The 144,179-nt window shown below is 41.2% G+C and overlaps 4 protein-coding genes and 1 pseudogene across 24 annotated transcripts in view; 2 read left to right on the forward strand and 3 right to left on the reverse strand.

Moving 5' to 3' along the window:
* Positions 1-3,135: 3,135 nt before the first annotated feature.
* On the forward strand, positions 3,136-10,152 carry Fam237a (family with sequence similarity 237 member A). Of its 3 annotated transcripts, none has more exons than XM_008767161.4 (4): positions 3,136-3,682; positions 3,974-4,112; positions 5,493-5,914; positions 9,515-10,152. In XM_008767161.4, the coding sequence occupies exons 3-4, from the start codon at positions 5,503-5,505 to the stop codon at positions 9,652-9,654; spliced, it is 552 nt and encodes a 183-aa protein (XP_008765383.1). In that variant the 5' UTR covers positions 3,136-3,682; positions 3,974-4,112; positions 5,493-5,502; the 3' UTR covers positions 9,655-10,152. The 3 variants fall into 3 exon arrangements, with proteins under 3 accessions (XP_008765383.1, NP_001388875.1, XP_008765382.1); NM_001401946.1 differs by having other exon boundaries at positions 3,635-3,682; positions 3,954-4,112; XM_008767160.4 differs by lacking the exon at positions 3,136-3,682 and having other exon boundaries at positions 3,873-4,112.
* A 2,355-nt stretch (positions 10,153-12,507) lies between these two features.
* Dytn (dystrotelin) lies at positions 12,508-73,843 on the reverse strand. The gene is made up of 15 exons (XM_003750707.4): positions 73,711-73,843; positions 65,311-65,385; positions 63,626-63,827; positions 62,234-62,319; positions 61,247-61,347; positions 52,943-53,014; positions 52,570-52,733; positions 50,748-50,859; positions 48,589-48,737; positions 36,338-36,481; positions 34,156-34,162; positions 32,859-32,929; positions 29,748-29,907; positions 22,334-22,814; positions 12,508-12,811 (listed from the first exon to the last, which is right to left on the reverse strand). The coding sequence occupies exons 1-15, from the start codon at positions 73,727-73,729 to the stop codon at positions 12,708-12,710; spliced, it is 1,947 nt and encodes a 648-aa protein (XP_003750755.3). The 5' UTR covers positions 73,730-73,843; the 3' UTR covers positions 12,508-12,707.
* A 21,698-nt stretch (positions 73,844-95,541) lies between these two features.
* Positions 95,542-143,177, reverse strand: Mdh1b (malate dehydrogenase 1B). Of its 18 annotated transcripts, none has more exons than XM_063267216.1 (13): positions 143,033-143,140; positions 139,172-139,313; positions 138,739-138,851; positions 136,199-136,346; positions 135,880-136,022; positions 134,108-134,604; positions 132,121-132,262; positions 129,053-129,216; positions 125,296-125,435; positions 124,960-125,011; positions 97,367-97,432; positions 95,828-95,893; positions 95,542-95,750 (listed from the first exon to the last, which is right to left on the reverse strand). In XM_063267216.1, the coding sequence occupies exons 3-13, from the start codon at positions 138,828-138,830 to the stop codon at positions 95,698-95,700; spliced, it is 1,563 nt and encodes a 520-aa protein (XP_063123286.1). In that variant the 5' UTR covers positions 138,831-138,851; positions 139,172-139,313; positions 143,033-143,140; the 3' UTR covers positions 95,542-95,697. The 18 variants fall into 18 exon arrangements, 17 of the variants coding, with proteins under 17 accessions (XP_063123286.1, XP_038939578.1, XP_017451960.1 ...); XM_039083650.2 differs by lacking the exon at positions 139,172-139,313 and adding an exon at positions 140,015-140,176 and having other exon boundaries at positions 136,199-136,333; positions 143,033-143,099; XM_017596471.3 differs by lacking the exon at positions 139,172-139,313 and having other exon boundaries at positions 136,199-136,333; positions 143,033-143,162.
* Positions 140,135-141,204, reverse strand: LOC108351941 (dnaJ homolog subfamily A member 1 pseudogene; annotated as a pseudogene).
* Fastkd2 (FAST kinase domains 2) overlaps positions 141,318-144,179 on the forward strand; it is a 22,026-nt gene continuing 19,164 nt past the window's right edge. The window contains exon 1 of one of the 2 annotated variants that reach the window (NM_001009673.1): positions 141,318-141,325. The gene's annotated coding sequence lies outside the window, so the exon portion shown is untranslated. Of the gene's footprint in view, positions 141,326-143,387; positions 143,455-144,179 lie in introns of those variants that run through there. The other variant, NM_001398523.1, reaches the window with a different exon arrangement.

The raw sequence follows: 144,179 nt of genomic DNA on the forward strand, positions 1-144,179 counted from the left end.
AGAAAATCTACCCATGGGGCACATTCAGCTAATTGCAATTTACTTCCCAACTAGTCATTCTTCAGTGGCATGCTGCAACTTCATAAAACTCAAACAACTCTGGGTGACCAAATGCCAGACAAATCAGTCATTCACCTAAGCGCAAAGGGGTTTAAACGATCCTTCATTTCTTCAACATTTTGCTTGCACGTACACTATGTGAATGTGTGATAACCATGAAAGCCAGAAGGGGGCATCAGAGCCCTTGAAACTGAAATCACGGACTGTGAGTCTCCTCGTGGGTGCTGAGAATTGAACCTAAGTCCCCTGGAAAAGCAGCCATGCTTTAGGTGAAGAGCCATCTCTCTAGGCTCTCTTCAATATTTTCTAACCCTACAGAATGTTGGTGTCAATTGAGTTCAGATGTGTGCTTCTCTGTGTACTGAACAACTTTATGTTCCCTGTGGGACAGGGAAGTGAGGATAAAGACAGCAAGAAGAGGACAGAGTGATGGGCTATGTGTCTGTATGTGCACACCACTTAGGACAGACAAAACACAATGGATAAAATTTAGCTGTAGAAGCAAAGCCATCCCCTAACATTTAGCAGTCAAATAACCCTAAAGAAACTGTCACATAATAAAATAGGAAGGAAGGAAGATCAAACGATGTTTTCCTGAGGGCTACATGGGGCCCCAGGTAGAAATTGAGATTTCTAGACATGTGAGCTTGCTGGAGATTGTAGTTTGTAAAAAGGAAGCGATTGGGACAAGACATCATGAAGAACACATGCTGCTATGTGTTCAGCAGAAGATAAAGGTTTTAATCACATGGCTTGGTGGCTGTTTCTCTTAATCTACAACATGAATTAGGATGTCATTTTCATCTTGTAATTATGATAGCGACAGTCAAGTTTGGGACTAGAGAGTCATATATGTCCTCTTCTCAAGAATTTCTCCAAATTTTCCTGATAAATTGGAAGATGTGAAATATTTATCATACTAGAGTAGGTGGCGGATAGGATCTTTGTCTAAATAAAATGTTCAATGATTGCTTGTTTTGTTTTAAAGTACAAATTGCTAATATTTATGAGAAATGTTTAACTAAGATATTCCCCTTTAAGGCAGACATATAACAGTGTTACTGAAACTCCATAATTTCAGTGGCAAGTAGTAACACTGAAAAGAAGAAAAGTACCTGAGTATTAGTAGTTACCATTATGTCTTTAAATTTGTACTTTTAAGAGTCTTTACTTCCACTGGCAAAAGCTGCTTGGGGCTCTGGTTGGGAGTCAGTCTCATATGCTCATCGCTCATCGTCAGATTCAAGTGAAACTCAAGAGAAGCAACCTTTGCATTTACTCCTCCTCAAACTTTCAATTCAATTGGAGTCTTAATCTCTCTATCCCTGACCGAAGACTCTCTGGTTGCAAATAACCTCTCTGCTCCTTTGACACCTCCTTGCCACATGTCAATGAGAGCTCCAGATTGCTTCATGTCCTTGACATCTTTTTTCTCTTTACCCTGCCTCTTTTTGCCTACCCTGCTAATCCCCCAGTCACCGATAGCTTCATTGCTCATTGACATCTTACCCCAAGGTTTAAGACCGAATCTGTCTTAATGACCATTCTTCTTTCCCATAACAGTCAGCTGAATGCTGCAAGAGACCAAGAAAAACCCTAATATTTGTCACATTTTGCCATGCGAACCATCTTCCCAAATGTTTTCTGAGTATGAATTCATTCTATCCTCAGGAACCAGGAAGGATATTTCTGTCCATTTTGTAAGCAAGAGGATGGTCTCATAGGAGTTAATCACATTTCTTAAAGCATTGTATCAGGTCAAAGACATCATCCATGATCGACATCTTGATATTTTAAGAGGAAAAAGACAATGCTGCAAATCTAATTGCCAGAGTGCTGTCAGTTGACAGATACATCCTGATCTCAGGCATGGTAAGGGCACAAAAAGTTTTTCTGGGAATCCATGAGCTATGACAAGGGAAAGACACACAGATCAAACCTAGACAATTGGGATTCAGAGAATAATTGCAATAATTATGTTATTCTGCCTCATAAAAAGTATTCAGGCACACAGCGTAGTACACTATCAATTCATACATTTTCTGAGTTCTTACTGATGCTTTGAAATCTGTCTGCTCTCTCATTTCTTCTCTACAGTCTTGCCTGCAACAGATACTCAAAAGCTTTTCTCCCTTCTGTAGACTCCCTACTTAGCGCATGACTCCTTTCCTTTTGACCTTCAGTAAGAGTTGAGGTTGTACATTATCATCTTTCTCAGCTGCTTCGTCCCTGTCCTCCATGCCCACAGCACCCTTTCTTCTTTCCTGTTTGAGGAGGCAAGCGGTCTGCCCTTCTCTTAGGTCTTGGCTCCCTTTTCTTTTTTTTTACCCATCTGCTTCTCACTTCTGAAAAACTTAGTCACCCTTTCCAGATGCTCAACCTTCTCTATTGGGCTCCCTACCTCAGCTGGATGATGAACACTCAATCTCTAGTCTCTACTCCACTTGTTCTCCCTCTTGGTATCCAGGTTTTATAGGAAAAGGTTCAGGTATTGCTGTCATTTCCTGATTGTCCGTTCCTATCTTTACTCACTACAGTTCCACAGATGCTGATATGAGATTGCCCCTAATATTCTCACCAGTAACCTATCTTCTTAGTCCACTAAAAACTTCTTTCCATTCATTTTATTGGCACCCTTTACTGAATCTGTCTTATTCTGCTGTCTTATTTCTACTAGGTGAATATCTTTCTCATCTTGCACCTAGTCCAACCAAAATAGCAGGAGTCTGGTCCTTTTGCTAGGTTCCAACAGATCTATGCCTGTGTTCACTGGCTTCATTAAAATGCCCACTTTTCTGGAAGGATATCTAAAAGATTAGGTTCCTTGAATTCCAGGAAGCAAGACCACTATCTCATTCCCACACCCACTGGGACAAAGGGAAGCAAATATTTCTTGCCCGATTTAAAGACAGAAACCGAAGTTCACTCAGTTCAGTAGAGAGAAGAAGGAAAAACTCAAAGCCTCTCTGGACTCCTTCAGAGCACATCCTAATGTTATCTCTGGAGGAGGCTGGCTTTCTGAGCCTTCAGTAAACCTCTCTTTAAGCCCCCCAGGTAACCATGGATACTGTCAAGCTGGCACAAAACCACCTCTTCAGTTAATGGAGAGTACAGGGTTTTTTAGGATGCTGGAGGCCTTTTAGGAAAGATGTGGGAATGGAGGTCCTTCACCTGAGATCCCTTAGCAGAGAATGTTTCTATGTGGGCACCAACTTTCAGGAAAGCCATTGAGAAGTGACTGGGTGAAAGGGAAAGCAGAAGAACATCCAACCAAGGCTGCTCCCCCTTTTTGGAGAGCAGGGATTGGGGGGGGGATCAGTTGGGAAAAAATAAGGACACCCCAACAGCCCAGGTTAAAAACAAAAGTACTACCTACCTCAGATCAACAGTAACAAGTTCCTAGTCTACCATACTTTCTCTGCCATTCATCTACCTGGGGCCTCAGTGCAGTAGGAGGAATTCACACTCTGGCTGCAGTTGGAAATTTGCACCTTTTTTTTTTCTTCTCCAGACCCTAAGGTCTCACGTGCTCCTCCCCTCTCACGCTTTGAAACTCAGATGAAGTACTGGTGAGAAGCCAGGTCGGCTCCCTCCCACCATCCCCCAGACAGGCGTCAGAGAGGTGAGCCCCAACTTTACATCACTTTGACTCTCTAGGTCGTTGGGTCCTGGAAACTCGGCTACAAAAAAGACTGCCCGCAAAAAGGGGAGTGGGCGTGGGCCGGGGTCAGGGAGAGGGGGGTCTGCAGCCAACGCCCTATTTTTCTAACTCCAAACCTCTGCGGGGGAGGGCAAAGAGAGAGAGCTCTGGAGACTGGGACGGGGACTTGGGGGCGAGAGGCAGCAGCAGTTTGCAGGTCCGTTGACGTAGCCGAACACTCCCACTGCTTAAGAAGAGACACGCTGCTTCCAGGACGCGGAAGCTGGGGACAGTCACCTGCCTTGGGAACAGCCGGAGTGCGTCCTCTCCGCGCACTCGAGGGATCGCGGTTAGGGCAGTTAACTGCGGAGCGGCGCCCTTCAGACCCACAGAAGAGGCGTGGAACAAAGAGGTGAGTGGCACCCTGACCCTGAGGCTCTTCCCTGGGAGGACGAAGCAGCAGCATGAGCAGGTGCCCGGCCCAAACTCGGCCAGCACCAGACACTCAACGGGGCGCACAGGGGAACTCCTGAGTTAGGAAGCCCACCTTTCTGAAACAGCTCTGAAACGGGGAGCCTTTATGAAGAGTCTCCAGCTATTATCACAAACCGGAGAATCCCAGGACACAAAACCCCAGAATCCCAGAACACGCCAACTTCAGAACCTCGGACAGCACCCCTCACTTGGTCTTCTAAAAACTTGTCTATCAAAGTTGTAATTCTTGAACAAAGATAACCTTTGGGGTGACTTTGATATTTCATCTTAATACATTCTTTCTAGTAGGGTAAATGAGAAAATGATGCAAAACTAAACATATTTTGAGTGACCTGCTATTCCAAACATGACCCTTAATGACTAGGTTCTGAAACACTTCCTTGGCAGTGTCTCCAATTGTCCCCCTACTGATAAGGAGAGAAAGAGCCTGTCTTCTGGTGTTGTAATTACAAATTCTGATGAGGAAGTGAGCAGTGTGCATGTCCCTCCAGTTTTTATTTCTTTGTGCTGAATTGCTTTGGATACTTGGAGAGCAATCAGATGACCTTTTAATGGGGGTGGGGGACGAACATATTTTTATAATAGCAAAGGTGTAATTTTTGATTGGACTTTTTGAAGAGGCAGCATAAAGACTAGTGACATGTGGTTGTTCAGATAATTTTATTATAATAGACATTGTGAGCTAGAAAACTCAAAGGAGAGACAAACCTTGAGATCCATTGCAAGCAGAGAGAATTTAAAAACATCTTTATTAAGGCCATATCACGATCACATGACATTTAGGATTGCAAACTATCTATTAGTTTTACTTTGTCCTGCAGTCTCGAAATACATGTATCCACAAACCAAGCATCAACTGTGTGTTTATTTCTGTTATAATGTTTTATAAGCCTAACATCTTTTAAAAATTAAAAGGTACTACAAAACAAGAAGGCATACAAACAAGGACAAAAAGCATTAAGTTCCTAACTGTAGTGTACTTTTGTGTTAACATGGCAGGACTTTAATTTTCACACAGTACTCTTTTAAGCTACAGCCCAGTAAACAGTCGGTCCACTTATCATCTCACCAGGAATACATCTTGGGACGTCTTCTTAGCCTTGCTATCTTGGTTGTGCACAACCTGGATCAGGAATGGGTTGAGAGAACGAGGCTTGTGATGCAGGAAGAAGGATATTCTGTTCCTAGTTAGTAATGTTGTGTGTTTCTTCTCCTGGGACTGAGATTCTCAGGGGAACATTAATTTCTCTTACTGAGTGAAAGACAAGCCTGGACTGATGTGTTTCCATGTGTACAGTTGCAGGACCATGACTGATCCTGGGACCAGAAGCAGGAACCACTGCCCCCTGAGTCTCACCTGCCTCCTGCTCATTGTGGGAATGTACTATGTGTCTCCTGTTTTCTGTCACAGTCAGACAGACCTGCTGACTCTTAACCAAGCTGATCCTCAGTGCTGGGAGTCCTCATCAATGCTCCTCCTGGAGATGCGGAAGCCTCGTGTTTCTAACACTGTCTCTGGCTTTTGGGATTTTATGATCTATCTGAAGTCATCTGAGAACTTGAAGCATGGTGCCCTGTTTTGGGATCTGGCCCAACTCTTCTGGGACATCTATGTAGACTGTGTCCTCTCTAGGAACCATGGCTTAGGAAGGAGGGAATTGGCTGGAGAAGAACAGAGAGTCTCAAAAGTGCTGCCCAGGCATTTGGGGATTAAACAAGGTGCATAGTCCTGATCTGTTGAATCTATCAAGCGTGAATATGCTGATGTGTGAGGAAGAGGGAAGGTGCTCTCAGGGAGGCCAATATCTCACACAGTCCTTTAAATGTGTGGATGTCAAGAGGGCTCAATAACAGAATAGTTGTTAACATAGTGTATTCACTCTAGAACTTCACGTGAAAATGGAAGGTCATTAGGAAGAGAAAGGAAGAGAGAGAAGGAAAAAATAAGGAAGGAAAGAGAAAGAAAGAAAGAAAGAAGGAAGGAAGGAAAGAAAGAAGGAAGGAAAGAAAGAAGGAAGGAAGGAAAGAGGCCCAATGTAAAAATTGCAATGTAAAGGTGTAAAGCTTGCCCTAAAATTAAGATAATTTTTATTGTTAACTTGAGTGTAACTTTGTGTTTCCTTGGTGTGGGACTAATAAGTCATGAATAGGAGCTGGGGTGGGAGCAATGTTTGCAGCACTGGAATTCTTGTCCCCTTTAAAGTGAAAACAAGACATTGCTTTCAGGCAAATGAAGGAGTATCTTGAGAAATATTTAATGGATGATGTCAAGAGCAAAAATATCAACTAACCTATATTTATATTTTGTTGTTGTTTGAATGAATCATAAATAAGCAATTAACTTCTAGTAAGTTATTAATTTTTAATAAGTTGAATAATGACTTTTTTCTCTGCAGTGAATGCTATATAGTAATTAAAATCTAGTCTTCTCTAAAGGTTCAGCAGAAATGTTCCATATATAAAATTAGAGTGTGAGGAAAGTAAGCTCCTGCAAGTTATGAGAGACACCCAAGCCTTGGTCATACAGTTTTCCTTCTGTCCTGGGTGTTCTTTCCATCAGTAAGTTTCCAAATCTAGTAGCAAGGACCATTTAGGTGCAGTTAAAATTATTTATGCACTGGTGGAAAAATCAAGGCATAACTAATCTGTACTAGTGATTATTTAATCGTGAGCATTGTTATATGTCTTTATAATGGTTCAGTTGAAAAAAATATCAATAACAGTTCCACAGAGATTTTTCAGAGCACGCCTAAAATACATAGTTTACCTTAACCTCAGCACCTAAAAACCCTTCATAATTTGCTGAGCCAAGAAACAAGATATTTCTCTACTATTATTTATATAAGTGGGCATAACAATAACATCAGCATTGACCAATCAGGACCATATATTTTCTTCTTCTGAAGTCTCTTGATGGTGGTGTAAGGCTTCATTCAGTCCCATCAGAGGTAGCTGTTTTGTGTTTTTAAATCCGGCGTTCACTTTCCACAATTATGAGAAATGTCTCCAGAATAAATGAAGGACTCATTGTGTTCAGCTGAACATGAAAAGAAATACGCCTCCAAAACTTCTGAAAGTCACTCTCTGCTCTTCACCAGAGAGTTGAGATGGTCTCAGCTGCTCTGTAAACTTTAGGAGAAGTTGGTTTGCCAAGAGCTCAGTAGCAGAAGCTAACATGTCCCTTTATTAAAGTTATTTTAATGTTTTGCATAAGCAACTGTTTGAAGATCAGGAAATGAGATTTTCATTTGGTTGGTTTAATCACAGTGAGATAGGGTCTTGGGTCAAGAAGATACATGTTGGGAAGTTAAATAGTTACAGGAACACTGTGGTTTCCTTTCAAGAAGCCTCATTTAGTCTCAAGTGCTTCAGGCTGGCTCTGGATGTACCAGGGTGGATCCTCAAGTTAGTTTTGCTTTTGTTCCTGGGGATGGAGTACTATGAAGTTGGAAGGAAGGTGAGGCTGAAGAGGTGTTCGTCCTCATAGTTCTCAGGAACATCATAGCATAGGGCAAACAGATAGAGCTAAAATTACTGCATACGTAATATGCAAAAGGGCTCTTGTTCCTATTACTTTAAAATAAATTATTTTAAAGCCACTTATGAAATGTTCCTATGAATCATACTTTGCTAAAATATGTGACCCATGAGATGCTGTATGTAGTTTATCACATTTTTAAATATCGTGTCAACAAATATGAAAACAGGAGACATCAAATCAATATGGAACCCCAGGAGAGTTAATTTGTGTAAGTTCTTACTCTTTTCATCAGGAAAGGGAGGCTATGGGAAGAATTTGATAGATCACAAAGTCTCTTCTCGTTCTTCGTTTGTATGAATGTTCTGAGACTCTTTGAAAGGCCCTAACTCTGGAGACACTGGGAAAGCTTTTCCCCAAGGACAGGTGGCTGAGCTGAATGATGAGCAGGACACCATGACTGTTTATAATAAGGAGGGACAGTAATAAGGAGGGACAGAAGTCAAACATGGGAGCTATAAAAATTCTAAGTGTTGCAGATGACGTCATGAGAAAAGAGTCTAAAGGTTACTTTTGATCTAGAAAGACACTGACTAGTAACCAAATCCTGATGCCTTTTTAGGAAGCTTTAAATATGCTCTAAATATCCACATTTAGTCTTAAATACTGATAGGGTTCTGGAAAGAGGAGGTCAGGAGTTTGAGAAGATATAAATGGGAAGATGAAGAGAGGAGGAAGAGAGATGGGAGATGGGAAGAGAAGAGAGAGATTAATTGGTTGGTTGGATGGTTGGTTGGTTGGTTGGTTGGATGGATGGTTGGTTGGTTGGTTGGATGGTTGGTTGGTTGGTTGGTTGGATGGTTGGTTGGTTGGTTGGTTGGTTAGTTGGTTGGTTGGTTGATTTAGGGCAGTGCACTGTTAACCCCTAAAGAGGAAATAGCAGAAAAGCACTAAAGACCTCTTTGAAAATAAAAAGATTTTGTGGCCCAACATCATCTGTGTAAAAGTGATGCCCTCTTCCTACAGCAAGTTTAGCTTTGTCATTAAGGACAGGGGGCAAAAATCTGCATTCCTGAAGCTGACAGTTTATATGTTCTAGAAACATTATGAGTTTGGAGTTTTATTGTAATGAGCAAAGTTAAAATTTAGGTTTATAATCTGATGGCATTTGTGATAAGTGTCTAACAATGTTTATAGTTCTTATTTTTTAGACAGAAAACACTGCTTGCCCCATACAAACAGATCCTTCAGTGCTTGATTTTCCTCTTTGCTGAAGAAGTTTTCTAAGCCACATACTCTGCGAGCATCTGTTTGAAACTCAATTGTCAGGAAGTGTCATGAAGTGCAGCCGATGCTGTGGTACAAGACTCTTCATTCCAATATTCTTTACCAAAAATATAGTGATTATTCATATCTCTACAACAGAGTAATAATTAAACAATATTATTCATTAAAAATGTGGAAATAATCCATATGACCAAGTCACAGCATGTGTGGAATGAGGCCAGCACTACCTCTGGAAGGTTATGTTCTTGGTGGCTTAAAATGTTTGCTTTAGGTTTCTATATTAAACATGATAAAATGACTCTCTCTAAAACTTAAAGATCACATCCTATTTTGATTTACAAATATTATAAATAATAATAATTTGTTCTACATAGTTTACATAAGTAAAATTCACAAGACAGAAAATACCCTAAACACAAGTTTGCATGTATGTTCTAACTATGTATAGAATTGTGATGGTGGCATAGCAAAAACGTCAATTCTTCCTTTTAAGCAGAACAGCAAACCTAAATGTAATGCAGAGACCTTATGAAGCTTCCTCTCTCTATTTTCAGGTGCATATTCTCAGCTCCTTAGAAGCATTTACTTAAAGAAGAAGGAATTGATTGGAGATTTGACAAGCATGCAATTGCAAAAGTGGGGCCCTGGGTTCACTGGAAAAGAGAAGCTGCAAATAAAGAGAAATCGAAGCTAATTTCAGAGTTAACTGAAGCCTTGGAATAAAAAAAAAGAATATTTTCCTATCAATGATTTATGTATTTTAAGCGGTGTAAATGTCCAAGGATGTCAAATTTTCTAAGAATCCTATTTTCAGCATCTTGGTTGCTAGCTGGTCTGTTCACATGGTAATTACTGATTGACCACCCCTCTGTCTACAGGAGCTAAAGAATTTGCTGGGATGAGGGATTTGTCTCTTTACAGTATGATAATTTGCCGGGGAAGGGGTGGCAATGCTAATGAGCTAGAAGGCCACACATTTAGCATAAGCTACACAAATCACAAGCCATTAACTGCTGCATTGTTTATGAAACTGGAGTGGAAGGACTATATGCATGAGCGGGACTGCTGATGGTCTGCGATTCTCAACCTTGTCTGGGAGAATAGTTCTGAATATGGAATGAAGGAAAAAAACCACAGGGGAATAAAACATTCATCTAATGAAAACAAAATTAATAAAAGCTTTGGCTCCCAACTGATGTTATTGGATTCTCTTTATTTAAATCTTTAATATTAGCATGAACCATATCCAAACTCCAATAAGGTAGCATAATTATCTTTCAATTATGTATTTGCTGTTTGATTAAATATTAAAGCTCTATAAGTGGTTATACTTTGCACTGAGAAGCAAAATAAAATGGAAGTGAACAAGATACAAGAAAAACCTGTCCATATTTCTTTCCCTGAAAAAACTGGTCAGCCTGCATGAGCCTTGTTCAAGCAGAACCCAGGCAATCGATGCATGTGAGACGTAGTCATGGCACTATTTTTACCTCAAATTAGTCCCACATTTGAAATCCTTCTCTTAAAGCTCATGCTTGACAAAGACTTTGAATTTAGATATATTAGCAATTAGCCTCAAGAAAAGTTTCTCTGTAGTTTGGGGCCATCTTCAAACTGGAAAAGTTGTCTAAAGGGAATCAGAAGATGCAGTCTCATTGGGGATTTGCTGGAACTTAGCAACGAGGGGTGGAACCCTGAAAAGGGTTGGTGGAGGAGGCAAAGGAGACAACAGCCTTGAGCTTTGATTGACTGGGGAATGAGAATGTTAACAAGCTAGCACTCAGACTACTTTTCTATACAGAGTCATTTTGAACAGATTATTATGTCTTATAAACCAGCAAAGGGACACAACTCTTCTTCTGTTCCTCCCCTATCACTGTACTCCATATAGGAGCTAAAAGTTTTCATTTTTCCATAAAGGGTCAGGACATGAATTTACTGGTGCTGTGGGCTGCCCTGTGCCTGTTGCCATAATGACATCTGTCTAGGTAGACCAGGAGAAAGCCAAGCAAGATTTGGGCGCAGGGTTCGAATGCAGCATGAAGTGCTAGCTTAAGGACTGTGAAGGCCATTTGCCCTCTTTGTGCCTTTAGAAGCTAAAGACTCCTTAGGTTTGTTATGAGAATTAAATATATAAATGCACATAAGATGCTTAGAAATCAAGTGTGTTAATGACAAAAAGATGTTAGATAGTATCCTGGATATCAGTATCAATGTCAATGATAACTATTCAACCCAAGGGAAAAGGATCCATGTAAGTGCTTTGGTAAAACTCATCCAGCATGGGGTTTTTAGAAAGAGGCATGTTTTAAAAACATGGTTGAGCTACTTGTTGATTTAGATATGATTGTAAGGAATGGTACAGAGACATTGATGAACAATACAGGTTGTCCAATTTCCCTCAAAATGACTATCTTTCATACTACTACAACATCCCAACTAGAAAATCAACACTGGCATGATCCAGATTTTAAACAAGTTTCACATGCACTCAAATGTGTGTGTGCGCGTGCGCGTGCGCGCGCACGCGCGCGCGCGTGTGTGTGTGTGTGTGTGTGTGTGTGTGTGTGTGTGTGTGTGTGTGTTGTGGTTTAAAAAAAAACCCATTGTTTAACAGAAGCATCAGATAGAAAACTGATAGAGTGGATTATCTCACTGATAAGTGAATATTAGCTCAAAAGCTTGGAATACCTAAGACAAAAATGTGAATGCTTCATTCCTTCTTAGAAGGGAGGGCAAAATACTCACGGGAGGAAATACAGGGACAAAGAGTAGAGCAGGGACTGAAGAAAAGGCCATCCAGAGACTGCCCTACCTGGGGATCCATCCCATATGCAGCCACCAAACCCAGTTACTATTGCTGATGCCAAAAAGTGCTTGCTGACAGGAGCCAGATATGGGTGTCTTCTCAGATGGGTGTCTCCTGAGAGACTCTGCCAGAGCTCTACTTATACCGATGAGGATGGTTGTAGCTAACCATTTGACTGAATAAGGGGTACCCATGGAGGAGTTAGAGAAAAGACTGAAGTGACTGAAGGGGTTTGCAACACCGTAGGAAGAACAACAATATCAACCAATCAAACCCCACTAGAGCTCCCAGGGACTGATCCACCAACCAATGAGTACACATGGAGACCCATGACTCCCACCACATATGTGGCAGAGGATAGCATTGTCCAGGATCAATGGGAGGAAAAGCCCTTGGTCCTGTGCAGGCTTGTTTCCCCAATGAAGGGTAATGCCAGGGCGTTGAGGTGGGAGTCATGGGAGCTTCTTCACAGAAGCAGGGTGAGGGGGAGGAGGTCTGGGAGAGGGGGTAAAGGGAATAACATTTGAAATGTAAATACATAAAATATCCAAGAAAAATAAAATTATTTAAAAAACTGGATTATCAATTCAGTATTACAAATGACACTTGTAGGCTGTTGTTTATGTTCATATAGATCACACAATTGAGTAATAGCAACAATACACAGAGAGTAGCTCACTGACCGAAACTCAACCACCAGGATCCTGCTTGCTACCATGTGCTCTCTTTTACCCCCTCTGCCTTTCTTTGCCCTCAAAGTTTTACCTTATACAGAAGAACCAAGATAGCGGAGTATTTAAAGAAAATACCCAAAACCTAAGTTCATACCCTTCACAGCAACCATTTAGAGATGCGATGAAGGCTTTCTTCTTTCTAATTCAGATTCTGAATAACGGTTTTGCCATCACACCAAGGGGCCCTTGAGTCTGGATTTCTTTTTACTCCAAGCTGGGCAAGGTGACTTGATCCACAAGGGCAGAGAAGGCCCTGCACACTTGCTCGGCTCTACCATATAGCTCCACGTCCACCAAAGGCTGCGGACCTGAAACCAGCAGGGGAGAGAAGGCTTTTAGGAAAATACTATCTTGGGTTCTGAAGACCTATGTGGCTACAGCTCTAGCTCACAGAGAAGAGTCAGATCCCATCTTCAATTCATTCCTGAGGATGCTGCCCCTTTCCTCAACAGAGAAGATGGCTAGTACTTAACTTACTTGCTGTGTCCTACAGTTCTATCCCAGCTGCTGGAATGAATCTGTGGAACTGAAAAGCATACTCCAGAGGGCTGTCATAGAAATGCCATTATATCATAATGCCCTGGGGACTGTTGAAACCCAGCACAAGAGTGGGTCTAGCCCATGAATCTGCATCCGAATATCCAGTTGACTCTGAGCTGCCCACTGGGGAGAATACGGCTATTCTGAGACCACCTCCTTGCAGCTAACAGTAGAAACCCCATCAGAAAGCCACGGCTAGTCAAAACTGCAGAGGATACAGTTGTGAGGAGCCCAGCCTAATGTGTCCATGGTATAGTGCAACTCTTATACCTAAGGCTCAAGGAACATCAAGGAAAAGAAAGGTTGTAAGAGACGGAGGACCAGGACATTCGCTGTGCGATAGTGCCTTCTCTCTATGGTAGGGAAGTTGCATCCTTATCTCAACAGTGTGGATGCCTTGTTTAATACCTGAACAGTAACAGCACCAGCTAAAATGCCAGTGTGATGGGGGAAATCTCATGGGGCTCCACCCCTTGGTGAAGAGCATCAAGCCATTAATGGCCACTGACTGTGCGAGGGAGAATCAGTCTTCCACAGGAATGAGCCACCTAACAGGTTATCAATACTAAGTGGTCAATCCTAAAATCATGCACTACATGGACTTAGTGGGTTGTGTTTATACATTTGTTGATGTCATATATAGTAATATCAATAATTAAGGAAAAAGAGGCCATGACTCTGAGAGAGAACAGGGGGTTGAGGTGGATATGGTCAGAGAGATGAGACGAGCTAATTTAATTTTTAAAAAGGCTTTCGTGTTCCCTGATGATCTGTTGTAATAGAAATTGTGCTGTAAAACTAACAGAACTTAGCAGCTGTTGTTTAAATTTTTGATGTTTATAATCCTTAAAAGAAGAGCTTCTGTTTTTAAGAAATCTGTTCTTATTTACCTTTAAACATCCCCTAACATGTTGAAGAAGTAAAGACACATTATGTGTCGATAACTTTTAAAAATAAAATATCCTAAACTGTTAAGAAGGATTATCTGTAAGTAACAGTGTGAGTGATGGCCATGCTAATGAGCTCACTTTCAGAAAAGGTCCTGTACTTGGCATTTTAATTTACACTCAACATGTAACATCACAAGGGGATAGAGGGAAGACTCAGAAAATCCTTCTGATAGTGTTGTGGCTCTAATGCAGCCATATCTGCACTATTTCCTGTGGGACACAAGATGTTCTCTCCAGAATGGCTAAAACATCTAACTTGAAATGATATTTATCAAATAGTTGACATATTTAGTTGTCTGTGTATATATGTGCAGCATGTGTGGATATGTAATGCATGTGTAAGTATGCACTCAGCACACGTGGAGGTCAGAAGACAAGTCATAGGACTCAGTTCTCTCCTTCTACCATTTAGGTTCCAGGGATGGAGTTCAGTCATAAGTCTAAGTGGCAAGTTTGTTCACTTGATGAACTAACTTTTCTCCCCACAACCCCGAATAAGAACTTTAAGTACAGTGATTCAAAAACAGGACAGCAATATCTATTTCATACATAAGAGTTTTTCTTCTTCTTGTTCTTGTAAGCTTCTTCAAAGATGTTTTAAAAATAGCTAAAAATGGGGTTGGGGATTTAGCTCAGTGGTAGAGTGCTTGCCTAGCAAGCGCAAGGACCTGAGTTCGGTCCCCAGCTCCGAAAAAAAGAAAAAAGAAAAGAAAAAAAATAGCTAAAAATATGACCCAAGAATCTAGTCCTCTCCTTGATCTATATTTATAATACATATACACACATACTACACATTACACACAGTCACACAATGTACACATGCATGCCCACACAAGCACACATGTATGTACATAAACATACATACAATTATGTACACACATTTATGCATGCACACACACACACACATAGACCAAATAACTGTTCTTAGGTAACTTGTGTGTGTGTGTGTGTGTGTGTGTGTGTGTGTGTGTGTGTGTGTTGAAGTAATATAGCATATAAATTAGAAACTGATAGTCCAGAGGAAATCACAATACCAAAACTATTTATTTAAATATAATTTAAACCAGGAATGTGCTAGAAGGCTGTCAGAATGGTAACTGTAGAGACTAGAAACTATTGAACCATCTGGTCTATGATTAGTCTTCTGGAATAAATACTGAGATACTGAGCCTCTGTCCTTCTGACAGCATTCAAGCCAACCAAGTGGCCAAACACTCCATTTCAGTATGGTCGTATTCTATACCCTTCTTTAACATATTTTCTTTCACCAAGTGGCTTTGAGGCTATAACAGTTTTGGCTGGTAGTGCTCCTTTTCTTTGAGCATTTTGAATGCACCAGATGGTTTCTCTCTAGCTTGAGAAATGTGTTTATGGTGTTATGAGGGTCACTTCTGCCAGGTTCATAGTTTTCCTTTGGATTTGACTCCTGGTGATTTGATTATAATGTGCCTTGTCCAGTGGTGGGCTCCTTTGAGCTCTTCTAATTTGGGGTCTTCAGGGCCTGGTTGTGGCACTCTGTTGTCTTTATGATCTTTTCAGTACTTGATGTTTGGAGCCATTGTTTCTTTGGATATACTTTCTGGTCCTCTATTCTTCATCTAGAATGAAGGCAACAGATAGAGCGGTCTGCTCTGTGGCATCAGTGGTCTGCTTGACTGCATCCCACATCTCTCTTGGGCTTTCTCAGCTCTTCACTTTCTTCATCCGACTAACTTTAGGGGCTCTGTCTTTGACCTTACTGATTCTCTGTTCAGCTTGATTCTGTTTTCATTGGATGCTTTCACTGAAAATTTTCTTTTCTTTTCTAATTTCGAAATTTCTGTTTAATTCAACACACTTTGCTCTTTGTTAACATTCTCATTTTTCATTCACCGATCGCCTGACCTCATCGACCATCTTACTGGCGATTTACAAACATCTTAAGTTGTTTCAGGTTATCTTACAAAGCGATGGGTTTCATTAGGAATCTTTACATATGTGGCACTAAACTTTGTTGTTCTTCATTCCCCTTCTCTGCTTCCCTTCCTCGGCCACCCTCCATCACCTCCCCCTCCCACTGGCTGGTCCCCTTTCCTGCCTCAGATAGCGCCCCCTACTCCTTCTCATAAGTGTCCTATTATCTGGTGATCATTTTGAATTCTCTGTCAGGTGACTTATATATTTCTCCTTTTTAGGGTCCATTTCTGGAGTTCTGTCTTGTTGCTTTGACTGGACCACGTTTCTCTCCTTCTTCCCCATGCTAATAACTACACAGCTAAAAAAACAACAACAACGACAACAACAACAACAACAACAAAAACCAAAACAAAACAATCACAACTTCTCCTACTCTTCAGTCTCACACAAGCTCTTTCTGCATTCTCATGGGAAAGCCCCAGTAACAGGTTCATATTATGTGTCAGGAACTTCTCAAAGTTTCTTATTAGTCTGAGCTTCGGTTTTTGTTGTTAGAAACCCTTGGCTATGTAAAATGTAAAGATAATTCCTTTCGATCTTGCACGGCAGAATTTTTTTTTAAGGTCCCTACCACTACCACCAACAACAAAAGTAGTGCTCACACTTCCATTGAAAGGGTCTTAGCGGGGTTGGGGATTTAGCTCAGTGGTAGAGCGCTTGCCTAGCAAGCGCAAGGCCCTGGGTTCGGTCCCCAGCTCCGGAAAAAAAAAGGGTCTTAGCAGTTGTACTACTGAGACTATAATTGGAAACATGATATTTTGGTACTTCAAATTGTTCTAAAAATTAGATAATTCTAATTGCACATTATGTATTATTATGCCATTTGAATTTAGAAATACTCTCGAATTTTATGATTTCCCTTCCAATGATACAACGATGCTTGAATAAACACATAGGAATAAATTTATATGAGAGATCTTGATAATATCTCTAAAATATGCACCAACTCTTTATCATTACCTATTCAACGGGATCTTAGAAGAGTTAGTATGGAACTGTACATGGTTACAGTTACTAATTCAACCAGATCTTAGAAGAGTTTCAGTGTTGAACTTCACATAGTTACACAGTCAAACAGATTTCTTTCAGAGCAAGAATGTGGGATTGGTGTTTTATTCAGCCTCCCTGTTTTGTGCTGGGTGTGAGGAGGGAGCAGCCTTGGCACGTGCTATCAAGCTGCCTTGCTGCAGCTTCGCTTTCCAGCCACACCCTCCTGCTCCAGCCGCACAGCTTCTGTCCCCCCTGTGCACAACTGAGGCAGACAGTGGTAAGTGGAGGGCAAAGCAGATGAGCGAGAGGAAGGATTTACCACACGAGTGTGGGGAATTCCACTCTCAAATGGAAAGAAATAACAAACGAGATAATAAAACCAGAGGTTATGTGGTTTTTTTTTCCTTTGATCATAAGAAAAGAATATTAAACACTTCTTCAAATCTAATTTGTCTTTTGAAAGTTTTAATCTAATTCATTTGCTACTAACTTTCAACATTCAGAATTTAAAGAGGTTTGGGTATCTCTCTCTCTCTCTCTCTCTCTCTCTCTCTTCCCCTCTCCCTCTATCTGTCTCTGTCTCTCCCTCCCTCTCTTCCTCCCTCCTCCCCTCTCTTTCAATTAAACTCCCATGGTCTCTGGAAATCTCATTATCTTAGATATTGATACTGAAGGATTCTATTCAGTTAATATAAATAGTGTCCACAAAATGATCACTACATTTTCTGTTTCAATGACCTTAAGCTTCAAAGTAATATAAAGGTCATCTTCATTTACAAAATGTGGTAGTTTCTTAACAAAACTGTCATCTGCAGAGGCTATCAACTTCTCGGCTAATTGCCATACTAGATGAATTTAGTGACCCTCTGTCTTGGCAAATTTTAGACTATTGCATTCCAGTAGTAGGTATTTCTAACTTTTAATAACAATTCTGTTTTTAAAAGAACAGTAAAGTGATGAGAATCTTTTTTGCTGTTATCTGGTGCTTCTATTAAAAGCATGGAAATAAAAACAAGTGGCCAATAACTTATTTTAGCTCAGTTTAATTTAGCTGCATTTCCCACATGTTTGTGGGTGTGGTTATCATACATCTGGCTCTGTTTGACTTTAGTTTTTGCAAGTCTCTAGAGATAATTTATAGGTTATGGAGGATATTTTTATATAATCTAGACTACCAAAGGTGAGGTGGAGTTTGAAAAAAGATTATATCCACACCAGATTGAAATAAGGATAGAAACTTAAATAGAGGGTTAGAAGGATGGGCACAGTGCTCGCATAGCATGTCTAGGGCCTGAATTGATCCCCCATATTATATCAGTTGGCACACACCTGTAATCCTAGCACTGGCCAAATAGAGGATAGAGAAGCAGAAGTTCAAGATTATCTTTCCATATATAGCAAGTTTTAGGTCTTGGCTACATAAGGCCCTGTCTCAAACAAGCAAGCAAACAACCCTTTAGAAATACTTGACTGGGGAGATACACCATGAGAAATACCAGCCATGCAGTTACCACACGCCCTCATGCCTCATGTGCACACATCCTCATGTGCACACATCCTCACGTCTTATGTGCACACATCCTCATCCCCCATTTGCACACATCCTCATGCCTTATGTGCATATATCCTCATACCTCATGTGCACACATCCTCATGTGCACACATCCTCATGCCTCATATGAACACATCCTCATGCTCCATGTGCATACACATTTATGCTTCATGTGCATATATCCTCATGCCTCATGTACACATATCCTCATGTGCACACATCCTCATGTGCACACATCTTCATGTGCATACATCCTCATGCTTAATGTGTACACATCCTCATATGCACACATCCTCATGCCTCATGTGTACACATCCTCATGCTCTATGTGCACACACACTTATGCTTCTTGTGCATATATCCTCATGCCTCATGTGCACACATCCTCGTGTGCACACATCCTCATGTGCACACATCCTCATGCCTCATGTGCACAAATCTTCATGCATCATGCTCCAGTGACACAAAATGACTAATATAGAAAAAAGAGATAATAAATTTAAATCTTAAAAAAATTAGCATTTTGGGGAGAGGTTTGAGGTGGTTGTCAGTGAGTACTTACTGCACAATCAGGAAGACCTTAGTTCAGATCCCTAGCACCCACATAAAAATTCTGGGCATGGTTGCACACAGGCCTAAGCCTAGCAGAATAGAGGCATAGGCATCATTAGCACTGTTGGACACCAGCCTCCCTCCAGGTTCAGTGAGAAACCTTGCTATGGGGGAATAAGGTAAATGTGATGGAGTAGGACACCGATGGTCTTCTCTGGCCTCCATGAGTGTCTGCAGGGACATCTACCACCAACACGCCACGTGTGTATATTTCACACACATAAGAAAATTAGTTTTTTTGAATCATAAAAATATTTATATAATAATGCATATTTCCTGTAATAACATCTCAGTGGTTCTACTGTGAGTACAAACAGGTGACATTTTAAGAATTAAAAGTATTTTCTAAAGATTAGACAATTCTAATTATACATTATCATAAAAGTAAACTTAGTATCATAAAAGTAAACAGTATCATAAAAGTATCATAAAAGTAAACTTAGTAATGCACTTACTCTTTTATAATTTTCTTTTAAATTTTACAATTTTCTTTAATGGTATAATAATGATAAATACATAGAAATATACCTATGCACATAGACCCTGATAAAGTCACTTAAATATGCATTAAACTTTACCCTTAGATATAAAACTGGACAAATGTTAAGATATTAAAATAGAGACATACACTATGAGGAATCTAGACACAGTAGCAACTGCATTTGTGAGAAAAAGGTTTAGAATTCTGCAGTTTTCATCATCTTACTTGGAAAACAGAAGTAAAACAAAAAACAAGGTAAAGATGTCATAAACAAATCTTTTCAATAAAGCCCAATTAGCCAGGGACATTTTCCTGAGAAGGTGAAGTGGAAATTGACTTTGTCTTGAATACTCACCAGGATCCCAAGGATGCTTAGGCAGAACCATAGCATGGGATTTTGTGCTGGTTTAAGAATGAGGCATAAAAAATTCTCATCCTGTCTTTGTCCTAGGTCCTTGACATCTCTGAGAATTCGTTTCCTTTTATACTATGACCATGACTTCAAATCTTCTTACTTTAATACTTTCTATTCCATTGACTAGACTCTACCAAGTTCTGTATATAGTCGACATTGTCATGTGCCTAGGTTATAGCTCTCTAACTGTCATGGGCTGAATTGTGATCCCCCAAAGACTCAAATTTATAAAGTTTCAATCCCAGAACCTCAGAATATGACTATATTTAGAGATAGGGTCTTTAAAGAGATAATTACAATACTAAATAATGGACTCAGTGGTGTGTGTGTGCGTGCGTGCGTGTGTGTGTGTGTGTATGTGTGTGTGGTGTGTGTATGTGTGTATATGTGTGTGTGGTGTGTGTGTGTATCTGTGCATGTGTATGTTTGTGTGTATGTGTGTGTGTATCTGTGTCTGTATGTGTGTGTAGTGTGTGTGTGTGGTGTGTATGTATGTATGTGTGTGTGTATGGTGTGTGTGTATCTGTGTGTGTATGTGTGTGTGGTGTGTATGTATGTATGTGTGTGTGTATGGTGTGTGTGTGTATCTGTGTGTGTATCTGTGTGTGTGTGTGGTGTGTATGTATGTATGTGTGTGTGTATGGTGTGTGTGTGTATCTGTGTGTGTATCTGTGTGTGTGTGTGGTGTGTATGTATGTATGTGTGTGTGTATGGTGTGTGTGTGTATCTGTGTGTGTATCTGTGTGTGTGTGTGGTGTGTATGTGTGTGTATGTGTGTGTGGTGTGTGTATCTGTGTGTGTATGTGTGTGTATGTGTGTGTGGTGTGTGTATCTGTGTGTGTATGTGTGTATGAGTATCTGTGTGTGTGTGTGTGTGTGTGTGTGTGTGTAAGACAATTAAGTTAAAATAATGCTGTTGGGGTAGACTTATTCAAGTATGACTAATGGATGTAAACACAGACTGAAACCATGTAGCTGGGTGGAAGATGACAATCAATGAATGAAGGGAAGAGGCCTCAGGAGAAGCCAGTGACACCTTGAGCTTGAGCTTGTGGCCTCCAGAACAGAGGAAAATTCATCCCTGTACTGACCCCCTTACATTCTTCTCTTCCCTCTTTCCTTTCCTCTCCTCTCCTCTCCTCTCCTCTCCTCTCCTCTCCTCTCCTCTCCTTTCCTTTCCTTTCCTTTATTTTTCTTTTTCCTTTTCTTTTTAAAAATCCTTACTCATTTTTCTTTCCTTTTTGTTTATATTCCCTACTCTGTTGCTGGTGTTATCTATAGAAAACATAACTGTGTTGAGAAGACCTCTTCTGGTGCAGAAACACACAGGAGTACCATTTCACTCTCCTACAAGTCTCCAGATCTTAGAGATTTTCTATTTCTTGTTTTTATTGGATTTTTTAATTACATTTCAAATGTTATTCCCTTTCCCAGTTTCCTGTCCATAAGCCCCCTATCCCATCCACCCCTCTTCTTCTATAAGGGTGTTCCTTTCCCCATCCACTCCCCCTTCCTGCTTCCCTACCCTGACATTCCCCTACACTGGGAAGTCCAGCCTTGGCAGGACCAAGGACTTCTCCTTAGAGGTTTTTCTGTTGAAAAACTGTTAACCACAATAAATACCTCTATATCTATATCTATATCTATATCTATATCTATATCTATATTCTTTTTTTTTTGGTTCTTTTTTTTTTTCGGAGCTGGGGACCGAACCCAGGGCCTTGCGCTTCCTAGGTAAGCGCTCTACCACTGAGCTAAATCCCCAGCCCCAATATCTATATTCTAAATAGAAAGAAGACAATGTGGCCACAAAACAGAGCCTTAGTAAAGTACCAAAAGCCTTTATAACTTAGCAATGAGTTATAGCTGATGATGTACAACTTAGAACAGAAAAACCATACTCTATCACACTAAGACAGGAGCATTATTGTCCTTGTTTTTAAATGGTGGCATTGGGCTGTTCAGGTATGTGTGACGAAAGCTTACTAACAACACTTGCACTTTCAAAATAGTAAAAATTAACCACATGCCAGATGCTATTGTAATGTCTCAAATGACCTTTAGTGTTCATGGTGATTATGAATTAGTCAATGCCAGGGACTGAATCCAAAGACTAAATAATGTTATGAACGTTGGCATTTTAACAAGCAGCCTGAGTTCCTGGTCATTACACTCTTTTGGCTCTGGAAAGCTTGCTTGGCCAGGACTTCTTAAGGATAGGTAGACTTTTGTGAATTCAAGGCTAGCTTGATCTACTCTGTCTCAAACAAACAAACAAACAAACAAACAAACATAAAAAACAACTTAAACAATAAAACCCAAAGTTTCCCTTACCTGTTGATGAGTCTAGGCTAAAGGCATCCAGGAGTCTGGGCAACAATTCTTGTAGTTCCTCATCTTCCAGGTCATTTCTCTTTTCACTGAAGCAATCCATCTCTTTGCCTGGTGTTTGAGTAGGGCTGCTTACTTCAGTAGGAGGAATCTGGAGACTGTCCTGCAGTTCCTCTTGGCGAGCAGATGGGGAACTATGGACTTCCCTTGGCATCTTTTGTGGGTGACTTTGTTTACTAGTGCTCTGAAAAATGATCTCTGGGGATTCAGAGTCTGGTGGAACTTTTCCTGAACTTGCTTGACATTTGTGCTTTCTGTTCACCTTGGCAGAATTAGGAAGAGGTTCCCATTCCGGACTATCCCTAGTGACACTCTTGATGTGGGAAGAGTTACCTCCTCTCCATAAGCCATCGTCTGGTAAAGAATGGACAATCTTCAATACTGTGGTTTGAGGAGAAGAAGGACGAGGTGGTTGCAACATTGCCTGGGTAAAGAAAACCTTCTTTAGGAAGAAATAACTTACTTTCTCCACAAATTCATTACAGTTCAGCATCCCAACTACACTGGCTACATGTTTTGGTTTTGTTTGTTTGTTTGGTTTTATTGTTGTTTGCTTTTCACTCTTGATATTTCAATAATTTTATTTTATGCTGTTACTTCAATATAAATTTAAATGTGTGCAAGACTGGGCCATGCTCAGGTTGTAAAATGTTTCAGGAACAACCCCAAGGAATTTGGAAAGATGCCTAATTCTGAGTATGTCTGGCTCTAAAGGTGTCATAAGGAATTTCTAATAATATACACTCATGGTGATTGACAGGCACAAATTATTACAGTAAAACATGCTTTTAGTGATAGGCCTCAGAGGTGTGTTGTGAGGGACTTCATGAGAAGCTGGAGGCACAAGACTCTAGGGATGTGTTCCACCGTTTTCAAGTTTGGCCCAGGCTCCTCAGGAACCTAAGATTCTTTAGGAGTCTGTAGAATAAAATTATTTCCATACTCATTCTTTAAATTGTATGTCCATTATACTGACATGTACATGGATGGTTCACAACCAGCAATAGGAAGTGGAGAACGCAGGCAACATCAAAACACAAAACTCATAGAAGACTATCATATGCTACCAGTTAAAAAGTAGACACCTTCAGCTGGTCTGCCTAGAACAGCTGACAGAGATGAGGGGCACGTATGATCCCTGGAGCCTGACTGTCTAGCTCTGACCTTGCTCCCGGATTTGGGGGAATTTGAGGGACCCCAAGAGCATCCTTGTTAAAACCTTCAGGGGCACTAAAACTAACCAGCTTGGAGCCATGCCTGACCAGCCAGCCTAGCTGGATCTGCCAGCCACCCCAGCTGGTCTGAATGGAAATACAACCTGCAGAGTAGGGTACAACCGGGACACAGCTTCAGAGTGGGGTCTGCCTGAGGAATAACCAGCAGAGTCTGGTACCCTTACCTCCATTGTCTGGCCCACGGCTCCTTCCACCTTGCTGAGAAGTCCTGCTGCCATCAGGATCATCTAGCCCAAACCAGGAAAAACCAAATGCCTAAAGGACAGTGTGAAAACGGGAGCAACAAGACCAAGGAAATAAGGCACCACCAGAGCCCAGCTATTCTGCCACAACAAGCCCTGGATATCCTAATGAAACTGAAGAACAAGAAGAGGATCTTAAATCCAATCTTATGAAGATGATAGAGTCCTTTAAAGAGGACATGAATAAATCCCTTATGAAAATAATGGAAAATACATTCAAAGGGGAAGAAGCATTAAAACAGGAAACAAATAAGTATAAAAAACATACAATCAAACAGGTGAACAATATGAATAAAACTGTCCAGAACCTGCAAAGGGAAATGGGAGAAATAAACAAAATACAAACTAAGGCAATCCTGGAGTTGGAAAAACCTAGGAAAGACATCAGGAATTATAGATGTAAGTATCACCAACAGAATACAGGAGACGGAAGAGGGAATCTCAGGTGTAGAAGATGTGGTAGAAAAAAAAATCAATGCATCAGTCAAAGAAAATGCAAAAATCTAAAGTCATGCCACTTGGGAACACAATGAAAAGACCAAACCTAAAAGTAATAGTATTAGAAGAGGAGGAGGAGGAGGAGGAGGAGGAGGAGGAGGAGGAGGAGGAGGAGGAGGAGGAGGAGCAGCAGCAGCAGCAGCAGCAACAACAGCAACAACAGCAGTAGCAGCAGCAGCAGCAACAACAAGGAGGAGGAGGAAGAGGAGGGGGAAAGGAAATGAGAGAGGGAGGGGGAGGGGAGGAGGAAGAAGAGAGGGAGAGAAGGGGAGGAGGAAGAGAAGAGGGAAGAAAGAAGGAGAAGGAGAAGGAGTCCTAGTTTAAAGGCCCAAAAAACATCTTCAACAAAATTATAGACAAACTTTCCCTAACCTAAGGAAAGAGATGCCCATAAACATACAAGAAGCCTGTAGAACACCAAACAGATTGGATCAGAGAAGAAAATCCTCCTGTGATATAATAATCAAAATACTAAATACACAGAACAAAGCAAGAACTTTAAAAGCAGCAAGGGAAGAAGGCCAAGTAATATATAAAGGCCAACCTATCAGAATTACACCCAATTTCTCATCAGAGATTAAAACTAGAAAGCTAGAAGGCCTGAGCAGAGGTCTTGCAGTTTGAGACCCAGACTACTATACCCACAAAACTTCAGTCATCATAAACGGAGAAAACAAGATATTCCATGACAAAACCAAATTCAAATAATAGTTATTCATTAACTAAGCCCAACAGTGGATAACTCTAACCTGATGAGGCTAACTATATCAGAAAAACACAGGAAATAAATAATTTCACACTATTAAAACCAACAGAAGAGAAATTCTCTCTCTCTCTCTCCCTCTCAACCACCACCAACATCAAAATAACAGGAAGTAACAATCCTTAGTCATTAATATCTCTTAACATCAATGAACTCAATTTCCCAGTAAAAAGACACAAGCTAACAAAGTAGGTGGGTAAACAGAGTCCATCGTTCTGCTGTGTATAAGAAGCACATCTCAGCAACACGATAGTCATTACCTAAGTATAAAGGGTTGGGAAAAGGTTTCTAAGCAAATGGACCCAAGAAACAAGCTGGAGTAGCCATTTTTAATATCTAATAAAATAGACTTCCAACTGAAAGTAATCAAAAGAGGCAGGGAAGGACACTTTACATTCATCAAAGGAAAACCTACAAAGAGGATGTATCAATTCTGAACATCTATGCCCCAAATGGAAGGGTGTCACATTTGTAAAAGATACATTACTAAAGCTTAAATCACACATTGAACCCCACACATTAATAATGGGAGATCTCTACACCCCACTCTCACCAATGGAGAGATCATTAAGACAGAAACTAAACACAGAAATAATGAAACTAACAGAGGTTATGATTCAAATAGACCCAACAGATATCACTCCAAATCAAAAGAACATACCTTATCAGCATTTCACTAAACCTTCTCCAAAATTGACCATACAAGTGATCACAAAGAAAATCTTAACAGATACAAGAAGATTGAAATAACCCCGTGCATCTTATCAGATCATGGTTTAAAGCTGGACTTCAACAATAATAGAAAGCCTACATATTCATGGAAACTGAACAGATCTCTACTTAATTATCACTGGGTCAGGGAAGACACAAAGAAATGAAAGACTTCGTAGAATTCAACGCAAATGAGGGTACCAGATACCCAAACTTATGGAACACTATGAAAGCAGTGCTAAGAGGAAAAGTCATAGCACTAACTGCCCTCATAAAGAAATTGGAAATTTCTCATACTAACGAATTAAAAGTACATCTGACGGCTCTAGGGGAAAAAGAAGCAAACATATCCAGGAGTGGTAGATGGCAGGAAATAATCAAACCCAGGGCTGAAATCAATCAACTAAAAACAAAGAGAACAATTCAAAGAATCAACAAAACTAAGAGCTGGTTCTTTGAGAAAATCAACATGATAGACAAGTTCTTTGCCACACTAACTAAAAGACAGAGAGACAGCAACCAAATTAACAAAATCAAGAATGAGAAGGGAGAGATAAGAACAGACGCTGTGGAAATTCCAAGAATTATTAGGTGTTACTTCAAAAGGCTGTACTCCACAAAATTGGAAAATTTAAATGAAAGGATGATTTTCTAGACAAATACCAATTACCAAAGCTTAATCAAGATTGGGTAAACCATCTGAATAGTCCTATAACCCGTAAGAAAACAGAGGCAGCCATTAAAACACTGCAAGCAACAAACAAACAAACAAACAAACAAACAAACAGCCCTGGATCAGATGGTTTTAGTGCAGAATTCTACCAGACTTTCAAAGAAGAGCTAATACCAACACTCCTCAAACTATTCCACAAAATAGAAACAGAGGAAACACTGCCAAACTCATCCTATGAGGCCACAGTCACCCTGACACCTAGACCACACAAAGATTCAACAAAGACAGAATTTCAAATCAATTTCCCTTATGAACACTGATGCAAAAATACTCAAGAAAATACTTGCAAACTGAATCTAAGAGCACATGAAAGCTGCCATCCACATGATCAAGTAGGCTTCATTTCACTGATGCAGGGATGGTTCATTATACAAAAATCCATCAATATAATCCACTATATAAACTGAAAGAAAAAAAAACAATCATAGCAGCTTTATTTGTAATAGCCAGAAACAGGAAGCACCCCAGATGTCCTTCAACCGGAGAACGGATACAGAAAATATTGTACATTTACACGATGGAATACTATTCAGTTATTAAAAACAAGGACATCATGAATTTTGTAGGCAAATGGACGGAACTAGAAAATATCATTCTGAGTTAGGTAACGCAGACTAAAACAATATACATGGTTTATACTAACGCATAAGTGGGTATTAGTCAAACAGTTCAGAATACTGATAATACGCCCCACAGACCCAAAGAAGTTAAACAAGAAGGAAGGCCCAAGTGAGGATGTTTGAATCCCACTTAGAAGAGGGAACAAAATAGTCATGGGAGGCAGAGGGAAGGAGGGATCTGGGTGGGAGAGCGAGGGGAGGGTGAGGGAAATAGTCAGGAGGGAGTCACAGAGGGCCAGGAGAATGAATGGAAATGTGCAGCTGCGGAAGGTGGGTGGTAAGGGATGGATCTCCATGAAGTCCCAGAGACCCAGGATGATAAAGGCTCCCAGGAGTCAATAGGGGTAACCTTTACCAAAATGCTCAACAATGGGGATCTGGAACCTGAAGAGACCGCCTTCAGTAGCCATACAGGACCTCCAGTGGAGGGATGGGGCCACTAACCCACCTACAAAACTTTGACCTCAAATTGGCCCCCGCCAAAAGAAATGCGGGGACGCAGATGGAGCAGAGACGGAAGGAATAGCCAATCGGTGACTGCCTATTTTGAGACCCATTCCACGTGCAAGCACCAATGCCTCAGACTATCAACGATGCTATGTTGTGAGCTTGCAGACAGGAGCCTAGCGTGTCAGCCTTCTGAGAGGCTCTCCCCAGCAGTTGACTGAGACAGACGCAGATACTCACAGACAAACAATGGACAGAGGTCAGAGACCCTTATGGAAGAGTTAGGGGAAGGGCTGAAGGCCCTTAAGGAGATGGCAACACCACAGGAAGACCAACAGTGTGAACTAACCTGGATGCCTGGGAGCTCCCAGAGACCGAGGAAGCAACCAAAGAGCCTACACGGGCTGGTCTGAGGCCCCATGTCGCATATGTAACAGAGGGCTGCCTTGTGTGGCCTCAGTGAGGCAGGATGTACCTCTCCTGCAGAGACTTGATGCACCATAGTGATGGGCGGGGGGAAGTGGGGAGGGCTACCCTCTCAGAGGCAAAGGAACTCTATGAGGGGGTAACAGGAGCAGGGGAGCATTTGTGATGTAATAAAATAAATAATAAAAAGAAGACAACTTAACTTAATGTCTCCTGGTATAGCAAAAGATCCAAACTTTCTTTTTTTTTTTTTTTTTTGGTTCTTTTTTTTTTTTTTTTTTTTTTCCGGAGCTGGGGACCGAACCCAGGGCCTTGCGCTTCCTAGGTAAGCGCTCTACCACTGAGCTAAATCCCCAGCCCCCCAAACTTTCTTAATAATCTGTCTTTTCAGTGTTGTGTGTATCAAAATGGAAAGCACCCACAGAGTATTTCAGATGCGCCCTGAAACACAGGCATCGGCTCTCCCGCCAAGGGAAGACTGGCAGATTGTGTTAGACTGGGACATTAGGCAATAATTTTCTGGGGGGAGAGGGAGGAGAAGAAAAGGAATGTGACACTGCAGAGAAAATGATTAACTCTGTGGTCATTTATAACAGTCGAGGATTCAAGCGATAATTAAAATTTTAGAAAGCTTGTATCTGCCACGGGTGAGCTGGCAAGCCTTTCAATTCTTAAATGTTTCTCTGACAACAACTGGTGGGACTGGATGTGAGTTTTTTTTCTTCTTATCTTCCTTTCCTCAAAAAATAATATTGTATAATGAAATTGGCAGGCTCCAGGAGGCTCAGTCTAGCTCAGTGAGTCAATATTCACCATGTGGCCAATATATATTACAACACGAAACATGGATAGTTCCACTCAGAGAGCAGCGAGAACACTGGGATTTTAATAAAGTCGAGTATGAAACAAACACGGCTTTAGATTTCATAATGCACCTACCCTTTCAAAAACAATTGCTTTTTATGTTTGATGTTGTATCAGTGGATAATACTTTAGTTATGTGAATGGCTACAGCAAGATTTCTTTCTTCTTTTTTTTTAACTGCACCTTTATGCAAATCAACTTAAGTAAACCTCTCCTAAAAGATTGCTTACAGCAAGGAAAGTTCTGCTTTCATAAAGTCCCACATTCTAGAGGTTTAACCAAGTACACAAATCATTGACCCTCTCCCAGGCTCTAAAAATATCCAGTTATTGCTTGAAAATATTCTATATATGTATATATATATATATTGACCAATTTTATATCTCAGTTAATGAATATCCTTTTGAAACACTTCTCAGTCTTTGTTGTTGTTGTTATTGTTGTTATTGACAGGATAAAATAGCAACAGATATAGCTCACAGAGATAAAGCATCCTAGGGAAGTCCTTAACATCTTTTAACAATGTACAAAGAGATCTGAGGCCAAATGCTATGCCGGAGCACTTTGACGGGAGCACTTTGACGGGAGCGCTTTGCTCTACCATTTCCCCTGTGTAGCAAGGCTGCAGTCTGAAAGAGTGTAGAGCTTAGTGGGTGGAAGTGGGAGCAGATTTGGGGAGATGGAGGGGAGTGGTGGGGAAGAGGCTGGTCCAAGCGACGTGTGAGGCTTTGGAAAGCAGCCCTTCTTTGGCCAGGGCAGGGATACTTGAGGTTAGACTTCTAGGTAGTCCAGACAGACAGTAGATCTCCCATTTGTACCTGTAGGTCTCGTCTCATCTGTTGTAGCTTGGTCCACAGGTTATCTTGGTTGATTGTGAGCTCCCGAATCTTTGTTTCAAATCTGCAGTTCTGGTTTTCCTGTAAGGTGTATGTGCCTTGCAATTTGTGCTTGTATCTTTGCAACTGTTTTCTAAGGAACCTGGTATGGAAACAGGTTTGTGTAAGAGCGGAGAATCACACCTACAGTCCAGTGAGAGCTTCCCAGGTCCTCCTGGTGGGCAGCCTGTGCCTTGACTACCATGTCACTCCATCACCACCACTTGCTGCTGTGTCTGTGGGCAGATACCTTTTGTGTTCATTACATATGTCTTACGACTATTTCCCCAGCTTTCACATCTTTAGAGATATTGAACTCACTAGGCCTGTTGGATTACTTTTGACAACATGGTTTAGCACTGACTTACATTTACATATTGCCCTTATTCAGTACTATGTCTAGAAATACCCCATTTGTGAAGGCAATTCACTTAGCATGGAGACCACAGAGAAGGTATACAGCCCACGAGTCACAGATCTGTTCGTTTATACTCTTCCCTTGAGTCTTTTGCCCCTCTAGGTTATAGCTTCAGTCACCTCCTTGCAATCTATGCTAACACATTAATTACACTTTCAACAAGGCTTTCCTTGACTTCCCTTTTACCTCCCTACAAGGCAGAACTCCAACCTCTTTCTGGCCCTGTTTAGATGTTTTTCTTCTTTATTTTTCTGTATACTTTTTCTCTATGTCTAGTTGCTTTTAAATTCAGTAGTGTGAGATTTCAGGTTTTTATCTAGTCTCCAGCCTTAATTTCTGAGCTTACACACTCATATACTTCCTGTTTTATTTATATATTACTAAATTATTTTATTGCACATTGTTTTCCAATTCTGGAAACTCTATCACCACATTCTCTGGTCCTGTCACATAGTAGGTATGGAATTAACATGATCTTGTTCTTAACCAGTCCTATTGGCATTTTAACATTTATGGTGAACAGTGACATTCTTCCATATGAGAGCATATTTGAAATTCCTAAGTGTCATAATGCCTGGAAAAGGTCTTGAAATAAAGTTTAAGCTCTCACACAAAGCAGGTGTCTTTAAATAGTCACCTTTAAACCTCTAGTCACAAGGAAGCCTGACCCAAAAATCCTAATTATAGTTAGAGTGCCAGGCATTTTATATGGTGGATTTTTCAGAATGGAGTTAGTCCGGGGGTTACATAACTCAGAGGTGTGTAGAAAGGCTGTCAATCCCACAGTGTTTCACTAAGCATGACTGACAATCTCTCTTTTTTGTCCCATGTGCTCCAAACCTTACATCCTTTCCTCCTTTCTGGCCTATCCACCATGTTTAGACAGCTGAAGTATCCTCATTCTTCAATAGCCCAGGGGAAACCAAGCCAAGCCTTATCAGAAACAGTTTTCTTTCTTTCTTTCTTTCTTTCTTCCTTCCTTTCTCTCTCTCTTTCTTTCTTTCTTCCTTTCTCTCTCTCTCTCTCTCTCTCTCTCTTTTTCTTTCTTTTTGTTGTTTGTTTTGTTTCATTTTGTTTAACAAGATCTCACCATGTAGCTGCCTAGAACTCCCTAAGTAGACCAGGTTGGCTTTGAACTCAAGAGATCTCCTTGTCTGTCTCTCAGGAGTGCTGGAATTAAAGGTATGTGTCAGTACACCTGGCTCTCCAGTTTTTATTTTATGGGGAGAATCCTCATAAAGTGCCCCCACTAGCTATAATTTACCTGGTACAAGTATTTCCAGGAGTTTGAACCCTGCTGCTTTCCAAGCAAATCTATGATACCAAGTTCATATTACCTGAGAAATAATTCCTTCCACATGACCTAGGATCTGCCCTTTTAAAGTTTCTTATTTGCTTTCTATTACCAAGAACCCTGAATTCTGTGTGTGAGGCCTTGGAAGGGGCCCGAATGCTCCCGGAAAGGGCACATGCTATGTAGTGAAACACAATGTCATTGAGTCCCCAGATACTGAAGACTAAGGAGTTGTCACTAAGCAACTGGATGACACTCTTCCAATGTCTGATCAGAGATGTAGTCAGGGCCCTGTTACCAGGGACTTCATGCTGCCTGTTACTAAGCTTACTGTCCATCGCAGCCGCTTCTGCTGTTTCCTGAGAGCCTGGGCCTCCAGCTGTTCGGATTCTTTTCAATCCCTTGAAGTTATGTCTTTAGTGATTATTCTACTGTTTCAGGAATTAAATGTTAGTAATCCTAAGTTCAACCTATTACCGGTGCCTTTTATACCACATCACACATACATCTGAGCTGTGTGCTTGTACAGTTTCATACAAACCATCAATAAAAACGCTGATGCACACAGCCAAAATGGAGCCTCTGGTTTTCATTTCCTTAATTAAATCTGTCTGATACTTTGGTGCGTTTTGTAGTGATAAATATTTTATTAGGTTACAAATGGTATATGCAGCAGATATGGACTACATACATGGAATAACATAGCTTTAAAATTATTTTTGAAAAACTTCAAGATTTATTTATTTATTTATTTTGAGACCGAGTCTCGCTATGTAGCCCTGATGTAGACCAGACTGGCCTCAACCTTACGGAGATGCACCTGCCTCTGTTCCTGAGTGCTGGAATTAAAGGCATGCAACACTATGCCTGGCAAGAATTTGTGTGTGTGTGTGTGTGTGTGTGTGTGTGTGGTGAGCATGTGGAAGTCATAGGCAACTTGCAGGAATCAATTCTCTCCTTCCAACAAGCAGGTCCTAAGGATCAAAATCAGGTCAGCATGCTTATGTGGCAAGTATGTTGTCAATTGAGACATCTACCCAGCCCCTCTTACCCTCCTTTCAAGTAATGGGATCAAGGATAAAACTGTTCTATACCCAGTTAGATGATATTTGTTATGCCTCACTACTCACTCAGCATTAAGTTGCCTTTGAAAAAACTTCATATTGAAATATAGGATTTCCTTACTTAAATAATTTCTTCCAATAAAAAAAGGGGGAGCTTCATTTTTTTCTACAGAAATGTCTCTATAAAAGCTCAGGGCAGAGCTCCTGGCTTGTTTCAGCCGCTGTCACATATCAACACGGGGATCCTGTCTTCTCAGATATCTACATGTGGCTCTTACCTTCTTTCCCTGTGCAGAGCGTTGACAGAGTCACGAGTCCTCCACAGCTCATTCTTAATGTTGACTACGGTCTAGAGAAGCAAGAAATTGGGAAGATGAGTTTTTTAGTCTGAACTTAAGCACATTTAAAGAATTGTCATATGGGCCTGATAATGATGTATTGTTTTTCAAAATAAAATACAACATTTTACAAACTTGCTGATGCTTAGATTTATGTCTAAGAACAATGATGCAAATATTAATGTATGAAAAGTATAGTTGTGCAGCCTAATTTACAAAGTTAATTATATATTAATATTACTACACTATAATATGTTCACATATTAATATAAAATACTAAAGGGTAAGTCACAACAGTCTTCTGCCCCCATAAGCTGCCTCTCTGAACAGCTACTTCTAGAGTCATCCACAGAACACGCTTGGGTCCTTTTCTGTCTTTGATCTAAGCTTCTTCCTTTTCCTTCGATGCTTTGCTTCATCTTTGCTCATTGCCTCCTACCTGGATGTCTCCTGACAGTCATTACTTCCCGTTGAATTCCCCAAGTCTTTTGAATGAATGAGGGTGGCTCTACTCTTCTTTAGGATTTCCTCACTGAACTTTCTCATGTCACACTCTGCTTCCTGAGCTGCCACATGAGGATTTCTGGCGACCCAGCTCAGCTTGGTTCAACTTCCACCCATGGTCAAGACACGGATTTCCCCATTTTACACTTCTAGACAACCGTGGCTTTACTCTAAAGCTTCCTCTCCTCTTGCAAGTGACCCAGAGAGGGCCTGGGCCCAGAGAAACACTGTTTAGATGATCAAAGGTGGGCACAGGGGTAGAAAAGCAAAGGGGCCACAGAAAGAGGAGAGTGAGCTGCATACACATGTACAGTCACCTTTCTTGTTGGTGTAGACACTCTGTTGCTTCTGAGTGACAGGCCGTTATTTTCATTTAAATATTCAAGCATAGCTTTACAGTAATGACCTTTATGTTTTTAATGTAAAAAACTGTGAAGATTTTTTCCATCTATAGTATCATATAAAACATTTTTTTCTGTAATTGATAAACATTTTACGTTTCTGTATGTAAATATACAATGATGCTCACAGGCTAGATACCAAAGTTTATTGAGTCATTCTCCATTAAAGAATTAATGCTTTTTAATTTTAAAAACTTTTATTATTGATTAATTTTTTTTATTACTTACAGAGAATGGGGCATGTGTGCACAGTGCCTGTGTGGAGGTCAGAAGACCAGCTCCTGGTATTGAACTCAGGCTGTTTAGCTTATATGGCAAGTACCTTGTCCCACTGAACCACTTTCTGAGCACCTTAGGTTGTTTCCAATTGTTTAGAATTAGATGCAGTAAATAAAAGTGTATGGCTTTCTTGTACATGTGTGAAAGGCTTTTGGGTTGTCAATTCAATAGAGTTAGGCCTACACATACATGTATACACACCTTCTCACATACAAATGTAGAGGAAAAGGACTGTCCCATGCAGGTCACCCCTGGGGAAGTAGGGACAGAGGTCCTATGGCTGAAAGGAGCTAAACACCTGGTTCCAAGCCTTTCGGCACTGGTGGGTACACCCCTCACTCTCCAGCATGGTTCTACTTAGCACAGCTGTCTCCTAGAAACTAATCTTTTCCCTTGATTACTAAACTTATTAAAAATGTTATAAATAATCACCCCCTGATGGCCCCCTGAAGATCAGACTACCTCAGCGATGAACATTTTGATATTCTTCTAGAAGAATAATTATTTCACAGCAGCATAAAAAATAACAAAAAATTGGAAGAAATGGGTGGGTGGTAGTATATGGGCCAAAGTTGTTCTTATGTAAAATAAATAAGTCCTAGACATCCGCCCCATCATCAGAGAGTAGCGTTTAATGTTACACATTCTTATCTCCCATACTAGTAATAGCAACACATCCAAGAACAATAACAGTAATGGGGCTGAGAGGAAGCTTTAGGAGATGATGGACAGATGTTGGGCATTTTATGGCCAGGATGTGGTCATGGTTTCATGGGCATATATCTGTGCATACACTCCACGGTGGTACCAATTAAATATGTGTCACTTTTAATATGTCACTCATACTTCAATTGTAGGTGCCGTATTTTAAACTTCAGACTCACACTTTGCTTGTATTACAAAAATCATTCTAAATAAACCACAAATGCACTACAAGTGTAAGACTGAATAGAGAAAGTACAAACTAGAACCAAGTAAGGAGGGTGGGAGACATAGCAGGCTTCTTTTAATCCCCATCAGGGAAAAACATAAGTCACTGTTATAAGCGTGAATGCTAAAAATAAAACACACTTAAGGAATCATTTGATTTTCTCCTGGAGAGCTGAAACTATAAGAAACTAGAAAGAAAAAAAATCCATAAAGCAAGTCATTCTATTCCAAAGGAAGCAAGGTTTTCTTCTGCCGAGCTGGAAGGGGCAGAGTTCAAATATCGTGACATCAAAGTGAGACTCCAGAGGGGGGATGGGAGGGACAAAATATAATGCCTTCTAAAGTATTTGAGGGAGGGTTGTTTCACTCAAGTTGAGAAAAATAAAAGCAAGTGAAATGATATTTTACTTTCTTGTAAATTGGCAGAATTAAAATGTGGCAAGAGTTCATTTTAGCTTTAGCCAAGTTTCAGTGAGCTAGGAGTTGGATTTGCTGGGTGTATGAGCTGGCGTAACTTTCTGAAAGGCAATTTTACAATAAGCAATGATGAACTTTAAGCATATTTTCAATAACCTTTTTTGGTAATCCTACTTTAGAAATGTACTGTAGGGAGACAATAGGGTAAACTGTACATAAAGAATAATGAAAGGAAGTTTTAAAAGTAAATTTTAAATTACAGTAAAAATTGGAAGCAACCTAAATGTCAAAAAAGCGAGTTAAATGAATAGCATTCTGTCTATTTAAATAACTATGCAGATGTTTTTGAGGAATTCTGACAATGGAAAAATGTTCACAATATAATTTACATTGACACTTTGACAGTTTAATCAGTACATCTCAAAGTACGGTCTAAATGAAAATATTCAAAGGGAGTGAAGCTTATTGAAATGTTAATGATGCGTACACATAGATTATTTTCATTTTTTACTTATTTTTCCAAATTTTATGTAACAACTGTATGGCCCAGGGAGAGAGTGGGCATGGTAGTTTACACCTGTATTCCTGGTACTCTGGAGGCAGAAGCCCAAGGGTTGATCTGGTTTTAGTCCAGTTTGGGCTAAAAAGAGAGACCATGTCTCAAAAGACAAACAGAAACATGTACTAGTTTATGATTGGAAACATGGCTCCATAGTTTTCATCGATTACATCGGTCTGGGATTACATCGGTCTGGGATTACATCGGTCTGGGATTACATCGGTCTGGGATTACATCGGTCTGGGACTAGTTAGTTTTACAAGGCTTGATGCTTGCTTACAGAGTGGATGCTCTGCTTCTCTCTGGCTCCCCTCTCTTCTGGGCTCAGCTGGCGATGCGGGCTGTCAATTGCTTGCAGAGCAGGTGATGACCTTTGGCACAGGAATCTGGTGCGTTCTGTGGCTGCTGTTTCTACTGCTCCGGCTGAGCTTGCATACACTGGGGTTTTAGGGCCTTTATATTGAATGCAAAGCCTGTTAGAAAGCAGACTTTCGTAAGATGTTGGGGCAATTCTTAATGATTAAGTATGACATCAATTTTTTTCTGAAAATATATTTTTAAAAGATTTATTTGTGTGTGCATGCACTCACATGTGTGGGCATGTATGCCATTTGTGTGTGCCCAAGGAGCCCAGAAGATGCCCTGAGGCTCAAATTACAGGTACTTGTGAGCTATCCAATGAGAGTACTGGGAATTGAACTTGGGTCTTCTGGAAAAGCAACAAGCACTCTTAACGACTGAACTATCTCTCCAGCCCCATCCCCCTTTCTGATTGAAAATGTTAATGAAGTTAGATGTCAAGGTCATTGTCTTTTCAAATAGCAATGATGTGGTCCCACTTCCCACTTCTCCTCTGTGTTCTTTTCCAGCAGACTGTCCAGTTAGTAGAGAGTTAGTCAGCTGAAAATGGAAATGGAAATTCCATGTTCCCTTCTCCATGCCAATCTAGATATAAAAATACTAAGAAAGTCAATGATAATGATTCATGGGTCATCTTGTCCAGGTCAGAGACCAGGGTTTCAAAGCATGGGTGGGTGCTTGTTATGTCATATCTGAAGGAGCACAGATGACTGTACGGTTAGGAATACTTGATTGTACAGAGTTCCATTTAGTTTTATTCAAAATTATTTTGGAAGCATTTTACCATCTTTGGTTACTACAGTTGAGCAAAAGAAGAAAACATTAAAAGAGCAGGGAATTGTCTGCTCACAAAGACTTCACATTTAAGAAAGAGATTAATTCTGTTGCTTTTTGTAGACTGTGATAATGACTTTAAGACACAATGAGAAAATATGAAAAGTAATTGTTCTGTAGCTAGCCACTTCTGCAAGGAGGTGGGTGTATAATGCTGGAGAGAGCAACATGTTTTCGGAGTGGCACAGTCAATCCTTGTCTCATCAGATAATTTTAACACTTTGGGATTTTTCTATTGTCTCAGTTCTGAAATTTATAACAAAATACCATATACAGCACACATTAAATAGCAAAATTCATTTTCTTTTATATGTCTAGAGGTTAGAAGTTTGAGATGAGGCCCAGCTCCCTCCACACTCCACCCACACCCAGAGACAGCTTGACCCCAGGAATTCTGGTATCAGTAGCTCAAAGTTGAATCTCAACTCCCATCCCCCTGCCCCAATACCTACTCTAACTTGGATCTGCCCACCCCCAGCCCAGAAGACACAGGACCTCCTGCCCTGCCAGAGGTACACCTTCCTTCTGGTTTCCAACTATGCCCGGGGGTGGGGGGCAAGATCCTGTGCTCTAGCACCCCACCCCACCCACACCCAGAGTAAGCTTGACTTCCAGGAGGTCTGACACAAGCAGGCTCACAGATCAAGTGCTCCAGATCCCCTCCCATGCCCAGAGACAGCCTGACACAAGGAGGCACAACATAACCAGGCTCATAGGAGGTACAAGCTCCAGTCAGAAACAGCAAGACTAGTTAACACCAGAGATGACCAGATGGTGAGAGGCAAACCCAAGAACATGAGCAACAGAAACCAAGGCCACTTGGCATCATCAGAACCCAATTCTCCCACCAAAGCAACCCCGGGATACCTTAACACACCAGAAAAGCACGATTCTGATCTAAGATCCCATTTCATGAAGATGATAGAGGACCTTAAGGAGGACATAAATAATTTCCTTAAACAAATACAGGAGAACACAGGTAAAGAGGTGGAAGCTCTTAAAGAGGAAACACATAAATCCTATAAAGAAATAAAGGAAAACAGAAACAGGTGAAGGAATTGAACAAAACCATGGTCTAAAAAAAGAAATAGAAACAATAAAGAAATCACAAAAGGAGACAACTATGGAGGTAGAAAACCTAGGAAAGAGATCAGGAGTCACAGATGCAAGCATCACCAACAGAATAAAAGAGAATCTCAGGCATAGAAGATAGCATATACAACAATCAAAGAAAGTGAAAAACATCCAGGAACTTCAGGACACAATAAAAAGACCAAACCTAAGAATAATAGGTATAGAAGAGAGTGAAGATTTGGTAATCTTTGGTAAAGGGCCAGTAAACATCTTCAACAAAATCATAGAAGAAAATTTGCTTAACCTAAAGAAAGACGCCTGTAAATGTACAAGAAGCCGACAGAATGCCAAATAGATTGGATCAGAAAAGAAATTCCTCCCATCACATAATAATCAAAACACCAAATGCACAGAACAAAGAAAGAATATTAAAAACAGTAAGGGAAAAAGTTCAAGCAACATATAAACACAGACCTATCAGAATTACACAAGACTTCTCAATAGAGACTCTAAAAGCCAGAAGAGATCTTTGGGAGATGTCATACTGACTGTAGGAGAACAGAAATGCCAGTTTAGGTTACTATGCCCAACAAAATTCTCAATTTCCATAGATGGAGAAAGCAAGATACCCATGATGAAACCAAATTTACACAATATCTTTCCACTAAACCAGCACTATAGAGGATAGTAGATGGAAAACTCCAACACAAAGAGGGAAACTACACCCAAGGATAAAAAAGAAGAAATTAATCTTCTCACAATAAACCCAAAAGAAGAGAACCATACAAACATAATACTAACTCTACCAACAAAAATAACAGGAAGCAACAATCATTGGTCTTTAATATTTCTCAATATCAATGGACTCAATCCCCAATAAAAAGGCATAGACTAAAATACTGGATACAAACAGAGAAAGAGGACAGAGACAGACACTACTACAGAGTAAAAGGCTGGAAAAAAATTTCCAAGCAAATTGTCCTAAGAAACAAGCTGGAGTAGCCTTTCTAATATCCAATAAAATAAACTTTCAACCAAAAGTTATCATATGAGATGGAGAAGGACACTTCATACTCATCAAAGGAAAAATCCAGCAAGATGAACCCTCAATTCTGAACATTTATGCCCCAAATGCAAGGGCACCTACATTTGTAAAAGAAATGTTACCATTAAAGCTTAAAGCACACACTAAACCTCACACAACAATAGAGAGAGATTTCAACACCCCACTCTCACCAATGGACGGATTATGGAAACAGAAATTAAACAGAGACACAATGAAACTAACAGAAGTTATGAACTAAATGGATTTAACAGATGTATACAGAACATCTCACCCTAAAACAAAAGAATATATCTTCTTTTCAGCACCTCATTGTACCATCTCCAAAATTAACCATATGATCAGACACAAAACAAGACTCAACACATAGAAGAAGAATGAATTAATCCCATGCATCCAATCATATCACCACAGACTAAGGCTGGTCTTCAATAACAACAAAAACAACAGAAAGCCCACATACACATGGAAGATGAATAACTCTCTACTCAGTGATAACTTGGACAGAGAAGAAATAAAAAAATTAAAGACTTTCTAAAATGTAACATAAATGAAGGTATAGCACACTCAGACTTATGGGACACAATGACAGCAGTGCTAAGAGGGAAACTCATGGCTCTCAGTGCCTTCATAAAGAAAGTGGAGAGATCCTACACAAGCAGCTTAACAGCACATCTAAAAGCTCTAGCACAAAAGGAACCAAATACACCCAAAAGGAGTAGAAGGCAGGAAATAATCAAACTCAGGGCTGAAATCAACCAAACAGAAACAGAGAACTGTACAAAGAATCAACAAAACAAAGAGCTGGTTCTTTGAGAAAATCAATTAGCCAAACTAACTAAAGGGCAAAGAGATAGTATCCAAATTAACAAAATCAGAAATGAAAAGTGAGACAACAACAGAAACTGAGGAAATTAAAAAATCAAATCCTACTACAAAAATCTATACTCAACAAAATTGGAAAATCTAGATGAAATGGATGATTTTCTAGACAGATACCAGGTACCGAAGTTAAACCAGGATCAGATAAACCATCTAAACAGTCCCATAAACCCTAAGGAAATAGAAGCAGTTATTAAAAGTCTTCCAACCAAAAAAATGTAGAACTATAATCAGACCTTCAAAGAAGATCTAATACAAATACGTCTCAAACTATTCCACAAAACAGAAACAGAAGGAACACCACCTAATTCATTCTATAAAACTACAGTTCCACTGGTAACTAAACCACACAAAGACCCAACAAATAAAGAGAACTACAGACCAATTTCCCTTATGAACATTGATGCAAAAATATTCAGTAAAATTCTCAAAACTGAATCCATGAACACATCAAAATGATCCACAATCAAGTAGGCATCATCCCAGGGATGCAGGGATGGTTCAATGTACAGAAATCTATCAATGTAATCTACTATATAAACAAATCAAATAAAAAAAACACATGATCATCTCATTAGACACTGGAAAAGTCTTTGACAAAATACAATACTCCTTTATGTTAAAAAGTCTTGGAAAGATCAGGAATTCAATGCCCATACCTAAACATAGTAAAAGCAACATACAGCAAACCAATAGCTAACATCAAACTAAATGGAGAAAAACGTGAAACAATATCACTAAAATCAGGGACTAGACAAGGCTGCCCACTCTCTCCCTACCTATTCAGTATAGTACTCAAAGTCCTAGACTGAGCAATTAGACAACAAAAGGAGGTCAAAGGGATACAAATTGGAAAGGAAGAAGTCAATATATCACTATTTGTGGACGATATGATCATATATATAAGCGATCCCAAAAATTTTACCAGAGAACTCCTACAGTTGATAGACAGCAAGCAAACTGGCTGGACATAAAATTCACTCAAAGCAGTAGCCTTTCTCTGCACAAAGGATAAATGGGCTGACAAAGAAATTAAGGAAACAACACTGTTCACAATAGTCACAAATAATATTAAATATCTTGGTGTGACTCTAACCAAGCAAGTAAAAGATCTGTATGACAAGAACTTCAAGTTTCTGAAGAAAGAAGTTGAAGAAGACTTCAGAAGATGAAAAGATTTCCCATGCTAATGGATGGCAGGATTAATTATAGTAAAAATGGCCATCTTACCAAAAGTAATCTATGGATTCAATGCAATACCCATTATCAAAATCCTGACTCATTTCTTCATGGAGATAGAAAGAGCAATTTTCAAATTCATCTAGAATAACAAAAAACCCAGGATATTGAAAATAATTCTCAACAATAAAAGAACTTCTCAGGGAATCTCCATCCCTGACCTCAAGACGTATTACAGAGCAATAGTGATAAAAACTGTATGGTATTGGTACAGTCAGTCAGGTAAATCAATGGAATAGAATTGAAGACGCAGAAATAAACCCACACACCTATGGTCACTTGATCTTTGACAAAAAAGCCAAAACCATCCAGTGGAAAAAAGACAGCATTTTCAACAAAGGGTGCTGGTTCAACTGTTGGTCCGCATGTAGAAGAATGCAAATGGATCCATTTTTATCTCCTTGTAAGAAACAAGTGGATCAAGGACCATGACATAAAGCCAGATACACTGAATCTAATAGAAGAGAAATTGGGGAAGAGCCTTGAGCTCATTGGCACAGGGGGAATTTTCCTGGACAGAATACCAATGACTCATACTCTAAGATCAATAATTGACAAGTGGGATCACATAAAATTGAAAACTTCTGTAAGACAAAGGACACTGTCAATAAGACAAAACATCAACCTATATATTGAGAAAAGATCTTCACTAACACTACATTTGATTGAGGGTTAATATCCAAAATATACAAAGAACTCAAAAAATTAGACTTGAGAAAACCAAATAACCCTATAAAATGGGGTACAGAGCTAAACAAAGAATTCTCAAGTGTGGAATCTTGAATGGCCAAGAAGCACCTGAAGAAATGTTCACCATCTTTAGTCATCAGGAAGTACAAATCAAAATGACTCTGAGATTCCACCTCACATCCATCAGAATGGCTAAGATCAAAAACTCAGGCAACAGCAGATGCTGGCAAGGATGTGGAGAAAGAGGAACACTCCTCCATTGCTGGTGGGATTGCAAGCTGCTACAACCACTTTGGAAAACAATCTGGCAGTTCCTCAGAAAATTGGAAATAGTTCTACCTGAAGACTCAGCTATACCATTCCAGGGCATATATCTAAAATATGCTCCAACATATAACAAGGGCACCTACTCCACTATGATCATAACAGCCTTATTTATAATAGCCAGAAGCTGGAAACAACCCAGATGTCCCTCAACATAAGAATGAATACAGAAAATGTGGTACATTTACACAATGGAGTATTGCTCTGCTGTTAAAAATGATGATTTCATGAATTTTGCAGGCAAATGGATGGAACTAGAATATATCGTCCTGAGTGAGGTAACCCAGACCTCAAACCAAATGAACACACATGGTACGCACTCACTGATAAGTGGATATTAGCCCCAAAGCTCAGAATATCCATGATACAACTCACAGACGACATAAAGTTTAACAAGAAGTTTAACAAAATGTGGATGCTTCAATCCTACTTAGAAGAGGGAACAGAATAACCATGAGTGGTAGAGGGAGGGAGGGAGGGACCTGGGAGGCAGAGAGGAGGGGGAGGGCAGGATCAGGTGTGGGAAGAGACAGGAGAGAGGTCCAGAGGGTCAGAAGGATGAATAGAAAGATGTAGCAGTGGGGGATGGGGAACTGGAGAGGGAAGCACTAGAAAGTCCCAGATGTCAGGGAAGCAAGAGGTTCCCAGGACCCAGTGGGGATGACATTAGCTGAAATACGCAGCATAAGGGAGATAGAGCCTGAAGAGACCACCTCCAGTAGATAGGCATGGCCCTCAGTTGAGGGATGGGGTCACCCACCTGTCTCAAAATTTTAACCCAGAATTGCTCCTGTCCAAAGGGAATGCAGGGACAGAAAATGGAGCAGAGACTGAAGGAAAGGCCATTCAGAGACTACCCCACCTGGAGATCCATCCCATCTGCAGACACCAAACCTTGATACTATTGTTGGTACCAAGAAGTGCTCCCAGACTGGAGCCTAGTATGGCTGTCCTCTGAAAGGCTTCACCAGCATCTAAGACAGATGCAGACACTCACAGCCAACCATTGGACTGAGCCCAGGGACCCCAATAAAAGAGTTAGGGGAAGGACTGAAGGAACTGAAGGGGATTGCAACCCCATAGGAAGAGCAATATCAACTAACCGGACCTCTCAGAGTTCCCAGGGACTAAACTACCAACAAAAAAGTATACATGGGCTGGTTCATGGCTCCTGCTGTATGTGTAGCAGAGGATGGCCTTATCCGGCATCAATGGAAGGGGAGGCCCTTGGTTTTGTGGAGGTTTGTTGCCCCAGTGTAGGGGGATGCTAGAGTGGTTAGGCAGGAGTGGGTGGGTGTCCCTCTTAGAGACAAAGGGGAGGGGAGATGGGATGGGGGTTTGAGGGAGGGGAGACCGGGAAGGGGGCAACATTTGAAATGTAAATAAGTAAAATAGCCAATTAATAAAAAAAAATAGGTGTCTGGCTCTTCTAGTCCCAGGCGCTGAGAGAGCCGTGGCTTACGGTACAGACATGGCCAAGTCCAAGAAACACACCACACACAACCAGTCCCGCAAATGGCACAGAAATGGCATCAAGAAACCCCAGTCACAGAGATATGAATTTCTTAAGGGGGTTGATCCCAAGTTCCTGAGGAACATGCCCTTTGTCAAGAAGTACAACAAGAAAGGCCTGAAGACAATGCAGATAAACAATGCAAAGGCTATGAGTGCATGGGCAGAGGCCATCAAGCCCAAGATGACAAAGGGCCCCAGCTGCAAACTCAGTCATCTGGTTTTCATGGCTCACCCCAAGCTTGGGAAGAAGATTCGAAGCTACATGGCCCGCAGTTCTGCCAATCAAAGCCCAAAGTTCAAACCAAGGCAGAGGCCACAGCTCCAGCTAAGGCCCAACCTTCAGCTCCAGCTCAGGCTCTCAAGGGTGCCCAGGCCCCTGTGAAGGCCCCATAGAAAAGGCTCGTGCCAATGTGAAGACAGACGGACCGCTGTGACACACCTACCTACACACTATCTGCAGATGACCAGTGTCCTATGCTGTTTTTACAAATAAACTTCAGACGAGAAAGAACAAAAAGTCTGAGATCAGGCGCAGGTAGGAGTTACTTCCTTACTACACGGAATGCTTTATTCATAAAGCTCACCTCACACATGTTATCTCATCAGGGGACATCACAGCTTTTTGGGAGCCCTGAAAATACTTCAATACTCCACTAGAGGGCTGTTTGCAGCTGCGGAACCACTTTGAAAGGCACAAAAGTGTGAAACACTCAGTCCAGAATAGACCGTGTGAAAGAGAATTGTTTTACAGTGTGAAGCTGGAACAAGAAAGCGAAAACCACCGCCAGCCCAGCGGCAGCGTGGAGAGGCACGCGTGGACGGCCTTTATCTTCTGCCCACCCGTTAGCGCTACAGTGGCACCTCGAGTATTGATTTTGGATTACATATAAGAGTTTGCCCGTAGGTGGATGTGTAAGCACTGAACCTGTGTATGATTGGGAATGGTGGATCAGCGTCACTATGCAAATTCCTGCATTATGAAATGAATCGCTCGGGGCAGGAGACAGCCTAGAAGCTACTATTCTGTATAAAGCGTAAGCAGCGCAGACCACCAGACAGGTGGTACACAGAAGAGACTACCATGTTAAATGAGCCTGTTAAAAAACAAACACAAGGGGCTGGGGATTTAGCTCAGTGGTAGAGCACTTACCTAGGAAGCGCAAGGCCCTGGGTTCGGTCCCCAGCTCCGAAAAAAAGAACCAAAAAACAAAACAAAACAAAACAAAACAAAAAAAACAAAAAAAACCAAACACAAACAAACAAAAAAACCACCCAACCTCACTGGTAATCACCCGGGAGAACTCAGTCCGGCCTCTACAAAAACAAAGCTAATCTCAGGGAGTCCTAGGTAGAAGGACAATGATCGTATGATGACACGCCCATCAGGGTTTGCAGGGATGCAGGACAGCTGTGGGAGCCTCAGCACAACCCAAACTTCCCACTGGAGGCAGCTCCTGCCCAGGACGGCCGTGAACAAGGCCAGAACATGTCTGAGCCAGTCTACAGCCTTTGGTGCCCTTCTCAACTAAGCCCGTGACCCACTTCTACTCACTTTATCCTAGTCTATGCGAATGCCATCCCGTTCAGCTATCTGGCATGCTTTTGTGTGTGTGTTTAGGTCTTGTTTTCCGTACTTACTGACATGGCATAATTTTTTTTTTGTAGCTGTAAAATTATATTTTAATTAAAACAAAGTGACTTAAGGGGAGAATAATGCAAATGTTGAAAATGGAGAGCAATATAGCAACATGACCTGCTGAAATGTAATGCATCATGAATAATTACCATAATTTTTATTCTATGCATCTCATTTTTTGTTAAGCTTGCCCATAGTTTCTCCGTAAAATTAGGCACATTATAAATGAGGGTTTCATGAATTCCTAGCTGGTTATCGCTAGGAGAGTGAGAAGCTGTCGATTTTATGCAAATTTCTTCCATGTTCCACGGTCAATCAAAGCCTTAATTCTAGTGTTTTCTGCTATGTCCCTCTGGTTTCCTAAGGGGTTATATCAGCTGCAGAGGCAAGAGATTTCATCTTCTCTTCCTCGGCACTTTAATTTTGTTTTTTATTACATTTTTGAGAACTTCCCCCCAAATATTTAATAAGGGTAATGTCTGACATCTCACTTTCAATTATGTTCTTATAAATAAAAGTTATTCTTGTTGATGGGCACAGTCATGTGTAAAGCGAATCTATAGCAGGAGGAAGGAGGCGTCTTCTCGAGCAGATTGCTTGCTGAATTATTAAACCAATCCAGTGCTGTCACTTGGCAATAACCCTTACCGTAGAAAATGAGCATCCCTGATCTGCCATCTTAATAGGGAGTAGGGATCTTTGCCTACGATCACATTTGTGAAATTATAACATGCACATTCATTGCCAGACTGGTCACCAGTCAGAGTTTCTGAGTTCATGAATACCCAGACCATGCTGAAAACTACATCATAATATCTAGGGGACTAACCACATTCATTGTACTCGGAGTAGATCAGATATAATACAAAGATTTAAATGACTTTAGTGCTGCACAGCCCTTGCAATCCCCTTCTGTTTATCTTGTCCTCACAAGTATTATGTTGAGAGAATGAAGGACAGGCTCTTTCTGTGATGGGGTGAAGAAAGTAAGTCACAGAAAAGTAAAGGTCACACGTGCTGCTGGATGAGGCCGGGTCTCTCTGTTTCAGCTCCTAGCAAACTCCAGCACGGTGCATTTTCTTTCACCCTGATTCTAAGTGTACATGCACTCGCTGACAAGCAATGATGCTCCTGAGAAGGATGAGAGCAGGCTATCCCGAGAAGGATGAGAGCAGGCTATCCCGAGAAGGATGAGAGCAGGCTATCCCCAGAAGGATGAGAGCAGGCTATCCCGAGAAGGATGAGAGCAGGCTATCCCGAGAAGGATGAGAGCAGGCTATCAAAATGATGACTTGTAGGGTTGGGGAAAAGTTCAGTAGGTAGACTGCTCCCTTGCAAACACTAGGATCTCAGTGTCAATCCCAAACCCTTCATTTAAATAGCTCAGTGAGGTGGCACGTACCTTCATCCTGGCACTGAGAGAGACAGAGCTGCGGCTTGCTGAATAGCCAATACTTTACTTGGCAAGTTTCAGGCCAGTTGAGAGATAACTATCTCAAACTAGGGGAGGGGGCACTGGAGAAATGGCTAAATGGTTAAGAGCACTGGGTTCTTCCAGAGCACCTGGGTTCAAGTCTCAGAACCCTGGCAGCTCAAAAGCATCTGCAACTCCAGTTCCACAGGATCCAATGTCCTCTTCTAGACTTCATGAGCACCAGACATGAATGTGACACACAGAAATATATGCAGACAAAACACCCAAACACATACAAATAAATAGGTACAACCTTTTTTTTTTTTAAGGAAAAAAATGTGGACAATGTATAGAGAATAACACTTTGAAGTTTTTCACTTCCTCCATATTGACATGTGGATGTGCCCCAAAGCACATGGGCATCTGCACACATATGATATATATATATATATATATATATATATATATATATATATATATATATACATACATATACACACACACAAAATTTATAGTTTGCATCAGGAGTGGTAGGAATACATCTGTAATTTCAGCACGGAATACGTGAAAGAAAATGGGTGGCTAGTTAAGAAGCCAGCATGGGCCACGCAGTGAATTCAAGGCCAGCTTTGGATACATTCCAGAGTAGAGACTCAAAAGGCAAAGCAAGACGACAGAACCAAATGTAATGATTACTTGGAGGAAAATGACTGGGGACGCCTTTACCACTTAGTGTAGGAGAATGGAAGAATGGGAAATCTCATCTACAGCGTAAGTCTGGTTTTACCCACACTGAAGTGTGAAGCGCTCTCTCACAAGGCAGTTACTCAAACAGAATCTTCTAAGGCCCTGATGCCTTTGCTTGCAGGAGCAACTACTTCAGTGGCCACTACGTGGCGCTGTTGCCTCTTAGTTCTCCGCGTAAAGGCTATAGAAAGTAATTTAATCTCTACTCTATTCCAATCCGTGCCCTCCACAGGGGCTTTAGCATGAAATCTGCTGCCGGGCCTCATGAATACTCCAAGCACTGAGAATTAGCAGCTGTTGAGTTCTCAGACTGTGTCTCTCCTCCTCCAAGACCCAGAGAAAATCCCAGAAGGAGAAAGGATGTCAGAGCAAGAGAAGGGGATGGAGGGGTAGACCACCATCTTCCAGGTCGACAGTCTGCACTCGAACTCTGGTACCCATGACTACCCGCACAGGAGACCTATTTAAAATTGGCCCCACCAACATTTCATCGCCAGAGGAAGAGAGATTCTCGAGACCCCATGCCTCCCTGAAGATCTATATTCGGTTAAAGGTTGCTAGAGGGTGAGAAAGAAAAAGACACGAGCCAGGAAAGTAGAAACAGGACTGTGGAAAAGGAAAGGGGTAGCAGGAGCAATACGGGACCAGAGAAGGTAATACGGTGAATAGTGATGGAAATATATGAACGTATGAAAATGCTTTAATAAACCCATTATTATTTATAATTAATACATGGTAATAAAAATAAAAACCTGTGGCTATAATCAATGCTGGCTGTGGCAGCAGCACCCACACCACGCACCTGGCCTGCCCGTGGCTACTACCTGAGTCCCCTGAAGCCAGCTGGTCCAGCAGCCACTGCCTCCCCACAGCTCCTGCCCTGTGGTGTCTCAGGGGCAGGTTGTTCCTGAGGCTCCTGAAGAGGAGTTTTGTATTCTCTGTTGCTGACATCTGTGGAAATGAACAATATTGAAAGGGGCCCTGAGGGGTAGACAAGATGGCTCAGTGGGTAACCTAACCACCCAAGTTTGACCCTCTATCCATATGATGCAAAGAAAAAACTGATGCCCACAAATTGTCCTCTGACTTCCACGTGTTGGCTGCTGGCACACACGCACATCTGCATGCAAATGAATAAAAGACATAAAAATCAAGCCAGTAAAAAATTGAAAGGGCCTCAGATCCTTTCCTTATGCATTGGTGGCGACATGGTGCATGATGAAAGCGTTGGTAACTATTGCTTCTGTTGTTGGTGATTGGGAGAAATAATCTTCCTTGCTCCTTGAATTTCTTCATATCCTTCATGCATAAACCTGCGTCTAGCACAGGTCTCCATGCTGAACCCCCACCTGCTTCAATAAGTAACTGCTGCTTAAAGAGACTGGGGATTCTGTAAGAAGGGACCACATCAGACTGAGTTTATGGTCGCTAACATTTGGAGATGTGGGTTCCTTTAAGAACAAGGGCGGAACGCCCTTCCCGGTTTGCTACTGTATACAATTTCAGTAGATAGTGGATATCCCGAAACCCACCCATCTCGCCCACCTAAGCAACTTCAGGGAAAAGATACAAAAATATTCTATTTGCAGTCTCCAGCTCTTGAGAGTTAATGTCTATTAACACGATGACCACACGATGTCACTATAACACCATCAAATCGCAGGCTTCCAGGGAGCAGTTGAGCAAGGCTGCGCTCCGGGGGGGGGGGGGGGGGGGGAGTATTTGGAAAACTTCAGGCGCGTGCGCTTCCTGAGTGGCCCTTGATCTTGAAGAGAGAATCAGAAAGAACCGGAAAGCTGCCTTTGGTGAAGGCACTCCGACCTCAGCCGTCACTGCAATGACCTTTGAGAGAAACTTCGTTGTACAGATTCGCCGGAAATCAGTGGTTAAAAAGACAATGTTTTCTCCCTCCTTAGGCACCCCAACTGCCACCCACCCCCATAAGAACAGCAAATTGTGTTCGCATTATATTTTTCTTTCTTCTTAGAATTAAGTGCATTTGTTGGTCACTAATGATTTTCTTTGAAAGTATCAAGAGTTATAAAGTTTTACTTAGGTTTTTTTTTCTTCTTTTTATCCCAAAGGGAAAGGAAAATGTACTTTAAATTTCGGACCCAGGGAAAGTCATATTAAAACCTTTCTGAAGGAGAACCACAGCTAGACACTTTACTGTGTTGTTTCCACCAAATCAACACCCTTATTCTTCCTTATCCATCCCAGTTGCTAACGCCTGATTCTACTAACTTTGACAGATGTTTCCTATCGCTTGAGATCAATGGTACACTGTAGCCCATTAAGCCTTTTCTTGTTCCCCAAAGCATTTATAAAAGCTGAGATGTAAAAAAGCACATTTATGTTTAATCTCACGGCACGTGTCAATCATAGAAAACAACGGACGTCATTATGACTTTCTACTACAGTACCTACTACTCCTCGGTCACACAAGAGCCTTGTTACACTGAGAAAAGTTGGCAGTTGAGCTGGCCCTTTACAGTCTTAAGGGTTAACTGACAGAAGGAAAGTTTGTTTTTAATTGGTTATTTTATTTATTTACATTTCAAATGTTGTTTCCCTTCCCAGTCACCCATTTGCAAACCCCATCCCTCCCTCCATTGTCTTTGCCTCTAAGAGGGTGCTCCCCTACCCACCCACTCCTGCCTCACCGCTCCAGCATCTCCCTAAACTGGGGCATCAAGTCTCCACAGGACCAAGGGCCTCCCCTCCCACTGATGTCTGACAACGCTATCCTCTGCTGTATATGCAGCTGGAGCCAAGGCCCATCCATGTGTACTCTGGTTGGTGGTTTAGTCCCTGGGAGCTCTGAGGGGTCCGGTTAGTTGATATTGTTGTTCTTCCTATGGGGTTGCAATCCCCTTCAGCTCAGAGGGAAAGGTTTTAAAATGAAATGTCTTGTAAGGATGGGGGCAGTGAAATTTTTTTCCACACTGCCTTAGATGTTACCTGGACACAGTCCTCCATCACAGTGTGTGACTTCTGGTGAGATTTTTTGTGGAGACCAGATAAGAAACACAGCTCGCAGATGTCAAAGTCGAGGCACTTTAGACAACGGTATCTGCCAATGGAAATGGAAGCACAGCTTACATCACTAGGAGAGCAAACAGCTGATATTCAAGTAGAGAACGAGTACCCCCAAACATATGGGGAGTGCCTTCTTAGCCTTACAAAATTTTTATGTAACTTTGAAAATTTGTTAACACACTAAATGGGAAGGCAACAGAGGGTACCAGGTAGAAAAGATAAGGGTCTTTAATCAAGATTATTGGATGAGCCATCCGGCATGGTAGACAGCTACAGTGAATTGTCTGGACAGTATGCTAACTACCCTTGTGTGTGTTCCTTCATGTTCTGAAATCATCTTCAGAGACACAGAAAGACAGCTGAGTGGATAATACAACGGTTTGTTGATAATTTTAGCAAAGTGTATTCTACCATCTCATCTCAGTCGTACACAACTTATTTTTTACAGAGCATAAATGATAACCCATCTCTCTAGAACTTAATTCCTATAGTAGGGACAACATTTGATCTTTCTGCTTTGTCTTCCCCCTCCCTCCCTTCCTCCTTCCCTCTCTCCCTCTCCTTCTCCCTCTCCTCCCTCTCCCTCTCTCCCTCTTCCTCCCCCCTCCCTCCCCCTCTCTCTCCTTCTTTCTTTTTCCTGTTTTTCCACACACTGCTTCTCTGTGTGTCCTGGCTGTCTTAGAACTCAGGCTGTAGATCAGGCTGGTCTGTACCTGTCCCCCTAGTGCTTAGATTAGAGGCATGAGCCACCACCACACAGCCATGATATCTCGTTTTCTTACTTGTTTGTTTGTTTGTTTGTTTGAGACAGAGTCTCTCTGTATAGCCCTGTTTTTCTTGAAGCTTACTGTGTGAGGTGCTGGCATCCAGAGTTTCCCTCTCCCTCCCAAGTGCTGGCATTGAAGGTGTGCACCAACACACCTCTAGGAAGGGGCTTTAACTGTGACTGTTAAAGCCAAGGAGGGGTTCAGAAGTCTCATCCATCTGCTCATGACTCAACAGATCTGAATTGATGGCTGAATCTAAATTGATGCCTTCTTTGAATCCCTCATTGTGGCAAAGCGGGGAAGCTGGCCACTAGTCTCCTCTACCTGCTAACTGGGTAATTTAGTGTTTCTGGAAGCCGGAGATGATAGTGCAGTCTTTTGTAAAGCTTGTACCACATTTTAAGATACATGATCCCTGTGAACCACTTAGCCTAGTGTTTCCTTCACACTTAATAAACCATTCTTGGGGGGTAGTTCCAAAGTGTTTAAAAGGTTTATTTGGAACAAAAGACATCTGTTTTATACCTTGGTTCTCAACTTTCCTAATGCTGCAACCCTTCAATACAGCTCCTCATGTTTTGGTGACCCCAACCATAAAATTTTTTGTTGCTACTTTGCAACTGTAATTTTACTGTTATGAACCATAATGTAAATATCTTATATGCAGGATATCTGATATTTGACCTCTGTGAAAGGGTTGTGTGATCCAAAAGGATCTTGACCCAAAGCTGAAAAGCCATTGCTTTGGAAGAACAAAAAAGTTGGCTTCTTCTGAGTGTGAGTCAGAGAAAAAAAACTTAATATTTCACCAATTATAGGAAATACATATATTTTCAACCAGGCTGCCTCAGACAGAGAATTAATGATCTAAAAGCAAGAAAATTCTAAATGTATAGAAAAGATCCCAGAGAGGGTTTGGTGCTATGCAGCTCCACCATTGGGCCCATTTGTCAAATGAAGCATGACCATGACGGTACCTCAGTCCTATGATCGGGAAGCTTCTGCAAACACTGCACCGCACAGGGTGAGTGACTGTTTCCGAGGCTGATAATCGGTAGCAGGTTGGGAGCCACAGGAAGACAAGAGGCTCAGATTGTGCCCAAGACAGGAATTTTTCCTCCTTGATTCCAAAGCTCAACACCTGGGAAGCAAGAGCAAGCTGAAACGTGGGTTCAGGGGTATCTTTTCTCTTTCTCCCTTCTGTTTCTGTGACTGTTTTGCTAAAGACATCTGAAAGCTAGAGGCAAGGCTGCCTCCAAACTCAGGTCATCCTGGGATCCATGTGACGTCTAGTTTAAGCAAAGTCTTCCAACATCCGCACCAGCTCCAAGGGACGGTCATGCTACTCACCCCTCGGAAGCAGCTGTGGATAGCACTTTCCACGGGACACAAAGAACAGCTCTCTCCTACCACAGTTGGGATCTACAAAGGCAACTTCGTGTTAGTTCCGGAAAATGGACTTAGTATTCCCTGGGTAATGACGTTCACAGAAACAGAGGTCATGCAAGCAACAACCACTGGACATCCGAGAACAGAGGAACCATCTCCATCAAAAGAAAAAGGTAAGTTTAGGTTTTGTGTAATGTAACATTTGAGTTGGACTGATGAAAAAGGAAAGGCCAGGGGGAAGGTCACAGGAGGAAGGCATCGAGGTAGCAAAGGGAAGAGGTCTATTATCTGACTTCTTAGAGTCTCAGGCAGGTTATTTTATGCATCTCCCCCCCCACCCCCCCACCCCGCCAAATGAAGGTCATAGTGACACTGCATTCAAGTTAACAATGGCTTTAAGAAAAACCCTGTCAAGTGTTTTCATAGCATCTCATTTGAATACATGACAATTCCATTACTTGTGTTGTTCCTCTGTCAAAATATCTGACATAAAGAACTTCACAAGAGGAGAGTTTGAGGTTGGTTTGTGGTTTCAGTATGTAGCTTCTGGGCTTCAGCAAGACAGACCTCATAGTGACCAAGGGACATAGGGACAAGAAGCCCAGGGAAATATATCACTGTTGACCTGGTTCTTTAACGAGGCCCCAAAGGAAGTTTCTACCAATAGTCCATTTAAAATCTATCTCCTTTGATGGCTCCAGACATTGGTTAGATCAGTCTTCATGATCCAGTCACTTCTCAATGATAGGATCTACTGGTTGGGAGCTTTTGATTTGAGGGTCTCTTGGGGGTACACTTCATAGGCAAAGTCCAGTCTTTGAAGTGGGGTGATCATCATCATGGTTGAAAGGAAGGACAGATAGGAAATGAACTCACTATGTCAATAAGAGATATCTACACATTCACCACATTATTCATGGCAGCCAAGATGTAAGGGCAACCTAGGTGTTTGTTGATGCTATTCAGCCTTTAAAAATAGGACATCTTGTCATTTGCTATAGTATACATGATCCTGGAACATACATGCTGAATAAACTTAAAATTAATCATACACAGAAATACTGCATAATCTCTCTTACATGGAAAAATCTAAAACAGCTGAATTTATCTAAACAGAGAGTAGAATGTAGCTTCTTTGAGATGGGGCTAGAGTGAAAAAATTAGGAAGATGTTGCTCAAATAGTATAAACTTAAAATTTATGATGACTGGGTTCTGAGGACATAACACAGAGCACAGTAACATGTTAATGACATCATCTTGCTCACTTGATATTTGATATGAGATCAGGTTTTGGGTATCTTCATCTTTGAATCATATACTCACACAGAGAGGTGCCCTAAAAACTTTGAGAATGGAGAAGTTTTGGTTTCCCAGGGATTGGGCTCTTCAGCAGGAACAACTGAAGATGGGCTGTTAATTATCCATGTCTCTGTAAGCTCAAAGCTGAGTTGGACCCTGGAATTTCCCCAAGGCCTCACCAAATATACTAAAACTAACATAGCAGCCAATCAGAAACAGACCTATATAACTTCTCTGGCATCTACCAATGAAGATTAAGATTACCTAACCTTAGTTAAAATTCTCTTACTTTTCCCCAAAGGCTTGCTCACCTTTGTCTGAGGTCACCATTTTGATACATGGTTAACCCCAGCATGCTGGTAATTTATGCAGAATGAATTCTCTGTGCCTTTGCATGTTATTTGAGTCTGGGGTCTTCCTTCAGAGATTATTAGATCCTAACAACAAACGAATGGTAACTGTGGGTATGGTGAGTGTGCAAGGGACTGGACTGTGGTGGCCATTACACAGTCCTGCCTGTGCTTGTGTTGCTTGTGATACACAATGCTGTAACAGACCTTCCTCCCTCTGTTCCTCCCTCCCTTTTTCCATCCTTCTGTCCCTCCTTCCCTTCCTCCCTCCCCTTTTCCTTTCCTTTGTTTTTCTTTCCTTTCTGTAATTATTCTTTTGAAAGAGGATCTCGCAGTTTGGCCTCAAATTCCTGAACTCAAATAATCATCCTACCTCCCTATCTCCAGAGTCCCAGGAACCACAGAGGTGTGCACATCACACTGCACTTAACAGCTTTCATACATATAAATTTTGTTAATTAAATGTTTTTAAAACTGAATAGATCAAGGGATCACTAAGGGACTAAGGACCTCTTGTGATTTCTAAGATAGCGACACATTTGGCTCTGGTTTCTGTGCACACAGATGTGTGCACCCGTCACCTACATTTATTCCCATTTGGACAAGAGTCCCAGTTTCACATCTGACGTCTTGCCCAGCACAGGCTGTCAGCCACACTGCCTGCAATCTCAGAAGTAATTGCAAAGACCCCCTGTGGAGTCCGTCAACTCAGATAAACATCTTCCTAATCAGGAAAGTGGCACTTAGAACCACTTTGCTGACAATTAGCCAGCCAAAAGTCAACAAACATTTGCCTACTAGTAACAAGATGGCTTGTATTTTAAATTGTTAATAACCCTGCCACCAGTAGAGCATAAGTAACTACTCCCTATGTTATGTAGTCAAAAACCACAACAGCAGCAGCAGCAGACCAATGATTCACTTCCCATCTTTTGCCTTCTGAGTACTGATGGACTAACTGAGCCACTCATTAAGAGCATTGCTGATCCAACACTCTTCTTACTGTGGTGTCCTTATCCCTAATGAAAAAGAGGGTCTCAGTTCATATGTAAAACATGAGTTCCGGAAGACTGAAATTCCAGCTCTGTGATTCTGACACTGTAGTTGGGATTCTTACTGTAGTGGAATTTAACCTGATGCTTCCCCTTTAAATATCTACATAAAGATTTTCTTTTTTAAATTGTGGATGAATTGCCTATTTGGCTAATTTCTTGCAGGTGTTCTATGGAGAAGAATTCAACGTGACTAGGTGGCACACTGGCATGGGCAGGGTGGCACTCTGAACAATAATTAGCATTCCAAGGGGATGATTTGAGTCACATTTCAAGGACTGGAATTTTCTATCATAATGTGTCTTGGATCCCATAATGGAAGCCAATGGGATGACAATTTGCTATGCAAATTGCAAAGCCTCTTCCCACTGGCCCTCTCAGAAGCCTGGCGCTGCTGTGGTCAGAGGAGGGAGAGGCTGTGTGAGCCAGCAGCCCAGCAGCCCAGCAGCCCAGCAGCCCAGCAGCCCAGCAGCCCATTGACCTTGATTGAATTCAAAGCCAATGGATTTTTAAAACCTTTGAGACTAGAGCTAACTTGAAGCCATGAGTAGTGGTCAGGAAGTCACAAAGACTTCTAAAGGAGAGAGAGGAAATGCTCCTCTGCCCAGTTCCTTTTATCAAATCCACTTTGAAACTGGCTACTGTTATCAAGTGGATGAGCAGGTTGAGCCTCCCCTGGCTTTCTAGCTGCTTGAGTTAAGGGTGAGCATCATCTGCAGTGATGGTTGCCTGAGACATGCCTCAGACAGCAGAAAATCAGCAGTAGGATCTACGTGCTGCTGCAGCCACCGGAAGAGCATTAAAGTATTAATGCCTGCACCTGGCATTTTTTGAGGCCGGCTGTATGGTACAGAGAGAAGCAAACTGCTTAGCAGCTAGAAGCTGATGACTAGGCGGAACTGCCTTAAACCAGGACATCACGAAAACTGCCCCTCCCTCTGTACTGCATTAGTTTGCTTTTCTTCTGCCGTGATAAGCACCGTGTTCAAAGGCATCTTGTGAAGAACAGGTTTATTTGGCTTACAGGTCCCTGCTCACAGCCCTTTGTTGAGAGAAGTCAAGGCAGGAACTCAAACAGAAACAGAGGTGGAAACCATGAAGGACTGCTGCTTACTGGATTGCTTCCCATGGCTTGATCAGCCTGCTCTCTTATATAATCTAGGACCACCTACCCATGTGTGGCGCCATCTACGGTGGGCAGGGTCCTTTCATATTAATCATTAATTAAGAAGACGTCCTACAGACGCACCACAAGATGGAGACATTTCCTCAATTAATGTTCTCTTCCCTCTAGTGATTCCAGTTGTGCCAAGTTGACAAAGAACTAACCAGCACACTGTCCCTTCTATTTTTTTTTTTCCTGGCTGAAAAGAAGACTTTAGAGGTTCTCATTCATTAGCTGCAAGCTAGCCAAGTCCGTTGTGTGGTTCCCAGCAGAGACGAGGGAAGACGGCTCACATCTGGATGATGAAGACCCTGCCCAGAGCATGGATCCCTGCCGTTGCCCCTCGGAACAGTCCCTCTTTCCTTCCACAAAACCACACTAAACCCCATGCGGCAGATTTGAGTCAGAGAATTTCTTCAGTTTTCCTCAAAGCTGGCATTGAATCTGTCTCTTTCTAACAATCTCTCTGTCTCTCCTTGTCTCTCTACCTCTATCTCTGTCTCTCCCTTTTAAAAGTCTGGTAACAAAAGAAAAGAGAAAAACAAAAACACAGGCAAAAGCCAGGACATTTGTGAAGCCAGTTGGGACCCATGTCAAGATATATCCTAAGTGTCCTTTGCTTATTTCCATGTCATTAGGTTTTCATAATTGACATTCCTTACTATGCATCTGATATTCTGACACATTTGAAAACTCCACAGAGGAACACAAAAGGAGTAGACTCCATGCTGGGAAAACACAGACTAATCCTGGAAATTCTTCCCTTTATCCATTTTAGTTTATGAATTATTTTCTGTTTTATCGAACTGTTCCATAAGATGTGACTCTGTCCATATCTTGCCCCCTGTGTCTGTGCTATTGTTTCCCAATTAAAACTATTTTCTATTTCCTTTGTCCCAGAGCTGAATCCTGTCTGGGGACGAGAACATTTATGCCTCTCTATTGCTCCTGAGAGCCCCCCCAACACTCACTGCCAGCAACATTTTAACCTTACTAAAAAATTTAAAACCTGCTGTCAACTCTGGGCAGACAAGCTTCTGTGTGCAATGGTTGGCAGTCACTGCAGAGACCCATAGCTGGTCAAAGTGCAGAAAATAAATGGCTGTTGAGTGCCTGGCCATAAATGGGACTTCTTTATTACCTCCTCCTCAAGGTTCAGGGAACATCAGAAAGAATGTAAGAGCTGGAGGTAATGGGGAGAGAGGCATGGAATACTGATGTCTGGACATTGTGTAGCTATTGCCTTCAAACTCAGAGCAGCTATGCTCTCCTGCACAAAGCCTATGCAAAATGGAGTCTGTCAGCATCCCTGCTCCTCTTGGAGAATGTATATCCAGGTAATGATTGATGGAAGAGAAGAGACATTTTCTTTAGTGCTGTAGCTATTGGTAAGGTACCCAAACTCTTATAATCAAAGTCTCACTTGATGTCCTCCCCAGTTTTTTTCTATGTATATACCCATTGGCACACACACATGTGCACTCCCCTCCCCCCACTGAAGAAGGCAGGGTGGCAGTTCTATACAGCCAGTGTCAATCTTCCATTAACCTGAGGTAGAGCAGTATCTAAAGCACATTTGGTTGGGGTAAGAGGAGGAGGTAGGTTTAGACGTTTCCATTGGTCACAATAAGACTCATCAAGAGGCAGTGTCACAGCCCCCTAGGACACACTAGGACTGTGCCTATGGACAAAACCTTTAGGTCCATACTGCTATAATTGAGAGCCCTTAGGCCCTGTGAGACGGACTCAGATTCCAGTCTGTGTTATTTCTGGCTGGAGATCGTAACCTTGGACTCTGAATAACTAACTCTCAGTGATAGGCAGACCTTAGAAGATAAGGCTGGAATTTCAATTTATACTTGTGCTGGCTGCAATGGTCCAGGCTTAGGACACCTCCCAATAATGCAATGGCTACGGAATTCATGGGCTTAAGGACCATAACAGCAAGTCTGCCTAGATAGTCTACACAGATTTACTGTTAACGGATATTCCCAGACAAAGGTACACTTCAAAACTGGAATAGCCACTGTGGTGATTTGAATGAGAATGACCTCCATAAATTCATGTTTGAGTACCTGGTTTCCGGTTGGTGGAACTGTTTAGGAAGAACTAGGTGTAGCCTTGTTGAAAGAGGCGTGTCAATAGAAGGTGGGTGGGCTTTGAGGTTTTAAAAGTCCACACCATTCCTAGTTAGCTCTCTCTGTCTCTAAGTCATGTTTATGGATCAGATGTAATCTGGCCTAGATTCTGTTGCAGATAAAATTCCTTTTTGGCCTTACTACAGAATCTAAGGTATCATAGGCCCCTCATTCTTATTCTTTTATCCCCACAATTTCAGACTTATTTCCCTGGATTGCTCAGGAGACCCTGACAATTACACTCCAGTCAGCCTACCTAATCCCTCCCCATATTAAACCTTAATAACATTTCCTTTTTGACTACACTAGTCCTCCATTTCTCCCCAACAAACTAGGAGGTGTGGTAGCTTAGTCCTCTCAGTTCTCACCCTGCCTTTCCTCCCATCCTTCCACATCTCAAAACAACACAATCTTACATTCCGTCTACTCACCCAATCCCTAGATTGAATCCTGGTAGTTTTTCTACTCATTCTCACATGAATTGGTGGGCAACTTGCAGAACGCCCACTAATTATTATGGGTCAATTAAACTCCATTATTTCTTTCTCTATTATCTTAATTTTAATACTATTCCTGGCCTGTTGAAAACAAAATGTTTAAAGGGACTCAACATCCCAATTGCAGACTAATTACTTTAGTCTTGTAAACTAAAAATGAAGAACTAATTTTTGGGACATCAAGGAAGAAGGTAAACCCTCCACTGTCAACACCCAAAGTTGATATTCTCCTTAAACTACTCCCTATTTAGTAGTTCTCAAGGTACTGCCCAGCAGCATAACCCCCTGTCTGTTGCCACAATCCCTGCCATTACAGCCATGAACTTTAACCTTCTGGAACCATGAACCCTTAACTTAAATGCTTCCTTTATAAATTGCCTTAGTCATTGTGTTTTGTCAAAGCAACGGAAAAATAACTAAGACAGTTAGCTACTTATTCAATGCGCAGACATCAAAACACGGTCATAAGGATTAACAAGGAAGCTCATCAAACAGCAAGAAAATGGATATAAACAATTCAGAAACTTCTCAGAGAAGCTAGAGAAAGAAAAGAATAAATGTAAATACCAGAGCAGAGAAGTTCAAGGAGCAAAATGCAAGCCACAGTGCAGAGCAGCAACAATAGAACTGTGGAGCAGGGAGATGGCCATGTGGACTCAAGACAGAGATTAGAAAGCACGTGCCCCATGGAGAAGAAAGAGAAAAAGGATGGTATAGAATGAAAAAGGATTGTGGGACAGCATCAAATGAGCATAGAGTGCTCTCTCTCTCTCTCTCTCTCTCTCTCACACACACACACACACACACACACACACCCACACACACACACACACACACACTCACACGCGCGCGCGCGGGCGCAAACCCCTTAGGTTTGTATAGCATTTTTCTGTGATACTCACATTTTTAGAAGCTAGGTGTAGTGTCTACCTATAATACCAGCCTAAAACCCAAGACAGCACACCTCCCGCAACACTCAGTTTTGTGCCTATCTATAAATCCATCTTAGTCTTCTGAATCTGATATTTTTTCCCTTTGGTTAGTTATGACATCTTAAAGTTGACTTTTTTCTAATTAATGAATAGCAGAATTTTTGTATGAGAGCCAGAAATGTGTTGTTTTTAGAGAGAAAGATTAAGTCAAACTACAAAGGTTTTGCTCTGAAGCTGTGGAATATGGGGCTCTGCTGAAGATGGGAACGGACAATGAAGAACTTTGGGAATGAGAGTGTGTTATGTTGGATTTTAAGTATCCCCCTATCCCCACGCACAAAGGCATGTATTAAAGGCCTGGCTGCAGCCTGGTGGCATCAAGAAACAGATGAATTGTTGAGTGGGGGCCTCATTTGGGATAAGCCCTTGAAGGACACGATTAGATTCTAGTCTTTTGTTTTCTCTTGGCCACCATAGGATGAGCAGCTCCCTTTACTGTATGCTCCCACTATGATATTTTCTGCCTGCCACAGTCCAAAAACAACAGGGACAAGTGGCCACAGGCTGAAATTTTCACAGCAGTGAGCCACGATAAAAATCTCTGCTTCTCAAGTTGACTGGTTCAGGTCTCCTGTACCAGAAAGGTGGCTCACACAAAGTGACACATTTTGGAGAGGTCACTGGCTCAGTGCAGAGAAAGAAGCAGACAGGGTTAGGACTGGGCTCCATAAAGATGAACCGACATTTTAAGAACAGCAGCAGCAGTGACAACAATAATAATAGGTTAATATGACTGACATCAACTGAGAGTTCCTAAGTATAGGGATTTACCTGCTGGAGATCTGTTAGTAAGGCTCTCAAAACTCTTCGGGTCATGCGGGCTTGGGATTCATCACCTCTCCTGTTGTTTTCTGCATAGAGCTGAAAAAGAGCTAGGCATATAAAGGGAGAAGAATTCTTTCATTGAATCCTTGTGTCCATGAAGAGAACATGCTTGGAGAAAGTTTCTTTGTGAGTACAATAAACTGCAGACTGATATTCTTATTGTTTGCTTGTTGCTGTGAAGCCCTTCTAGGGCAGACCATCAATAACTGATGACCCGGGGCTGGGGATTTAGCTCAGTGGTAGAGCGCTTACCTAGGAAGCGCAAGGCCCTGGGTTCGGTCCCCAGCTCCGAAAAAAAGAACCAAAAAAAAAAAAAAAAATAACTGATGACCCATTCACACCTCACCTTCTGGTAAGTCCAGACCTCTGTGGTAAAGATTGGTGAATAGCAAAGTGAGGATCCCTATTTTTTTTTAAAAAATAGTAATTAATGGTTTCTGCATACTCTCTAAAACCATAAATGTTAAAGGTAACCAAGTAATACAAAACTAGAAATTGTAGATTTTTTTTTTTAAAGAGAACCCGGCAAATATTTTTTTTAAATGTATAAACAAGACAGGGACTAGAGAAGTGGCCCAGCAGTTAAGAGCACTGGTTGCTTTTCCAGAGGACCTGGGTTTGGTCCCACTACTCACAAGAAGGTTCACAACTGTCTGTAACTCCAGACTGAGGGCATCTGACTTCCAATTTCTAGCCTCTGTGGGCACTACACTTATGTGGTACACAGACATTCATGCAGGCAAAATGCCCATAAAATAAAAGTATCTAAGTGAACAAACAAACAAACAAACAAACACCAAACCAAACCGGTCATGCTGAGGCAGGCTGAAGAGTAGTTCATTAAGACAGGGATGCAGAAGCTAGCAGACGGGGTGACAGACTTGGGGCTTCAGAACCATGCTTCAGAACACACATAATGTCTATGCATGCTACCTCTGTACTTTGTGAGAGGGCTGTCCCCTGAGAGAGCAACCAGCGCGGCAGCCACAGGTTGAAGCTTAAGAATTCCTGATCCTGTTCTGTGGGGCCACAAGTCACAAATCACAGACAAGAGTAGAAAGGGCAGGGTTATTTATGTAAGTGGTTTATAAAAATCATAAGTATTACAGGTATTTCATATATGATGCTATGTTATTAGCTTCTTATAGTCTCTTCGTAGATTTAGAACTTGGCAGAACAAGGCACTAAAGGAAAAGTGATTGTCTCAGTCATTCATTTATCCATTCATAATTCAGTAAGTACTTACTGAATGCTTCTTTGTGACAAGCACTATGCCAGGTCTGGGTGTTCAGTCATGGCTATACTGGTGGAGTGGGAAGCCTTAGTCCCCTAGGATTCACCTACCTGCATTCCACACAGCAAAGATGAGGGAAAAAGAAAAAAGCACGTGCCACTCCAAAAATACTCTAGCCTTGAGCCTGACTGCACTCTGTCCACTAGCTGTGTAAATTTCTACCCTCAACAGACAATTTATCGAAGATATGAAGGCTGTTGAAGTATACCAATCAAATAAACACTTCAAGGTTTAATGTTTAAAGAGGCTGAAATCATGACAAAATCACTCAGGAATGTATTTCTCTATTATTTATGAAGTTAGAAATAAGTGGCAAATCAGGAATACAAAGAAATGTAAGCGTTTATATTGTGCTTGCCTTCTAGAGGCAAGCTTATATCATCATCATCATCATCATCATCATCATCATCATCATCATCATCTTCTCCTCCTCACTCTTTTACTCATCCTTCTCTTCAAACCAACTGAGAACCAGCAGAAAAAATCCCCAGCTTAGCAAAGCACGCAGTGTACAAACGCACATGTGCCCACACAGATTCACAAAGCCAGTGTCTCCAGAGAGGACCTCTGAGATATCAACTGTGAGTTGTCTGTGTACTAGATATTCACTGCCATCTCAGCTAAACACCCAACTAAGTCAAAACATGATAAAGAAATGAACAGGAAATATGCAACTAGAGAGTGAAGAGCAAAGTATAGTATAAAGACATTTTACCCTTCCAAAAGGTGGCAATTCTGGTCTGGGGTGGGAAAGAGTTTGTAAGAGAGAGAGAGAGAGAGAGAGAGAGAGAGAGAGAGAGAGAGAGACTTTCTGCTTTTAACTATCTATGCATTCTTTGTACAATCAACACTTAGGAACACTTCTTTATTTCCTTATTGAGTGGGCAATGGGTTGGTTAGTGACAAATATCAAGCCAACAAGTAGAGAGAACATCTTCACACCAGATCTCAAGTGAATGGGAGACAGAACTAAGTGACCAGTGGCTGAAGATCTCGCTCCTGCAGTCACAGGACAATCTGCACATCCTCACCTGTCAAACATGGCCATCAGAAGACTCAGAGTGAGTTCCGGTGCTCTTGGATGCACTTGGACTGGACTTCCCATCCCAGTTCTCTGAAACAGCTCCCGGAGCTCCTGAAAAAGCTGCTGCACAGAAATGGAGGTCACTGTGACTTCCCCCAAATGTTCATGCCATAGAACTTGCTGAATCAGGGAGCTGCTCATCAAGTCCACTGCAGGAAGCAAACAAAAGATGGGGACTATTTTCTGATGAGAGCAAGTGGCTTCAAACACAGCAAATATCTCCTGGTGTTTAAGTGAGAATGTTGTTGTTTGTTTGTTTTACGGTTGTCATATTTTAAAGAAAAATAAGTCCACTATGGACCTAGATTTTTGTGTGTGTGTGAAATTGTTTGTCATTAAGGCATGAAAACACTATTAGTAGACAAGTTGCTGGGGATGTGGGTGTGACTGAAGTTAAAAAGAGATGGAAACTTGAAGAATAAACCTTCAAAGGAAGTTGAAACCCTGTGGTGATGAAGTGGGGGAGGATCTTTTTGCACTTTGCCCTGGGAGGACTAAACATTGGCCTTTCCTACCTGGATACAACTTTGCTCTCTACAGCTTAGCATCAGATGGGATGTAGTGTGTTGAAATGGTGTGTTTGCAGGTCCCATAGCGAAAAATAAATTTTAAAGGCATCCTAAAATCAGTGGCTGAATTACTGGACTGTGTGGGTCTCGTTCTTCTTCAGAAATATCACTTCTTAAAAGTCTTGGTTCCATCAATATTATTATCTTGAGATGGTACTTCGTAAAACCAGGGCTATTTACAAAAACTGTGGGCGATTTCTCACAGGCACACATAGGTATAGACATCATGTAAAAAGTTTACAAATCAAAGAATAGAGAGAAGAATGACATCTAGCTAGCCCTTTGTTTCCTGCCAGCAGAGGGTGACAGACAAGTTTAATAAACACTCCCTGTACCACCCGAGAGGTGGAGATGTCAAGAGCCCCAAGAGCTGGCATTTAAAATGCTTCAGCCTGTGAAATGATAAAACCCGGAGCTTCTCACTACTTCATAAATCACCCTCACAGATAAGGAATCCACCAAGCATAATAAAATTTTTTATTTGTTTTCTGATATTGCTTTGAAGGGAGAGTCTATGGCATAGAGGAGCAGGTTTCATGAATACCTCTTCAATAAAACCTGGCCACAGGTGGCAGGCAGCTGCTGTAAACTTTTATTTTTTTAATCATTGATCACAAGCCACTATCGTCTGGGCCCGCCATTTGGAATGCAGGGGCTTCTTGTCTTGTGAGAGTTCTAAATTACAACCATGCAGATAAAGGCAATGCCCATTAATCTTACAAGATTCCGAATAATGATAGTCACTGGATCTTGCTACCTGGAGCTCCTGTGATATTTTGTCTTGGAGTTTGAGACTTTTTGCTTTCAAAAATCCTTGCCTACCTTTTCTATTGCTGCCAGTGAAGCAACGTATGGGTAGATTGCTCACAATGAGCTCTCCCTCACAATGAGTTCTCCCCCACTCCCACGTCTTGTGTATTACCAGTGAATTCAATGCACAGGTCCAGCTTTCCTGATCCAGGAAGTCACTTGAGTGGGGCATGTTTTGCTTTTCTTCATGAACTGAACATTACACACTATCAGGGTCAGATTGTCTTGAGTGTTACAAAGAACTTGTACTTACATTGGCAAAGAGTTTGAATAGATCGTAATTTGAAGGCTGTTCTATAGACAGAATTCTCAATCCTATTAAGAGCACCTGCAAAGAAAACATGAAGTAGAGTGGATAACACTTATATCATTGAGCAAATCCTACACCCCAGGAGAGAACCGAAGGGCTCCTAGAGCCTGATCTTGTAAGCGAGACAATTAAGATAGACAGTAAGCTGTTTTATCTGTAAATGCCAATGAAAGACGGGTAGACGTTTCACAGTACAGCTTTTTGTTGTCTCACGACAGATTTCCAGTCTGATAAGACTCATGATCAGTCTTCACAGCGACCAAATGTAAAACTGCAGACTAGGTCTCCCGATGTGTTCCCGTTGGTAATGAAGTTCAATGAAGCTTTAGAAGGTCTTACGCATGAAGCGTTCAGTTTATTGTAAGCAGCCAATATCGTCTGCTAAAGCTGGGTACTGATGGTGCAAAGCAGTGGTCCTCAGAGTGTAGTTTCTGGCTCAGCGGCATCTGAATCACCTGAGGCTTGTTACAAATTTGCATCCTAACATGGCTGTGGCATGTTGTCAACACACTTCAGGGGCAGGCATAGGCAATGTGCCCTTGAACAAGGCCCCGAAGTAGATGTATACAAGCTAACATTGAAAGCTTTATGTATTAAAAAATATTAATTCTAGAACAGTTGTCTAGGAACTTTGCAATGGCTTTTGGGAATTATCTCCAGACAATAAGATTGTCTACAGACTTTGGTATCAGCAAACAATGTCTTCTTTTCAAATATTTGAATATATGTATAGATTATGGTTTGCAAATAGAAACAAAATAAATTCCAATCTATTATTCTGTGCCACATCTAATCAGTGGATTTTTGTTTAGTGGAGGACTCTCTTGACAAGATCTGTCAAAGAGAAGGCCCTACCTTGTTTGCTATATTATAGCAGGGATATTATTAGAATTCCCTTCTACTTTTAGCAAGTATGCCAAGATATTGTTTAACATATAATCAAATTATTCATAATGTACTTTTTATCATATTTAGTCATTGAAATATTTTATGTTTGTGGCACATCTCAGTTCATGGTAGCTTTATTTCAAGTATTCAAAAGTCACATGTGGCTAAAGACTGTGTACTGACAGTTCAGCTTGGGAGAGAAGCTACATGGAGTACTGATCGGGTCCCCAAGTCTTGGTTGTGCGTCTCAAGTCAGTGCTGCTAGTTGAGCTGAGCTAGAGACGTGTTATCAGTGCTAGATGCAGACAGCATCATGTTCATCACTTAGGTTGCTTGAGTAGAGGGAATAGTCAGTGGATAGAAAGTAGGACTAAGTAGCGAATGTGGGGAACATAGTCAGTTAAGTAACTGAAGAGGAAGAGAAGTCTAAGAGGAAATATAAGAAAGACTGCCAAAGATAGTAGGAGAAAGCAGTGGCTGGAGGTCAAAGAAGGCAAACTTTAGAAAGAAGAAGCAAACCATTGGTTTGGTACCTACAGGGCCACATGAGCATCAGCCTTGAGCTCCTGTACTATCTGTTTATGAGTGGCAACTTGATTCTTGGAATTTTTGCAAGAGTGGGTTCAGGAGAGCCGTGAAAGCAGCCCTCATAACGCACAGGGCTGAGTGGAGAATGGAAAGCCGAGAGTAAACACCAAAGCAGGTGACGTTTTCAAGATCTTTAATCTGAAGGGACAATGAGAAAGCCAGAAATAACAGCATTCTAAATGAAGACTGTATTGCAAAGGCAGGAGAAATTCTAGACTATGTATGTGGATCAGGGAGGAGGAGTCAGAAGCGGAACTGGTGGTGGACTCACCGTAAGGGGTCCAGGTAGTATTTGTCATAGCCAAGTCCCTTTGGGGGAGCACATGTCCCTGTATTTTTCTCCTGTTGAACTACTTTCCCCTAATCTGAGTTCCCCATACCCTATTAATGCTGGCTGCCCTGTCTGTTGGAAAATGAAGCCAAAGTCTACTACAAAGGAGTGAACACGTCAACGTGGGTTCATGATTTAATCTCCAAATCTTGGTCCAAGGACTCCATGTTCAAGGTGTCAGGCCACCAGACTGAGTTTTTCCTGCTGGATTTCAACTTGGAAATGTGGATTGGAGCAGCAATCACTCTCCTATCTGGGTCTCCACCTTGAGGAGGAGACAAGGAAAAGGAGGCTGGATGTGCTGGAGTGCATCGCCTCCTGGTGCCGGCTTCCGAGCACAGCACAGGCTTGTCCCCTTTTACTTTATCACATTCGTTTGAATTAACAGGCAGAAAAACATGAGAACAAACAAACAAAACATGACATTCATTGTACATGCTGGGCAAGCTACTCTACAACTGGGCTATGCCCCAAGTCCTATTTTATGTTGTATGCTTTTAAAAAAGATGTGCACATCGTGGATCAGCTGCACAGATGAACCAATATATGCTTTGCCTTACTCACACGGCTATAATTTTTCGGGTGATGAAAATAGTTAAGATCTAATCTCCAAGCAGTTTTTACGAATGCAATGTGTTACGATCATATTGTCATCTCCTTATGAAACAGGTCTCTCCGTGTGGTCATCAGTGATACCAGGTAAAGCCTCTCTGGGCGAAGTTCTCTGTTGTAACTGAATACCACTAACCTTAATGGAGAGAGGCTGGGTGGGAGAGAATGCACAGCTGATGGACTTCATTTCTCTGAGAATCCCATCATTCCTCATTCCCTGAGAGGAAGACTAAATAAAAGGATGTGATTGATGATGATGTCTGCCATGTCTCAGAGCTGTTGTTTTCTTTATGAATGGGGACAAGTTCACTCACTCGATAGGTGGTACGGTGTGCTGTTTTTCTGTCAATGTGGAACAAGCAAGAGTCACCTGGGAAGAGAAAATGCCTCCAGCAGACTGGCCTGTAGTCAAGTCTATGGGCATTATCTTCATTAATGAATGCTGGGTGAGGACTCAGGCCATGAGTCATGCCATCCCAGGAAGGTGTTCCTGGGTTGTACTTAAAGGCAAGCTGAGCAAGTGGGGTGCTCGGGAAGCCAGTAAGCATGGCTTGCTATGGCTTCTGCTACAGATCTCGCCCTGCAGTTCCATTGTGCTTGACTGTAAACTGTAACGTGAGATAAACCCTTTCCTCTCCTAACTTGCTTTTGTCCCTGGTATTTACTACAACCATAGGAAACAAGCTAAGAAAGGGGGTCTAAAAACTTCAGGAATAACGAAGTTTGGATTAGTTAGAGCTCTTGAGCAAGAGAGGAAACAAATTGTAAAATTTGGAAAGAGCTGTCCTTGTATTTTGTATTCTGTATTTTGAGCAATTTTACGTCACGTATTTTTTGTGGTGACAAACTCCAGCTAAATAGTTTATAACCATAATGTTCCATATGAAGCAAATGTTTTGTACACAGCTAGGCCCTGAGCTCAAGACTGATGTATTAATTATGCCAAGGAGAAGAAGATTTCAAAATACAACTAATCTTAAATTTAACACCAGCTGATTTCTAAGCTGCAGGATATTGGGAATAAGTGGGTTACTGTGCAGGGGAAATTTCATGATTAGAAACAGCCAGTCCTTCAGCCTTTGCTAAGTGGCCCCAACTGGAGCAAAATAAGGAGCAGTTCCGTGGATTTCACTGACTCAGGCATACATGGCAGGAGTTAGAATAATGTTTGTTTGTTTGTTTCTTCTCCAGGCAGCAATTGGAGAACTTAAAAGGTGAAAAGGTAGCATTTTCTTGATCATTCTTTTGTGCATCTCAAAATTCAAGGTCTTCTAGTTTTTCAGAGGAGAGCTAAAACTTATTTGAATTTAAGGTGTGGTCTGTGAGCGTTTAGTGCAACAGAATTTAGGGAGTTTATATTCTTGTTGAGTGCAAAGCCAAAGTTAGCACCACCAAGAAATGAAAGAATGGAGAAAAATTTATTGCTGACAGTATGTAAAGAGACCATGAGAATTATTTTCAAATAATTTTCTCCTTAAAAAAAATGGACTTTTATTTGGGAAGGGCAGAATATCCTCTCTCTCTCTCTCCCCCACCCCTCTCTCCCTGTACCTTTACCCCTACCTCTGCCCCTACTCCTACCTTTATATCTGTCTGTCTGTCTGTCTATCTATCTATCTATCTATCTATCTATCTATCTATCTATCTATCCACCCACCTATCTATCTATCATCTATCTATATCATCTATATCCAGTATTTATCTCTATGTGGTTGAGGTACAGCCACATCTTTGAACATGTTAAAACCGACCTTACTGACATTTGGTTTAAACTCACGTGTTTTTGGGCACTCTTACTCCCAGACATAGAGCAGATTATTTAAAGGTTAAAGATACAGAGACTTCTGGATGTGCTCATCTTGTGTAATGAAGATGGCAGTCAGGAATGCTCTAGGAATGCTCAACTTTCATCATAAACTTTTAGTGCACGATGACAGAGGTCCTGTTTATGCTGCTGGGGAAGAATTGTCCCCAGTGGTCTTATTTTTAAAAATTTTTTAATTTTATTTTTTCCATTTTATTTATTTTTATTTTTCTCCAACTTTATTAAAAATTTCTTATTTACATTTCGATTGTTATTCTCTTTCCTGGTTTCCAGGCCAACATCCACCTAACCCCTTCCCCCTCCCCTTCTATATGGGTGTTCCCCTCCCCATCCTCCCCCCATTACTGCCCTCCCCCAACAATTACGTTCACTGGGGGTTCAGTCTTGGCAGGACCAAGGGATTCCCCTTCCACTGGTGCTCTTACTAGGCTATTCATTGCTACCTATGAGGTCAGAGTCCAGGGTCAGTCCATATATAGTCTTTAGGTAGTGGCTTAGTCCCTGGAAGCTCTGGTTGCTTGGCATTGTTGTGCATATGGGGTCTCGAGCCTCTTCAAGCTCTTCCAGTCCTTTCTCTGAATCCTTCAACCGGGTCCTATTCTCAGTTCAGTGGTTTGCTGCTGGCATTCGCCTCTGTATTTGCCGTATTCTGGCTGTGTCTCTCAGGAGAGATCTACATCCGGTTCCTGTCAGCCTGCACTTCTTTGCTTCATCCATCTTATCTAGTTTGGTGGCTGTATATGTATGCCCATGTGGGGCAGCCTCTGAATGGGTGTTCCTTCCGCCTCTGTTCTAAACTTTGCCTCCCTACTCCCTCCCAAGGGTATTCTTGTTCCCCTTTTAAAGAAGGAATGACGCATTCGCATTTTGGTCATCCTTTTTGAATTTCATGTGTTCTGTGCAGCTAGGGTAATTCGAGCATTTGGGCTAATATCCACTTAACAGTGAGTGTATACCATGTGTCTTTTTCTGTGATTGGGTTACCTCACTCAGGATGATATTTTCCAGTTCCATCCATTTGCCTATGAATTTCATAAAGTCATTGTTTTTGATAGCTGAGTAGTATTCCATTGTGTAGATGTACCACATTTTCTGTATCCATTCCTCTGTTGAAGGGCATCTGGGTTCTTTCCAGTTTCTGGCTATTATAAATAAGGCTGCTATGAACATAGTGGAGCATGTGTCTTTACTGTATGTTGGGGCATCTTTTGGGTATATGCCCAAGAGAGATACAGCTGGGTCATCAGGTATTTCAATGTCCAATTTTCTGAGGAACCACCAGACTGATTTCCAGAATGGTTGTATCAGTCTGCAATCCCACCAACAATGGAGGAGTAGTGTTCCTCTTTCTCCACATTCTTGCCAGCATCTGCTGTCACCTGAATTTTTGATCTTAGCCATTCTGACTGGTGTGAGGTGGAACCTCAGGGTTGTTTTGATTTGCATTTCCCTTATGACTAAAGATGCTGAACATTTCTTTAGGTGTTTCTCAGCCATTCGGCATTCCTCAGCTGTGAATTCTTTGTTTAGTTCTGAACCCCATTTTTTAATAGGGTTATTTGTCTCCCTGCAGTCTAACTTCATGAGTTCTTCTTTGTAGATTTTGGATATGAGCCCTCTATCAGTAGAATTGGTAAAGATCTTTTCCCAATCTGTTGGTTGCCGTTTTGTCCTAATGACCGTGTCTTTTGCCTTACAGAAGCTTTGTAGTTTTATGAGGTCCCATTTGTCGATTCTTGATCTTAGAGCATAAGCCAGCCCAATGGTCTTATTTAGCTGCAAACCCTGTACACAACAATAGTTCCTGGCCAGGCAATGTTAACCCACTGGCACAATAGTGGCACCCGTGTTATGGAGCTGGTCAGTTGACGTCTCCTAGTATATTATGCCTGCTTCACAGGAGGCCATTCATAATTGCTACAGTGAGTCCAGCTGACATTCCCAGTGGCTGGGGGTGTTGAACAAGGCAATGCTGAGCTTTGCTCATCATCCTCCTTTGCAGTTAGGGTAGACCACAAGCCATGCTCTGAATTTAACAGCTGGCTGGCTATCTGCATTAGAAGTTTCCACATCTGTAGATTCGGTCAGGTGAAGGATCAATAATAGTCAAAAATTGCATCTATACCAAACACATAATTTTCTTTAAATTAATTCACAAATACGTAATAAGATCTATTTCCACAGATTATATTCTTTATTTGGTATTATACATAATCTAGGGATGATTTTCAGTATGGTCAGACATGCAAGGACATTTTAGTAAGGAATTCAAACATTTGCAGATTTGGATCTCTGGAGACTTAGAATCAATTCTTTGTAAATTCCAGAGAACATCTGAGTATATATTAATTCAATAAGCAATAACGATAATGAGTCAAAGACCCCTATATGGGTAGTTGTGGGCTTTGCCAAAGGATTATCATCCTAGAAAGAAGTGATGCCCAAAACTTCTTTGTGTATGTCTTTTAAAATAAGCACTATATAATCATATTACAGACTTCGCACTTTGATTTAACCCTTTTGAATTCAGTGTTTCCATGTGCTTTAAACATGCTTACATTTCAGACAACAGTAGAGAACGGGAGAAGTCAGAAACATCTTAGCCTCTGGAGGAGAACACACTGAGGGTAGAGTAGAGCAGAAATAATTTATGAAAGTGTGATATCTGGTGCATTTTGTTCCTCTGGAAATCAGCAGGTTTCTATGCCTTGATTTCTCTCTGATGCATCAAACAGACACAGAGACTCAGCAAACCCAGGGCCTTGCAGGCCCCCAGATGCAGCTCCTGTTGAAGGAGAGGCATGGAGCTGCACAGCCATCTGGCCCGCCATTCCTGTCAAGTGATGCTCTGCGGCGTCATCTGATGAAGTTATGCAGCATAACACGGCAAGCTGTGATACAATGTGCGGTGGGGAATGAGCGAGCATCCCGGGTGACCGGCTGCCAGCCCCACCTCCTCGAGGCTCCGCTAAAACAAGTTTCTGATAATAGGAGAAAACTCAAGAAAAGGAGGAAATGCTTTATGTCTCAGGCCTCAAGCCATGAACATGCAGTTTTGGGTGATAAAAGCTATAACAGCACAAGCTGTGTGTTTTATTGTTCATAGATGCAGTTTGAGAAACAAGTTTTGGTCTTCTCCATCCTTATTTTTGTTCAGCTACATCACTGTGCTTTTCAACAGATATCGAGGTGAATATGATAATGTCTCTTTCAATTTCCCACCATTAGTTTGATATCTACAAGTTCACACAGTAGGCTAGTGGGTCCTCCAAACATGGCCCGAGAAAGCCCTGTTAGTGTTTTTTGGGAACTTGCCAACTGTGTATTTCCAAACCATCCAGAAGCACCAAACCACAGACTTCGAAGGCAGAAGCCAGTATTTACCAAGCCCCATGGATGCACACTGAATTGAGAAAAACTCCATTAGGGACAGAAAATAGAAGCATACATGGGTTGCACACTGCTTCGTGGGTAGCCTATTGGTAGGATGGCTCAGATTTGAAAAGGGTAACGATAACTTGAAACATTTATATTGCTGTTTTCAATAAATAGTATGAGATCATTGAATTTTAAGCCAAACAACGAAGGCTAATAGTCTAGATTTGCTAAGGAAATACAGTTGCAAGTAAATTCAAAACTAAAATGCCACTGACCCCTCTGCGGCTCACTGTGGCATTTAGACATGCTGGGAAAAGGGGAATTATTTTTCCCAAATGCATTTACCAAATACCTGTTTAGTGACAGCTTTGGGTCCATGTTGGCCTGTGATCATATCTTGATAAGGCACACACAGTGATGACATTTTAACAACAAGATACAAGTTTTTGTGATAAGAATAGTAATTTACAATATAATTATTTTGATGCTAAGATTTTTTTGTTAAATTTTTATTAGGATTTTAGAGATAACGGATCAAATATTCTTCTGCATGTTATGGATTTCTGTTTAGAGGAGAGAAGATCATTTCAGTCACCCAATAAATTACTTTTCACCCACAAATTTGCTCCATCTCTACTCCATGATGCAAGGATCTAAAACCACATCTATGTTTAAATTTTTGTTTGCAATTTATGTCAAAAACATAACAACAAATAATCACCTTGCTTATTTGGGTCCATCTCACAGAATTCCTGGGATGACGGGACAGATGGCAAGATGGTCCTCGTAACTAGAAATGAACCATTTTCTGCAGTAGGTTTCACGGAGGAAGGATGATGGATGAGGAGCAACCAATGAATCATTCACCTGTGGAGCAGCAAGCACAGGTGTTCAGGGAAGGCCATTCCATCCCTTGGAGGAGGAAAACAAGGAACACTGGGATACAGATTGCTTTCTTAGAAAACTAGGAGTAGTTCAATTAAGCTAATACTTAAAAATAGGAAGCAGTTGCATTTTTAAAAGTGGACTGAATTCTCATTTGAAGAAAGTATCAAGTTAACTTGAATGTTAAGGGTCAAATATGAAGACCTCAATTGTTTAAATTTATAATAAAACTATGCCAAATAACTTTATACATAAGATTTTTAACAGATACTATCCACGTATCATACATATGCACACATATGTGTCTACATAGAATTCAGCCCTTTGTTTAGAAAAGTAAGTAAATTAGCTCCCTTGTTAATAAATATAAACTATAAACCACACTCTTTCAATAAAAGGATGTTATGTGTGGGCTAGAGAGATGGCTTGGCAGTTAAGAGCACTTGTTGTTCTTGTGGAGTACCTGGGTTTGGTTCCCAGCACCCACATTCACAGCTATCTGGAACTCCAATTCTGAGAGACCCAACATCCTCTTCTGACATCTGTGCACATATACATATACATATACACATACACATACACATACACATACACATACACATACACATACACATACACATACACATACACATACACATACACATACACATACACATATACATATACATATACATATACATATACATATACATATACATATACATATACATATACATATACATATACATATACATATACATCGCTCTCCAGGCAAAACACTTACATAAAATAAATTGAACTAAATCTAAAAGATTTTTAAAAAGAATATTATGATATGAGATTTATACAGTTCTTTTTTTTTTTTAAAGATTTATTTATTTATTATATATAAGTACACTGTAGCTGTCTTCAGACACACCAGAAGAGGGCATCGGATCTCATTACAGATGGTTGTGAGCCACCATGTGGTTGCTGGGAATTGAACTCATGACCTCTGGAAGAGCAGTTGAGTGCTCTTAACCGCTGAGCCATCTCTCCAGCCCGATTTATACAGTTCTAATAAAAAAGTCATTCATTAAGAACAGCAGTTGAAGACATTCAAAAAGTTATGACAGTTCAATTTAAACAATATTTTCACCTTCTTCAGTAAATGAAAGAGTTAAAGTAAAAAGTCATGAGGGCTGGAGGGATGGCTCAGCAGTTAGAGCACTGACTGCTCTTCCTAAAGTTCCTGAGTTCAATTTCCAGCAACCACATGGGATTTGATGCCCTCTTCTGGTGTGGCTGAGATCAGCAATTGTGTACTCATACATAAGATAAATAAAAATCATTTAAAAATTAAAAAAAAAACCATTTGGCAGATAAATACCATTTTAAATAAAAAGTGCGTCAGAAACTGATTCATTTTTTTCTTTAAAACATGATAGTGAGGGGCTGGGGATTTAGCTCAGTGGTAGAGCGCTTACCTAGGAAGCGCAAGGCCCTGGGTTCGGTCCCCAGCTCCGAAAAAAAAAAAAAAAAAAAAAAAAAAACATGATAGTGAGGCTCGGCTGGTGGAGTGCTTGTTCTGCATGCATGAATTCAGCCCCTGGATTTGATCCCAGTCCATAGAAAGTGAGTGTAGATGTGTGGCCAAAGCTGGGCGTTGGGTTCGGAGGATGAGAAGCTCAAGGTCATCTCTGGTAACACAGCAAGCCTAGTCTACATGAACGTCCATCTTTGGTTGTTAAGAAAGTGAAATGAAACAAAATAATGCCAATGGCGATAACCTGAGACTTGCCAAAACTCAGGAAGTTTACGAATATTTCCAGTAACATGCAGCAAGAAAAATCAGGTCAGAACTCTTCTCAGTATAGGGGTGTTCCTACATATGCCCCCCAAAACTCCCCTGTAGTGTGGAAAGATGGCCTCCCATCCAGTTGGACAGCTGGAGATGCACCGAGGACAGCCCCTTACCTTTCTTAGTTTCCCTGGAGCAACGGGTTAGTCAAACACTCAGCAGCCGTGACTCCACTGTTCTGGATGTAGGGAAGGGTGATCCGACGTTCTCGTGTGGGGCTGATGTCTCCTCTTACTGCACGGCAGAGTCAACTGAAGTTGCACCACTTTTAAGAGCTCCAAGAAGTACATTCATTAGTAATAATATGCTGAATAATTTAAGGTCACTCATACGTCTCTGTTTCAAAGGGTCATTTCCGTATTAGTTTCATGTAATGAATAGGGAAATAAAGCATCTCCCAGTTCTGCTGGGAGCAAGAGTCACCACAGAGCTTGGGAGACAGTAACTAGGACCCTAAATCCCAGGTGATAGCACCTAGCAAACCAACCCGGAAAAGAGTTACACAGGAATGGAGCCAAAATCATTTTATTAATTCTTCGGCAAATGTAGAGGTGTGGTTCTACATTTTAAAAGATATGAAATACAATACCAATCACCAGAAGGATGATAACAATTTTTGATGAATTCACATTTCCTTCTAAGTTATAAATACAACTTAATGTCTTATTTCTAAAGAAGTTCAGACTTAAAATTTAGCTATTCTAATCTTGTTAGGATTTTTAAAAAGTGTTATCACACAAACCAAATGTATTAAAACTTTACCATTAAGGATGTCAACTGGCCCTAGAATCGATTGTAACTTATTCCAAAAACATTTGAGACTGACCAGATGGGCCAGTGGGGAAAGGTACTTACTTTTTTACCAAGCCTGGGGATCTGAGTTTAATCCTAGAATTCACATAGTGGGAGGAGAGAACCAACTCCTACAAATTGTCCTCTATCTTGCCCCCACATTCCTGCGTGTGCACGCACACACACACACACACACACACACACACACACACACACACACACACACACACAGAGAGAGAGAGAGAGAGAGAGAGAGAGAGAGGGAGGGAGAGAGGGAGGGAGAGAGGGAGGGAGAGAGGGAGGGAGAGAGAGGGACACAGAAAGAGACAGAGGAGTAAATAAGATGTAATTTCAAAAATAAATGAACAAAACCCTTGACCCAGTGTACAGAAATGTTACTTCATGTGCAGGTGTGCGGTAGCTGAGAAACTAGGACACCTGGGAGTGCACACTCAGCTATAACAAGAGTGCACACAACCTTTCTAGAAGGTTCCATAGTGAAGATCAGTTTGGAATGAGTGCGAAGCCAAGGACAGCTTTTGAAAAGCATTATTAATACTTTACTATTAGTCTCTCCAAAGAGGAAATGAGCTCTATTAAAAAATGGAAATTGGTAAATGATGGGACAAGAACAGAATCAAGTTGGGTGGAAAAGCATGTCTTTGTATAATATACAATACATTCTTATTATATTGTATATTATATCTGCCTCAAGCCAACATAGCTCCTGGTATTGGCAATGGAAAGCATGTCCGAATGTTTCCCTAAACGATGCCATGCTCAGATTTGCTACCATGGACTGCTTCTGTCAATTAAGATTCTGTATCCATAAAAGGAGTTGCCTAATCAGAATAAGATAGATCAGATTACTTTTAAACACAGACAGTGGGTTTTGGCAAACTGACCATTGGTAGTCTTAAACTCGGCTGCACTTGTGGTTTCAGTTACTTCTGATTAGTGGAACTTTGTAGCTACTGTTGCAAACCGTGGCCCTAGCCCAAAGTCACATCAAGGTCGCCTCCCTCCTCCTAGTCCCCATTCAGCCCACCTGTCTTTTCTCTTCTCACTCTCTTTTATTGTGTGCTTTTTATCCAGCTGTTGCCATTTTATATCCTAAGTGCCTGTCAAGACGAGACCTTTGGAAACATGGCAGTTTCTGAAAAGGCTAATTGGTAATCCAGGCTTTGCATCTGAAACAGCTCTCACCAAGCAAGCAGGTAGGAAAAGGGTCAGGCTTCCTATTCTGTCACAACCTGCCTTGAGTTGGGCATAGGGATCCCAGAAACTAACTAGGTGACAGCTCCTTGTGGCAAATGGGTACTGTGGAGGCCAACAGGGGATCACCCACTCTCTGCTTAATACATAAATGTGAAGAATGAAACTTGGTGGAGGGGAGATAGGGAGAGGGAGAAGGAGAGAGGGAGAGGCAGAGAGGGCTCTATAGATTTTAACTCAATCTATGTAGTCAATCCCATATGTAAATCAAGAAGACTTAATGAAAATGTTTATGTTGAATTATTTCAGGTTAACTTGTTAATGCTGATGCAAGAAAAAACAGAAACCATTACCAAGAAAGGCACAACAAATGAGCTAAAAATATAACGGTCTGAGTCCACACAAGCTGTGTGTCTTCACTGTTTTCAAAACACAGAAGATTCTTATGTGAATATGGTTAGAAGATGTACGAGCATATAAAATTCATTTTATGAGCCCAGCAAAAAGTCGAATGATGAAATAGAAGACTTATGACTCTCTCTCTGTGTCTTTATATTCACTCAAACATATGCTTGCAAAATGTTTATGGGCCAATATTATTTACAAGCCTTTAAGAAGAAATCCTAAAGAGAACTATGAACCATGCATTAAAGGACTACTGTACCCAAGTAGCTTTAATTCTATGGATATAAACAAGATGACTGACAGTTTGAAATTGATACCATAATGTATTCGTGAGTCCAAAGAGAGAAGTCTGGTAATTTAGTAGATATTTGACATGTATTTGGTATAAATATTATGCTTATAAATGAGTTAAGTTTAAATGACACAATTCCATCAAGGGATGTGGAACACGGTTTTAAGGCACACACTGAGGAACTAATGGATTGAGCTAATGTTTCCTCTTCACACACTGTGTTTTTGCAGTAACAAAAAAACTACCCTTAGTGATATTTTAAAATACATTATTATAGCTGCCATGTGGTTATGGCCTGCTGTGTAATAGATTCCTTAGACTTTTCCTGTTGAGCTGAACTCGCACCCCCCGCCCCAGACCAACCAACACCTTCCCAACACTAGAGACTTCCATCCTACTGTTGGCTTCAAGTCAATGGAAATCTACATATAAATGAGATCACACAGTATTTGAGTTATGTGTCTGGCTTCATGTTACATAACAATGTTATGTAGGTTCATGGATATTGTTGAAATGACCAGATTTCTTTTCTGAAATCGCCTAACAATAATGAATTTTTACTCGTTGACCCTTGGCCTGGGAACACAGACATCTTTTCTCCATGTTCATTCCTTTTCCTTTGGGTGGGTGCTCACTAGTGACAATGCTGATTCATATAGTCACTTTGTTTTAATTCATTTTCGTGCTCATGTGCATGCATGCATGCATGCATACATGCTTGTGGGTGTATATCTGTGTGTGTGCGTGCATGTGTGTGTATGTGTGCGCATGGGTGTATTTGTGTGTGCATGGGTGTGTGTGTTTCTGTGTGTGTGTATGTAGACATATATGCACATGTGTCTATATGCATGTGGGGGTCCTGGGTTGATGTTGGAAATCATCCTGATCACTCTTTCACCTTGTTCATTCAAACCCAGAACTCCCTGGTTGCCTTGCTAGCCAACGTGCTCTAGGAACTCTTGCCATCATGCCCACTCAGCAGTTATGAGAGTTTCTTGTGATGCAAACTCTGACAGTCCTCATGCTTGAGTGGCAAGAGCTTTCATTACTGAGCCATATCCGACCTCTATTTTTATTTTTCTTGAACAAGCTTCATACTGATTTTCATAATGGCTGTACTAATTAATATTTTTATCAACAGAGTAAGATGGTTTCTTTTCTTCATATACTCACAGAGGCTTTTTAATCTCTTATGTTTTGGTTAACAGCCATCTCAACAGGTGCAAGACCATAGAGAAAGACCAATGAGAAGAAGATGATGATATCCTGCCAATTGTTAGACTCATGAATCTGTTGCAGCCCTGCTGGGGTGTTGTGAATCTTGAAGGTGTGGGTTTCATCACCAGGACCGAATGCAGTGTTACACCCAAGTTAATCATGCGATCATTTACATTTTATTTTGTACAGATTATTAGTATTTAAACTAGTTTTTAAATTAGCATACAAAGTAGCAAACTTCATTAAGACATTTTGATACATATCTATCACAATGTTTTGTTATTATTCTTATGAATCCTTTTCCTCTATTACCCTCTCCCATTCACTCTGACCCCACTTATTGGTTCCCTCCCTCTTGTCAAACAGCCTTCTCTGCTTTCTTGTTGTTCTGTCAGCTGCTTTTCTTCTCTAGCCCTCATGATGGACATCTCCCTCCTCTTTCATGGACCCCTTTCTAACTTCATAACCTACACACAACTCAAATTTAGATTCCATGTGTGAGGAAAACATAAAACATTTGTTTTCCTAATACTGGCTTATTTTGCTTCACATAATGGTGTCCACTTCCATCAAATTTTCCTGAATGTCAGGATTTTGTTTTTCTTTGAGGTTGAGTAAATTCCATTATATATACAACTAAATAGTCTTTATTCATTTTCAGTTCCTTGGACCAATTCCTTATTTTGACTATTGTGAACAGTGCTGCAGTAAACATAAATATGTAAATATCTCTGAGGTCTGTTGGCTTAGAGTCCTTTGTGTTCATACCCGGGAGTGATACAACAGTCATCCAGTAGTTCTATGCTTAGTTATTTTTTCCTTCCAGGAACTTCTATACTGATTTCTGTAGTTGATGGACTGGTTTGCATTTCTACCTACAGTGTTTAAGGCACCTTTTTCCCTTCTGTCTCAGCAGCTTTTGTTGTTTTTAATGGCTGCCATTCTGACTGAGGTGAGATGGAATCTCAGTGTATTTTGTTTATGTGAATACACTGTTGCTCTCTTCAAACACACCAGGAGAGGGCATTGGATACCATTACAGATGGATATGGGACACCATGTGGTTGCTGGGAATTGAACTCAGGACCTCTGGAAGACTCTGGATGACTCTTAACCACTGAGTCATCTCTCCAGCACCCTCAGTGTAGTTTTAATTTGCATTTCTTTCATGGCTAATGGACATTTTTAAAATGTTTATAGGCCATTTACACTTCATACTTACACTTCATGTTAGCCCATTCATTGATTTGGTTGCTTAGCTGTATTGATAGTAAGTTTTTGTTGAGTTCTTTATATAGTCCAGATATTAATCTTTTCTCAGTTAATGGAGATTTTCCCCCTGTTCTCTGAGTGATTTCCTTACTAAGTAATTGCTTCTTCATTGTTTAGAAGCTTTGGAATTTTATGCAACATCATTTGTCAACCCTAGATTTTGCCTTGAACTATCAGAAGTCCTTGCCTGTGTTTGCATCCTGCAGTGTTTTACCTCTAGCAACGTCAGGGTCCGAATCTGACATAAATGCCTCTGACTCGTTTTGGATTACTTTTTGTACAGGATGAAAGATAATGAATATAGTTTTATTCTTCTACCCAAAGATATCAGTTTTCCTGAAACCATTTCTTGATGGAGAAATGCCTTTTCTCTGGTGAAAGTTTTAGATCTTTGCCAAAAAATCAGGTAGCTGTAACGGTGTGGTTTTTATTCCTGGGTTCCACCCATATTCCTGTGTGTGTGTGTGTGTGTGTGTGTGTGTGTGTGTGTGTATGTGTATGTGTGTATGTGTGTGTGTATACATGTGTTTGCATGTGTTTGTGTTCATGTATGTGCAGGTACATGATTTTCAGCCACCAAAACTGAATTTTTGAGGCTAAAAGTGCAAATAATACAGAGACAGCATTGGTGAGAGTCTTCATGTCTGTATCACATCATGGCAGATGGTAATATGAAGGGAGGAACATTCAGGAAGGAGGAATTACCTGACAAAAAGGAAGCGACATTATGTATGTCTTGTTCTTTTTTTTTTAATTTTTTAAACTTTCTCTTTTTTTATTGGATATTTTTTAAATTTACATTTCTTTTTTTTTGTTTTTTGTTTTTATTTTTTTATTTTTTTTTTCACTTTTTTTTTTTTATTAACTTGAGTATTTCTTATATACATTTCGAGTGTTATTCCCTTTCCCGGTTTCCGGGCAAACATCCCCCTCCCCCCTCCCCTTCCTTATGGGTGTTCCCCTCCCAACCCTCCCACCATTGCCGCCCTCCCCCCATAGACTAGTTCACTGGGGGTTCAGTCTTAGCAGGACCCAGGGCTTCCCCTTCCACTGGTGCTCTTACTAGGATATTCATTGCTACCTATGGGGTCAGAGTCCAGGGTCAGTCCATGTATAGTCTTTAGGTAGTGGCTTTCCCTGGAAGCTCTGGTTGCTTGGCATTGTTGTACTTTTGGGGTCTCGAGCCCCTTCAAGCTCTTCCAGTTCTTTCTCTGATTCCTTCAATAGGGGACCTATTCTCAGTTCAGCGGTTTGCTGCTGGCATTCGCCTCTGTATTTGCTGTATTCTGGCTGTGTCTCTCAGGAGCGATCTACATCCGGCTCCTGTCGGTCTGCACTTCTTTGCTTCATCCATCTAGTCCAATTGGGTGGCTGTATATGTATGGGCCACATGTGGGGCAGGCTCTGAATGGGTGTTCCTTCAGTCTCTGTTTTAATCTTTGCCTCTCCCTTCCCTGCCAAGGGTATTCTTTTTCCTCATTTAAAGAAGGAGTGAAGCATTCACATTTTGATCATCCGTCTTGAGTTTCGTTTGTTCTAGGGATCTAGGGTAATTCAAGCATTTGGGCTAATAGCCACTTATCAATGAGTGCATACCATGTATGTCTTTCTGTGATTGGGTTAGTTCACTCAGGATGATATTTTCCAGTTCCAACCATTTGCCTACGAATTTCATAAACTCGTTGTTTTTGATAGCTGAGTAGTATTCCATTGTGTAGATGTACCACATTTTCTGTATCCATTCCTCTGTTGAAGGGCATCTGGGTTCTTTCCATTTTCTGGCTATTATAAATAAGGCTGCGATGAACATAGTGGAGCACGTGTCTCTTTTATATGTTGAGGCATCTTTTGGGTATATGCCCAAGAGAGGTATAGCTGGATCCTCAGGCAGTTCAATGTCCAATTTTCTGAGGAACCTCCAGACTGATTTCCAGAATGGTTTTACCAGTCTGCAATCCCACCAACAATGGAGGAGTGTTCCTCTTTCTCCACATCCTCGCCAGCATCTGCTGTCACCTGAGTTTTTGATCTTAGCCAATCGCACTGGTGTGAGGTGAAATCTCAGGGTTGTTTTGATTTGCATTTCCCTTATGACTAAAGATGTTGAACATTTCTTTAGGTGTTTCTCAGCCATTCGGCATTCCTCAGCTGTGAATTCTTTGTTTAGCTCTGAACCCCATTTTTTAATAGGGTTATTTGTTTCCCTGCGGTCTAACTTCTTGAGTTCTTTGTATATTTTGGATATAAGGCCTCTATCTGTTGTAGGGTTGGTAAAGATCTTTTCCCAATCTGTTGGTTGCCGTTTTGTCCTAACCACAGTGTCCTTTGCCTTACAGAAGCTTTGCAGTTTTATGAGATCCCATTTGTCAATTCTTGATCTTAGAGCATAAGCCATTGGTGTTTTGTTCAGGAAATTTTTTCCAGTGCCCATGTGTTCCAGATGCTTCCCTAGTTTTTCTTCTATTAGTTTGAGTGTGTCTGGTTTGATGTGGAGGTCCTTGATCCACTTCGACTTAAGCTTTGTACAGGGTGATAAGCATGGATCGATCTGCATTCTTCTACATGTTGCCCTCCAGTTGAACCAGCACCATTTGCTGAAAATGCTATCTTTTTTCCATTGGATGGTTTTGGCTCCTTTGTCAAAAATCAAGTGACCATAGGTGTGTGGGTTCATTTCTGGGTCTTCAATTCTATTCCATTGGTCTATCTGTCTGTCTCTGTACCAATACCATGCAGTTTTTATCACTATTGCTCTGTAATACTGCTTGAGTTCAGGGATAGTGATTCCCCCTGAAGTCCTTTTATTGTTGAGGATAGCTTTAGCTATCCTGGGTTTTTTGTTATTCCAGATGAATTTGCAAATTGTTCTGTCTAACTCTTTGAAGAATTGGATTGGTATTTTGATGGGGATTGCATTGAATCTGTAGATTGCTTTTGGTAAAATGGCCATTTTTACGATATTAATCCTGCCAATCCATGAGCATGGGAGATCTTTCCATCTTCTGAGGTCTTCTTCAATTTCTTTCCTCAGTGTCTTGAAGTTCTTATTGTACAGATCTTTTACTTGCTTGGTTAAAGTCACACCGAGGTACTTTATATTATTTGGGTCTATTATGAAGGGTGTCGTTTCCCTAATTTCTTTCTCGGCTTGTTTCTCTTTTGTATAGAGGAAGGCAACTGATTTATTTGAGTTAATTTTATACCCAGCCACTTTGCTGAAGTTGTTTATCAGCTTTAGTAGTTCTCTGGTGGAACTTTTGGGATCACTTAAATATACTATCATATCATCTGCAAATAGTGATATTTTGACCTCTTCTTTTCCGATCTGTATCCCTTTGATCTCCTTTTGTTGTCTGATTGCTCTGGCTAGAACTTCAAGAACTATATTGAATAAGTAGGGAGAGAGTGGGCAGCCTTGTCTAGTCCCTGATTTTAGTGGGATTGCTTCAAGTTTCTCTCCATTTAGTTTAATGTTAGCAACTGGTTTGCTGTATATGGCTTTTACTATGCTTAGGTATGGGCCTTGAATTCCTATTCTTTCCAGGACTTTTATCATGAAGGGGTGTTGAATTTTGTCAAATGCTTTCTCAGCATCTAATGAAATGATCATGTGGTTCTGTTCTTTCAGTTTGTTTATATAATGGATCACGTTGATGGTTTTCCGTATATTAAACCATCCCTGCATGCCTGGGATGAAGCCTACTTGATCATGGTGGATGATTGTTTTGATGTGCTCTTGAATTCGGTTTGCCAGAATTTTATTGAGTATTTTTGCGTCGATGTTCATAAGGGAAATTGGTCTGAAGTTCTCTTTCTTTGTTGTGTCTTTGTGTGGTTTAGGTATAAGAGTAATTGTAGATTCGTAGAAGGAATTCGGTAGGGCTCCATCTGTTTCAATTTTGTGGAATAGTTTGGATAATATTGGTATGAGGTCTTCTATGAAGGTTTGATAGAATTCTGCACTAAACCCATCTGGACCTGGGCTCTTTTTGGTTGGGAGACCTTTAATGACTGCTTCTATTTCCTTAGGAGTTATGGGGTTGTTTAACTGGTTTATCTGTTCCTGATTTAACTTCGATACCTGGTATCTGTCTAGGAAATAGTCCATTTCCTGAAGATTTTCAAATTTTGTTGAATATAGGTTTTTATAGTAAGATCTGATGATTTTTTGAATTTCCTCTGAATCTGTAGTTATGTCTCCCTTTTCATTTCTGATTTTGTTAATTTGGACGCACTCTCTGTGTCCTCTCGTTAGTCTGGCTAAGGGTTTATCTATCTTGTTGATTTTCTCAAAGAACCAACTTTTGGTCCTGTTGATTCTTTCTATGGTCCTTTTTGTTTCTACTTGGTTGATTTCAGCTCTGAGTTTGATTATTTCCTGCCTTCTACTCCTCCTGGGTGTATTTGCTTCTTTTTGTTCTAGAGCTTTTAGGTGTGCTGTCAAGCTGCTGACATATGCTCTTTCCTGTTTCTTTCTGCAGGCACTCAGCGCTATGAGTTTTCCTCTTAGCACAGCTTTCATTGTGTCCCATAAGTTTGAGTATGTTGTATCTTCATTTTCATTAAATTCTAAAAAGTTTTTAATTTCTTTCTTTATTTCTTCCTTGACCAGGTTATCATTGAGTAGAGCATTGTTCAATTTCCACGTATATGTGGGCATTCTTCCCTTATTGTTATTGAAGACCAGTTTTAGGCCGTGGTGGTCCGATAGCACGCATGGGATTATTTCTATCTTTCTGTACCTGTTGAGGCCCGTTTTTTGACCAATTATATGGTCAATTTTGGAGAAAGTACCATGAGGAGCTGAGAAGAAGGTATATCCTTTTGCTTTAGGATAGAATGTTCTATAAATATCCGTTAAGTCCATTTGGCTCATGACTTCTCTTAGTCTGTCGACATCACTGTTTAATTTCTGTTTCCATGATCTGTCCATTGATGAGAGTGGGGTGTTGAAATCTCCCACTATTATTGTGTGAGGTGCAATGTGTGTTTTGAGCTTTATTAAGGTTTCTTTTACGTATGTAGGTGCCCTTGTATTTGGGGCATAGATATTTAGGATTGAGAGTTCATCTTGGTGGATTTTTCCTTTGATGAATATGAAGTGTCCTTCCTTATCTTTTTTGATGACTTTTAGTTGGAAATTGATTTTATTTGATATTAGAATGGCTACTCCAGCTTGCTTCTTCTGACCATTTGCTTGGAAAGTTGTTTTCCAGCCTTTCACTCTGAGGTAGTGTCTGTCTTTGTCTCTGAGGTGTGTTTCCTGTAGGCAGCAGAAAGCAGGGTCCTCGTTGCGTATCCAGTTTGTTAATCTATGTCTTTTTATTGGGGAGTTGAGGCCATTGATATTGAGAGATATTAAGGAATAGTGATTATTGTTTCCCTTTATATTCATATTTGGATGTGTGGTTATGTTTGTGTGCTTTCATTCTCTTTGTTTTGTTGCCAAGACGATTAGTTTCTTGCTTCTTCTAGGGTATAGCTTGCCTCCTTATGTTGGGCTTTACCATTTATTATCCTTTGTAGTGCTGGATTTGTAGAAAGATATTGTGTAAATTTGGTTTTGTCATGGAATATCTTGGTTTCTCCATCAATGTTAATTGAGAGTTTTGCTGGATACAGTAACCTGGGCTGGCATTTGTGTTCTCTTAGGGTCTGTATGACATCAGTCCAGGATCTTCTGGCCTTCATAGTTTCTGGCGAGAAGTCTGGTGTGATTCTGATAGGTCTCCCTTTATATGTTACTTGACCTTTTTCCCTTACTGCTTTTAATATTCTTTCTTTATTTTGTGCGTTTGGTGGTTTGACAATTATGTGACGGGAGGTGTTTCTTTTCTGGTCCAATCTATTTGGAGTTCTGTAGGCTTCTTGTATGCCTATGGGTATCTCTTTTTTTAGGTTAGGGAAGTTTTCTTCTATGATTTTGTTGAAGATATTTACTGGTCCTTTGAGCTCGGAGTCTTCACTCTCTTCTATACCTATTATCCTTAGGTTTGATCTTCTCATTGAGTCCTGGATTTCCTGTATGTTTTGGACCAGTAGCTTTTTCCGCTTTACATTATCTTTGACAGTTGAGTCAATGATTTCTATGGAATCTTCTGCTCCTGAGATTCTCTCTTCCATCTCTTGTATTCTGTTGGTGAAGCTTGTATCTACAGCTCCTTGTCTCTTCTTTTGGTTTTCTATATCCAGGGTTGTTTCCATGTGTTCTTTCTTGATTGCTTCTATTTCCATTTTTAATTCCTTCATCTGTTTGATTGTGTTTTCCTGGAATTCTTTCAGGGATTTTTGCCATTCCTCTCTGTAGGCCTCTACTTGTTTATTAATGATTTCCTGTGTTTCCCTAAGTGTGTTCATGTCTTTCTTGAAGTCCTCCAGCATCATGATCAAATATGATTTTGAAACTAGATCTTGCTTTTCTGGTGTGTTTGGATATTCCATGTTTGTTTTGGCGGGAGAATTGGGCTCTGATGATGGCATGCAGTCTTGGTTTCTGTTGCTTGGGTTCCTGCGCTTGCCTCTCGCCATCAGATTATCTCTAGTGTTACTTTGTTCTGCTATTTCTGACAGTGGCTAGACTGACCTATAAGCCTGTGTGTCAGGAGTGCTGTAGACCTGTTTTCCTCTCTTTCAGTCAGTTATGGGGACAGTGTGTTCTGCTTTCCGGCGTGTAGTTTTTCCTCTCTACAGGTCTTCAGCTGTTCTTGTGGGCCTGTGTCTTGAGTTCACCAGGCAGCTTTCTTGCAGCAGAAAATTTGGTCTTACCTGTGGTCCCGAGGCTCAGGTTCGCTCGTGGGGTGCTGCCCAGGGGCTCTCTGCAGCGGCAGCAACCAGGAAGACCTGTGCCGCCCCTTCCGGGAGCTTCAGTGCACCAGGGTTCCAGATGGTCTTTGGCTTTTTCCTCTGGCGTCCGAGATGTGTGTGCAGGGAGCAGTCTCTTCTGGTTTCCCAGGCTTGTCTGCCTCTCTGAAGGTTTAGCTCTCCCTCCCACGGGATTTGGGTGCAGAGAACTGTTTATCCGGTCTGTTTCTTTCAGGTTCCGGCGGTGTCTCAGGCGCAGAAGTCCTGCAGCTCCTGGGCCCTCCCCCACGGGATCCCAGAGGCCTTATACAGTTTCCTCTTGGGCCAGGGATGTGGGCAGGGGTGAGCAGTGTTGGTGGTCTCTTCCGCTCTGCAGCCTCAGGAGTGCCCACCTGACCAGGCGGTTGGGTCTCTCTCTCACCGGGTCTGGGAGCAGAGAGCTGCTGCTTAAATTTACATTTCAAATGTTATTTCCTTTCCTGGTTTCCCAGACATAAGCCCTATCTTCTATAAGGGTGTTCCCCTCCCCAACTACTCCCCCTTCCGCCCCCCCAACATTCCTCTACACTGGGGGGCTCCAACCATGGCAGGACCAAGGACTTCTCCTCCCATTGGTGCCCAACAAGGCTATCCTCTGCTACATATGCAGCTGGAGCCATGGCTCAGTCCATGTATAGCCTTTGTGTAGTGGTCTAGTCCCTGAGAGCTCTGGTTGGTTGGCATTGTTATTCTTATGGGGTTGGAAGCCCCTTCAGCTCTTTCAGTCCTTTCTCTAATTCCCCTAATGGGGGTCCCATTCTCAGTTCAGTGTTTTACTGCTAACGTTCACCTCTGTATTTGACATGCTCTGACTGTGCCTCTCAGGAGACATATATATCCTGTCAGCATGCACTTCTTAGCTTCATCAATCTTTTCTAGTTTTGGTGGCTGTATATATATGAGTCATATGTGGGACAGGTTATGAATGGTCGTTCCTTAAGTCTCTGCTCCAAACTTTGCCTCTGTATCCCCACCTATGAATACTTTTGTTCCCCCCTTTAAGAAGGAGTGAAGCATCTGCACTTCGGTTGTCCTTCTTGAGCTTCCTGTGGTCTGTGGGTTGTATCTTGGGTAATTCGAACTTTTGGGTTAATATCCACTTATCAATGAGTGCATACCATGTGTTTTTTTCTGTGATTGGGTTATCTCACTCAGGATGATATTTTCTAGTTCCATCCATTTGCCTATGAATTTCATGAAGTCATTGGTTTTGATAGCTGAGTAGCACTCCATTGTGTAGATGTACCACATTTTCTGAATCCATTCCTTTGTTGAAGGGCATCTGGGTTCTTTCCAGCTTCTGGCTATTATAAATAAGGCTGCTATAAACATAGTGGAGCATGTGTCTTTGTTATATGTTGGGGCATCTTTTGGGTATATGCCCAGGAGAGGTATAGCAGGTTTCTCAGGTAGTGCAATGTCCAATTTTCTGAGGAACCTCCAGACTGATTCCCAGACTGGTTGTACCAGTTTGCAATCCCTCCAACAATAAAGGGGTGTTCCTTTTTCTCCACATCCTCGCCAGCATCTGTTGTCACCTGAGTTTTTGATCTTGGCCATTCTGACTGGTGTGAGGTAGAATCTCAGGGTTGTTTTGATTTGCATTTCCCTGATGTCTAAGGATGTTGAGCATTTCTTTAGGTGCTTCTCAGCCATTCAATATTCCTTAGCTGAGAATTCTTGTTTAGCTCTGTACCCCATTTTTAATAGGGTTATTTGTCTCCCTGCGGTCTAACTTCTAACTTCTTGAGTTCTTTGTGTATTTTGGGTATTAGCCCTCTATCAGATGTAGGATTGGTAAAGATCTTTTCCCAATCTGTTGCTTGCCATTTTGTCCTAATGAGAGTGTCCTTTGCCTTACAGAAGCTTTGCAGTTTTATGAGGTCCCATTTGTCGGTTCCTGATCTTAGAGCTTAAGCCATTGGTGTTTTCTTCAGGAAAATTTCCCCAGTGCCCATGTGATTGAGATTCTTCTACACTTTTTCTTTTATTAGTTTGAGTGTATCTGGTTTGATGTGGAGGTCCTTGGTCCACTTGGAGTTAAGTTTTGTACAGGGCGATAAGAATGGATCGATTTGCATTCTTCTACATGCTGACCTCCAGTTGAACCAGCACCATTTTTTGAAACATGCTATCTTTTTTCCACTGGGTGGTTTTAGCTCCTTTGTCAAAGATCAAGTGACTATAGGTATGTGGCTTCATTTCTGGGTCTTCAATTCTGTTCCACTGATCTACATGCCTGTCTCTGTACCAGTACCATACAGTTTTTAATCACTATTGCTCCGTAATACAGCTTGAGGTCAGGGATGGTGATTTCCCCAGAAGTTCTTTTATTGTTGAGTATAGCTTTGCTGTCCTAGGTTTTTTGTCACTCCAAATGAATTTGCAAATTGCTCTTTCTAACTCTAAGAAGAATTGAGTTGGAATTTTGATAGGGATTGCATTGAATCTGTAGATTGCTTTTGGAAAAATGGCCATTTTTACTATGTTAATCCTGCCAATTCATAAACATGGGAAGTCTTTCCATCTTCTGGGATCTTCAATTTCTTTCTTCAGAGACTTGAAGTTCTTGTCAGACAGATCTTTCACTTGCTTAGTTAGAGTCACACCTCGGTATTTTATGTTATTTTGGACTATTGTGAAGGATGTCATTTCCTTAATTTCTTTCTCTGACTGTTTATCCTTTGAGTAGAAAAAGGCTACTGATTTGTTTGAGTTAATTTTATACCCAGTAACTTTGCTGAAGTTGTTTATCAGGCTTAGTAGTTCTCTGGTGGAACTTTTGGGGTCACTGAAGTATACTATCATATCATCTGCAAATTGGGATATTTTGACTTCTTCCTTTCCAATTTGTATCCCTTTGACCTCCTTTTGTTGTCTGATTGCTCTGGCTAGGACTTCTAGTACTATATTAAATAAGTAGGGAGAGAGTGGGCAGCCTTTTCTACTCTGTGATTTTAGTGGGATTGGTTAAAGTTTCTCTCTATTTAGTTTAATGTTACCTACTGGTTTGCTATATATTGCTTTTACTATGTTTAGGTATGGGCCTTGAATTGCTAATCTTTCTAGGACATGTAGGAGTGTTGAATTTTGTGAAATGCTTTCTCAGCATCTAATGAAATGATCATGTGGTTTTTTTCTTTGAGTTTGTTTATGTAGTCGACTATGTCGATGGATTTCCGTATATTGAATCATCCTTGCATCCCTGGAATGAAGCCTATTTGATCATGATGGATGATCTTTTTGATGTGTTCTTTGATTCGGTTTGTTAGAATTTTATTGAGTATTTTTGTATCAATATTCATAAGGGAAATTGGTCAGAAGTTCTCTTTCTAGGTTGGGTATTTGTGTGGTTTAACGGTATAAGCATAAGTGTGATTTCATAGAAGGAATTGGGTAGTGTCCCATCTGTTTCTATTTTGTGGAATAGTTTGGGCAGTATTGGTATGAGGTCTTCTATGAAGGTCTGATAGAATTCTGCACTAAACCCATCTGGTCCTGGTCTCTTTTTGGTTGGGAGACCTTTAATGACTGCTTCTATTTCTTTAGGAGTTATGGGGTTGTTTAAATGGTTTATCTGATCCTGATTTAACTTTGTTACCTGGTATCTGTCTAGGAAATTGTCCATTTCCTTCAGATTTTCCAGTTTTGTTGAATATAGGCTTTTTGCAGTAGGATCTGATGATTTTTTGAATTTCCTCTAGCTCTGTTGTTATGTCTCCCTTTTCATTTCTGATTTTGTTAATTTGGACACACTCTCTGTGCCCTCTGGTTAGTCAGGCTAAGGGTTTATCTATCTTGTTGATTTTCTCAAAGAATCAGCTCCTGGTTTTGTTGATTCTTTGTATAGTTCTTTTTGTTTCTACTTGGTTGATTTCAGCCCTGAGTTTGATTATTTTCTGCCTTCTACTCCTCTTGGCTGTATTTACTTCTTGTTCTAGAGCGTTTAGGTGTGCTGTCACGCTGCTAATGTATGTTCTCTTTCTTTTTAGAGGCACTCATATGTATGACTTTTCCTCTTAGCACTGCTTTCTTTGTGTCCCATAAGTTTGGGTATGTTGTGCTTTCATTTTTATTAAATTCTAAAAAGCCTTTAATTTCTTCCTTTATTTCTTCCTTGACCAAGTTGTCATTGAGTAATGCACTGTTCAACTTCCATGTATATGTGGGCTTTCTGTCGTTTTTTTTGCTATTGAAGAACAGTCTTAGTCCACGGTGATCTGATAGGACACATGGGATTATTTTAATCTTTTGTATCTGTTGAGGCCTGTTTTGTGACTGATTACATGGTCAGTTTTGGAGAAGGTACCATGAAGTGATGAAAAGAAGGTATATTCTTTTGTTTTAGCATGAAATGTTCTATCAATATCTGTTAGTCCATTTGGTTCATAACTTCTGTTAGTTTCTCTATGTCTCTGTTTAATTTCTGTTTCTGTGATCTGTTCATTGATGAGAGTGATGGGGTGTTGAAATCTCCTACTATTATTGTGTGAGGTGCAATATGTGCTTTTAGCTTTAGTATGGTTTCTTTTATGAATGTAGGTGTCTTTGCATTTGGAGCATAGATATTTAGGATTGAGAGTTCATCTCGGTGAAGATTTCCTTTGATGAATATGAAGTGTCCTTCCTTATCTTTTTTTTGATAACTTTTGGTTGAAAGGTGATTTTATTCGATAGTCTTGTTCTTTTACAATTAGTTCAGAGTGCCACAGGACTAATTTAATTGTTTCTGAGAGCAGTGCTTTCAATAGACCTAATAATGAGGTTCTACTGCTTGAAACTCTCACCAGTTATTAATACTATCACACAGGAAAAACCAAAACCAAAACCAACAACCAACAAAGGAAACAAAAAATTCCAATGAAAACAAACAAACAAAAAAAAAACCAAACCTTTGAGGGACAAAACACTTCCAACCCACTATATAGTTGTTTGAGTAAGAATGGACCCTGTAGGCTCCTATGTTTAAATGCCCGGTCCCCAGTGGTGGACCTATTTGGGAAGGATTAAAGGTGTGCTTTGTTGGCAGGGATATGAGGTTTCCCATGCTATTCCCAGTTACCTCTCCCTCTCTGCCTCATGCTTATGGCATAAAGAATTGTGTCTCATACTCAGGCCTGCCTATTATCACACTCACCATTATTATGGTCATAGATTCACCCTCTGAATTGTACACCCCTCCCCACAAATGCTTTCTTTTGTAAGTGGCCTTAGTTATATTGTCTCATCACAGCAATACAAACGAAAGTAGGACACACAGCAAATACTGAGACTTTATTACAAGATTTTATAAATACAGTTGTAATCTTGGGTGTATATGAAAGTTGATTTGATAGTATTGTTTGAATGTGACTAATGTATATTGTTCTTGAACAGGATAGAATTTGTAGCCTCCTCCCCCCACCTCCAAGATGTAGGTAGCATACTTATAGGAAAAGAGGAAACAGAGTGTACTCATCAAAACCCTGGCTTGTGGCACCTTCACTAAAAACCATGTGTCTCTGTACCAGCAAAGCAAGAGATTTGTGATTAGATCTCTCTCTAGGCTCCTAATTTTTGCCCAGAAAAAGTCACTGAGAGGGACAGAGCAGATGCTCACACTGGGTGGTTACCAGTTTGCTGCCAGAAGCTCAGCTGCAAGCTTGGGTAACCTTTCCATGTCCTCTGCAGCCTGAGAAAGCATGCAGCTCTGGGCCAGGATCATCTCAGAGTTAAAGATGTTTAGTCCAAGGCCAGAAAATGAGCAAACTGATTGTTATATAAGACCTTACTTCACTTGTACCTCTTGGAGTCTCAGAAGTCTCATCTCCATTAGACAAAAGGCGTCATTAAGCCAGAGGATTGCATTAAACCTGAAGATACCAGAAGTGCCAAGAACCTGGGTCTCCATCCGACAGTGAAAATTGGTTTGGATGGCTATAGCTTTAAGAGATCTTAAAAATAATTTATAAAATGGGATAAGAATCCTGTGGCCAGAATGTGAATTCTAGACTAAAGTCTCTGTGGCACTGCTGTGCTAGAAATGGATTCAAGGCTCACTGATGACTTTCCTGCCAACCTGAGACAGTGGCCATTAAACTGTGTCCAAAGAGCAATAGCAGCAGACCTTGGAAATATATTGAAAACGCCAATTCTCAGGTTCCACACAAAATCACTGGCACCATAAAATCAGTGATCCTTTTTTGTTCCCTTTTTGGTTGAGGCAAGATCTTGAACTCAACCTGTAGCTGAACTTTGGCCCTGAACTCCTGATCTTGCTGCCTCCATTTCCTAAGTGCTGGGATTCCAGATGTGGGCCAGCACATCTAGCTAGCAATCTGGTGAGTTCAGTTGGTGCTAATGTAAAAAACAAAAACAAAAAAAAACAAAACAACAAACGAAAAACTACTGCAACAGGATTCATAAATCTTTATGGCAATTAATTTCTGGAATTGGGAAAAATATTAAAAACTAAGATTATTCAGTTTTTAAACCCAATTGAATGGGGAAAGTGATTTATTTAAATTATCTAAATAATTGTCCCCTAAAACAAAGAGTTGAAAGCTATTTCTTTATCAGGTTATATAGATATGTATATAACTCTATATGGAAGTCGTCTATAAGTAATGGAAATTCCTACCTAGCCAACAGGTTAAACAACAGAGTTTGCCAAAGCGTTTGGTATTTCACCAAAGGTTAGAACTGGTCTTGTGTTGGTTGAGAGGTTCTGTGAGTTCCTCATGGCCAATATTTCCCTACATCTTGCACAGCTTATTGCTATCACCTTATTATTCTAGTGGTGTTTCTCTTTGGGTCCACAGATAGCTGCCTGTAATGTGGTGTTGCATCTTGGGAGGACAGCTTTTTAAGAAGGAACCAAGTACAGACTTTCCCCTGTTGGTTGTAATGACTTAACAGTCCCCAATGAAATGTTTCCTAATAATATTCTGCTATACTCATAGATTGGTGCCTAGCCCAATTGTCATCAGAGAGGCTTCATTCAGCAACTGATGAAAACAGTTGCAGAGACCCACAGCCCAACATTAACCAGAGCTCAAAGAATCCTGCAGAAGAGGGAAGGGAGGATTGTAGGAGCCAAAGGGATCAAGGATATCCCAAGAAAATCCACAGAATCAACTAACTCGTATTCATACGGGGCTCACAAAGACTGAACTGCCTACCAGGAGCCAGAATGGGATTGACCTCTGCATGTGTGTTACAGTTGTGCAGCTTAGCCTTCTTGTGGGATTTCTAACAGTGAGAGCTGATGCTGCTTCTGACATTTTTAAAAACTACTTTTGGGATCCTTTCTTCTTACTGGGTTGCCTTGTCCAGCCTTAATATGAGGGAGGTGCCTAGTCTTACTGCAACTTAATATGCCATGTCTGGATGATATCCCTGGGAGGCCTGCCCTTTTCCCTGGAATTGGGAGGAGGATTTAGGGGGATGAGGTGGAAACTTAATGTGATGGAAACTCCCAGGAATCTATAAGGGTGACCTAAGACTCCTAGTAACGGGGATACAGAAGGAGGAATGGATTGGTGGAAAGAGGAGAGGGGGACTATGGGCGGAGAGGAGGGAGGGGAAATTGGGGTTGGATGTAAGATATGAGAGAATAGATACATAAAATAAAAATAAAAAAGAGTAGCAGGTGGAAGTCAGTACTTCGGAGCAGAGGCAGGTGGATCTCTGTGAGTCTGAGGCTAGCTTGAGCCAATAGTGAATTCATAAGCTACACAGTGAAACCCTGTCTCAAAAAAAAATTTTTTTTAAAAGAATGTCAGGTAGGAGATAGGTGACATCCAGGCAAAGATGCAATGATTGACAACACTATGTTAAAGTCTTTAAAACAGTGGTTTGTGTTCATTTGTTTTTGAGGACATACAGTAATTGGCAAAAGTGGTAGGATGTGACTCTACCAGGTTTGGGGCCTGTTTCATTTAATTGCTTTTCCCTAAGTGCAGACACTCGCCAGTCTTTCTGTCTTTCCGTCATGTTTGTTCTGGTTGAAGCTTTTCACGGTCCCCATGTTTTACATCAGAGTCTGTAAACGGAGGAAAACATGGGAAGATTGTAACTCTTTAAAACGAACCAGCAGCTCCCGTTTCTGCTAGCTTTTACCTTTGTTCCCCTCTTCCTCCAGCCAGGCTTCCTGCATTTGGTTTGGTTCAGTGACTGAAAGGGGACCTGTGTGAGACAGATTCGGTGGTGAGAGAAAGTCATTAACCATTTCCACATGGTAGTGTAAATTCTGGCTTCCTTCCTGACTTAGCTGTTCCTATGTGTGAGTCTCCCTGCTTTTGCTCCATGTTCTGAGCTGTGCATGCATCTACAGCCTCAGTTCCTTTCATCTCTGGGCCTTTCCTCAGTGCATTAATTCTAGTCCTCCATGTTCAATTCCAAAGCTCATCATCGTGCTGAGTACTTTCAGAATACAAAGTTCCCGGGATTGTGTCCACTGGACATATAAATACAAGGGTGGAGGTGTGAGCGAACATCCTCATTGGTCAGACAAAAAGAAAGCTACACCAACTTGTTTTCATAAGAAATGGGGGAGCTCAATTAAATACTTTGGCAAAGAAAACTCACATGGTTCAACATAGCTCCTGGCTTTTCCCATCACTCATCCCGAGGAAAGAACAGATCCCCCCATCATAGCCTTGGTTATTAAAGTGCAGAACTAGATTCCAGGAAAATGAGGCAGCCTGAATCTCAGTAATGTAGGGTTGGGGAGCAGCTGTTAAGAAAGAATCACACTGCAGGGAGTCCTGATCTTCTGCTAACCCATTCAATTTGTCGGAAAAGAAGCACTTGCTAATGCTTTGTCTACGACGATGTACCATTTGTGGTTTCCTGAACTGGTGACTTTTCGGAGGTGAGCTGATAACTCAGACCTGAAATAATCCTCTGCAGTGAGTAGAGTACCCAAAGAAGTAATATATAAACTGTGTCGGCTATGCGGCAGCCATTCTCGTTTCTCCTACCTCATTCCTCCTCCCATGGCACTTCCACAGTGGCCTGGTTCTATTAGGAGCTGCAAGATGTGAGGGCACATCTGTCTCAGTCTAAGACAACAGCTTTTTCCTGGTCCCATGGACAATGGGGCAAAAAACATGTCCAGCCAGATAACTGTGTTGCAAGTCTCTGCTAACCTTCCACAAATGAAAGCTTACCAGCCTAAGTCACTGGGAAGCTACTCAGCGAAGCCAGCTTCCCTCTACACAGAGGGATTCGGGTACAGAGATGGTAAAAATGGGAATGCACTAGATCGTTACTGATCTGTGTGTGCAGACTTAGAAGACAGCCTTGCTTCTATATCAGCATCCTCAAGTTTTCTCCTCCTACTCCCCAATTCAACTACTTCCTTGGGTCTCTCAGGCTCCCCTCTCACTGACCTGCTGAAGAAGCTTCCCCTTGCCTCTTGGCTGTTTTGGGCTTTGTAAAGGAGAATTAAATAGAGAAAATCGAAAAGGGTCATACAGATGGGGTTAGGGCTGAGCTAAAGTGTCTTGGGAGCTTGACGCATGACGCGATGAGAAAGCAGCTTCAGGATGAAAGCAATTGTTGGTGCTGTCATCCCCCTGCCTCAGAGTGTTTCTGGGTCTGAAGAGGAGAGGCCGAGCTGTTACCAAGCTCTGACTGTGAGCCCCACCAACTTACTGTCAGACTCAGCTTGTTCCTTTTCTTCATTCAGGCCTGTAGGAGAAGGCGTGTTATCTTTGGGATCTGAAACCAATAATTTAAAACGTTAGTTTTCAAATATAATCAATAGCCTGTGAGATGTTCTGAGTTAGTGCTTTTCAAACTTTGTGCCAGAAGCCATGATAAAATGTGTGTGTTTTCTATCATAGGTTGTGTGTTTGGGTACGTACAGATTAACCAAAAATTACTTTCTACAGTACTCTTTTCTAAATCCCTTCTATTTACCACCATCCTTTAAAAAAATATTTTTTTGAGAAAGGATCCTACTTGTAGCTCAGGCTGGTTTCTAACTCGGAGTAGAGTTAGTTAACTGCTTACATGCTAGGGTCACAAGCATTCCTACGCTTGGATTTCATATATGTGTGTACAGCATTAATTAGCATCTATGAGTAATATGCATTCTTAACACACATGTTTTTAATATTTTGTATATACTTTCAATATGTAAAAGGTTTACTTATCTATTATTTTGTTTGTTTTCTTTCCTTTCACCATCCTTTCCTTCCTTGTATCCAGTCCTGTCCTGTTTTATCCTGGCATGGCCTGTTCTATCCTTTCCACGTTCAGTGAAAAAAAGATCTGATCTTAACTCACCTGTTATCAGTTTTATAATGTTTCAATGGGAAAGTCCTTGTAATTAAATTGGTTTTCTTAACCATTAATTTTTTGCAGTCAACATGAGTTATATGTTTTTATGACTCATAAGGACTTATATGCTATGTTTGATTTTAATGCTCATTCACAAAACACCCTCTAAGACTCTGAAATCAGGGCCATTTTCTCTATTCTGTCCGGGGACTCAAGTAACTTGAGTTCTGCAGAAGAGTCTCACTTGGCAGAAGCGCTAAGTACCTCAAGTTCTAACTGGCAACTTAAATGGGAGTTTTTCTAGAGGATGTGTTCTCTGCAACTCGGTTTCTCCCCTTCTCATCCTGGGGACAGGTCAGTCACCTTCTTTCTGACAGATAAGGATTTTTCTCAGCTCTCTCAGGACCTCGGTGCACCCCAGCTTCTCATTAAGTATTGCTCGACACTGGTTGGCCTTCCTAGAGGAATCATGCCTGTGTGCACATTTGACCTAGGCTTCTCGAGTTCTTCTGAGTCTGGTACTCAGGTCTTTGGACAGTGATGTGGTCTGGAAAATACCTCCATAGGGCCACCTATATGATCAAATTAGTTCAAAAGGCCTGGCCTCCAACTATTTCATAACCTTATGGTCATACAGCCCATGACTCCCACCTATCTTCCCAGGTCTGTTAGTCTATTTTGTATCATCCGACCTAACCCGATACCTTACTGTTTATAGGAGCTATGTGCTTCTGGCCTTGCCTTGGTTCCCTGCAAGGCCTCTCTGCCATGCTCTCCCCCCCCCCCCCCCCGTAGATGCTTTACATAATCCCCTTTGTCCTCTACCCTTTGCTTACATACTTTTGTTCTAAAGCACTTGAAGGGAGGAGCCATCATCGAGCCCAGCTGCCATGTCATCTATTCTTGAAAGTCGTTCTTGACAATTCCAGTTACCTACCCCATTTGCTTCCACCTATCCTGGGCCTCTGTCACAGGAATCAAATGCTTGAGTCCTGCACCCATATCAACTCCTCATGTATTGTAGTCTAAAATTCTCATAATATTATTGAAAGGTTGGGCTTTGGGGGGTGGTTAGAGGAGGATTCTTCATGGATTCTCCAAAACAGGCTCATGGGAACCCATTGCTTGTCCTTCATGTGAAGACAGACAAATAAATCATAAAATTGGTCTTAACCACAGACTGAATCTGACAGTATCTTCATCTCAACATGACCCTTGACCTATGGAAGTAACTTCTAGTTTTTTTTTTTTTAAATAACAACTAGACTAAACATAGCCCTCTCTCAAAATTAAAATTTTCTTCTTTGCTCTGATATTTCACATTCTAAAAAGTGAGGACAAGTGTTTTCTTTGAAAACAGGTGTCTTAGTTTGGGTTTTATTGCTGTGAAGAGACACCATGACCAACAATCTTTTATTTTTTTATTGGATATTTTTTTATTTACATTTCAAATGTTATTGCCTTTCCTGGTTTCCCATCCATAAGCCCCCTATACCATTCCTCCTTCTCCTTCTTCTATAAGGGTGTTCCCCCTCCCCAACTACCCCCACTTTCCCGACTCCCCTCCCTGATATTCCCTTACACTGGGGGCTCCAGCCTTGCCAGGACCAAGGGCTTCTCCTCCCATTGGTACCCAACAAGGACATCCTCTGCTACATAAGCAGGTAGAGCCATTGGTCTGTCCATGTATAGTCTTTTGGTAGTGGTTTAGTCCCTAGGAGCTATGGTTGGTTGGTATTGTTCTTCTGGGGTTGCAAGACCCTTCAGCTCCTTCAATCCTTTTAACTCCTCCAATGGGGACCTCATTCTCAGTTCTATGGTTTGCTGCTAGCATTCACCTCTGAATTTGTCATGCTCTGCCTGAGCCTCTCAGGAGACAGCTATATCAGGCTCCTGTCAGCATGCACTTCTAGGCTTCATCAATATTGTCTAGTTTTGGTGGCTGTGTATATATGGGCTGGATCCCCAGGTGGGGCAGGCTCTGAATGGCCGTTCCTTCAGTTTCTGCTCCAAACTTTGTCTCCATATCTCCTCATATGAATAATTTTGTTCCCCCTTTTAAGAAGGACTGAAGCATCCACACATTGGTCGTTCTTGAGCTTCATGTGGTCTGTGGATTGTACTTGGTTAATTTGAGCTTTTGGACTAATATCCACTTATCAGTGAGTGCATACCATGTGTGTATTTTGTGATTGGGTTACCTCACTCAGGATGATATTTTCTAGTTCCATCCATTTGCCTATGAGTTTCATTAAGTCATTGTTTTTGATAGCGGAGTAGTACTCCATTGTGTAGATGTACCACATTTCCTTTGTTGAAGGGCATCTGGGTTCTTTCCAGCTTCTGGCTATTATAAATAAGGCTGCTATGAACATAGTGGAACACGTGTCTTTGTTATATGTTGGAGCATCTTTTGGGTATATGCCCAGGAGAGGTATAGCTGGGTCCTCAGGAAGTACTATGTCCAATTTTTCTGAGGAACCTCCAGACTGATTCCCAGACTGGTTGTACCAGTTTGCAATCCCACCAACAACGGAGCAGTGTTCTTCTTTCTGCACATCCTTAGAGCATCTGTTGTCACCTGAGGTTTTGATCTTGGCCATTCTGACTGGTGTGAGGTGGAATCTCAGGATTGTTTTGATTTGCATTTTCCTGATGACTAAGGATGTTAGGCATTTCTTTAGGTACTTTTCAGCCATGCAATATTCCTCAGCTGAGAATTCTTTGTTTAGCTCTGTCCTCCATTTTTAATAGGGTTATTTGGCTCTCTGGAGTCTAATTTCTTGAGTTCTTTGTATATTTTGGATATTAGCCCTCTATCATATGTGGGATTGGTAAAGATCTTTTCCCAATCTGTTGGTTGCCATTTTGTCCTAATGAGTATATCCTTTGCCTTACAGAAGCTTTGCAGATTTATGAGGGCCCATTTGTTGATTCTTGATCTTAGAGCCTAAGCCATTGGTGTTTTGTTCAGGAAATTTTCTCCAGTGCCCATGTGTTCAAGATTCTTCCCCACTTTTTCTTCTATTAGTTTGAGTGTTTCTGGCGTGATGTGGAGGTCCTTGATCCACTTGGACTTAAGCTTTGTACAGGGTGATAAGCATGGATCGATTTGCATTCTTCTACATGTTGACCTCCAGTTGAACCAGCACCATTTGCTGAAAATGCTATCTTTTTTCCATTGGATGGTTTTGGCTCCTTTGTCAAAAATCAAGTGACCATAGGTGTGTCGGTTCATTTCTGAGTCTTCAGTTCTATTCCACTGATCTACATGCCTGTCTCTGTGCCAATACCATACAGTTTTTTATCACTATTTTTTGGTAATGCTGCTTGAGGTCAGGGATGGTGATTCCCCCAGAAGTTCTTTCATTGTTCAGTATAGTTTTCCCTATTCTGGGTTTTTTTTTTTTGTTATTTCAAGTGAATTTGCACATTATTCTTTCTAATTCTATGAATAACTGAGTTGGAATTTTGATAGAGATTGCATTGAATCTGTAGATCACTTTTGGAAAAATGGCCATTTTTACTAAATTAGTCCTGCCAATCCATGAGTGTGGAAGGTCTTTTTATCTTCTGAGATCTTCTTCAATTTTTTTCTTCAGAGACTTGAAGTTCTTGTCATACAGATCTTTCACTTGCTTGATTAGAGTCACAGGGAGGTATTTTATATTATTTGTTCCTATTGTGAAGGGTGTTTCTCAGCCTGTTTATCCTTTGAGTAGAGGAAGACTATTCATTTGTTTGAGTTAATTTTATACCCAGCCACTTTGCTGAAGTTATTTATCAGGCTTTTGGGGTAGCTTATGTATGCTATCATATCATCTGCAAATAGTGATATTTTGACTTCTTCCTTTCCAATTTGTATCCCTTTGACCTCCTTTTGTTGTCTGATTGCTCTGTCTAGGACTTCTAGTACTATATTAAATAAGTAGGGAGAGAGTGGGCAGCCTTTTCTAGTCTGTGATTTTAGTGGGATTGCTTCAAGTTTCTCTCCACTTAGTTTGATGTTGGCTACTGGTTTGCTGTATATTGCTTATACTATCTTTAGGTATGGACATTGAATTCCTGATCTTTCCAAGACTTTTAACATGAAGGGGTGTTGAATTGTGTCAAATGCTTTCTCAGCATCTAGTGAGATGATCATGTGGTTTTTTTTTTCTTTGAGTTTGTTTACATAGTGGATTATATTGGTGGATTTCTTTATATTGAACCATCCCTGGATCCCTGGCATATAGCCTACTTTATCATGATGGATGATTGTTTTGATGTGTTCTTGTATTCGGCTTGTTAGAATTTTATTGAGTATTTCTGCATCGATATTCGTAAGGGAAATTGGTTCTCTTTGTTGGGTCAGCTCTTTGTACCCAGATCCAGCTGAAAGAAAACAGGTCTACAGGAGTGCTAACACACAAGCATATAGAAGGGTCAAGCCACTGTCAGAAATAGCTAACACCAGAGACATCCTGATGGTGAGAGGCAAGCACAGGAACCTAAGCAACAGAAACCAAGACTAATTAGCATCATTAGAGCCCAGTTCTCCCACCAGAGCAAATACTGAATATCCAAACACACCAGAATAGCAAGATTTGGATTTAAAAATCACATCTCATGATGATGATAGAGGACTTTAAGGAGGACATAAATAACCCCCTTAAAGAAATACAGGACAACACAGGTAAAGGCCTTAAAGAGGAAATGCAAAATCCCTTAAAGAATTACAGGAAAACACAACCAAACAGGTAAAGGAATCAAACAAAACCATCCAGGATTTAAAAATGGAAATAGAAACATTGAAGCAATAAAAAAGGGAGACTACCCTGGAGATAGAAGGATCAGGAAAGAGATCAGGAGTCATAGATGCAACCATCATCAATAGAATTCAAGAGATAGAAGAGAGAATCTCAGGAACAGAAGATACCATATTAAACATTGGCACAACCGTCAATGAAAATGTAAAACACACAAAAAAGCTCCTAACCCAAAATATCCAGGAAATCCAGGACAAAATGAGAAGACCAAACCTAAGGATAATAGGTATAGAAGAGAGCGAGGACTCCCAACTTAAAGGGCCAGTAAATATCTTCAACAAAATTATAGAAGAAAATTTCCCTAACCTAAGGAAACAGATGCCCATAAACATACAAGATGCCTATAGAACTTCCAATAGATTGGACCAGAAAAGAAATTCCTCTCGTAACGTAATAGTTAAAACATGAAATGCACAAATCAAAGAAAGAATATTAAAAACAGTAAGGGGAAAAGGTCAAGTAACATATAAAGGCAGACCTATCAGAATTACACCAGACTTCTCACAAGGGACTATGAAAGCCAGAAAAATCCTGGGCAGATGTCATACAGACCCTAAGAACACAAATGCCAGCCCGGGCTACTATATACAGTAAAACTCTTAATTAACATAGATGGAGAAACCAAGACATTCCATGACAAAACCAAATTTACACAATATTGTTCCACAAATCCAACCTTACAATGGATAATAGAAGGAAAACTCCAACACGAGGAGGCAAAAATACACCCTAGGAAAAGCAAGAAAGAAACCAATGAAACCAAAAGAAGAGAGACGAACAAATATAATTCCACCTTTAACAACAAAAATAACAGGAAACAACTATTCCTTAATATCTCTTAATATCAATGGACTCAACTCCACAATTAAAAAAAGTAGACTGGATACATAAAGAGGACTCAGCATTTTGCTGAATACAGGAAACACACTCCAGAGACAAAGATAGACACTACCTCAAAGTAAAAGGCTGGAAAACAATTTTCCAAGCAAATGGTCCCAAGAAACAAGCTGGAGTAGCCATTCTAATATCAAATAAAGTTGATTTTCAACCAAAAGTTATCAAAAAAGATGGAGAAGGACACTTCATACACATCAAAGGAAAAATCCACCAAGATGAACTCTCATTTCTGAATATGTTCCAAATGCAAGGGCACCTACATTCTTTTTTTGGTGTTTTTTTTCGGAGCTGGGGACTGAACCCAGGGCCTTGCGCTTCCTAGGCAAGCACTCTACAATTGAGCTAAATCCCCAAACTGGCACCTACATTCATAACAGAAAACTTACTAAAGCTCAAAGCACATTACACCTCACACAATAATAGTGGGAGATTTCAACAACCCCCCTCTCATCAACGGACAGATTGTGGAAACAGAAACTAAACAGAGACACAGAGAACCTAACAAGTTATGAAGCAAATGGATTTAAGATGTTTATAGAACATTTCATCCCAAAACGAAAGAATATACCTACTTCTCAGCAACTCACAGTACGTTCTCCAAAACTGACAATATAATTGGTCACAAAATAGGCCTCAACTCATACAAGAAGATTGAAATAATCCCATGCATTCTATCAGATCGCCTCTAACTAAGGCCGGACTTCAATAACAACAAAAAAAGAAAGACAGCCCACATACATATAGAAGTTGAACAATGCTCTACTCAATGATAACATTGACAAGGAAGAAATATAGAAATTAAAAACTTTTTACAATTTAGTGACAATGAAGGCAGAATATATGCAAACTTATGGGACACAATGAAAGCAATGCTAGGAAGAAAACTCATAGCACTTAGTGTCTTGAAAAAGAAACTGTAGAGAGCATACATTAGCAGATTGACAGCACACCTAAAAGCTCTAGAACAAAAAGAAGCAAATATACCCAAGAGGAATAGATCAAACTCAGTGCTGAAATCAACCAAGTAGAAACAAAAAGAACTATACAAAGAATCGAGAAAACCAGGATCTGGTTCTTTGAAAAATTGAACATGATAGATAAACCCTTAGCCAGACTAACCAGAGGGCACAGAAAGTGTATACAAATTAACAAAATCAGAAATGAAAAGGGAGACATAACAACAGAATCTGAGGAAATGCAAAAAATCATCAGATCCTACTACAAAAGCCTATATTCAACATAACTGGAAAATCTGGAGGAAATGGACAATTTTCTAGACAGATACCAGGTACCAAAGTTAAATCAGGAACAGATAAACCATCTATTTGTTGCTTTCAGCTATCTTAGTTCCCAAGCAACTTTCAAGACATGTTTATGTTATTCTCCTTCATGTTAACCAATCTTTCCTCTCCCCCTGAGTATTAGGACTGCCAATCATGTTTCCTACATTTTGACATACAAAATCCTGTTTTCTTAAGCTCCTTAATTAATTGTGAGTCTTGGCACATCACAGGCTCTTAGGTCTTTTCCCTGCACAGTTTGTGCGACTAGCACCTCTTTGCTGGCTAGTGTTAAGTCAAGCCTCAAGTCATAAGTGGGAGCCTCAACTGAGAAAATGACACCATAAGACCTGAAGACCAGTAGACAGGAACGACTACACGCCTGAAAGCAGAACATTCTGTGCCCATAACTGGATGAAAGAGAACAGGAAAACAGGTCTACAGCACTCTTGACACACAGGCCTATAGGACGGTCTAACCACTGTCAGAAATAGCAGAACAAGATAACACCAGATACAACGTGATGGCAAGAGGCAAGCGCAGGAACTCAAGGAACAGAAATGAAGACTACATGGCATCATCGGAGCCCAATTTTCCCACCAAAGCAAACACTGAATATCCAAACACACCAGAAAAGCAAGATCTAAATTTAAAATCACATTTGATCATGATGACAGAGGACTTCAAGAAAGACATAAAGAACTCCCTTAGAGAAATGCAGGAAAACACAAATAAACAAGCAGAAGCCTATAGAGAGGAAATGCAAAAATCCCTGAAAGAATTCCAGGAAAACACAATCAAACAGGTGAAGGAATTAAAAATGGAAATAGAAGCAATCAAGAAAGCACAAAGGGAGACAACCCTGGATATAGAAAACCAAAGGGAGAGACAAGGAGCTGTAGATACAAGCTTCACCAACAGAATACAAGAGACAGAAGAGAGAATCTCAGGAGCAGAAGGTTCCATAGAAATCATCTCAAAACTGTCAAAGATAACATAAAACAGAAAAAGATACTGGGTCAAAACATACAGGAAATCCAGGACTCATTGAGAAGATCAAACCTAAGGATAATAGGTATAGAAGAGAGTGAAGGCTCCCAACTCAAAGGGCCAGTAAATATCTTCAACAAAATCATAGAAAAAAATTTCCATAACCTAAAGAAAGAGATGCCCATAAACATACAAGAAGCCTACAGAACTCCAAATAGATTGGACCAGAAAAGAAACTCCCCCCCGTCACATAATAGTCAAAACACGAAATGCACAAAACAAAGAAAGAATAGTAAAAATAGTAAGGGAAAAAGTAACATATAAAGGCAGACCTATCAGAATTACACCAGACTTCTCACCAGAGATTATGAAAGCCAGAAGATCCTGGACAGATGTCATACAGGCCCTAAGAGAACACAAATGCCAGCCCAGGTTACTGTATCCAGCAAAACTCTCAATTAACATAGATGGAGAAACCAAGATATTCCATGACAAAACCAAATTTACACAATATCTTTCTACAAATCCAGCCCTACAAAGGATAATAAATGGTAAAGCCCAACACAAGGAGGCAAGGTACACCCTAGACAAAGCATTAAAATAATTGTTTTGCAACAAAACAAAGACAAGCACAAACATAATCTCACATCCAAACACAAATATACTAGGAAGCAACGGTCACTATTTCTTAATATCTTTCAACATCAATGGCCTCAATTCCCCAATAAAAAGACACAGATTAACAAACTGGATATGCAATGAGGACCCAACATTTTGCTGCCTACAGGAAATACACCTCAGAGACAAAGATAGACACTACCTCAGAGTAAAAGGCTGGAAAACAACTTTCCAAGCAAATGGTCTGAAGAAGCAAAGCTGGAGTAGCCATTCTAATATCGAATAAAATCGATTTTCAACCAAAAGTCATCAAAAAAGATAAGGAAGGACACTTCATATTCATCAAAGGAAAAATCCACCAAGATGAACTCTCAATCTTAAATATCTATGCTCCAAATGCAAGAGCAACTACATACATAAAAGAAACTTTAGTAAAGCTCAAAGCACATATTGAACCACACAATAATAGTAGGAGATTTCAACACCCCCCCCCCCCTCATCAATGGACAGATCGTGGAAACAGAAATTAAACAGAGACATAGACAGACTAAGAGAAGTCATGAACCAAATGGATTTAACAGATATTTATAGAACATTCTATCCTAAAACGAAAGGATATACCTTTTTCTCACCACCTCATGGTACTTTCTCCAAAATTGACTATAAAATCGGTCATAGAACAGGCTTAAAAGATACAGAAAGATAGAAATAATCCCATGTGTCCTATCAGACCACGATGGGCTAAAGCTGGTCTTCAATAACAATAAGGAAAGAATGCCCACATATACATGGAAGTTGAATAATGCTCTACTCAATGATAACCTGGTCAAGGAAGAAATAAAGAAAGAAATTAAAGACTTCTTAGAATTTAATGAAAATGAAGGTACAACATACCCAAACTTATGGGACACAATGAAAGCTGTGCTAAGAGGAAAACTCATAGCGCTGAGTGCCTGCAGAAAGAAACAGGAGGTAGCATATATCAGCAGCTTGACAGCACACCTAAACGCTCTAGAACAAAAAGAAGCAAACACACCCAGGAGGAGTAGAAGGCAGGAAATAATAAAACTGAGAGCTGAAATCAACCAAGTAGAAACAAAAAGGACTATACAAAGAATCAACAGAACCAAAAACTGGTTCTTTGAGAAAATCAACAAGATAGACTAACCAGAGGAACAAAGCGTGTGTCCAAATTAACAAAATCAGAAATGAAAAGGGAGACATAACAACAGAGCTAGAGGAAATTCAAAAAATCATCAGATCCTACAACAAAAAGCCTATATTCAGCAAAACTTGAAAAACTGGAGGAAATGGACAATTTCCTAGACAGATACCAGGTAACAAAGTTTAATCAGGAACAAATAAACCATTTAAACAACCCCATAACTCCTAAAGAAATAGAAGCAGTCATTAAAAGTCTCCCAACCAAAAAGAGCCCAGGTCCAGATGGGTTCAGTGCAGAATTCTATCAGACCTTCATAGAAGACTTCATACCAACACTGTCCAAACTATTCCATGAAATTGAAACAGATGGAACACTACTGAATTCCTTCTAAGAAGCCACAATTACTCTTATACCTAAACCACACAAAGACCCAACAAAGAAAGAGAACTTCAGACCAATTTCCCTTATGAATGTCAATGCAAAGATACTCAATAAAATTCTTGCAAACTGAATCCAAGAATACATCAAAACAATCATTCATTATGATCAAGTAGGCTTCATCCCAGGCATGCAGGGATGGTTTAATATATGGAAAACCATCAATGTAATCCACTATATAAACAAACTGAAAGATAAAAACCACATGATCATTTCATTGGATGCTGAGAAAGCATTTAACAAAATTCAACACCCCTTCATGATAAAAGTCCTGGAAAGAACAGGAATTCAAGGCCCATACCTAAACATAGTAAAAGCCATATACAGCAAACCCGTAGCTAACATTAAACTAAATGGAGAGAAACTTGAAGCAATCCCACTAAAATCAGGGACTAGACAAGGCTGCCCACTCTCTCCCTACTTATTCAATATAGTTCTTGAAGTTCTAGCCAGAGCAATCAGACAACAAAAGGAGGTCAAGGGGTTACAGATCGGAAAGAAAGAAGTCAAAATATCACTATTTGCAGACAATATGATTTTATACTTAAGTGATCCCAAAAGTTCCACCAGAGAACTACTAAAGCTGATAAACAACTTCAGCAAAGTGGCTGGGTATAAAATTAACTCAAATAAATCAGTAGCCTTCCTCTACACAAAAGAGAAACTAGCCGAGAAAGAAATTAGGGAAACGACACCCTTCATAATAGTCCCAAATAATATAAAATACTTCGGTGTGACTTTAACCAAGTAAGTAATGATCTGTATGATAAGAACTTCAAGCCTCTGAAGAAAGAAATTGAAGAAGTCCTCAGAAGATGGAAAGATCTCCCATGCTCATGGATTGGCAGGCTTAACATAGTAAAAATGGCCATTTTACCAAAAGCGATCTACAGATTCAATGCAATCCCCATTAAAATTCCAACCCAATTCTTCGTAGAGTTAGACAGAACAATTTGCAAATTCATCTGGAATAACAAAAAACCCAGGATAGCTAAAACTATCCTCAACAATAAAAAGACTTCTGGGGGGAATCACTATCCCTGAACTCAAGCAGTATTACAGAGCAATAGTGATAAAAACTGTATGGTATTGGTACAGAGACAGACAGATAGACCAGTGGAATAGAATTGAAGACCCAGAAATGAACCCACACACCTATGGTCACTTGATTTTTGACAAAGGAGCCAAAACCATCAAATGGAAAAAGATAGCATTTTCAGCAAATGGTGCAGGTTCAACTGGAGGTCAGCATGTAGAAGAATGCAGATCGATTCATTTTTATCACCCTGTACAAAGCTTAACTCCAAGTGGATCAAGGACCTCCACATCACGCCAGAAACACTCAAACTAATAGAAGAAAAACTAGGGAAGCATCTGGAACACATAGGCACTGGAAAAAATTTCCTGAACAAAACACCAATGGCTTATGCTCTAAGATCAAGAATCGACAAATGGGATCTCATAAAACTGCAAAGCTTCTGTAAGGCAAAGGACACTGTGGTTAGGACAAAACGGCAACCAACAGATTGGGAAAAGATGTTTACCAATCTTACAACTGATAGAGGGCTTATATCCAAAATATACAAAGAACTCACGAAGTTGGACTGCAGGGAGACAAATAACCCTATTAAAAATGAGTTCAGAGCTAAACAAAGAATTCACAGCTGAGGAATGCCGAATGGCTGAGAAACACCTAAAGAAATGTTCAGCATCTTTAGTCATAAGGGAAATGCAAATCAAAACAACCTTGAGGTTCCAGCTCACACCAGTCAAAATGGCTGAGATCAAAAACTCAGGTGACAGCAGATGCTGGCAAGGATGTGGAGAAAGAGGAACACTTCTCCACTGGTGGTGGGATTGCAGACTGGTACAACCATTCTGGAAACCAGTCTGGTGGCTCCTCAGAAAATTGGACATTGAACTACCTGAGGACCCAGCTATACCTCTCTTGGGCATATACCCAAAAGATGCCCCAACATATAACAAAGACACATGCTTCACTATATTCATAGCAGCCTTATTTATAATATCCAGAAGCTGGAAAGAACCCAGATGCCCTTCAATAGAATAATGGATACAGAAAATATGGAGTACCACTCAGCTATCAAAAACAATGACTTTATGAAATTCATAGGCAAATGGATGGAACTGGAAAATATCATCCTGAGTGAGGTAACCCAATCACAGAAAAACACACATGGTATGTACTCATTGATAAGTGGATATGAGCCAAATTGCTCGAATTACCCTAGATGCACAGAACCCATGAAACTCAAGAAGGATGACCAAAATGCGAATGCTTCACTCTTTCTTTAAAAGTGGAACAAGAATACCCTTGGCAGGGAATAGGGAGGCAAAGTTTAGAACAGAGGCGGAAGGAACACCCATTCAGAGCCTGCCCCACATGTGGCCCATACATATACAGCCACAAAACTAGATAGGATGGATGAAGCAAAGAAGTGCAGGCTGACAGGAACCAGATGTAGATCTCTCCTGAGAGACACGGCCAGAAAATTGCAAATACATAGGCGAATGCCAGCAGCAAACCACTGAACTGAGAACGGGACCCTCGTTGAAGGAATCAGAGAAAGGACTGGAAGAGCTTGAAGGTGCTCGAGACCCCTTATGAACAACAATGCCAAGCAACCAGAGCTTCCAGGGACTAAGCCACTACCCAAAGACTATACATGGACTGACCCTGGGCTCCAACCTCATAGGGAGCAATGAATAGCCTAGTAAGTGCACCAGTGGAAGGGGAATCCCTTGGTCCTGCCAAGACTGAACCCTAAGAGAACATGATTGTTGGGTGGAGCGCGGTAATGGGGGTAAGATGGGGTGTGGAACACCCATATAGAAGGGGAGGGGTAAGGGTTGGGGGATGTTGACCGGGAAATCGGGAAAGGGAATAGTAACAATGCAGGGACAAAAACGGAGCAGAAACTGAATGAAAGGCCATTCAGAGACCATCCCACCTAGGGATCCATCCCATCTGCAGACACCAAACCCTAACACTCTTGCTGATACCAAGAAGTACTTGCTGACAGGAGCCTAGTATGGCGGTCCTATGAGAAGCTTTGCCAGCACCTGATTAAGACATTTGCAGATGGGGCTGGGGTAGTAGCTCAGTGGTAGAGCGCTTGCCTAGGAAGCGCAAGGCCCTGGGTTTGGTCCCCAGCTCCGAAAAAAAGAACCAAAAAAAAAAAAAAAAAGACATTTGCAGACACTCACAGACAACCATTGGACTGAGCCCAGAGAACCCAGTGGAAGAGTTAGGGGAAAGGCTAAAGGAGCTGAAGGAGATTGCAACCCCATAGGAAGAATAGCAATATCAACTAACTGGACCCCTCCTAGCTCCCAAAACTAAACCACCAACCAAAGAGTATACATGGATGGATCCATGGCTCCAGCAACATATGTAGCAGAGGATGGCCTCATCTGGCATCAATGGGAGGGGAGGTGCTTGGTCATGTGGAGACTTTTTGCCCAGCAAAGGTGGATGCTAGAGGGATGAGGTGGGAGTGGGTGGGGGAGCACCCTCTCAGAAGCAAAGGAGAGGGGGATGGGATGGGGGATTTACAGAGGGGAGACTGGGAATTTGCAGGACATTTGACATGCAAATACATAAAATATTTTTTTATTTCTTTGAAACTCAGTTAAAATTTTTAGATTAAAAGGAACATTTTTTTCCTACTTCGGTCTGCATGCCATTCATGGCCTTGGGCTCCTCCTGGTTGTCATCTTTGGAGGAGCCAGAGTCCTTTTGACTTGTCCAAACGCTAGAAAAGTATTAAATTGATTGATGATATTTTATAGTCTCCTTTTCATGTATCTTCTCATCAACGAGTTAAAAAACAGAGATCTCCAAACTCAGAGATGCAATCTCTCATTATTTATAAGTTTCTGAGTTTGGGATATCTGCGGCAGCGGGTTTAATTCTTTTGGAGGGATACAAAATAATCTAGATCTTTGTTAATAAAAATTCAGTCTATACTTTGCCACATTATTTCACAAGACACTCTATAATCAAGGATAGTTGGAAAAATTAGTACCAGTTACCAGTCAATGAGTCATATATAATTTTGTAGCCATTTATCAAGTAAGAAAATTATAGCCCTAATCTGCCAAACGCAGGTAGCCACCCAGAGGACCTGTAAATTTTAAGAATAAAAGAGCTTGAGTTAAAACCAGATGCTCTTGGGTTTCTTCAGCCTACAGCCTCCCCCCCCCTTCATCCTGTCTCTGGGCTGTGTTTATTTTGGCTCCATCCTAGGGACTTGGCCATCAGCCAACTCTGAATTCCCCAGCCTCACACTCTGCCCACACCTCCGCTAAATCTTCTTTGGTCTGAACCAAGAGCCTTCTGCCACTTTCTTTTTTTACTAGTTCATTCTGAAAGACAGCAACCATCATAGACGGTTAGAAATCTTAGCGATAGGGTCTTGGATCTTTTAAAGATCACCTCTGGTTGGACTTTGAAAACCTGATTCCTAGTTATTTTTTTCTTATGTGCTATAGTCAGTTTCTCATCTTCACTTTTATCTTCACCTCCGTGGCTTGCCCCTCTTCCTCCTCAAATGCCAAGTGAACAACAAGACTGGGCTTATTCTCCATTCCCACACTCAGTGCTGATGGGCAAAATCACCTCAGCATCTATTTAGAGCCCAAGTAATAAAAGAAGTAGAATATTGAGAAATTTGTTTCCGAGACAATTTGTTATTCCAAATAAAGTCAGCATGAGAGACTTCAGAATAATTTTTGGAGCACCGCCTTAAGTTTTGTCATTCTTTTTTTTTTTCTTTTTTCTTTTATTAACTTGAGTATTTCTTATATACATTTTGAGTGTTATTCCCTTTCCCGGTTTCCGGGCAAACATCCCCCTCCCTCCTCCCCTTCTATATGGGTGTTCCCCTCCCCATCCTCCCCCCATTGCCGCCCTCCCCCCAACAATCTAGTTCACTGGGGGTTCAGTCTTAGCAGGACCCAGGGCTTCCCCTTCCACTGGTGCTCTTACTAGGATATTCATTGCTACCTATGGGGTCAGAGTCCAGGGTCAGTCCATGTATAGTCTTTAGGTAGTGGCTTAGTCCCTGGAAGCTCTGGTTGGTTGGCATTGTTGTTCATATGAGGTCTCGAGCCTCTTCAAGCTCTTCCAGTTCTTTCTCTGATTCCTTCAATGGGGGTCCCGTTCTCAGGTCAGTGGATTGCTGCTGGCATTTGCCTATGTATTTGCTGTATTCTGGCTGTGTCTCTCAGGAGAGATCTACATCCGGCTCCTGTCAGCCTGCACTTCTTTGCTTCATCCACCTTGTCTAATTGGATGACTGTATATGCATGGGCCACATGTGGGGCAGGCTCTGAATGGGTGTTCCTTCAGTCTCTGTTTTAATCTTTGCCTCTCTCTTCCCTGCCAAGGGTATTCTTGTTCCCCTTTTAAAGAAGGAGTGAAGCATTCACATTTTTTTTTTTACTATTGTTGAAGTATATCTTGTTTTCAGCTTGTTTTAGTATTAACATTTTTTTTATTAACTTGAGTATTTCTTATATACATTTCGAGTGTTTCCCTTTCCCGGTTTCCGGGCAAACATCCCCCTCCCCCCTCCCCTTCCTTATGGGTGTTCCCCTCCCAACCCTCCCCCCATTGCCGCCCTCCCCCCATAGACTAGTTCACTGGGGGTTCAGTCTTAGCAGGACCCAGGGCTTCCCCTTCCACTGGTGCTCTTACTAGGATATTCATTGCTACCTATGGGGTCAGAGTCCAGGGTCAGTCCATGTATAGTCTTTAGGTAGTGGCTTAGTCCCTGGAAGCTCTGGTTGCTTGACATTGTTGTACTTTTGGGGTCTCGAGCCCCTTCAAGCTCTTCCAGTTCTTTCTCTGATTCCTTCAACAGGGGACCTATTCTCAGTTCAGTGGTTTGCTGCTGGCATTCGCCTCTGTATTTGCTGTATTCTGGCTGTGTCTCTCAGGAGCGATCTACATCCGGCTCCTGTCGGTCTGCACTTCTTTGCTTCATCCATCTTGTCTAATTGGGTGGCTGTATATGTATGGGCCACATGTGGGGCAGGCTCTGAATGGGTGTTCCTTCAGTCTCTGTTTTAATCTTTGCCTCTCCCTTCCCTGCCAAGGGTATTCTTTTTCCTCATTTAAAGAAGGAGTGAAGCATTCACATTTTGATCATCCGTCTTGAGTTTCGTTTGTTCTAGGGATCTAGGGTAATTCAAGCATTTGGGCTAATAGCCACTTATCAATGAGTGCATGCCATGTATGTCTTTCTGTGATTGGGTTAGCTCACTCAGGATGATATTTTCCAGTTCCAACCATTTGCCTACGAATTTCATAAACTCGTTGTTTTTGATAGCTGAGTAATATTCCATTGTGTAGATGTACCACATTTTCTGTATCCATTCCTCTGTTGAAGGGCATTTGGGTTCTTTCCAGCTTCTGGCTATTATAAATAAGGCTGCGATGAACATAGTGGAGCACGTGTCTCTTTTATATGTTGAGGCATCTTTTGGGTATATGCCCAAGAGAGGTATAGCTGGATCCTCAGGCAGTTCAATGTCCAATTTTCTGAGGAACCTCCAGACTGATTTCCAGAATGGTTTTACCAGTCTGCAATCCCACCAACAATGGAGGAGTGTTCCTCTTTCTCCACATCCTCGCCAGCATCTGCTGTCACCTGAGTTTTTGATCTTAGCCATTCTCACTGGTGTGAGGTGAAATCTCAGGGTTGTTTTGATTTGCATTTCCCTTATGACTAAAGATGTTGAACATTTCTTTAGGTGTTTCTCAGCCATTCGGCATTCCTCAGCTGTGAATTCTTTGTTTAGCTCTGAACCCCATTTTTAATAGGGTTATTTGTTTCCCTGCGGTCTAACTTCTTGAGTTCTTTGTATATTTTGGATATAAGGCCTCTATCTGTTGTAGGATTGGTAAAGATCTTTTCCCAATCTGTTGGTTGCCGTTTTGTCCTAACCACAGTGTCCTTTGCCTTACAGAAGCTTTGCAGTTTTATGAGATCCCATTTGTCGATTCTTGATCTTAGAGCATAAGCCATTGGTGTTTTGTTCAGGAAATTTTTTCCAGTGCCTATGTGTTCCAGATGCTTCCCTAGTTTTTCTTCTATTAGTTTGAGTGTGTCTGGTTTGATGTGGAGGTCCTTGATCCACTTGGACTTAAGCTTTGTACAGGGTGATAAGCATGGATCGATCTGCATTCTTCTACATGTAGCCCTCCAGTTGAACCAGCACCATTTGCTGAAAATGCTATCTTTTTTCCATTGGATGGTTTTGGCTCCTTTGTCAAAAATCAAGTGACCATAGGTATGTGGGTTCATTTCTGGGTCTTCAATTCTATTCCATTGGTCTATCTGTCTGTCTCTGTACCAATACCATGCAGTTTTTATCACTATTGCTCTGTAATACTGCTTGAGTTCAGGGATAGTGATTCCCCCTGAAGTCCTTTTATTGTTGAGGATAGCTTTAGCTATCCTGGGTTTTCTGTTATTCCAGATGAATTTGCAAATTGTTCTGTCTAACTCTTTGAAGAATTGGATTGGTATTTTGATGGGGATTGCATTGAATCTGTAGATTGCTTTTGGTAAAATGGCCATTTTTACTATATTAATCCTGCCAATCCATGAGCATGGGAGATCTTTCCATCTTCTGAGGTCTTCTTCCTCAGTGTCTTGAAGTTCTTATTGTACAGATCTTTTACTTGCTTGGTTAAAGTCACACCGAGGTACTTTATATTATTTGGGTCTATTATGAAGGGTGTCGTTTCCCTAATTTCTTTCTCGGCTTGTTTCTCTTTTGTATAGAGGAAGGCAACTGATTTATTTGAGTTAATTTTATACCCAGCCACTTTGCTGAAGTTGTTTATCAGCTTTAGTAGTTCTCTGGTGGAACTTTTGGGATCACTTAAATATACTATCATGTCATCTGCAAATAGTGATATTTTGACCTCTTCTTTTCCGGTCTGTATCCCCTTGATCTCCTTTTGTTGTCTGATTGCTCTGGCTAGAACTTCAAGAACTATATTGAATAAGTAGGGAGAGAGTGGGCAGCCTTGTCTAGTCCCTGATTTTAGTGGGATTGCTTCAAGTTTCTCTCCATTTAGTTTAATGTTAGCAACTGGTTTGCTGTATATGGCTTTTACTATGCTTAGGTATGGGCCTTGAATTCCTATTCTTTCCAGGACTTTTATCATGAAGGGGTGTTGAATTTTGTCAAATGCTTTCTCAGCATCTAATGAAATGATCATGTGGTTCTGTTCTTTCAGTTTGTTTACGTTGATCACGTTGATGGTTTTCCGTATATTAAACCATCCCTGCATGCCTGGGATGAAGCCTACTTGATCATGGTGGATGATTGTTTTGATGTGCTCTTGAATTCGGTTTGCCAGAATTTTATTGAGTATTTTTGCGTCGATATTCATAAGGGAAATTGGTCTGAAGTTCTCTTTCTTTGTTGTGTCTTTGTGTGGTTTAGGTATAAGAGTAATTGTGGCTTCGTAGAAGGAATTCGGTAGGGCTCCATCTGTTTCAATTTTGTGGAATAGTTTGGATAATATTGGTATGAGGTCTTCTACGAAGGTTTGATAGAATTCTGCACTAAACCCGTCTGGACCTGGGCTCTTTTTGGTTGGGAGACCTTTAATGACTGCTTCTATTTCCTTAGGAGTTATGGGGTTGTTTAACTGGTTTATCTGTTCTTGATTTAACTTCGATACCTGGTATCTGTCTAGGAAATTGTCCATTTCCTGAAGATTTTCAAATTTTGTTGAATATAGGTTTTTATAGTAAGATCTGATGATTTTTTGAATTTCCTCTGAATCTGTAGTTATGTCTCCCTTTTCATTTCTGATTATTTTTAATTTGGACGCACTCTCTGTGTCCTCTCGTTAGTCTGGCTAAGGGTTTATCTATCTTGTTGATTTTCTCAAAGAATCAACTTTTGGTTCTGTTGATTCTTTCTATGGTCCTTTTTGTTTCTATTTGGTTGATTTCAGCTCTGAGTTTGATTATTTCCTGCCTTCTACTCCTCCTGGGTGTATTTGCTTCTTTTTGTTCTAGAGCTTTTAGATGTGCTGTCAAGCTGCTGACATATGCTCTTTCCTGTTTCTTTCTGCAGGCACTCAGCGCTATGAGTTTTCCTCTTAGCACAGCTTTCATTGTGTCCCATAAGTTTGGGTATGTTGTATCTTCATTTTCATTAAATTCTAAAAAGTTTTTAATTTCTTTCTTTATTTCTTCCTTGACCAGGTTATCATTGAGTAGAGCATTGTTCAATTTCCACGTATATGTGGGCATTCTCCCTTATTGTTATTGAAGACCAGTTTTAGGCCGTGGTGGTCCGATAGCACGCATGGGATTATTTCTATCTTTCTGTACCTGTTGAGGCCCGTTTTTTGACCAATTATATGGTCAATTTTGGAGAAAGTACCATGAGGAGCTGAGAAGAAGGTATATCCTTTTGCTTTAGGATAGAATGTTCTATAAATATCCGTTAAGTCCATTTGGCTCATGACTTCTCTTAGTCTGTCGACATCACTGTTTAATTTCTGTTTCCATGATCTGTCCATTGATGAGAGTGGTGTGTTGAAATCTCCCACTATTATTGTGTGAGGTGCAATGTGTGTTTTGAGCTTTAGTAAGGTTTCTTTTACGTATGTAGGTGCCCTTGTATTTGGGGCATAGATATTTAGGATTGAGAGTTCATCTTGGTGGATTTTTCCTTTGATGAATATGAAGTGTCCTTCCTTATCTTTTTTGATGACTTTTAGTTGGAAATTGATTTTATTTGATATTAGAATGGCTACTCCAGCTTGCTTCTTCTGACCATTTGCTTGGAAAGTTGTTTTCCAGCCTTTCACTCTGAGGTAGTGTCTGTCTTTGTCTCTGAGGTGTGTTTCCTGTAGGCAGCAGAATGCAGGGTCCTCGTTGCGTATCCAGTTTGTTAATCTATGTCTTTTTATTGGGGAGTTGAGGCCATTGATGTTGAGAGATATTAAGGAATAGTGATTATTGCTTCCCTTTATATTCATATTTGGATGTGAGGTTATGTTTGTGTGCTTTCATTCTCTTTGTTTTGTTGCCAAGACGATTAGTTTCTTGCTTCTTCTAGGGTATAGCTTGCCTCCTTATGTTGGGCTTTACCATTTATTATCCTTTGTAGTGCTGGATTTGTAGAAAGATATTGTGTAAATTTGGTTTTGTCATGGAATATCTTGGTTTCTCCATCAATGTTAATTGAGAGTTTTGCAGGATACAGTAACCTGGGCTGGCATTTGTGTTCTCTTAGGGTCTGTATGACATCAGTCCAGGATCTTCTGGCCTTCATAGTTTCTGGCGAGAAGTCTGGTGTGATTCTGATAGGTCTCCCTTTATATGTTACTTGACCTTTTTCCCTTACTGCTTTTAATATTCTTTCTTTATTTTGTGCGTTTGGTGTTTTGACAATTATGTGACGGGAGGTGTTTCTTTTCTGGTCCAATCTATTTGGAGTTCTGTAGGCTTCTTGTATGTCTATGGGTATCTCTTTTTTTAGGTTAGGGACGTTTTCTTCTATGATTTTGTTGAAGATATTTACTGGTCCTTTGAGCTGGGAGTCTTCACTCTCTTCTATACCTATTATCCTTAGGTTTGATCTTCTCATTGAGTCCTGGATTTCCTGTATGTTTTGGACCAGTAGCTTTTTCCGCTTTACATTATATTTGACAGTTGAGTCAATGATTTCTATGGAATCTTCTGCTCCTGAGATTCTCTCTTCCATCTCTTGTATTCTGTTGGTGAAGCTTGTATCTACAGCTCCTTGTCTCTTCTTTTGGTTTTGTATATCCAGGGTTGTTTCCATGTGTTCTTTCTTGATTGCTTCTATTTCCATTTTTAATTCCTTCAACTGTTTGATTGTGTTTTCCTGGAATTCTTTCAGGGATTTTTGTGTCTCCTCTCTATGGGCTTCTACTTGTTTATTTATGTTTTCCTGGAATTCTTTCAGGGATGTTTGTGTCTCCTCTCTATGGGCTTCTACTTGTTTATTTATGTTTTCCTGGAATTCTTTCAGGGATTTTTGCGATTCTTTCAGGCATTTTTGCGATTCCTCTCTGTAGGCTTCTACTTGTTCTCTAAGGGAGTTCTTCATGTCTTTCTTGAAGTCCTCCAGCATCATGATCAAATATGATTTTGAAAATAGATCTTGCTTTTCTGGTGTGTTTGGATATTCCATGTTTGTTTTGATGGGAGAATTGGGCTCCGATGGTGCCATGTAGTCTTGGTTTCTGTTGCTTGGGTTCCTGCGCTTGCCTCTCGCCATCAGATTATCTCTAGTGTTACTTTGTTCTGCTATTTCTGACAGTGGCTAGACTGTCCTATAAGCCTGTGTGTCAGGAGTGCTGTAGACCTGTTTTCCTCTCTTTCAGTCAGTTATGGGGACAGAGTGTTCTGCTTTCGGGCGTGTAGTTTTTCCTCTCTACAGGTCTTCAGCTGTTCCTGTGGGCCTGTGTCTTGAGTTCACCAGGCAGCTTTCTTGCAGCAGAAAATTTGGTCTTACCTGTGGTCCCGAGGCTCAGGTTCGCTCGTGGGGTGCTGCCCAGGGGCTCTCTGCAGCGGCAGCAACCAGGAAGACCTGTGCCGCCCCTTCCGGGAGCTTCAGTGCACCAGGGTTCCAGATGGTCTTTGGCTTTTTCCTCTGGCGTCCGAGATGTGTGTGCAGGGAGCAGTCTCTTCTGGTTTCCCAGGCTTGTCTGCCTCTCGGAAGGTTTAGCTCTCCCTCCCACGGGATTTGGGTGCAGAGAACTGTTTATCCGGTCTGTTTCCTTCAGGGTCCGGCGGTGTCTCAGGCAGGGGTCCTGCCGCTCCTGGGCCCTCCCCCATGGGAACCCAGAGGCCTTATACAGTTTCCTCTTGGGCCAGGGATGTGGGCAGGGGTGGGCAGTGTTGGTGGTCTCTTCCGCTCTGCAGCCTCAGGAGTGCCCACCTGACCAGGCGGCTGGGTCTCTCTCTCACCGGGTCTCAAGTTTTGTCATTCTTACAGAATGACACGGAGGTACATACTAATATTTGGGATGGATGTCCAGGCTAATATTTGGGGCATGTTCCACTTCTGCATCCAGAATTGGATCTGCTGGGAATTGTTCTTAGGGAACCCCACAACCACACACTGGACTCCCTCCACGCTTTGGTCTCTGACTTCCACTGAATTCTCTGTACCTTTTCTGTATGGTTTATCCCTTTTAAAATTAGCTATTTCAAGCTGCCCTTCCTCAGTGTGGTCTCTGAGTCGTCTCAGGGTTTGCTCGGTGCTCGTCTCGCCTGTACAGATACGGACACCTCCATCTGCAACCATTGCCTCTTCTAGACTTAACGCTAGACACGTTCCTAGTCAGGACTGGTCCTGTGTTTGTCTGGAGGACTCATCTCCCTACTCCCTTGTAGCTGCACCCCTTTCCTCTCCAGTGGTGCTTAAACATTGACATCCACCTATCCAGATAGCCACCCATTTCTTTCTATTTTTTGGATACAGAAGCAATATTCATGAAACCAAGTCTGAAGGCATGAGAGAGTACAAGTGAAATGTTCCTTCCCTTGTCACTTGGGACCTCTTCCTAGGGATAACCAGAGATACCAGTTTCTTCTAAGAAGTAATGATTGCTGATTACTCCATATGCTCATATTCTGCACAGTTCTGTCTTATGCTCAAAGACACATGTTCATTGTTCAGTGGACATGCTCACTTACAGGATTCCTGAAAATCTTCTTCATCTCTATTCTTTTCCTTAGTCAGGGTTTCCCAGCCATTCTGGTTTTTATTTTTGATTTATTTAGTATTTATATGAGTACATTGTAGCTGTCTTCAGACATACCAGAAACGGCATCAGATCCCATTACAGATGGTTTTGAGCTACTATGTGGTTGCTGGGAATTGAACTCAGGACCTCTGGATGAGCAGTCAGTGCTCTTTACTGCTAAGCCATTTCTCCAACTTTGGCAGTTATTCTTAAGACTTAGCACACATAGCAAATGACAAGGGCAGTAGAGGCAACCAGCTTGGGGACTCTAACTTATCCAAGCTATTCTTAGGACTGACACCAATAACTCCACACTCCAAACCTGTTGGTGGCCCACTATTGGAGGAGTTCTATTCCAGGCAATGATACATCTTAAGGCCCAAACCCCTGGGTACTGTGTGTGTGTGTGTGTGTGTGTGTGTGTGTGTGTGTGTGTGTGTGAACTCAGAGGTTAATGTCAGCTACCTTCCTCAGTTGCACTCAATCTTACTATTTGAGGCATGGTCTCAGTGAATTTAAATTTCACTGATTTGGCTAGCGTGTCTAGCAAGCACCAAAGACCCTCCTGTCTGCCTCCTGCCGCCCAATCCTCATGCTTGCTAGCAAGCCCTTTACCTACTCAGCCATTTTCCTAGCCCTTGGCAATTTTAGACCCCCTTGGGTTTTCCTTTTCCTCTCAAATCAACTGCAAGTCTTTCAAGTTACAGTTCTAGCTGTAGCTCTCTCTATCACCATGGCCACCTCTTTGTCAGGCTCTTAGCATCTCTCCTCCTGCTACAGAGCTGGCCTTCTTGCTTCTTGATTTTTCTTTGGAATCACTCTCCCATTTCAGACAATACAGGCAGCAACCATTTTAAACTTAAAATCTACCTCTCTCTCTCTCTCTCTCTCTCTCTCTCTCTCTCTCTCTCTCTCCTGTCTCAAATCACTCATTTGTTTAAGAATGCTCTAGTTCCTTTCCCTGCCTTGTGACACTCCTTTCGTCCAGCCCTATTTTCTGTAAACTCGCAATCTAACGTCCCTTTTTCTCTTCTGGTTTCATTTCTTCCTTTTACATCCTATAACATCCTATAAGATTATTTTCACCACAGCTGTGAGTGACTTCTCTGCCATCTATCCACTGGGGAAGTTTGGGGCCTTGCGCTATGTGACTGGCCCTTTCCCCACTGTCCATCACACAACTTAGTCTTCCTTCCAGGACATAAGATCATCCCATCCCATCCCTCCTTCGAGCACCTTTGCCAACCTCTCCTATGCTATGTGGCCACCACAGGCTGGATCCCCCTTTATCCTCTTGTTTTCTAGATAGATCTGCCATAATCATTTATCTACCGCTGTCTATGAAGTAGAAGCTCCCAATTTGACAACCATAATCCAGTCCTGAACTCTGGGAAGTACGGCATTCTCTATCTGATATTTCCATTTTAGACATTGCATAGGTTATTACACAGTTGGGATATAAAACCCTGAGTTCACTCCAGTTATGCTCATATTACAACTCCTCATGTCCCTCTCATACCCCCTCACTAACATACCTCATATGCTAAATCCCCTTCTCTGAATGATGATGACCTTTGTGCCATTCCCCTTGTCAATCCATCTCCATAGTTGCCCAACCAGAAAGAACCCAAGTCTTCTAGCTCTTTCCAGAGTCAGTCCATCATCCAGTCTTGAAATTTTTATGTCCTTATAGCTTTCACGTTTTCGTTATTTTAAGTTTTGGCTGAAGTCACCCTTCCTTTGTGCTAATGTGCTGCCTCGTGATACCCATTGTCCTTTATGTCCTGCCCTTGGAACCATTTACACAGCCATCCTGGCCTCATAGCTCATTCTGTATGTCTGGTTTTTCTGTTCCTCTCATTGCCTCTCTGTCACCTGCTTGTTGCCAGTGCATGCTGTACACAGAAGCCTTCCATTAACTAACAAAGCTATTCTTCATGGCTTGTTTCCCAGATATTCATTCCCCTTGGCTGTTGGTTACCCAAGATTTTCTGCAGTTTCCCCAAACAAGCTAATCTATGTGTCCCTGGCCTAGGTCTGTGTCTTCTATTCCCAGGCATAAGCCCTCTCCAAATCCCTTGCTTCTCAATCCTGAGAAAGATATTCTTTGTGTAAGGCGGGGCCACCGTCTATCTTATCTTCCCTGTATTTCCAGTTTCTACTGATGGATCACTGTTGTTCCTCCACAGATATTAGTGGAAAGAAAGAATCTAAAGTTTGAAAAGATAATTGCTTAATGCTTTTTGCACAAACAAGTACACACATGTCTACTTTTCTTCTTCCAGATGTAAATTGAGAATTTGTTGTTGCTGTTCTCTGTTTTGTTTTTCAAGACAGGGTCTCTCTCTTCTGAGTCCTGACTGTCCTGGAGCTCACTATGTAGACCAGGTAGGCCGCGAGCTCACAGAGATCTGCTTACCTCTGCCTAGAATTAACACACTAGGGCTAAAGGTGTACACCACCATGCTCAATTAAGGTGTTTTGATTGTTGGTTAGTTGGTTGGGTTCTCTTTTTTTAATGACAAAGAGAAGAAGAAAAAAAAAAAGGGAGATGGCAGTACTTCCTCACCAGTTTATAACTAGAGAAAATGTCAATGAGAAAATGGATTTATTGATATTTAATGAATTTTAAATAAAGTTATTTGAAAGTAAATATGGCATAACATGTTAGATTGTGGTTCCCAAAAGATACATTGCAGTTCTCGCTGCCGGCATTTGTGTTTGTAAACAGAGACTTAGCACAAATAATCAATTTAAAATGGAGTCAGATGGGGGCTACAGAGATAGCTCAGCAGTTAAGAGCACTTGTCATTCATGCAGAGGACCAGAGATTGATTTTCAGCACTCACATGGAAATTCACAACTGCCAATTCCAGAGTGCCCAACACTCCCTCATGCATAAATTCATCTATGCACACACATACATATAATAAATAAATACAAAGACAAAAGTCAGATTCCATTAGGACAGGTCCTAAATGTAATGACTAGTCCTTGTGACTAGAGAGACATTTGGAAACACAAACATCTAGGAGACAGACAGAAGTGTTCAGGATGGCAGAGAATGCCATGCATCTCTTCTGAGGCAAGGCCAGGTAAAGAGGGATTCTTCTCCAGATCTTGCAAAGAACGTGGCTCTATTGACAAGTTATTTTTAAACCACCTAGTATATGGTGATTTGTTATATTAGTTCTAGAAAACTAGTAATGTGGAATATACAAAATTTATATGGTCATAGGTTTCTGAAAAGGAGATTTCTCTAGCATGTTTATGTTTTTTGTTAAAGACACACTAAACTTGGCAGCTTGCTCTACTTATAATTTAGTTTAAAAACATATGCTAGTATTAATAGTAATTCATTTATAAGATGTAGTGTGTGTGTGTGTGTGTGTGTGTGTGTGTGTGAATATGACTGTAGGCACATGGGCCCACCCATATGTGCACAGAGATAAGAGGAGGAGGTTATATCTCTTATTATTGCTCTCTACTTTGTCCTCTTAAGACAGGTTTTTCATTGTAGTAGAGCTTGGGGGCAGGCAGCCAGCAAGCCTCAGAGACTTTCCTATCTCTTCCATGTGTGTGTGGCTACACTCACTTTTATGTATTAGGGGTAAGGATTCAAATTTCATATTATATTTGCACGGCAAGTGCTGATACCCTCATAGCTACCTCTCTAGCCCTATAGTACCTTTTTTAAAAAATAAAAGAGATTCATTTTTATTTTATGTGTAGAGAGTTTTGTCTATACATGAAAGTATATAGCACATACATGTCTTGTGACAAAGGGGCCCAGAAAATGACAGTAGTTACCCTGAAACTGGAGTTGTGGATGGTTATGAGTCACCAAGTAGGTGTTGAGAACAAAACCTAGGTCCTCTGTAAGAGCTGCCAGTGCTCTTAACCACTGTGATATCTCTCCAGCCCCGCCTCCCCAGTGCTATCTTATCCCATCACCCAATGGGACAACATATTTAAGAGATTACCTTCTTCAATTGGTTGAAAAGTTAATAAGTCTCCAGATGCAACAAGTTTCTCCTGTTGAAAAATTTATAATCAGAGAATTAAATGACAGTAACCACTAAGCCATTCTTTAGTAGACAAATTCTTTGAGTCTTGATTTAAAATAAATAATTTTAACATGCTGAAGATTATAAAACTAGATGCATAATGTACTTTTGCTACATTCTCCCAACCTGTGTTGGTGTATGGTGTTCAGGGATCTGATGCAAATTGAGCTCAGAGTGCCTTCTTATACAGAATCATTTTGAATCGATCATTCTGAAGGCCGTTTCCTTTGCAGACCTTCTTTCTGCCATTACCTGAATCAGATCACCTGTGAGCCTGTTTATTATCTTCTCGCTGAGCGAAAGGTCTTCCAAATCAGTAAGGACCACCCAAGTTCCATTCTCAAATTTCACTGGCATAGAAAAGACAATCCCTTCAGGAATGCCGAACTGGCCTGCAGGGAGCACACACAAGCAAAGCATAAACAAATACAGAAGAATTCGGAAAAATAGCTGAAAAGGACACACAAAATACATGATTTTCAGATTTTATCTGTGATGTTTGTCTACGTGTGTGCGTGCTTCCCCACCCCTGCTTGCCTGCCTGTGTCACTCAAGAGCATGTGTACACATGTGGAGGCCAGGAGAGGGTGTTAGGTGCCCTGGATCTGGAGTTCTTGATGGTGCCTGACATGGGTACTGGGAACCAAATTTTGGTCCTCTGCAAGAGCAGGACATGCTCTTAACCTCTAGGGCAGTACATGACTCTTAAGGACACTGGTGGAGCTACGTTTCTGGAACTGCTCTTTGACTAGGACTGGAGCACTTATTCAGGCCCAAGCACACACATGTCCTCGTTCTGACCATCCTCCACTCCTTCCTATCTAGGAGTTAATGTGGCCTTTCTTTTCTGAGGCTTGTGTGTAATTTGGGCCTGTTTTCCATAGCTGTCCCATAACTCTGCCTGGACCACTTGATGAATGTAGCCTTCTATTTTAGCTTACTAAGTGTTTTAGTTGGGGTTACTATTGCTGTGATAAAACACCATGACCAAGCAACTTGGGAAGGGAAGGATTTATTTGGCTTATGCTTCATCACTGTATAAACTGACAATATGATTCATCCGTGATATGATTACGGGGATGGTTTTTATTGGGAGGTCAGCTGGAAGAATCCTGAGCAGAGACGGAAATAAACTGAACTTGACCAGCAGAGTGAGACAGGCCATGATAGAAGCAGGAGAAGAACAGAGAGATAAAGAGAGAAAAGGGGTTGTGGGGGGGGGGAGACAGACAGACAAAGAGAGAGACAGAGAGAAAAATATCAGGGTTATATCGGGAGAATGAATAGCCCAGGGGAAGGAAGCTATTGAACTTGAGGGAAGAGGGAGGAGGGGAGGAGAGCTACGATGCTAGCACAGACTTTGAAATGTGTAGCAGGTGCTTGTGGCCCTGAAGGGGCCTGGAGGGCAGCATGCACTTTGGTTAATGGGCACCACAAGTAGCCATCTGTCCCTTCTGCCAGTTAAGAAAATGACTTCTTTTGGTAGAGAAGAACCAGCTTCATGGATTCTTGAGGAATGCTGGCTTTTATCTAACTGCTGAAATTCTCCTATAGTCCAGGTTGAACCCATTTCTGGGTATTTGAACTGCCTTTTGGAGTTTGGGGATTGAAGTCTTCTTTGGCTCTAGCAGTCACCATTGTTTGTAAGGAATTCAGGAAAGGAACTCAAACAGAGGAGGAACATAGAGGTAGGAGCTGATGCAGAGGCCATGGAGGAGTAATACTTACTGGCTTGCTCCATACGGCTCACTCAGCCTGCTTTTTTAGAGCATCTAGGGCCACCAGTCCAGCACAGGCCCCACCAACAATAGGCTGAGCCCTCCTGCATCAATCAATAGTTAAAAAGATGTCCCTTGCCTACAGCCTGTATTTCTCAACTGAGGCTCCCTGCCCTCCAGTGACTAGTATCAAGTTGACATGAAACTAGTCAGCACACTACAGCAGCCATGTTGGCCTGGTGTGTTGAACTGGGATCGGAAAGGAGGTGAACAAGATACCTGATTATTTTCTTAGAGCTTCCAGTTCTCCACTTGTGTTCTTGAAAAACTAATTGTACTTTCTTCCTATTGTATTTACAGCCTATGAATGGCTTTCAATTAGTAAAGTTGCAAACTCCTGCTGTTATGCATAGCAGAAGCATGGCTGTCAGCAGTCATGGCAGTCACATCACAGCTCAGCGCTGGCTCATATCGGGTATGCCATGGTGTCATATGCAGCCTGAGTTCTTTACAGAGACCCCACCATAGAAGAGGCAAAGATACTGAATCACCTTGAAGGAAACAACTTCAAGACAAGTCAACAGAAAGCAAACCCGGGTTTTCTAAAGCAGGTTTATTAAGAGCTTCTGTAACACTTGGAGGGGGGAATGTATGCTTCTCAAGAGAATCACGCTCCTGCCATCTTGTCTAGTCATTTTATAGACAAACTTTGAAGAATGGAGGTATTCCTCATGAGTTCAGGTAGAGAAAAATGTGAAAAAGTATAGGAATATGTCAAACTTTCTCAGAATTAGGCTTACTTTTTTTGTCTTTAGATATAGTTTATTGGGTATGCCATGGTGTCAGATGTATAGTGGGAATACGTAATTTTGCAAGGCTAATGATATAGAATGGACATTATATGAAGGAGAAGAAAGTCAGTAGTACTATGGTCTTGCATAGTACATGTGGATCCCAGCAGTCTAGGGTGATTTTGTGGCGACAGCTCAGTAATCTCACTTCCAACCGCTGCAAAGCTTGTCCTTTGGCCCTGTGTCTACCCAGCCTATTTCATTACCAACAAAACCCTAGTGCTCTGAAGAAGCCATACTAACAGACTATTTATTAGCAGGCTTCCCAGACTGTTCAAGCTGCCTGTATCCCATCTGCAGAGAGTGTGGTTTAAGGGGATAGAATGTAGGAGGACTTATCTAATAATTGTTATTATTATAATAACTTTTTTGGAATTGTATTTTGTAATTCTAATAATAATTGTTACTTTAACTGTACAGTATCTGCCAAATGTCACATAAGATACTTCTCCCATGGAGATGTAGAAGGCGACATACAGGAAGCCCTGTCCTCAGTGCACATATTCTAACATATGCATCTCAAAAGGCCTGTTAAGAGTATTCTGTCTGAGAGAAGAACAAGATGCTGTGTGAACGTAGAAGAGAGATGGAGATTAATTCTTACACTATGGGTTGTTTGAAGATGTCTCTGAAGTGTACTGAAATTGGATCAAGGAGGAGACAGTGACACTGCTGTTAAATAAGGGACACCGGAGGTGGATCTGGTTGGTTCAGGCTGTTGTTCATTGGGTTGACAGTATGCCATCCACATGGCCATGTTGCTGACCAACCAAGGATAGAACTCAGCAGAGAGTCGCAGGCCTGAAGATCAGAGAGTGAACAAGACTGACAAGAGCCAAAGAAATGCTTGTGGTAGAACCTACAAAGGATATAACAGCAGACACTGTCTTTTCCGAGTTTATAAGGATGTTGGAAAACTTGTGCTTTCTTTAGTTTACAGCACATCTCTGCAGTGTTCACTGACAGGCAGCAGTCTTTCTACATTTCCCATTCTACCTGCTCTCCTGAAGCTTGGGTCTCCTTGCACATTCAGATCCCATCTCTGTGTCTTTGCTCTTGGTGTTCAGTGCTCTCCCACACTGGCCTTCCAGGTCAACATCAAACACCTGGAGACTTCTTGCAGTGCCTTCTCTTCACAAAGCCTGCTCTGACACAAAGCATCCTGCTCCCTGCAGGGAATGGACTTGGTTTTCTCTTTCTCAGCCAGACGCAGTGAGAATGCATTGGAAGACAACTTGTAAAGATCTTTACCTCCTTCAGTCTCCTATACATTTTCTGAAGCATGAAACCAGGTGTAATCTCTCATACATTCACAGTAAATGTTGCTCAATTTTTGAATGGCAACTGACTGAATGAGTGCATGCATGGCAGCGTTGAAATCTACACAACTTATCGGTCAAGCTATGATCTAAATAGGGGTTTACAAAATAGGAATCAGACCTTCACTCATTACACCCAAGGAAACGATCTCTCCAGGTGGTGAGCCATAGTACCAGTACTTCAGGGTGGTGGCTATGCTGTGTGCTGCCAAAATGCCTCCAAATTGTTTTCCAGTGCTGCTCAAGTCTTTAAGCGTCCTCACAAACTCTTTTGTTATCCACTCTCTGCATGAAAAACCAGATGAAAAGGCAATCTTCTGAGCCCTGAAACTCAGCCCAGAGAACTTTATCCGCTACCTACGCAGTAATGAGACAGACCCAAAGGTCACAGGACCAATTTCTTTCATTATGAATAATTATATTTAGATGCTTTCCTGGGACCATTCATATCCTTCATTTAAAATCAAATACATTCATTAAACAGTGAATTGTTCGCCCTGAGATTTGGGACAATATGTTTTATTGTCTGGAGTATAAATTCGGGCAAGAGCTCAGCTGGGTGAGAGGGAATGCCCCCAGATGCCTGTAACCTTGCCCTCGGCAATCAGTATGTTAGGGCATGGGCTTCAGGACAGGAGCCCAGTTCACACTGTGCCTAGGCATGAATCACATTCCTGAGCACTGGAGACAGGGAGGAGATAGAAGACAAAGGAAAAAGAAAAGGAAAAGGAAAAGGAAAAACTGCAACTTGGGATCTGGATCAGGGATGTGATTGTGCTTCCGAGGAGCTCCTCTTTCTGCATTCTCATCAGAATGCCAGTGTTTACCTAGATGAATCTGTTTGTTTTCCTTTTTATTCTAAACAGAACAGGTCACACCACCATTTTCGTTCTATCATCGGAGAAGCTGGGGCTCAAATCTGATGTAACTTCGCTAAAGCCACACCAACTAATAAATAATGTTGACAGATTTCAGGTTTGCAACCCCATAGGAAGAACAACAATAGCAACCAACCAGACCACACACCCCCACCCCCGCAGTGCTCCCAGACACTAAGCCACCAACCAAAGAGTACACATGGAGCTACCCATGGCTCCAGTCACTTATGTAGCACAGAATGGCGCTGTCCAGCATCAATAGGAGGAGAAGCCCTTGGTCCTGTGAAGGCTCGGTTCCCCAGTATAGGGGAATGCTAGGATGGTGAGGTGGGAGTGGGTGGGTGGGAGGGGGAGCATCCTCATAGAAGCAGGGGGAAGGGGAATGGGAGAGGGGGGAACCTGGAAAGGGGATAACATTTGAAATGTAAATACATAAAATGTCCCATAAAAAGGGAGGGGGGATTTCAGCCTCCTTGCTCCTGGGATGCACCACTTTTCCTCTCTGCCTCTGTTGGGACTTAATGGTCCACCTGACCTGGTCTACTCATCATCTTAACTCCTCTTCCTACCAATGCTTCAACTCCCTTTCTCTTTGGCGATGTGCATGTCTTTACATTAACATTTGCTTTATGTATACCTGCTTTAGAGATAATGGTAACAATATACAAAGTATTGAAAAGCAACCTGCAAGGATAGCCTGAAATATAAAAATTCATAACTTTAAAACAAATCAGATGGGGGTGGGGACCAACTGGCTACTATTCGTGGATTTTTCTGATTCTTCAATAGAAAGCACAGAAATATGTGTGTAAAGAATACATGTTAGTTTCATGCAGACTTTGCAAACTGTTTTAATGGTGCTTGCCAAGGACCAGCCTTGGCATGGAGAGGGGTTCTGAGAGAAGAGTTGTCTGGGAGCGGTGAAAACAATGACTTGAAGTCAAATTGCAGGTCAAAGGTGGTGGCCTAGATTCCGCTGAGATGGCTATCCAGACTGCATTCCCTCTCCCCCTGTCTCTCTCCATTCTCTCTCTCTCTCTCTCTCTCTCTCTCTCTCTCTCTCTCTCTCTCTCTCTTTCTCTCTCTCTCTCTCTGTGTGTGTGTGTCTGTGTGTGTCTGTGTGTCTGTGTGTATCTGTGTATGTTCCGCTCTGTTGTAGACAGCTTTTTTTCTTGCTATTCTAAAAACTCTCTGGTTGAAACAGCTCTCCTAATAGTAAAAATTCCAAAAGCTATCTGGATAGCTCAAGGCTTTTTTTTTTTTTTTTTTTTTTTTTTTTGAGAATGAACCAATACTTTTAATAACAGAGGTTTTTGGTTTGATTCATTTTAAAGAACTGTTCAATCAAAAATAATACTTTAGAGCAAACTTTAAACAAAAAATGTCAGATACAACTTGGTGTCGCTCAAGGCTTTTCTAACCAAAATTATTGGATCTTCTGACCAAATCAGAGATCCTGTTAAGAAAATTTCTTGAAGAGTTGTATTGCTTTCCAGAGATCTTGAGACAGCTCAGCTCTCTCTAGAGAAAAAATTCTAAAGAACTACTGTCTCTTTTGCTGTCTCATCTCATGCAGATCAAAAGCCCAGTTTTTTATTTCCTTCTCAATTCAGTTATTTATTCCAAGTTTCCTTTTGATTATCCTATGAATCAGCATCCAATGACCCCAGTCCTTTAATTCTTAGGAAACAGCAAGCACATATTTTCTTTTAACATTGCAAAAGAATTCAGAGATCTGCCTGCCTTTGTTAAGATAGCTGGGTGGGGCCTACCCTGAAATTACCATTTCTACCACACTTGGGTCTAACCTTGCTCTGTCCTAGGAACTGGCTCATAGTATTCATTTTGTTCATTTAGATTCATGAAGCCCCTCCCTCATGATTCATATTGCATCCTTATATATGCATAGTTGAGAATACGTATACATATACATATATACATATACATATACATATACATATACATATACATATACATATACATATACATATACATATACATATACATATACATATACATATACATATACATATACATCACACCATTATGTCCTGGACTCATGCTGTCTGATTACTATGGAGCCATTAACATTAACAGAGAGGACCTTCTTCAGAGGAATGTGAAAATGTGTACATTATTACATGAACAGGACTTATACCCACAGCAGCCATCACTCTCATGGAGGCTCACATGGGAGCCCTGTCACTCTGTTCCCACCAGGGCCACACTGGGGTCCACAGGTGCTTACAATTGTTACACATCTATTTCATTTGTCTAACGTTAGTATACTTCACTTAGAAAAATACTCTACCTGTCAAAAATCAAGCTTAACACAGAGTGGTAATATCCAGGAGGTCCCCTAATAGCACTCTCATAGTTGTAAACTTTTGCTTTCCTCAGATCAACGTAGTTATTTCCAGTGATATTACCCCAAATTATCACATCTTTGATTCCTATGCAGAACAGAATCAGAAATGGTTAAAATAAAGTGTATCAATATAAAATGTATTCAAATCCAATGCTTTGTCTGTGCATTTGTTTACAATATACAAACAATGTATATTTACATTGTTTTAGGATTGGTCCAGTGAAGTCCAAGCTCTCTAACCTGTGCAAAAGCTGGGGTTCCCCTTGCTAAGTATCAGGGCTTGGTAGTCACTGGTGAACCCTGTGCTGGATGGGTAAGTCAAGGAATACTGAGGGGACTGCTGTGAAAGAAATTGTTAGTGAAAATTGTATCATTTGTGCTGCTCTTAACTTCATACCCCTTCCACCACACACACACACACACACACACACACACACACACACACACACACACACACACACAGAGTGCATGACCACATGTGGATGAGTGTTCATGTGTAAGCTAAAAATGGCATGGGAGACTGCCTCCAGCACTCTATACCATGTTCATCAATGTTGCTGTAAGGACACAAAGGACCACCTCTAAGGATACAAAAAGCCAATGCTGATGTGATTCAGTGTTCCTTTTGTATGATTCTAATATCTACCAATTGGAATATCAATAACAAAAATTTAATTAGTTATAAAAACTTATATGTTTAATCTCTTTCTAAGCTTTATCTTGCATCAGGCATCTCTTATGGGCACTTTAGAAATACTGTTTGTGGTGGTTGTAATAAGAATAGCCCTCATTGGCTCATAGGTTTGACTATTTAGTACCTAGTTGGTAGAACTGTTTGGGAAGGATTAGGAGGTATGGCCTTGTTGGAGTTGATGTTGGAGAAGGTATGTCATTGGGAGTGGGCTTTGAGGTTTCAAGAGTGCCCTCACTTCCCTATCTGAGCCTCTTGCTTATGGGTCAGATGCAAATCCTCAGCTACTGCACCAACACCACAGTTGCCTCCTGCCATGTTCCCTGCCATGGTGGCCCTGGACTTACCCTCCGAAACTGTAAGCAAGCTCCCATTTGCAACCTTACTATATTCTGAGTTGCCTTGGTCCTGGCTGTCTCTTCACAGCAGTAAAAAAGTAACTACCACACTATCTTATTGGATCTTCACATCAGTTCTAGAAGGGACTTGCTGTTTTGAAAGATAAAACTGAGGCACAGCAGTCTAATCTGACTGTTCAGAGTCAGACGAGTGGGAAAGGAGGCGAAACCATTTTAAGATGGCCTTGGTGTTTTTTAAACAACATACCCTACTTTCCCCATTATTATCATGGAGAAATGGGATATTAGGTTAAAAATTACTACAACAAATATTTGCTAATTTTATGATAATGGACAGTCATAAGAGTAGATTAAAAGAAGTGTGCACAGCTGTCCCCCTTACCGCTAGCTTCACATTTCATCCATAGCTCAGCTAACTGGTGCAGTCTCTTCATTTCAGGGAGGGTGCAGCAGCACTGGAGACGGAACCTAGGCTCCCATGCATGCTCGTCAAGAGTTCTACCATTGACCTACCAGCCAGCTCTGTACTTTAAAATATGATAGGGAAGTTTTCAAAAACTAAGCAGCGGGTAAGCTGTAGATCTTCATTACTGTATGTCACTGTGATTTGTTTTATTAGGTTATTACCATTTATTCCTGCTGCCCTGAGTTTATGAATTAAACTGGACCACAGTATGTGTGTACAGGAAAAAGCTGGGCAAAGAGAGTGGGGTAGTCTAAGTGGCATCCCCTGAAAGAGGGAGAGCCACACTGGGTCCAATCCTTCCCTCCTAATCTATGTCGCACGTCCAGGATGGTCCTGGAGGATGTAGCTTTCTCTCTCTACTATTTGAACCCATGTTTCAAAACACAAACAAGACACTGATAGGAGTTCACTCACTGGATGGAATTGTTTTCATCTTTCGGGCCAGTACTGCTTTTGCTTGGCCTTCTAACCCCAGAGCCACTGCGATGATGTTGCTTGCGAGGCTAGGTGCATATTGTATGAGCAAAGTTGTTTTCAGATTCAGAAAGCTTTTCCCTCCCACGATGACTTTGACAGATTTGTGAGCATTTTTCTCTATCAGGTAACCATAGAGGCGGCACAGTGGTACCCTGCTTCGAAGGCAGCTCTCCATGTTGTACACTTCCTCGTCCGTGCTGTCATCCAGGATGATGATGACTTCAGCCTGAAGGAAGGCATCCTTTACCGTCGTGCAGAAGGAGACAGTGCGCAGGACTGGGGAGGCCAGATTCTCAGTTTCCATCACTATGTTACTGAGGCATTCCCTCCTCTGCTCCTGGTCAAACAGGGTCAGGCTGATCTCTGCCTGCATCCCGAACACTTCCCCACTTAGCAAGAGGGGAATTAAGTGGCAGCACACACGAGAACCTGCACTGTTGAAATGCAAAAGTTGGATGGAAAATGGTTAGATTCCTTGCCAATTCTGCATTTTATTCTTAACCAATGTTTCTGCATGTTTCCAGAGGATGAGTCACTATCTTACATGAGCAGTCTCACACTTGCACAGATGTGCCTAGGGAACCCGAACAGGGAAGTCTCACACCCACTCCATCCCAGCATCTGAGGACACTAAAATGTACTGCTGTGTTAGATTTTTCAAATAAAAGAACTCTCCCACATGCAGAAAACAAAACAAAAAAATAAGCAAACAGAAGCTCCTTATTAGATTGTCCTGCCTATAAACTCGGGTTTTCTTGTGAAAAGACTAAGATTCATGCTTCAGTTCCTCATTGTCCTTTATACCTTTATCTACTAATGAATGCCTTTAGTTTTGGACAGATTGCTTTTCTCACAGTCTTACAAGGAAAAATCCCTTACAGGGATGGGTAGAATAAGCAAAGGTTCTGTGCTCTATTTGAAACTAAATGTATCTGGATCTGCTATTTCAGTAATGATCGACTATAGGGGTTTGGAAAATGCATTTGTGAACTTTTATTTCTCTTGCTGGGTTTGGGAAGGGCACTGTGGTGATGCCCATTTTGGTGCTTTATTATGGACAGGTTCATGGGTATGTGTGGTACAATTCTGAATCTTTTTAGTGTTTGCAGTATTCCATAGTTATGTATACTTCCTCAAAACAGGTACGTGTTAGGTTACACACATGTGGTGAGGAGGGCAGTCTGAGGGAGATGGAGGGGCTGGAAGTGCAGAGAAAAAGAACAAAGAGAGAGGGTAGAGACAGAAGGAGAGGCAGTGACAAGTGGGGCAACGAGGAGGAGGAGCAGCCTTGGGATGGATAAAGGGAGGAACCCCAGGGCAGCTGGGTTGTAGACAGTTCTGAGCGCAGGAGGGAAAACCAAAGAAAACCAGCAGGCAGGGTGGGGAGAGAACAATGATCAGTGGGGAAAAACTCTAGGAACATTGCTTTAGATTGAATGAAGACATGTATGCATGCAAATCCCATGGGGGAGGATGCTGGAGGCTAGACACCCAGAAACACTCATAACCATGTACAAACCAGATGTGTCAATACACACACACACACACACACACACACACACACACACACACACACACACAAACACACACACACACACACGTTTTTGAACCTGATTAGGTATTCTTCCATCGTGAAATTAAGCCAATTACATTGTTATTTCTAAAAATAAAAATCCAGACTCATAAATGCTGGGGTTTGACTATCCCACCTGGTAATCCAGACCTGCAAGGGACTGATGAGGTCTTTCAAGTTTTCTTTATCTAACTCTTGTTCTGTATGTGTCTCCATGTTTTCTTGGGCGATGATCATCATCAGCTCTGTCGTCATGCTGGAAGTGATGCCATAGTAAAGCTAAATACCAGGAAAGAAAAAGTCAGCCTCAGAGAATAGATCATTATCAGACAGAGCCAGAATAGAAAATAGAGTAGGAGAAAGAGGGCAGAATGTCTTGGAAAGCAAGAGTTTGAAATATAGAATAATGCTAAGAGAATGATATGTTTGAACACATAAGCAATGCCACCCGATACCTGGGCATGTTCCAGAAACTCATTGTATCCTCCCAAAAGCAAGCCCTTGCCTCCACGATCCAGCAACTCTCTCCAGATAATGGGGGAGATTCTGTGGTCCCACATATTCCTTTCACAGACATCTTCCAGCCACTCCTGTGGGAAAAGCCTCCAGTAAAAGTCATCTATTAAATCTGGCCAAGAATTCAGTTTGATCTTGTAGGATTTAAACAACTGAGTAATGGCTTTATAAAGTTTGCATTTAAAAGTATGTTTGTGATACATTCATATATCATCAAATGGTAAAACATAAAGGAGAAAATAGCAGCAAGCCTGGAGCGACTGCTCATGATACATAATTGTAGCACCATGGAGGCAGAGGGAGGTGGATCCCTGTGAATTCCGGACCAGTGAAGGCTGCACGGTGAGACTCTGTTTCAATGAAAGAACAAATAAAGAAAGGAAATAGGGATGAGGTAAATAACACATTAATAAATAACAGGGAATATTCTTCAGGTCCAATGGCCAAATAAAGTGTGGGAACTTGCTTTTTTGCTGGAGTGCAAGTGCTTAACCTAAAGAGAGGCCATGTATTCTAAGTTGGCTGATTTTAAAGAAAAATACCAAGGTTTATTAATATATGAGTTGTTTCTAGTTTTATGGCCACATAAATTTTGACACTGCTTTTCAAATCTATGATTATAGCTCCTATGACTTAGGCTTAATTAATGAGCTAAAAGTCATCCATCTGATATTCTCATCATACTTATCAGAAAAAAGTTTATGTTACCATTATCTGTTTGGGTAGACCCACTGCATTCTCTCCACAGTGTAAAGGAAAATGATTTGCCTGGATTGGATTCAACATGTGCTGGGTAGGGTATGGCCTTTTCTGCTTGTAATGCTTTCATCAGAAGCCCTGACTACACACTTACAAAATGTTTAACCTGACAATTAAGGTCTTGCACACATCTTTGAACCAAGGGGATCACTTTATAGGAAAAGTGGTATAGTACTGAGCATGTCAGTAGGGGATATATTGTCCTTATCACATAACACCGAACTTGGTAGAGGAGCAGGGCAGACCAGCAAAGCTGCAGACACCAGGTGGAAGACTGATATATGGAAGGAATGGTCTGGCTCCTTCAAGTTGTAAAATGTATTGTGTATCTGTAGTGTTTTCTTCTAATAGATACAGTACTTAGCATTAAAGAATCAAGGGGGCAGAATTAAGAGAGACCCTCTTTGCCATCATTCCTGGGAGCCCTCTTGGAGCATTTATGGTTCCCAAATTTCTTTACTTTAGCCTACGCGAAGGCTTTACATTTCCAGAGAGGAACTGTTCTAGCAGAGTAAGAGGAGTCTCGCCTTTCAGCTACAGCTGACATTGATCACAGTGAGATGAGAGGGCAGCAGGCAATGAAAGAAGCAATTTCTGGAGAAAGAGTAACTGGGTGTGCTCTTAAGGAGAGACCTACAACAGCTACTACCCAGACTAAAAACATCTAACATCTAGGTTATCATTTGGGCACCGTCCGTGATTCTCTGGCCCAATTTTGGACATACAAGGGAGAGTGTAATAGCCACGTCTTGAAAACGGACTGGGGCTCACATCCCTTAGGTACACAGAACTAGGTCATCACACCTAACAAGTGGCCTAGAGCAGTAGAGGGAGACCCGTAATGGATGGTGGTGAGGAGAGATGAATGCCAGCTTGGCTCTGAAACTATGTGCAATGGGGAATACGGTTCATTAGCAAACCCTTCCTCTAATAGAGTTTTCCCAGGGATAGATCTTGATATGAATCCCAGAAGAGCTCTTACCAGATGGTGTGAATTTACTTAATGGAGCACACAGCTCCAGAGGCACAGTAGGTGGACTGTAGCTGATACTCATGAATAGTCCAGGTCCCATCCCTCTTACAAGGAAGGCACTTGTGTCCTCAGTCACCAGGGATAGTAGAAGCCAATGGATTAACTGCCGAGTCTCTCTAGGACTGACCTCAGCTAAAGGGATTCCTCGTGACTAAGATTAAGCCCTCTTCTTTGGGGAGCCCTCATCGGGCGTCTGTCTGGTTGACGCAGGAATACAAAGGCTCAGCTACTTTTCTTCAGCATGGAATACCTTTGAAAGGATCCCCAACATGCTTTCCCTGTATGATCTCCAGACTTCTCTGTGGCAACTGTATTGTAGCTCAACTCCCCCGGTCCCTCCCTAATACTGCTGCCTTCATCTTCATTCCTTCTCAGGATGTTCAGAGAGCACTTTCCAGAAAGACCTCAGCTTACTTGTACTTGTAGTGAAGTACAAACTACCTGTTTTCTTGGTAGGCCTGGATGTGGAATCAGCACATTTATTCTACTTACTGCAGACTCCTTTGTGCTCTCAGGTATTAGCAAAAACCACGTCTTCAGATAGACGAGGAAGGACTCATTTTATGGGAAATCAAATATCATTAATATGTGACCAGCCATCCTCAGAACCTGACATAATATACTAGTATTTTATCAAAGTGGAACTTTATCTTGTGTAAGTGCATTTGACAACTGTAAGGTTCTTACCTCCCACTCGTCAGGATGTTTCGTGATCTTAAAAATCCGAAAGTCAGGAAGATTCTTTTGTAAATAGTCTGCCAGAAGTTCTGCCTTAGCATAATATGGGCAGTTTGCTTTACCTAGAAGAGTTCACGTTAGCTGTGCTTTCTTTTCAACACCCAAATTTCAGTGAGGTTATGAGGGTCTTATCATTATAACCATACACTTAGAGGATGCACCATGGCTACATAATTTTATAAGAAAATTGCAGAATAAACTTATTTAATACAAACATCTAATTTTGTTATATTAATAGAAATAAGGTGCATTTCATAGGTCAGAATCTTACACAATACAATTTTGCGGGAAAAGGAGAATGTTTTAAATATTTACTTTCCTCTAGTACTCTGCTGTACCACATAAGAGGTTGTAGCATACTATATAAGCATGAGATACTAACAGTGAGCTATTCATTAGCATCTCCTCAAGGGCCCACTGAGAAGGCTCATCTGATAAAGACCCTTGCCAATAGGCCTCAAGACCCGAGTTTCATCTCCAGGACACATACTTCTGTTAGATTATTCTTTAACCTCTGCATTCCCCTGTGTAAAATAAATAAATTCATGTTAAAAGAAATAACACTTGAAGGTAAAATGTGAGGTAAGGGGTGGAAATACAGTCCCTTTTAGACTTGATGTGTGGTCCCTATTGTGAGGAAGCTGAGGAAGAAGGAAGAATCTGGGGCAAACCTCTATTTTTGGGCTGACCTTATTGGAGAGAACTCATGGGTGAGAAATTCAGACAAATGTGTTAGTAAGAACGTACAGTGCCTGTGGAAAGGTGGGATTGGCAGGGCAGTCTGATGTGCAGGTGCATATGGAGAATGTTAAATACACTTTTTTTTGCAGTGAGGGGCACACAGGGAGTTAATCCCCCTCCCCCAGAAGTGGGATGGGTGTCTGTTTAGGAGGACAGGCTGGCGAAGTGCAGTACCTGCTGTGGGACATTCTTCCTCAGCCTCACAGAGTCCTCAGCATCAATCCTGCTCAGCACCTCTCTATGGAGAAGCTTCTCTATCTAATTCAAATCCATTGTCAATTTATTCAAACTCACTTTATGGCTCATGTTTAATGATCCTGTCCATTTTATTGAAAAATAGCTTGTAAAAGCCCTGTACCCAAGATGATCTCAATTACCTGCTTTCTCTAGATCCTGGTTCCTTCTGCCCAGGCACCAATGAGATGATGGGGAGGTGGATAGAAAGAACAGAAAAGGAAGAGGATTCCAGCTCTGAAGCCCATACCTCCTGTCTTCTGGAAACATTGCTGAACAAATTCTCCCTGCCCCATTAGACTCTCACTTCTGTTTCTAGTGTCTCCTCTTGAGCATATTCAAATGCACTTAAGCTTCAGTTTCTCCTTCCTTTTATTTTTAATCAGTTAAATACAGAATTTTAATTCCATAGCTAAACAACGAAGGGTCAAACAACACATAGTTAGCATATCAGTCTAATGTACACAGCTATTATGAGTTACACAAGATATGGCCTAATAGATGCTAAGGAACTTTTTAAACAAGTTTTTACAAGTATTCATTTTCATCTTGAACATTAAAGTCATCACACATACAGGGCAAAGTCAGAACTTTTATATTTGTGTTTGTTCTTCACTTAACTCTTAAAACACTACTATAGTTGAATATTAAAACAAAAACAATGGTCAAGTAGTGAGCATATTATGATTACAGTCCTTCCCACATTCACTACTGCATACAGAAGGTCAAAGAGTGACTGGCCCATTAAGAGGTCTGACACTGAACGAACGCCACCTCTGGGGTGATGTTCATCATCCTCATACACTTCTCCATTATAATGACGCCGTCTTTCCTGATTTGGATCAAAGTCCACCAGTTCTACCTGATCCATTCCATCAGTTCCTTCTACTTCCTTCCTTTCAGGAAGGGGTTTTTCCAGCAAAGAGAGTTTATCGGGAGAGAGAAAGCCATTTTCAGGAAAGTTTACATTAAACTCAATGATTATACGTCCCTTTTCATATGGCCAATGGTATATTGGCATACCTTCATTTACCACACATTTTATATCCCCATGCTTGACAATCTGACCTGGATGAGAGGTGATGACTATGGTTAAGTTGTCAAGAGTAGATATTGGCTTTTGGAAGCCGCACAATGCTTCAACCAGCTGTACGTCCACAGACAGGAAAAGGTCTTCTGATCTAACACAATGATAATATCCCCTGGCTCCTGTCCTGGTTCTTGGTCTCCTTCACTGTGGAATGTTATCTTCTGACCATCTTTCATGCCATTATCAGTGTGAACTTCTAAAACTTTCCTCTCTCGAACTATCTTTCTTCTATTGCAGCTTTTACATCTGTCTTTAGGACTGATGCATTCTCCATGACCCTGGCACTCCATGCACACTGACTGAATTTGCTGAACCATTCCTGGTCCAATCTGATGAATCCTGATCTGCATGTCCGTCCCCCAGCAGTTGGGATAGCACTCTACTGCTCCTTTCTTACCACCTCAGCCTTCACATTTGTCACAAATCACATTTTTTTTTGCAGAGCCAGTTTTCTTGTTGCACCGTTCTAAGGTCACTGAGAGCTGATGCACAACATTTTTACCTCTCCTTTCTGTTTGCATCCTTCCTCCTCCTCCAAAGAACACATCAAAGATATCCATGGGCAAGCCAAAACCACCACCTGCTCCACCCTCTTTAATTGCCTGCTTGCCTCCTTTGTCATATCGTTCCCTTTTTTGGAATCATCAAGAACTTCATAAGCTTGAGAAATCTGTTTAAACTTTTCTCTTCATTTGGCTTCTTATCAGGGTGGTACTTCAAGGCCAATTTTCTATATGCCTTTTTCAATTTTTCCTGGGTAGCAATGGGTTTGACCCCCAGAACATCACAGTAAGTGGTTTCTTTCACCAATTTTTTACAGCCAGTGAGTGGGCCAGCGCTCTTTTCCTTGCACCTTCTCTTCCAGTCCAACTAAACTCATTTCAATTTATGCTTACCAACCACTCTCAATTATCATCAAACTTGGCCAAGATCTAGATACCGGGACCATAGCTTCATGCTTCCCTGGCAACTGTACCATCAAGGGCAGCTCAGCTCAGGTTTTTCAGAAGAGCTAGAGGTTCAAGGTCACTTACCTGAAGGCTTTGAGTTTCCAGTCACAACCATATATGGTCTTTATAAGCGCACTCCAGCTCTACTCCCTATTATCCACGGCTAAATTGCTCAGCTTCTTCCTGAGTCTTTTCTGCTTGGTAACTCTAGTTGTTCAGGCATCTGGTTAACCACCTCTCCCACTGGGAAGCCCTTGACTAGGTAGACCCTCTACCACTGTTTCCTCTAGAACACTGTCCTGCTACTGTTATACACAAAGTACCCTGAATGTTTTATATATTTCTCTGAATATATAGTGAAGCAAAAGAACTTTCAAAGAGATGGTAAATGTCAACTCTGTGTATCAAAGAAGCCCAACTAAGACAAGACTGAATAGTTTATCTAAGAAATCCTTGGTGATTGTAGTTGAAATAGTTTGTATAGGAGGTAAAGGAGAAGCCAGATTGAGTGGGAAAAGGGGCTAGAGATAGAACAGCAGTGAGCTCTTTTAAGAAACTAGGAGAGAAAGGAGGAAGCCGGTGCAGCAAGCAGTCTGTCCCAGTAAATGGTACTGTTGCTTCCAGCTGTCGAGATGCCTTTTAAAAATGCAGACTCATTGACACTTTGACATTATTTTTACCTAAATTCATTAATTGTGTTCAAGATTTAGTTCAAACTTTTTTTTTTAAAACTAAATGTTTGTCTAGTTTCTATTTGTAAGTCTAACCCCAGGCCCTGCCATACTCCAATATCTAGGCCCTCCATTCGACTATAACTCTTCTAGTCTTTACCTTTATCTGGAGGTGGTTCCTTTAACAGCTCTCTAGTTAGTTCCTTCTCTCCTGCCATTCCTTATGCTCCCTATCCCGCCAACCCTGCAAGAGGCCTGTACAGTTGTCCGTCATTACGTTAAACACAGCAGATCAAAGTGATTCCTTATACCTTTGTACCCCCCTTGGGAATTAAAACTCTCTAAGGACAGAGGTGAGATTCCCCCCCCCCCCCCCCCCAATGTGTTCCCACTGCTCATCAGACTTTGGCACATCCCCACTGTCTATCAAGCGTCTTTGAATAAATATCTAGAAAGCCTGGGGTGATCCGTCTAAAGGATGGGGCTGCAAGGATGGTTAACAAGGCTGGCGAACAGCCATGGGAAACGATCTGTGGGCTTACTGGAGAAGCACTCACCGGCGATCACAAATTTGGCCATGATTTCTAGCAAGACCTAGAAACTGAAACCCGGGCGTCACGGTTTCCAGGCAACCGCGGCGCCTACTAAAGCTGGCGCAGGCGCTCTCAGAGGAGGCTGCACCACCAGAGACTAGAAGTTCAAAGTCACTACTTGAATGTATTGAGTTTCCGTAAACAACTATTTATGAACTTTATGAGCACCATGGTTTCCTACGGATCTCGGCTCTATCTCTTCATCCGAGAATAGAATCTATTCTTTCTGGCAGGTTTCCCCCCGAATCTACATGTGCCCTTCTACAGCCGCCGCAAATCTATACTTTTTGTCTTACAAAAGAATCCGTAGAACGTCACCAGACGCGCCGCTTGAGGCGGAACTGTCATGGCTGCGCCCGTGTGTAGTCACGGGGTTCTGTTCTAAGGTGAGTGGATGGCAAGTAAGCATAAGCGGAATCGTGGGCAGTATCGTAGTATTCTTTTTACTTAGGGGAGAAAAGTTTGAGAAGTGACCTCGTTCTTAAGTTTAGGGCGATGCGTTGACGCTGGGCGGCCCATTTGCGGAAGGACGCTGGCTCCGGTTTCGGGATCTTGATGAACCTGGCTGATTGTAGATTCTCGAGCAGGAAGAATATCGCTTCTCTTTTTTAATTCCGTCCCTAACCGAGGCCGAACTGCCCGAGTACGTTTTCTTAACAGTTTGCTTTTGGCCATGGCAAGATAGATCATCTAGTTGAAGTGTCCATCAGTGAGTGATACACTTTTCAATGAAAGCCTCCAAAGTAGTTTCAACAAAGTTCCCCTTAGCCGAGGAAGGAACATTTACACGAGCAATTCTTCTCTTCTTCCCTCCTCCTCCTCCTCCTCCTCCTCCTCCTCCTCCTCCTCCTCCTCCTCCTCCTCCTCCTCCTCCTCCTCCTCCTCCTCCACCTCCTCCCCCCCTCTCCATATATATATATATATATATTATATATATATATATATATATATATATATATATATATATATATATCTACCACTGTTTCCTCTAGAACACTGTCCTGCTACTGTTATACACAAAGTATCCTGAATGTTTTATATATTTCTCTGAATATATAGTGAAGCAAAAGAACTTTCAAAGATGGTAAATGTCAACTCTGTGTATCAAAGA

The sequence above is a fragment of the Rattus norvegicus genome, chromosome 9 (assembly GCF_036323735.1).
Source record: "Rattus norvegicus strain BN/NHsdMcwi chromosome 9, GRCr8, whole genome shotgun sequence".
Taxonomy (NCBI): Eukaryota; Metazoa; Chordata; class Mammalia; order Rodentia; family Muridae; genus Rattus; species Rattus norvegicus.

Coding starts and splice junctions, on each gene's coding strand:
- Fam237a (XM_008767161.4), top strand. CDS start 5,503: ATGACTGATCCTGGGACCAGAAGCAGGAACCACTGCCCCCTGAGTCTC. Junction 5,915..9,514: donor GCATTTGGGGATTAAACAAG/GTGCATAGTCCT, acceptor CTCTATTTTCAG/GTGCATATTCTCAGCTCCTT.
- Dytn (XM_003750707.4), bottom strand. Junction 62,320..63,625: donor CTGATGGCCATGTTTGACAG/GTGAGGATGTGC, acceptor GTGGCCCCACAG/AACAGGATCAGGAATTCTTA. Junction 36,482..48,588: donor AGTAGCCACGGGCAGGCCAG/GTGCGTGGTGTG, acceptor GCTTTCTAACAG/GCTTTGCATTCAATATAAAG.
- Mdh1b (XM_039083649.2), bottom strand. CDS start 140,034: ATGTTTCCAGAAGACAGGAGGTATGGGCTTCAGAGCTGGAATCCTCTT. Junction 129,217..132,120: donor TTAAGCTTGATTTTTGACAG/GTAGAGTATTTT, acceptor TTTTTCATGCAG/AGAGTGGATAACAAAAGAGT. Junction 125,012..125,295: donor TCACAGGTGATCTGATTCAG/GTAATGGCAGAA, acceptor ATTTTTCAACAG/GAGAAACTTGTTGCATCTGG.